Source organism: Cervus elaphus, chromosome 2 (genome assembly GCF_910594005.1).
Source record: "Cervus elaphus chromosome 2, mCerEla1.1, whole genome shotgun sequence".
NCBI classification, from domain to species: Eukaryota; Metazoa; Chordata; class Mammalia; order Artiodactyla; family Cervidae; genus Cervus; species Cervus elaphus.
In genome coordinates, this window is record NC_057816.1 from 9100884 (window position 1) to 9221268 (window position 120385).

Genomic DNA, 120385 nt, shown 5'->3' on the forward strand with positions numbered 1-120385 from the left:
TGTCCACTGAGTCAGTGATTCTATCTAACCATCTTATCCTGTTGTCCTCTTCTCCTTTTGCCTTCAATCTTTCCCAGCATCACAGTCTTTTCCAATGAGTCATTTCATCATATCCGGTGTCCAAAGTATTGGAGTTTCGGCTTCAGCATCAGTCCTTCCAATGAATATTCAGGGTTGATTTCCTTTAGGATTGGCTGGTTTGATCTCCTTGTAGTCCACGGGACTCTCAAGAGTCTTTTGCAGCACCACAATTCAAAAGCATAAATTCTTTGGTCCTCACTTATGATGCAGCTCTCACATCCATAAATGACTAATTGGATAAACCATAGCTTTGCCTATATGGACCTTTGTTGGCAAAGTGGTTTTTTTGAAATGAGGGGAGAGTGGGCAATGATGGAGGGTAGAGGGCTATGCCAATGGAAAGTTCTTATAGAGGTTTATTTATTTAGCTTGTTTATTCATACAGATAGCATTTGTGAGGATCTTTTTTGTGCTAGTTTAAGGAACTATAACTTCATGGCAGTTATAATCCAGTGGATAAAGGAGAAATAAATAACTAATTATAATCTTATGTCATAAGGTACACAATATGGCAGAAGCACAAAATTGCTATGGAAGAATTGAACAGAATAGAGTGGAATAAAATATCACCTTGAATAGCATTAAATATTCTTTTAAAATCTAAATATAACTGTTAAGCAAAATACGTAGAAGTAAATATGAAAAGATTGTAAATAAAATTTCTTGCTTCTTTAAAGGAAAGACGCTTGCTCCTTGGAGGAAAAGCTATGACAAACTTAGTCTGTTAAAAAGTAGAGACACCACTTTCACAGTTTTACTGCTGGGCAGTAAGGTACACAAAGCAGAACCACTTGTAAAGGGTGCACACATGTGACGATGTATGCCAGACACATGGACAAACTGTCTGACTGGACATATGAGCGCACACTCTCATCTTTGCAAGTTCTCAACTTGAAGGTTTGTGTGTAGGGGATTCACTGTATACAGAACATTTCACCCCAAAGCAGCAGAACACACATTCTTTTCAAGTATACGTGGAATATTATTCAGCATATCACATTCTAAGCTGCAAGAAAAATCTTGATAAATTTAAGAAATTTGAAGTCATATCAAGCACAATTCTATGTGAATAAAAAAGTCAACTAAAAGAGGAAACTGTACAATATACAAACATATGCATGTGGTTACTAAACAGCCAAGGGGTCACTGAAGAAATCAAAGAGGAAATTAAAAAAGCACCTGGAGACAAATGAAAATAGAAACACAATGATAAAGAATCTATGGGGTCCAGGTTCAATGCATGAGACAGGTACTCAGGGCTGGTGCACTGGGATGACCCTGAGGGATGGGATGGGGAGGGAGATGGGGGGGGCGCGTTCAGGATGGGGATCACATGTACACCCATGGCTGATTCATGTCAATGTATGGCAAAACCCACTACAATATTGTAAAGTAATTAGCCTCCAATTAAAATAAATAAATTTTAAAAAATATATGGGATGAAGCAAAGGCAGTTCTAAGAGGGAAGTTTATAGCAATACAAGTCTACATAAAGAAACAAGAAAAATCTCAAATAAGTAATCTAACCTTACACCTTGGAGAAGGCAATGGCACCCCACTCCAGTACTCTTGCCTGGAAAATTCCATGAATGGAGGAGCCTGGTGGATTGCACTCCATGGGATGCAAAGAGTCGGACACGACAGAGCGACTTCACTTTCACTTTTCACTTTCATGCATTGGAGAAGGAAATGGCAACCCACTACAGTGTTCTTGCCTGGAGAATCCCAGGGATGGGGGAGCCTGGTGGGCTGCCATCTATGGGGTCGCACAGAGTTGGACACGACTGAAGCGACTTAGCAGCAGCAGCAACCTTACACCTAAAGAAACTGGGAAATAAGAACGAATAAAACACAAAGTTAAGTAGAAGGAAAAAAAGAAGAAAGATCAGAGTAGCAAAAATGAAGCAAAGATTAAATCCCCAAACAATAGAATAGATCAATAAAACTAAGAACTAATTTTGAGAATGGAAGAAAATGGACAAACCTTTAACTGGATTCATCAAGAAAAAATAGTTCAAATAAATAAAATCGGAAATGAAAGAGGAGAAATTATAAATGGCACAACAGAAACAAAGGATCATAGGAGATTATTGTAACCAACTATGTGCCAATAAATGCACAACATCCTTTAGAAATGGATAAATTCCTAGAAAGGTACTATTTTCCAAGATTGAATCAAGAAGAAATGTCCACAAAACAAATGTCCAGGATCAGACAGCTTCACAGGGTATTTCTATTATACATTTGAAGAAAACAATAGCTATTCTTTCAAAATTTCCAAAAAAATTGAAGTAGAAGAAAAACTCCCAAACTTATTCATTAAAACCAGCATCACCCTGATTCCAAAACCAGACAAAGATACTCAGTTCAGTTCACTCACTCAGTTGTGTCTGACTCTTAGCGACTCCATGCACTACAGCATGCCAAGCTTCCCTGTCCATCATCAACTCCCTAAGGTTGCTCAAACTCATGTCCATGGAATCAGTGATACCATCTAACCATCTCACCCTCTGTCATCATCTTCCCCTACTGCCTTCAATCTTTCCCAGCATCAGGGTCTTTTCCAAGGAGTCAGTTCTTTGCATCAAGTGGCCAAAGTATTGGAGTTTCAGCTTCAGCATCAGTCCTTCCAATGAATATTCAGGACTGATTTCCTTTAGGGTCGATGGGTTTGATCTCCTTGCAGTCCAAAGGACTCTCATGAGTTTTCTCCAACACCATATTTCAAAAGCATCAATTCTTTGCCACTCAGCTTTCTTTATGGTCCAACTCTCACATCCATATAGACTACTGGAAAAACCATAACTTTGACTATATGGACCTTTGGTGGCAAAGTAATGTCTCTGCTTTTTAATATGCTGTCTAGATTTGCCAAAGATACTCACACACACACACACACAAATACAAATTGATATCACTGGTAAACATAGGTGCAAAAATCATCAACAAAATATTAGAAAAGTAAATTTAAAAGTACTTCAAACAGATGGCTAACAAACACATGAAAAGATGCTCAACATCACTCATTATCAGAGAAATGCAAATCAAAACCACAATGAGGTACCATTACACACCAGTCAGGATGGCTGCTATCCAAAAGACTACAAGCAATAAATGCTGGAGAGGGTGTGGAGAAAAGGGAACCCTCTTACACTGTTGGTGGGAATGCAAACTAGTACAGCCGCTATGGAGAACAGTGTGGAGATTTCTTGAAAAACTGGAAATAGAACTGCCATATGACCCAGCAATACCACTCCTGGGCATACACACTGAGGAAACCAGATCTGAAAGAGACACATGCACCCCAATGTTCATCACAGCACTGTTTATAATAGCCAGGACATGGAAGCAACCTAGATGCCCATCAGCAGATGAATGGATGAGGAAGCTGTGGTACATATACACCATGGAATATTACTCAGCCGTTAAAAAGAATTCATATGAACCAGTTTTAATGAGATGGATGAAACTGGAGCCCATTATACAGAGTGAAGTAAGCCAGAAAGATAAAGAACATTACAGCATACTAACACATATATATGGAATTTAGAAAGATGGTAATGATAACCCTATATGCAAAACAGAAAAAGAGACACAGAAATACAGAACAGACTTTTGAACTCTGTGGGAGAAGGTGAGGGTGGGATGTTGCGAAAGAACAGCATGTATATTATCTATGGTGAAACAGGTCACCAGCCCAGGTGGGATGCATGAGACAAGTGCTCTAACCTGGCGCACTGGGAAGACCCAGAGGAAGCGGGTGGAGAGGGAGGTGGGAGGGGGTATCATGATGGGGAATACGTGTAAATCTATTGCTGATTCATGTCAATGTATGACAAAACCCACTGAAACAATAAATAAATAAATAAATAAATAAAATACTGAATAAAAAAAAAATAAAAGTACTTCAAAATAAATACACACCATGTCAAGTGAGATTTAGCTCAAGGATGCAAGGATGGTTCAATAGTCACAAATGAATCCATGTGATATGCCACATTAACAAATTGAAGAATAAAAAAATCAAATCATACGATCAAGTCCATAGATGCAGAAAAAGCTTTTGGCAAAATTCAACATCCATTTATGATAAAGACAGTTGACTAAATGGGTAGAAAAGGAACATAATTAAAGGTTATATATGATAAACATACAGCCATAATCATACTTACTGAAATACTGAAAACATTTTATTTAAGACTGGGATCAAGACAAGGATACTCACTTTTTTCACTTTTATTAAACATAGTATTGGAAATCCTAGCCATAGAAAACAGACAGAAAAAAATTCAAAGGATCCTTATTGGAAAAGACAGAGTAAAACTGTCACTATTTGCAGATGACATAAAACTATATATAAAATCCTGAAGTGATGATTTATAAAACATAACAACTGATAAACTAATTTTGTAAAGTTGTAGGATGCAAAATTAATATACAGAAATTTGTTTCATTTCCATGAATTAAAAATCTGTTAGAAAAGGAAATTAAGAAAACAATCACCTTAAACATTTCATCAAAAGAAAATTTAGCTAGGGAGGTGAAAGAGTTGTATTTGGAAAACATAAGGCATCACATCATGCTAATCTCTGGTTTCCCAGGTGGCTCAGTGGTAAAGAATCTGCCTGTCAAGCAGGAGACATGGGTTCGATCCCTGGGTTGGGAAGATCCTCTGGAAAAAGAAATGGCAACCCATTCCAGTATTCTTGCCTGGGAAATCTCATGGACAGAGAAGACTGGTGGACCACAGTCCATGGGTTTGCAAAGAGTTGGGCAAGACTGAACAACTTGACAACAATAAAGACATCAGTGAAAGAAGCTGAGGGAGATACAAACAAATGAAAAGACACTCATCTACAATACAAGCCACAAGATTCTGTATTTGTCTCTTTACTTTGTCAGGGATTTTAGACTTTTACATGGTATTGTGTTGCTGCTTATTGTCTCTTTGCTTCAACTTGGAGGACTCCTTTAAGCATTTCATATAGGTCTGATCAAGTGATGATAAACTTCTTCATCTTTTGTTTGAGAAAGTCTTTCTTCTTCTTTTAAAGGACAGTTTTGCTGGATGTAGTATTCTTGATTCGCAGTGGTTTTTTTTTTTTTCATTGAATTTATCATTCCACTTCTTTCTAGACTGCAAAATCTCTGTTGAAAATCTGCAGATAATCTAATAGGCACTCTCTTGTGCATAACAAGTTGTTTCTCTCTTGTTGCTTTCAAGATTCTCTCTTTGTTTGTGGCTTTTGATTATATGATTATAATGTACCTCAGGATAGGTCTCTTTAGACCTATCTCAATTGGTGTTCCAACTTGACTTTCTATTTATCTCCTTGGACTTGGAAAATTTTGGCTATTAATTCTTCAAATTGTTTCTCTGATCCTTTCTTTCCTATTTTGTGACTCCCATAATGTTCATTTTGTTCCACTTGAATGTGTTCCATAAGTCCTTTTAGCTCTCTTCATTTTTCTTTATTTGTTTTTCTTTTTGATCCTTTGCTTTGGTAATTTCAAAAGTTCAGTCTTCAAGTTGGTTGATTCTGTCTTCTGCCTGGTCAAGTCTGTTGTTTAGTCCTTTTCATAAATTTTTCAATTTAGTTTTTCTATTCTTTGGTTCCAGAATTTGTCTGGTTTTCATTCATAGTTTACACCTCTGTTGATAGTGTCATTTTGTTCACACATTCCCCCCCGCTCCCCGCCCCCCCCCCCGCCATTTTGTTACATTGTCTGTGCTCTCTTTAAGTCACTAAGCATTCTTACCATGGTAATTTTACATTCTCTGGCAATTCATGTATTTCTATTTATTTTAGGTTCAGTTTCTGGAGATTTAGTTGTTCATTTAAATGTGTCATGATTGCCTGTTTCATTGTGTATTTTGTTATATTTCTTATTGAGATTTTTAACATCTGAAGAATCAGTTGGCTCTTCCAAACCCTGTAATCTGGTCTCATACAGGGAGGACTTCAACAAAGCCTGGCTAGAGATTCTGGAGACCTCTCAAGCCTTTTCTAGATATATGTCCTCTCTGACTTTTGTGTGTAATCTCTAGTTTGAAGAAGCTGGCTGATTTTTACTCAGGACTTCTCCCCATTGTAGTACTGAGGCTAGCAGATGCTGTGGTAAATCACTGTCCTGGGTCTCCTTCTAGTGTCTGTTTATGGTATTGCATATCCTGGTGCAAGGTTTATGTCTTTATTTTCAAGACACCCTCTTCAACCTGGCATCCATTCCTATTTGTATAGATGATAATCTCTCCAGAAACCTGGTATAAATCAGTTGAATTTACAATATTTCAATTTCTTCTCCAGGAAGAAGATAGAAGTCGGTGATTTCTAGTCAAATGCGCCTCAGTGTGAGGTGTACAGAGGGGCTCTGATCAAAGAAGGTGGAGAGTGTCAGGAATTCCCTACTGGTTGAAGATGTTGGCTTCATGCTCATCTGGAGTGCATGAATATTTTTATTGGATTCTGGATTTCTCACAGAAGTACTCTGTAATTTTATTGTTAAATCTGTGGGGGAGGAAGGTCTAGGACTTCTTTTTCTGCCATCTTGCTAAGATGTTGCTAATGTAATTTTGTGGGTTGGAACTTTTGGGCCATCAAGTAGTAGCGATTGATACTGCTGAATGTGTTGCGACACTAGATATATTATACATGTGTAGTACTCTGGTTGTTGTAAAGGATGTTACCAATAGGTGTAACACTGAAGGATATACATCCCTTTAACCAAGGACCCAAAAAATAGATGTATGCATTAAGTCATACTCTTGCTGTGGTCCATCTATCTTGCCCAGAGGGATGATATGTTTCTTTTATTATTACCATAGGTTATCTAAAATGGAACAATAAACACTATATCTAGGAAGTAAAGCATATTGATAGATGACAAATGGCAGCTCTGTAGTTGAGATATCCTCAAAGAAGAGTTTTTAGCTCTTACAGAGTGTGCTGTACAGACAATGGCTAATGGTGACTAAGCCTCTTAACCTCTGTCTTGTGATCCACAGCAACTCATGGACTCTGAACAAAATAGATTCCGGGGAACAAGGCTCAACTAATGTCTCTGAGTTTTCTGGAAAGAAAGATTATGTGTCCATGGGATGGTGAAAAATCCACCCACCAACCAACCAACCCCAGATTTACTTAAACTGCATGAGTGGTGACACAGACCAGCTCTCTAGTTTTCACACATTTCCTTTTCTCAGGTCCATAACAAGACTATATTCCATTCAGTAACTTTGAGAAAATAAAGAGTCAATAACTTGCTAGCAAGGATACCAGTGGAAACCTCTTTCAGCAGAGATTTCCATGCCATGTCTTTACGTGAATCATCTGCTGTCTTATTATAGCTGCCCTGGCTTTAGGTACCATGCTTGTTTAGGACAAGCTCATTTTAGAAAAGGCAGAGGATTCAGAGATCAAATTGCCAACAACCGCAGGATCATCGAAAAGCAAGAGAGTTCCAGAAAAGCATCTATTTCTGCTTTATTGACTATGTCAAAGCCTTTGACTGCATGGGTGGAAAATTCTGAAAGAGATGGGAATACCAGACCACCTGGCCTGCCTCTTGAGAAATCTGTATGCAGGTCAGGAATCAACAGTTAGAACTGGGCATGGAACAACAAACTGGTTCCAAATAGGAAAAGGAGTAAGTCAAGGCTGTATATTGTCACCCTGCTTATTTAACTTATATGCAGAGTATATAAGTTAAATAAGTATCATGAGAATCAGTGGGCTGGAGGAAGCACAAGCTGGAATCAAGATTGTGGGGAGAAATATCAATAAGCTCAGATATGCAGATGACACCACCCTTATAGCAGAAAGTGAAGAGGAACTAAACAGCCTCTTGATGCAAGTGAAACAGGAGAGTGAAAAATTTGGCTTAAAGCTCAACATTCAGAAAATTAAGATCATGGCATCAGGTCCCATCACTTCACGGCAAATAGGTGGGGAAACAGTGGAAACAGTGGCTGGCTTTATTTTTTGGGGCTCCAAAATCACTGCAGATGGTGATTGCAGCCATGAAATTAAAAGATGCTTACTCCTTGGAAGGAAAGTTATGACCAACCTAGATAGCATATTAAAAAGCAGAGACATTACTTTGCCAACAAAGATCTGTCTAGTCAAGGCTATGGTTTTTCCAGTGGTCATGTATGGATGTGAGAGTTGGACTGTGAAGGAAGCTGAGCTCCAAAGAGTTGATGCTTTTGAACTGTGGTGTTGGAGAGGTCTCTTGAGAGTCCCTTGGACTGCAAGGAGATCCAACCAGTCCATCCTAAAGGAGGTCAGTCCTGGGTGTTCATTGGAAGGACTGATGCTGAAGCTGAAACTCCAGTACTTTGGCCACCACTTGTGAAGAGTTGACTCACTGGAAAAGACCCTGTGCTGGGAGGGATTGGGGGCAGGAGGAGAAGGGGATGACAGAGGATGAGATGGCTGGATGGCATCACCGACTTGATGGACATGCATTTGAGTAAACTCCGGGAGTTGGTGATGGACAGGGAGGCCTGGCGTGCTGCGATTCATGGTGTCGCAAAGAGTCGGACACGACTGAGTGACTGAACTGACTGACTGACAACTGTTTAGGAACGTTTGACTAGACTTCATGATGCTATTTCTGAATAATTAATATACTCATGTTTTATATAAAAATTGTCAAAAATTATATACAGCCTCATGGCTTAGAAAGGTATCGTTGAAGGATCTCTATTAAGGGGTAGTTGGTATCTATAGCCAGGAGGAAGATCTAATACTACAGTAGGAGAAAGGATTTGCCATACAGCATTTCCTCACTTGATTTTAAATGTCGTTAGTTCTCTGAATTCTCTTTTTCCTTTTATAAAACTCCTCTTGAGAAATACTGCAAAATACAGAGTAAATGAAACATATTCACTGGTAATCCTGTTGCAAGACAATAACAATTTGGAAATACTGACCAGGTTTTTGAAGAATCGGCCTGCAACTTTGTGTTAAACTGAAAGGATACTTGCCCAACCCTCTCATTCCAATTTTCTATACTTGTGCTTACTGTACTTCTTGTATTACGGAGCATCTGCTGGGCCACAAATGTGAATGGTAGCATCAGATACCATGAAGGGGACTTCCCTGGTGGTCCAGTGGTTAAGAATCCACGTTGCTATGCAGGGGGCACAGGCTCGATCCCTGGTCAGCAAACTAAGGTTCCCACATGCTGCAGAACAACAAAGTCTGTGCACTGCTACGACTGATCCCACACACTCAGGGAAACCCCGTGCCAGAGCTAGAGTCTGTGCACAGCCACGAAGATACCATGTGCTGCAACTGAGACCTGATGCAGCCAAACTGAGACCTGATGCAGCCAAGTCAAAAACAAAAAACCCATGAGGACCCATGGGGCTTTCTCTGCCACAAAGCATCATATTTTATGGGCTGGCAGTCAGTCTTTGGGGCGATGCACAATAGATGCTGTCTGGTTTTTCTCATGATGGGACATCAAGCATTTCATTAGGAAGAAGGATGGATAAACCGATGACATTCATCATTGATAGTTCCCTGGCATTCCTTTCTCTCTCGCTTCTTGCAGGTTGTCACTTCTGTTTCTTGGTCTCTTGGAAGTTATTGGCAGGAGAAAAATAAAAGAAGATTGTAAGACTGATTGATTTGCTTGAGTGTGTTTCAAAAGCTAAAGCCCATGGGGTAACTAAAGGGTGTATGTAGAAGAGCTAATAAAAGAAAGAAGTTGAGTGTCTGGGAAGTCCGAGGATGAAGGAATGCTTGTAGATCTTGGGGGAGCAAGAACCCAGTCCTGAGCCCTGGCAACACTTCATGGAAACAGAAGACTCCTACGTCTATAACTGTATAAGGAGCTAAGCTGTCAGATGGGAAGCCCCAGATTCCAACATCTCATTATGGTGTGAATGGTAAAGTTGCTGCACCAGAGTGTCTCTTGGTCCAGTAGTAACCTGGTAATCTCTTTGAATAGACGACTGATAACCAGTGCAGTCCTCCTTGTAACCACCTTGCCACTGTATATACTCCTAGAAGCTAGAAAGCTCTGGTGTGGAAGACTTATGGAAATAACTTCCCAAAGTAACTGATTTGCAATTTTTCACCAGCCTGGGGGGAATGAAGACTTTAAAATAAATCTTCTTTGATCATATAAAATAAAAATAAGATGCCATACCAGTACATGTGGACTAATATCTGTCACACGTAGATTAATATTTGCTAATATATAATTTTTTTCATTTCCTCTGTGTATCCAAGGTTCTTAACACGCTGCTTAATGACATGTTGAACAAATTATTGCTGAATCAATGAAATATTTTTAAAGCTACTTATAATGACACCATTCTGTTTTACACAACTGTATGGCATATGTTATTTTCTAATTCAGCCATCAATTTACAAATTTTCATTTACATTCTTTTGGAAAATAAAAGTTGGTGTTTTATTTAGTTTGTATGTCTTTAAATTCCAGTGGTCTTGTACATTTTCATAAAGTTATTAGTCATAGGATTTTTTTTATTTTGAAAAGTATATGTTCTTGCCTTTTGACCACCTAATATTGAATTATGTATTCTTTCCATGATTATTAGAATCCCACATATTATTATATAGTCATTTTGAAAATTGTTATTTGGTCTTTTTCCAGTTTATTTTTGATGACCGTACAATATTTTAAAATATTGCATTATCCTTTTAAAACTTAGAATACAGAAACTGATAAAGAAAGTAAAATATCCTAAAGGCACTTTATCATTTTGGTGAATATTAATATTTTTCTGGATTTATCCCATAAGTTTTTAGAGTTTTGTTCAATAGAGGTTTTAAATAGAGGTATTTAGTCAAATGCACATATATTTAAACTGTTGGCATTTGTTTTTACTAATCAGAAAGTTTTCTTAATCCTGAGATTTTGTACCCACATTTTCTATTGAATAATGTGACTTAATTGTTCCATTCGTCATTTTAAACATATGGAATACTTTTTCAAATTATTAGTCATTTATTTCCAAAGTTAGTTAATGATACTTATTACATAATCATTTATTTCTATCAGTGATTTATGCTGTCCCAATTTCCAAATTTCAAGTGTTCTACATGCCACAAGCCTATTCTGGACGTCTTTTGAGTTGTAAATGCATCTGCATTTCATTTCAGCATGTACTGCCCCATATACTTGTACCACCTTCCCTTCATAAACTTCATCTTTTGAATCTTGCCTATTATTAACCTGTAGATAAACTTGGAACTGTTTTTCAAGTTGTTCCCCTAATAATTATTCCATCAATGACTGTGCCATTAATTGGAACAGAATCAATGTTTTTTAATGCTATTCTGTCTCTCTATCCAGAAACATACATGTTTTATTATGATTCCTTTAAAATCATCATTACTTTCCTCAAACTTCATATAATGATCAGTCATAGGCATTTTGTACGTAGTTATTTAGAACTGCAATTGTTAATGAGGTCCATTTTCCTATTACATCTTTTTATTTATTTGTTTTCCAAATTTTACCAATATTTGGGAATGACCCCATTTTTTCTTGTTTATCTTGCTCTTTGATTAGCAGATAGTGCCTGGAATGGAATTCCTTAAAATTGTGTCACTTTCATGAAAGTACCTTCCGGCTTCGCTTTTCTTGAGTCTTTTCTCCTAGAGCAAATACAATGAAAACAACAAAAGAACAAGATTAAAAAGCATGGAAAAGGCACCTATATCTTAAATTATTTAGAGAAAATGGATTGTGTTGGTCTGTGAGTATTGATAAAAGCACTGACACCTGTCCTGAGGATCTGAGTAAATTTTGTGAAGAAAAGGGCCATGCTCCCAGGACAGGATCTGGGAAGGCAGCTTTGATATTGGACACCAAGGTGTCGGCTAACTGGGTCTTTGGAAGAGGCAAAGGAAATATACAAAAGTTTTAAAATCCTTTCAAATTCTTGATCTTCTAAAAATACCTTAATTACCACCCTTCTCGTCTCTTTTTTCAACACTTTCATTTCTAGTGAAAACCAGATGGTCTGAATCTCACAGGCAGCACAACAGGACTCCTTCTTCTAAGACATACTGTCATCTTAGAGAGAGGAAGGGCTCCTGCCCTCTCCTTGGTCTCCCTCAGGGACCTGCTTCAGTGACCAGGGCAGGTCACAGACCTACAGACACCGGTAATCTCAGAGAGTTTACTGCCCTCACTGGGCTGAGCGCTGCCAGGGCCTGAGGGGCAAGAATCTGATGTTTAAATCTGTGCATGTTTGTAAAACACCTTTGGGGTTGTTTATGTTATACTAGGGCACCTAATTTTGACTTCTTCATCACTAAACCTACTGGTGCCTACTGGTGCTGGTCTGGGTGGTCCAGGGAGTCTTGGGGGAGTCTGAGGTCACTGTGGGGAGGGATGAGGCTGTAGCTAAACTCAAGGTACTGACCACCTAGAGACATCTAGATGTAAGCCTTCCCCTGGGGACAATGACCTTGTATGGTACCTTGGCCTTCTTACACAGACCTGTATCACACAGCAACTCTAAGGGACAACCAGGGGTTTACTCACTCCTTTTCCACATCCTGGATGGAGTCAGGCAGAGGCTTATTCCTGGTTTCAGGTAGAAGTGGGACAACAAGGCCACCAAGGATGGTGCAAACTGCATAGATGATCCAGGGCAGGTGGGGGGAATACACTGTTAAGATCATCAAGAGGGGAGCCAGGGCTGCACCAACATTAGAAGCAACTCCCAAGAATCCTGAAGCTGTTACCCTTGGAGTGAAAACAACAATACAAAAATAATCTGGTATAAATCCATACATGTAATATGAGATTTATTATTTTGCTTTGACTATGGGAGACCACATGGGGTTCCTAGGTGGAGTTAGAGGTAAAGAACCTGCCAATGTAAGAGACAGGTTCAATCCCTGAGTTGGGAAGATCCCCTGGAGGAGGGCATGGCAACCCATCAGTATTCTTCCTTGGAGAATCCCATAGACAGAGCAGCCTCGTGGACTACAGTCCATAGGGTCACAAAGAGTCAGACATGACTGAGGCAACTTAGCATGTATGCAGACGTGGGAGACATCACAGCAGTATTTAGATACATGAAGACTAATGATGTACTTTTTACATTTAAAATATACTCTTATTTGCTCACAAAATTTTTTAAGTGCACAAGCGTTTTTTTTAAAAAGTTTTTGTTACTTAAAAATACTCTTACCCATAGCACCTTAATGGTTCAGCAGATTATGGGAGATGATACATTAAAGGGCTTAACATGCCTAACAAAATTGAGATTTTGATTAAAATTTTGGCTGTAATTTTTATTATTAATACTACTATAATCAATGCTTTCGATAATGATTCAGATTAGTTTTCTTCCTTCTATAAGTCTTAATTAGCTGGGAAAGGTCTATTTTGACTCTGCTAGGGCTTCCATGAGCTTGTGTACCTGAGAACTGTGGGGATTAGTTCATTTCCATGGGCAAAACAACACATGAGAGTCACAGAAGAAACCGCTATTCCCAAAGTTGACACAGCCATACGCAGGGTCTGCATTTCTGGAGAAGAACATCAGTGAGACTCAGGAAATCTGAGATGAAGAAATCAACATCCCCCAAATTATAACTGAAAAAGACACAGTGGGAAGCATTTGCATGTGCTAAATACTTAGTAGAGAAAATGCATGGAGCGGAGAATGTGCAGAGACTAATAGCTGAGAAATGTGACTTATCTGTATATTACAGCCTAAATGAGAATTTGAAAACCTGAGTATTTGAATCAACTGTATCTGCATATCAGAGATTTTAGAAGTTTCCTAAAGATAGAGGGGGGAACAAAATCCCAGAAAGGGTTTGCTTTCATTTATTCTATCCAGTGTCTCCTCTGTCTTTCATGTATAACATAGGACTATCATATGAGCAATTACTGACAAATGTTAAGACTCATCAATATCCTTTAAAAGTCATGTGTTTACACAATATTGACAAAGGGCTAGTAATGCAGTAGAGAATCATGAAAGAATGGGGCTCATGTTAATGGATAAGCTGGAAAATTGCTTGATCTAGAATAATATTTTAAGATTCAAGAATAAGGATCTGTTTTAGGGAAAAAAGTAGACTTTGGAAACCTCTGAAAAGATGTTTCAGACAGTCAGTTTTCTATCCCATTAAAAAAAAAAGTTCATGAAAGTATTACAACGTTGGAGTGGGCTCTGTTGAAAGGCAGGAAATTTGCATTGCTGCTGATATTCAAGATGGGATCCTGCATAAATGCCACTGCACTGGGAGTTACCTGAAGCATGGTGACCATCTGGCTTCCCTTATTCATTGCATACAGTCATTTAACTTAGTAACATGGATTTTAAGAGAGGCTGTTAACAGCTTTAATGCATTTCCCCCTATTCTACACATCTACTATGCTTGAAGGGAAGGGATTAAAAATACCTTGGAGTCAAGATGACAACCTGGAACCAGGTTGAAGTTATGGTGACCTAATTCCAGACACATGAGTGGATACATAGAGTCAGGTAGTAAAGTGTCACTGAAACTGTCATAATAGGAAAGAGACCAGACAGAGGAAGTGGCAGTATTGTGTCCTCATATGAGATACAATTCGATATATGACATAATACTGCCATTTACAGTTACAAGTGTGATTGGCCAAAGGGAAAGTGATCAATTGCTGTCCCAGGTACCAATTACCAAATACATGTCAGATATGATGTAGACAACTAGTCGTCTGAACTGTCTGAACTATTTTGCAGCCACTTAATGGCAGAATTTATCCTAAATCCTCAGACTGGTTTTGGAGAATCCTTAGAACCCTAGCCTTCACTTCCTCCTAGCTTCAGATTCTGTCTTCAAATACCTGGGGTAAGACATTTTCTTATTTCAACCTGTGCTCTTTTCTCACCTTCAGGCACAAATGTGATGGCCAGAATGGAGATTCCAAGAAGAAACATGAAGAGTGTCTGGCTTACTTGACGGCCCAGGTGATTCAATGACAAAAAAGCAACATAATTGGCTGGGAGGTTGACTGCGCCAAAAAGAACTTGGAACAGGAAAACATTGCTCCCCATATACTGGAGGTGGAGAATCAGACCAAAAAATGACATGAAGTTTGCAAATCTGTGGTGAACAAAGATGAACGACATTTACCATAAGGTTTAGAGCCTTTGTGTTACAAATGATGATCATAACTATTAACTAAGCAGCCAGTGGTTGGTTTTAAAGTATAAAAACATGATAGGTTTTATGAAATATTTCCTCATAAGGTGATGATTTTAAAACTATAAGATAGTTATGTATTTGGAGCTCCTAGTTATTGTTACATTTTGGAGGAGGGTTTGGAGTATTTTTGTGGAGGACACATGATGGAACCTTCCAGGGATTTAGAGTTTTTCTGTATCTTTATCTGGGTGATGGTTGCATATTTACATATGGAAATATTCATCAGGCTATATATTCTTCTTCATTTTGTGGTTTGTAATTTTACCTTATTTAAAATGAAAACAAACAAGTGAAGAGAGTTAAAGCCAACATTGTATCATGAGAACATCTGAAGTTCTCAGCCTCAGTTTCTAGTGTAATATGATAAACAGAACTCTTTGTTGTATACCTAGCTCTGGGTCAGTCTTTTCATAACCCTTTGACTACTCAATACAGCAGTTATCATTATGGCTTTCTCTGTTTTATCTCAGATCTGTTCCCACCATGTTGTTCTTTTGATAAGGAATAGATTCATGTCTCCACTATTTTAACATCTTTCATGCACTGTGTGAAGCCCACCTTACAAAGGACAGGAGACAGATCCTTTTACGCAGGTTGGGTGTGCGGAACAAGTCAAACAGAGAAGATTTGGTCTGTGCTGCCTCCAGCTCCTCCTGCATGGCAGATCTCAGGACCTTCAACAACAACAAACTGTTCAGTTGTCACACAATGGTAGGCATTGTGAGGCCCCTAACAGAGGACAAGATAGATGACTTCCCTTTCTGTCTACTGGGAAATACAGTCATTGAAAATGTAACAATGGATGTAAAAGTGATATGAATAGAGAATTGCTGAGTTAAAAGGAACTGAAGGAAATTATTTAACAAATATTTAAACACAAAAATATTTAAATACAAAAAATATTTAAACACAGGATTTGAGAGGGCTACAGATCATTAGAAAGGGATTGTATGTCAGATACACAGATAAGAAAGGGAATCAAATCATGCTTACTTGGATAATGGTCCAAAGGTCCATTTGTGCCAGATGGGCATGAAAGACCTGGAAACTAAGCTTGGTTATCAGCTAGCTGTCCCTTGCAGAAAAACTGTTTATCTCAGGAAAAAGAACATTTCTTGAGATTCTTTGTTTTGGTTCTTTGTTCAGTCACTTTTTGGGGAATTCCTGGCATGTTGTGCCTCCATGAATGAGATGCCTAGATTTAAATCTGAGGACGAAATCAGGAGAGATCTTGGAGTAGAATGATTTATATTCAGAACTGGTTATAATATGGAGTTACTTAATAGTCCTGCAATATGCTGGGTATATACCTTGAGAAAGTTAATTAAATATTTCTAAAACTCAATTCACATGAACAACTCAATGAACATGAATTTGAGGAACTCCACGAGATAGTGGAGGACAGAGAAGCCTGGAGTGCCACAGTCCATGGAGTTACAAAGAGTTGGACATGACTTAGTGACTGAACAACAACAGCAAAAAAAAAGAACAAGTAGAGGAATCAGAGTAGAAGAGTAGGTGAAGAAAAATAATAGCATTTCTCTCACAAAGATTTCCAGGGCCAGACATGAGGCTATAAATGTGCATATGGAATTGTATCCAACTTATCTCAGATACCTATTTATTAGTTATTCAAATAATATAGTCTTAATTCTTATCCCACCTCTACAAATGAAAAAATATCATAAAGTCCATTGGAATAATTTCATGAGGAATTCAGAGAAGTGAAAGGCCACCTTAACTGAGGACCTACACATGCAATAACATCCTTTCAGTTATAACCTGAGTAGCAAAAATATTGAACTTAGGCTTTTAAAAGAGAGGAGTCAGGATTGCATCATGGATGATAATGTAAGTTTAGTTCAGTTTAGTCACTCAGTCATGTCTGACTCTTTGCAACTCCATGGACTGCAGCATGCCAGGCTTCCCTGTCCATTATCAACTTCTGAAGCTTGCTCAAACTCATGTCCATTGAGTCGATGATGCCATCAAACCATCTTATTCTCTGTTGTCCCTTTCTCCTCCTGCCTTTAATCTTTCCCAGGGTCAGGGTCTTTTCCAATGAGTCAGTTCTTCGCATCAGATGGCCAAAATATTGGAGTTTCAGTTTCAGCATCAGCCCTTCCAATGAATATTCAGGACTGATTTCCTTTAGGATTGACTAGTGGGATCTCCTTGCAGTCCAAGGATCTCTCAAGAGTCTTCAACTCCGGTTCAAAAGCATCAATTCTTTGGCGCTCAGCTCTCTTTATAGTCCAACTTTCACATCCATACCTGACTACTGAAAAAAATGTAACCTTGACTAGATGGACCTTTGTTGGCAAAGTGATGTCTCTGCTTTTTAATATGTTGTCTAGGTTGGTCATAGCTTTTCTTCCAAGGAGGAAGTGTCTTTTAATTTCATGGCTACAGTCACCATCTGCACTGATTTTGGAGCCCAAAAAAATAGTCTGTCACTGTTTCCATTTTTTTTCCAATTGCCATGAAATTATGGGACCAAATATCATGATCTTAGTTTTTTTTAATGTTGAGCTTTAAGCCAACTTTTTCACTCTCCTCTTTCACTTTCATCAAGAGGCTCTTTAACTCTTCTTCACTTTTTGCCATAAGGGTGGTGTCATCTGCTTATCTGAGTTATTGATGTTTCTCCCAGCAATTCTTGATCCCAGCTTGTGCTTCTTCCAGTCCAGCATTTCGAATGATGTACTCTGCATAGAAGTTAATAAGCAGGGTGACAATATACAGCCTTGATGTACTCCTTTCACAATTTGGAACCAGTCCGTTGTTCCATGTCTGGTTCTAACTGTTGCTCCTTGACCTGCATACAGATTTCTCAGGGGGCGGGTAAGGTGGCCTGGTATTCCCATCTCTTTCAGAATTTTCCACAGTTTGTTGTGGTCCACACAGTCAAAGGCTTTGGCATAGTCAATAAAGCAGAAATAGATGTTTTTCTGGAACTCTCTTGCTCTTTTGATGATCCAGCAGATGTTGGCAATTTGATCTCTGGTACCTCTGTCTTTTCTAAATCCAACTTGAACATCTGGAAGTTCACGGTACACATACTGTTGAAGCCTGGCTTGGAGAATTTTTAGCATTACTTTGCTAGTGTGTGAGATGAGTGCAATTGTGTGGTGGTTTAAATATTCGTTGGCATTGCCTTTCTTTGGGATTGAAATGAAAACTGACCTTTTCCAGTCCTGTGGTCATTGCCGAGTTTTCCAAATTTGCCGACATATTGAGAGCAGCACTTTAACAGCATCATTTTGTAGGATTTGAAATAGCTCAATTGGAATTCCATCACCTTCACTAGCTCTGCTTGCGGTGATGCTTCCTAAGGCCCACTTGGCTTCACATTCCAGGATGTCTGGCTCTACGTGAGTTATCACACGATTGTGGTTATCTGGGTTATGAAGATGTTTTTTGTATAGTTCTTCTGTGTATATTCTGTGTGATAATGTCAGAATAAGCTCAAATAATATCCTAAACTTGGGCCAGATGAGGGGTTCAAAGCCTGTAAGACTAGACTTGAATTACATCCAATATCAAAGTTAAATTTCAAGATATATCAGGAAGATCCCCTGGAGAAGAAAATAGCAACCCACTCCAGTGTTCTTGCCTGGGAAATCCCATGGACAGAGGTACCTGGTAGGCTACAGTCCATGGGGTCACAATGAGTCAGGCACAACTTAGAAACTAAAACAGCAACAACGCATTGTGGTTATTTTATACTGGTCATTCATTTTTTTGTGAGCAAGCAGAGATATGAAGTGAGAGCAGAAATAGTTCTGTAGGGGGCAATGCCAGCTCACTCACAGAAACCAAGGAGCTCCTACTACCTGATAAAATTCTTATTCTGGGAAAAAGAGGCCCATGTTCAAATAGGAACCTGCTGTATCTTCAGTTTTTAAAATGCACTTTTCTCTCTAATTTTCACTTCATTTTCTTTTTTTTTTTTTTTCGTTAAACCTATTCATACCACTCATAACACTCTCCCGGATTAAAATGCATGAAACAGCCCCTGTTTGAACCCTTGCCCAGTTGTGCCCTGAAATCAGTGTGAAAATTCATAAAAGCCCTTTGTTAAATGTTTAGATAGTTTGTTAAGCAGTTACCATCCAGTTGGTGGCTTGAAACTGGCTACAGTGGTAATATTCACATCACAGAAATGGATCAGCACCACAAATCTGAGACCTATGGCTTTTTTTTCTTCCTGTAACTAAAGTGTTAAACATTTTCCAGCACACCCTGGCTTGACCCCCACTGTAAGTTCTCCACTATCTGTAAGAGAATCACTTTAGGTTTGCTGTTGTTCAGTCACTCAGTTGTGTCCTACTCTTTGTGACTCCATAGACTGCAGCACTCCAGGTTTCCCTGTCCTTTACCATTTCCCAGAGCTTGCTCAAACTCATGTCAATTGAGTCAGTGATGCCATCCAACCATCTTATCCTCTGTCGTCCCCTTCTCCCCCTGCCTTCAATCTTTCCCAGCATCAGGGTCTTTTCTAATGAGTCTGCTCTTCACATCATGTGGCTAAAGTAGTGGAGCTTTAGCTTCAGCATCAGTCCTTCCAATGAATATTCAGGGTTGATCTCCTTTAGGATTTACTGGTTTGATTTCCTTGCAGTCCAAGGGACTCTCAAGAGTCTTCTCCAACACCACAGTTCAAAAACATCAACTGGGTAATGGTGTATGATCTTTTTAATATGCTGTTGAATTTGGTTTTCTAACATCTTGCTGATGATTTTTTCAACTATACTCTTCAGGAATGTTGGCCTATATTTTTTTCTTTTCTTTTCTTGTGGTATCTTTGTCTCACTTTGGTTTCAGGATTATATTGGCCTGACAAAATGAATTTAGGTTTTCCATTTCTGAAGTTTAAGAACACAATAGACTTTAAATGAATGGATGGAAAAAAAGACATTCCATGAAAATGATAACCAAAACTGGGCAGGGATAGTCCACCTTGTATGGATAAAATAGATTTTAATAAAAAACTGTCACAAGAGACCAAGAAGGCAATTTATAATGACAAAATGATCATTCTAACACAAATATATGACATGTAACCTACAAAGACTGAATTGAGAAGAACTAGAAAGCCTCAATAGATGAATAACTAATAACCAGCATGAAGCAGTAATTAAAAATTCCAGAAATAAAAGCTTAACATTATATAGCATTACAGGTGAATTCTACCAAACATTTAAAGAATTAATACAAATCTTCTCAAACTCTTCCAAAAAATAGAAGATAGAAATCCTTCTAAATTAATTTTGTCAGGCCACTATGATCCTGACAGCAAAGTGAGACAAAGAAACCATAAGAAAAGAAAAGAAAAAAAAATACAGGCCAACATTCCTGAAGAATATGGTCCAAAAAATAAGCAACAAGATGTTAGCAAACCAAATTCAACAGCAGATTGAAAAGATCACACACCATTACCCAGTGGGCTTTATTCCCGGGATGCAAGGATGGCTCAATATAAGCAAATAATATGATACACCAAAGTAGCAGAATGAAGCTGAAGATCATATGATTCTCTCAATAAATGCAGAAAACACATTTGACAAAATTCAACACACTTCCATGGCAAAAATTCTCAACAAATTAAGTACTGAAGGAACTTCCATTAAAGGCCATATATGAAAAGCCCACAGCTAATAACATCATACTCTATGGTGAAAAGCTGAAAATTTTTCCTTTAAGATTTGGAACTAGACAAGGATCGCACTTCAGTTCAACATAGAATTGGAAGTCCTGGCCAGAACAATTAGGTAAGAAAAAAATAAGGCATCCAAATCAGAAAGAAAGAAGTAAAATTATCTTTTTTTCAGACAACATGATCTTATTTGTAGAAAAACCTAAACACATATCCAAAAAGTTGTTAAATGAGTAAGTGAATTCAGTTAATTCACAGGATAAAAAATTAACATACAAAATCAGTTGTATTTCTATACACCAGCTACAAGTTATCTAAAAATAACATTAAGAAGACAGTCTTATTTGCCGTATCATCAAAAACAATAAAGCATTTAGGGATAAACTTAACCAAGAAGGTGAAAGATTTGCATATTGAAAACACTGAAGAAAGAAATTAAGGCAGATACTAGAAAATTAAAAGATATCCATGCTCATGGATTAAACAAATTAGTATTGTTAAGATGTCCATACAACACAAAGCAAAATGCAGATTCAGTAATAAATCCCTGTCAAAATCCCATTGATATTCTCTACAGAAATAGAAAAAAAAAAAAACCCTAAAATTCATATGGAAATACAGAAGATCCCCTGACAGTCAAAGCATTTTGAACAGGAACAAAGCTGGAAGCATCACATATTCTGGTTTCAAAATATATAATAAATCCACAGTAACCAAGAGCATGATACTGGCATAAAGACATGTAGACCAAAATAGAGAGCCCAGCAATAGACTCATGCATATACAGACAATTGATTTCTGACAATTGTACCAATAATCCACAATGGGGACAAGATTGTCTTTAATAAAAGGTGTTTATTAAAATTGGATATCTACACGCAAAAAATGAAATTGGAAACTTACCTTACACTATGCACCTGTGGGTGATTCATGTCAATGTATGGCAAAAACCACCACAATATTGTAAAGAAATTATGGTGGGAAGGGGGTTCAGGATGGGGAACACATGTACACCCATGGCAGATTCATGTCAGTGTATGGCAAAACCAATACAATATTGTAAAGTAAAAGAAAATAAATAAATAAAACTGAAAAAATAAAATAAAGTAAGTTAAGAAAAACAAAAAATCAACTTAAATAAATTAAAGATCAAAAACATAAACTATAAAATTCCTAAAGAAAATATAGGAGAGAAGCTTGTTGATATTGGTCTTGGCAATGATTTTTTGGTTGTGACACCAAAAGCACAAGTAATAAGCAAAAATAGATAAATGGTACTGTATCAAACTGAAAAGCTTTTACACAGCTTGGAAATAATTGATAAAATGAAAAAGCATCTGCAGACTGGAAGAAATTATTTGTGAGCCATATGTCTTATAGAGGGTTAATATCCAGAATATATACGAAACTCCTACAACTCAATAGCGAAAAACCCAAATAACTCAATTAAATTTCTGTCTAGTCAAAGCTATGGTTTTTCCAGTAGTCATGTACGGATGTGAGAGTTGCATTACAAAGAAGGCTGAACAATGAATAACTGATGCTTTAGAAGATGGTGGAGACGACTCTTGAGAGTTCCTTGGACAGTAAGGAGATCAAACTAGTCAATCCTAAAGGAAATCAACCCTAAATTTTCATTGGAAGGACTGATGCTGAAGCTGAAGCTCCAATACTTTGGCCACCTGATGTGAAGAGCCGACTCATTGGAAAAGACCCTGATGCTGGAAAAGATTGAAGGCAGGAGGACAAGGGTATGGCAGAGGATGAGATGGTTGGATGGCATCACCAACTCAATGGACATGAGTTTGAGCAGACTCCAGGAGATAGTGAAGGACAGGGGAGCCTGGCATGCTGCCCTCAATGGGCTCGAAAAGAGTTGGATATGACTTCGCAACAGCGACAACAACAAAAAATGGGCATATGAACTGAATAGACCTTTCTGCAAAGACCACATACAAACGGCCAGCAGGTACATAAAGAAGTGCTTAACATCACTAACTGTTAGGGAAAGGCAAATCAAAATTATGAGTTACCACTGCACACCAGTTGGAATGGCTATTATAAAAAAAGTGATAAGTATTGGCGAAGATGTGGATAACAGGGTATCCTTGTACACTGTTGCTGGGAATGTGAAATGCTGTGGCCACTATGGAAACAATATAGAGGTTCCTCAAAAAATTGAGACTAGAACCAGTATATTATCCTGTAATCCTTCTTCTGGATATACATTCAGAGGAATTGAAATCAGGATCTTGAAGGGATATCTGCCCTCATATATTCATTAGATTATTCCCAATAGCTAAGATATGGAAGCAAATGTCCATTGATGGATGAAAAGAAAAGGAAAGCAGCATCTATATATATGCAAAATGGTATATTATTCAGCAGTAAAAATAAAGAAATTTTGCCATTTGCCACAGCGTGGCTAACCTAGAGGATATTATGCTACAAAAGATAAGCTATGTGCAAAAGAACAAATACTGCAGGATACCACTTATACAAGGAATCTAAAATAGTCAAACTCAAAGAAGCAGAGAGTTTCTGAATAGTGCTTGTCAGGTGCTGGGGGATGTGAGAAATGGGGCAATATTTACCATAGGGTACAAAGTTTAAGTTGAGCAAGAAAAATCAATCCTAAAGGAATATACTCTATAGCATTGTGTCTAGGGTATACTGTACTGTGCACTCAAAATTTGCTGTGATGGGAGGTCTTATATTGTGTTATCACAAAAAAATAATGAATAAAGAAGGATGGAGAAAGTTTTAGGAGGTAATGGATATGTTTATTGTATAAACTGTGGTGATGATGTTCATATGTATACTAACTTGCAAATCCATCAAGTTGTACATTAAATAGGTACAGCTCTTTGTATGTTAAAACCTCAATAAAGTGGTTTCAAAAAATTGATCAGATGTGCCAATGAGTAAATTTGCAGAAATGTTTTATTGTTCTTGTTTGACTCTCTAGCCCCTAACCTTCTCTTTTTCCTATTAACGAGGGTAGATGATTTCTCCTTGTCTCTATTAGCATTCTTTCCATTCTCTTATCATTGCAAACAAAAAAAGTTAGTAATGGGCTTCCCTCATAGCTCAGTTGGTAAAGAATCTACCTGCAATGCAGGAGACCCTGGTTCAATTCCTGGGTTGGGAAGATCCACTGAAGAAGGGATCGACTACCAATTCTAGTATTCTTGAGCTTACCTGGTGACTCAGCTGGTAAAGAATCCACCTGCAAGGTGGAAGACCTGATTTCAATCCCTGGGTTGGGAAGATCCCCTGGAGAAGGGAAAGACTATCCACTCCAGAATTCTGACCTGAAGAAAACCAGGGATTGTATAGTCCATGGGGCTGCAAAGAGTTGGACATGACTGTTTTTCACTTTCACATGCTCTTTTCTGCATGGTCATTAAGCTGCTGCTCTTCTTGTACCATCTTGACAAAAAAGCCATTGGAATGTTAATTGGAAAGAAATGGATTAGTTTTTTTTTTTTTTTACTTTCTCTATCACAAAGGGCGACCAATACAGTCTTTACAATCATACATACTAAGGGCTTTCTGCCTCTGTTGAGTGAAATATCTGTGTTCAGTCCCTTCAGCACCATGATGCTCTCTCTTCATATTCACTCAAACAATGTGGGCAGCTATTGAAGACCAGGACAATGAGCTAAGTAGACCCCAACCACACCTGTGTTCCCACCCTTTATTCACTTGGACTCCAACTAGAGTATATGTCAGGTCAAGTCATCCCAATCCCCTCTTCTGTTCACCTCCATGGTTAGGGCATCTCCAGCATTCTTCCTTCCATTCCTGTGAGCAGCTTTTCTAAGTTCCTTTAAGCTCCTCTCGGGTTTGTTGGTGATAATCAGCCACCGAGCAGACTCTGCCAGCCACCTGATCAAAGAAGAGAACAGAGGTGCAACCAGCTCTCATTTCCTCATTTTTTCACATATCCTTTTTTTTTCCCTGAAATACCTCTCCCCTCTCATCTAATACCTACCTCTTGTTTTGTTATACCAGAAAATACAATGTATATTCTCTCGTACCATAACTAGGGGCTTCCCTGACAGTTCAGTTGATAAAGAACCCACCTACAATGCAGGACAGCCCAGTTTGATTCCTGGATTGGGAAGATCCTCTGGAGAAGGGATAGACTACCCACTCCAGTATTCTTGGGCTTCCCTTGAGGTTCAGCTGGTAAAGAATCCACCTGCAATTTGGGAGACCTGGGTTCGATCCCTGGGTTGGGAAGATCCCCTGGAGAAAGGAAAGGCTATCCACTCCAGTATTCTGGCCTGGAGAATTCCATGGACTGTATAGTCCATGCAGTCGCAAAGAGTCAGACACGACTGAGCGACTTTCACTTTCACCATAACTAGGAAACGGTGAAGATGACCTCTGCATGCAGTACACCTTTACTGCCAGAATATAGACTTGGAGTCATAGTGTTCCCTTCCCATTATTCAGAGGGATAGTAACAGTTTTAGCAAATAGTGTGTTTAGTTAAATTCGAATTTAGATTAACAGTGAATATGAGTAAACCTTGAGTACCACTACATCCCATGCAGTATTTTGTACATATACTAAAAAGTATTTGCTGTTTATTTGAAATTTTACTTTAATGAGACACTGTATTTTTATCAGGTTAGTAAATAAAAATACAGAACAGTAGTGAAAGTGTTAGTTTTTTAGTTGTGCCCAACTCTTTGTGACCTTTGGACTGTAGTCTGCCAGGCTCCTCTGTACATGAAATTCTCCAGGCAAAAATACTGGAGTGGGTAGCCATTCCCTTCTCCAGGGGATATTCCTGATATAGGGATCAAACCTGGGTCTCTTGCATTGCAGGCAGATTATTCCCTATCTGAGCCACCAGGGAATCCCAAATAAAAATACAGAACTCTCAGGTAAGTAGAAGTTTCATGTAAACAATGAGTGATTTTTAGTGTAACTATGCTCCATACAAAATTTGGGGTTACTATATAAAGATTTTATGTTTTATCTAAAATTCACATTTACCTGAATGCCCTTGATATTATCTTGTAACACTAACTGTTCTACTTCTTTAGTTGTACACAGGGCACAGATTAGTTAAGCATGTGTTCAAGTATTGACTAAGACCAATCAGAATTCTTGCATGCTAACTCCATGTACCTTGCATCTAGGATCTTCTCAGATAAAGAAAGAAATTTTATACCTTGAGGAAAGAAAGAAGACAAATAATGGTACAGAAAACACCAGCTGAAGGGTGTGCCAGTCTCGAATGGCAAAAGCGAGTCCTCCCAGGATGATCTGGCCCAAGCAAGCGGCACAGATGGACAGGGTCATTCCCATGACTTGGAATCGGGGCACCATCCACTCTACAACTGAAAGAAAACACAGATAGGATCTTGACTTCAGACAAAGTTAGGATTTAAAAGTCAAATTTAAGGCTTGGAAAATGTCAAAGACCCAAAGTTTTGACTTACTAAGAACAGTACAATTTGTCAGGATGCTCATGGTAGAAAACCCAGCCAGGAAGCGTAGCGAGCAGTAAATGAGGTAGGTGGGAGCAAAGGCTGCACCGGTGTCGGTAACAGCAAGCTGGAGCAAACAGCATCTGAAAATTAACTTCCTCCCAAACCTGAGAAATGGAGACAGGTTAGATACGGTAGTAGTAACAACAGTATAGTAGAAATGAAAAAAAAAAAAAAATACACACTTTGAAATTTAGGGCATGTTTTCTAATTTTCTAATTTTTATTTTATTTTTTTAAAAATTTCTGTTTTTCTTCCCCCTACCTTGATTTTTTTTAAAAAATTAGATTTATTTATTTTAATTGGAGGCTAATTACTTTACAATATTGTGGTGGTTTTTGCCATACGTTGACATGAATCAGCCACGGATATACATGTGTCTCACCATCCTGAACCCCCCTCCCCACCCCATCCCTCTGGGTTGTCCCAGAGCACCAGCTTTGAGTGCCCTGCTTCATGCATCAGACTTGTATTGGTCATCTATTTTACATATGGTAATATACATGTTTCAATGTTATTCTCTAATATCGTCCCACCCTTGCCTTCCCCTACAGAGTCCAAAAGTCTGTTATTTACATCTGTGTCTCTTTTGCAGTCTTGTATATAGGGTTGTCATTACCACCTTTCTAAATTCCATATATATGCATTAATATACTGCATTCGTGTTTCTCTTTCTGGCTTACTTCACTCTGTATAATAGGCTCCAGTTTCATCCACCTCAATAGAACTGACTCAAATGTGTTCTTTTTTTATAGCTGCGTAATATTCCATTGAGTATATGTACCACAACTTCCTTATCCATTCGTCTGCCAATGGACATCTAGTTTGCTTCCATGGCCTAGCTATTGTAAACAGTGCTGCAATGAAATTTTGATGAGATATAATTGAAATACAGCACTGGACAAGTTTAAGGTATACAGCATAATGATTTGCCTTATGTCATGAAATGATTATCACAATAAATTTAGTGAACATTCATCATCCCATATAGATGCAAATTTAAAGAAAGGGAAATTTTTTTTTCCGTGTGATGAGAACTCAGGATTTTTTGTCTTAACAGCTTTCATAACATGCAGCCATGTTAATTATATTCATCATGTTATACATTACATCCCTAGTACTTACTTATAACTGAAGGTTTCTACTTTTTGACTGCTTCCATCCAATTTCCCCTCTTCTCATGTCTGCCTCTGGTAACAAAGCTTTCTGTGAGTTTGTTTGCTTTTGGAGTCTAACTGATCTACAAAATACTAGGTTAGTTCCTATTACACAACATAGTGATTCAGTATTTCTACACATTTCAAAATGATTACCACGGTAAGTTTAGTTTGTCACCATAAAAAGATAATACATAGCTATTGACTATACTCCCCACACTGTACATTTCATACCCTTGACTCATTTATTGCACATCCAGAAGTTTAAACCTCTTAGTCTCCCTCATCTATTTTCCCCCCACATCCCTGTCCCTCTAGAACCAGCTGTTTGTTCTCTTTATCCATAACTGTTTGTTTTGGTCATCATTTTCTTTTTATATTCCACATATTAGTGAAGTTGGCATTTGTCTTTGTCTGAATTGTTTCACTTAGCATAACACCCACTAGGTCCATCCATGTTGTCACAAATGGCAAGATTTCATTCTTTTTCATGGCTGAACAATATTCCATTTTAGGGCTTCCCAGGTGGCACAGTGGTAAAGAACCTGCCCGCCAATACAGGAGGTGCAAGAGTTGTGGGTTTGATCCCTGGGTTGGGAAGATCTCCTGGAACAGGAAGTGATAACCCATTCCAGTATTATTACCTGGAAAATTCCATGGACAGAGGCCTGGAGAGCTACAGTCCATGGGTTTGCAAAGAGTCAGACCTGTTTTCTTAATACTGGTTCTTGAGGAGGGCCGTCTTTTTCTATTGTATATTCTTTAATTGCCCATATACATGCGATGAGTTTGTTTCTGGGCTTTCTATTGGGTTCCATTGATCTGTGTATCTGGCTTTGAGTTAGTATAAAGCTTTGATTAGTGTACCTTTGTAGTATAGTCTGAAATCAGAAAGCATGATACTCCAGCTTTGCTCTTCTTTCTCAGGATTGCTTTGGGTATTGGGAGGTCTTTCATGCTTCCATATGTTTTAGAATTATTTATTCTAGTTCTGTGAGAAATAACATTGGTAATTTGATAGAGAGTGCATTGATTTTGGACATCACCTTGGGCAGTATGTTCATTTTAGCAATATTTATTCTTCTAATCCTTGAGGACAGTTTATCTTCCCTCTTTTGTTGTTGTCTTCAGTTTCTTTCATCAATGACTAATAGTTTTCCAAGTACAGATATTGTACCCCTTCATTTGGACTTATTCCTAGGAGTTTTATTCTTTTTGATGCAACTGTAAATGGGATTGTTTTCTTAATATTTCTCCCTGATTGTTACTGTATACATTGTTAGTATATAGAAATATAACAGATTTATGTAAATTAATTTTATATCCTGCAACTTTGCCAAATTCATTGATGGGTTCTAGTAGCTTTTTGGTAGCATCTTTAGGATTTTCTGTGTATGGTGTCATGTTATTTAAAAACAGTGACAGTTTTACTTCTTCCTTTACAATTTGGATTCCTTTTCTTTCTTTTTTTGTTTGATTGTTGTGGCTAGGACTTCCAGTACTATGTAAATAGAAGTGAATAAAAGAGGTAAGAGAGGGTGTTCTTGTCATGATCCTGATATTACTGGAAATGCTATCAATTTTTCACCTTTGAGTATGATGTTAGTTAACTGTGGGCTTGTCACATATGGCCTTTATTGTGTTGAGATATGTAACTTCTTTGTTGAGAGCTTTTATCATAAATAAATGTTGAATTTTTTCAATGTTCTTCTGCATCTATCAAGACGATCATATGATTTTTTTTCTTCAGTTTGTTAATGTGCTTTATTACACTGATTGATTTACAGATACTGAACCATTGTTGCATCCCTACCCTGGGATAAATTCCACTTGATCATGGTGTATGATCCTTTTAATGTATTATTGATTTTTTGCTCTGATATTTATTATTTTTTCCTTCCTCCTAACTTTGGATTTTGTTTGTTCTTCTTTTAATTCCTTGAGGTGTAAGGTTTGGTTATTATTTGAGATTTTTCTTGTTTTCTGAGGTAAACTTGTATAAATTTCCTCTTGGTACTGCTTTTGCTGATTCCCATAGATTTTGGATTGCTGTGTTTTTGGTTTCACTTGTCTCTAGGTATTTTTTTTTTTTTATTTCTTCTTTGATTTACTCAGTGAACCATTAGTTGTTTAGTAGCCTTTGTTTAACCTCCATATCCTTGTGTTTTTGGCAGTTTTTTTTTTTCTTGTAGTGGATTGCCAGTCTCACAGTATTGTGATAATAAAAAGATGCCTGATAGGATTTCAATTTTCTTAAGTTTACTAAGACTGCTTTTGTGACATCTCATATGACTTATCCTGGAGAATGTTACATGTGTACTTGAAAAGAGTGTGTATTCTGTTTTTTTGATGAGCTAATCTAGATATACATATGTATATATATTAAGACCATCTGGTTTAATGTGTCATTTAAGGCTGTTATTGATTTTCTGTCTGGATGATCTCTCCATTGGTATAACTGAGGTGCCGAAGTCCCCTATTATTATTGTGTCATGTCAATTTCTCCCTTTATGTCTGTTAATATTTGCTTTACGTATCTAGGTGCTCCTAATTTTGAGCAGTTTTAGGTTGACTGCAACAATGAAAGGAAGATACAGAGATTTCTCAATATCCCTGCCCCTACTCATGCAGTGTCCCTGCCTTCTTGCACCAATAGACACATTTGATGCAACTAACGAACCTACAATGATATGTCATTATCTCCCAATGTTCATTTGGAATACATGAGGATACACTCTTGCTATTGTACATTCTATGGGTTTTGAGAAATGTGTAATGACATGTGCCCACTGTTACAGTGTCATAAAGAGTGGTTTCACTGCCCTAAAATGCCTCTGAATTCTGCCTATTCTTTTGTTTTCCTCCTGTGTGTGCTGTGTGCTCAGTTGCTCAGTTGTGTCTGACTCTTTGAGACCCCATGGACTGTAGCCCACCAGGCTCCTCTGTTCATGGGGATTCTCCAGGCAAGAATATTGGAGTGGGTTATCATTACCATCTTTCTAAATTCCATATATATGCTTTAGTATACAAAACCACTACAGTATTGTAAAGTAATTAGCCTCCAACTAATAAAAATAAATGGGAAAAAAAAGAATATTGGAGTGGGTTGCCATGCCTTCCCCCAGTGGATCTTCCCCACCCAGGGATCAAACTCAGGTCTCCACATTGCAAGCGGATTCTTTACCATCTGAGCCACCAGGGAAGCCTTATTTTCCTCCTATCTACCACTTATCATTTTACTGTTTACATAGTTTTAACTTTTCCAGAATGTTATGTAGTTGGACTCATACAGTATGTTGACTCTCCAGACTAGCTTCTTTCACTTTTCAGTATATATCTAAAGTTCTTCCATATCTTTTCATGGCTTGATAGCTCACTTCCTTTTAGCATTGAATAAGATCCTATGACTTGATGTATAACTATCTATGTATGCATTTGCTAAAATAAATGCATTTATTCATGCATTCATCTTCTAAGTTTTGGCTTAGACGATATGAATAAGGCTGCTATGAACATCCCTGGGTAGGTTTTGTGTGGACATAACTTTTCAACTCCTTTGGGTAATTACCAAGGAGTATGATTCCTAGATTATTTGGCAAGAGTGTGCTCAATTTTGTAAGAAACTGTCAATATGTCTTCAAAGGCAGCTATATCATTTTACATTCCCATCAGCAATGAATAAGAGAATGCCTGCTGCTCTACATCTTTGCCTTTGATGTGTATCTATCTATCTATCTATCTATCTATCTATCTATCTATCTGTCATTCTAATACATATGCAGCAGTATATCATTGTTTTAGTTTGTATTTTCCTAAAGATATATGTTGTGGAGCATCTTTTCATATGTTTATTTTCCATCTGTACAACTTCCTTGGCAATGTCTTTCAAATTTTCTGACTATATTTTAATTGGAATGTTCATTTTTCTTTTTTTAAGAGTTCTTTGTATACATATGCCTATGGCTGATTCATGTTGATATATGGCAGAAATCAACACAATGTTGTAAAGCAACTATCCTTCAATTGAAAATAGATAAATAAATTTCAAAAAGAGTTCTTTGTGTATTTTGGTTAACTATTCTTTTTCAGGTGTCTTTTGCAAGTATATTTTCCCAGTTTGTGGTTGGTCTTCTCATTCTTTTGGTTATATTTCTTTTTGTGCAATGTGTGCTAAGTCTCTCAGTTGTGTCCAAATCTTTGTGATCCCATAGACTGTAGCCCTCCAGGCTCCTCTGTCCATGGGGATTCTCTAGGCAAGAATACCGGAGTGGGTTGCCATGCCCTTCTCTAGGGGATCTTCCCAACCCAGGGATTGAACCCAGGTCTCCCACACTGCAGGTGGTTCTTTACCATCTGAGCCACCAGGGAAGCCTCATATTTCTTTCTGGTTGTAGTATAATACATAAAATATGATTTGCTATTTTAAACACTTTTGATTATATAGGTCACTCACTGGTATTACATTCATGATTTTATGTAACCATCATCACTATCTACTGCCAAAACTTTCCAAAATCCTCAGTAGAAACTTTGTACCCATTAAGCAATAACTCCTCATTCCTTTTTCTTCCCAGCTTCTGGTATCTCTAATCTGAATTTTTCTTCATGAATTTTCCTAGTCTATATATTTTACATAAGTGGGATCATAAATATTTGTTATGCTTTGTCTGTCATTTTAGTTTACATGTTGTCATGGTCCTACAAGTTTTACCATGATATAGAACTTTATTTCTTTTTATGGCTGTACATATCACATTTTACCCATTCATCTGTTGATGGATATGTGTAGTTTTCACCTTTTGGCTATTGTGAATAATGTTGCAATGACTTAGTTTTATAAGCTATTTGTCTGAGTTCCTGTTTTCAACTCTTCTGATTTTATACCTAGCAATGAAATTGTTAGGTCATGTGGTTTCTCTAAATTTAATTTTTTGAAGACTCCAAAAGTATTTGTCATAATGGTGGTACCAATTTACCTCCCCATCAGCAATGTACAAGATTCCAGTTTCTCTACATCCTTGTGAAAGCATGTTATTTTTCTTTCTTTTTTTTTTTTTGGATTATAGCAATCCTAGTATGTGTGAAGTGGCATTTTATTGTGGTTTGACTAACATTTTTATTTTTTTATTTTTTTTCCATTTATTTTTATTAGTTGGAGGCTAATTACTTTACAATATTGTATTATCAAGGGTGAAACAGATCACCAGCCCAGGTTGGATGCATGAGACAAGTGCTCTGGGCTGGTGCACTGGGATGACTAACATTTTAAAAATGATATCATGTTGAGCATCTTTTTATGTGCTTATGCCCCATATATATAACTTTATAAAAGAAATGTATATTCAAGTCTTTTGCTCATTTAAAAATTGAGTTCTCTGTCTTTTTGTTGTTGAGTTGTAAGAGTTTTTATATAGTCTGAATATTAAACCCTATTCTATTGGTCTATTCACCTGTCTTTGTTCTTTATATATGATTTACAAATACTTTCTCCCATTAGACATGTTATCTTTTCAATTTATGGATAATATCCTTTGATGTGCTGAAGTTTTTAATTTTGATGAAAGTGAAGTCACTCAGTCGTGTCTGAGTGGGGTCACACAGAGTCAGACATGACTGAAGCGACTTAGCAGCAGCAGCTCTTTTATTAAAGTTGCGAATCCATTTTGTGTTAATATTTGCTATGGTTTTAGGTTTACTTGCATCTTTTGCATGTGTATGTCTAATAAGCATTGTTTCATTTGTTAAACAAGACATATTTTACCCATTAAACGGTCTTGAAAACTTTTTCAAAAATCAGTCAGCATAGATATATTGTTTAATTTTTATTTCTGCAAGGTAAATAGTTCTGTGTAATTGAGCTGTTCGAAATGAACACTCTGATTCTGAACACTTTTATATAGTATGCATAATTTAACAGTTCTGCATTATTGAATGGACCAGTGGAATAGGGCTTAATATCCAGACTTCCCTTGTGGCTCAGCTGGTAAAGAATCTTCCTGAAATGTGGGAGACCTGGGTTTGATCCCTGGGTTGGGAAGATCCCCTGGAGAAGGGAAAGGCTACCCACTCCAATATTCTGGCCTGGAGAATTCCATGGATTATACAGTCCATGGGGTTGCAAAGAGTCGGACATGACTGAGTGACTTTCACTTTCACTTTCATATGTGTTACAGAACTGTTAGAAATGAACACTGTGACTCTGAAAACTTTAATAAGGTACCTTTTAAAATAAGGTGCTTTTAAAAATAAGGTATCTTACCTTTTATAAGATCATACACTCAGAATTCATGATTTTCAGCTGAGATAATAGATGACATTATGCTAGTAGATGGTAAGGAGCATGGTAGTAGATGGTAATTCCCCATACCCTTAGAGAAGACAGACTTGGGTGGTTGGTGGAATTGGTTGGGCTATCTAATTAAGTGTACTGTCACGTACAGCATACTTCCATTTCTAAGACCACAAATTGTGGCAGAAGTTGTCATTAGATTATTTCCCCTACATGGTTGAAAATTTTATGTTTATTGTAATGTTTTAGAAAAAAAATCAAGGCCACTGATATACTTTTTTTATACATTACCAAGACACAATGCTATGTATAACACAGGTTTCATAGGAATGTCTAGCAGCATATTTGAGAAATAAGGACATGATAGCCATACTCTAAAAATCCACAGGCAATCAGATAAGAGAGGTCAGGAGGGACTGAACACAGGTTGAATCTCATGATGTGAAACGTCTTCCTCTCTGTTCCCATAGGAACCTCTTTTTTTATCTTTATAAACTATGATGTGACACCTCTGCTCCAAACCTCATTCTCAAACTGCTCCCATGTCTGATGGAGATGTTGTTTCTGTATCCCATACACAATACTCACAGCTGATAAAATAGCACTTACCACACTGACAGTAATTCTCCATTTGTTTGTGTTTCTAGATCACTGGGGACTAAGGAAGCCCCAGGACAGTGTAATTTACAATAAATGTTTCTTAATGGAAGAATATTTATGAGTTCTTGAAAATACCTGAGTAAAGAGAGCTGTGATTCAGAGACACTCACCTGTCTGATAAATGGCCATATACGATGCTTCCCACCAGCATTCCAGCCATGAATAAGAATTTGGCCATTGATTTTAGTGATTGAGATTCACATACCAGGTCCCACTGGAAGAGAAAGAAAGCAGCAAAGGAGAGCTCCACGATTTATAACCTCTCAGTGGAAACCTGATTGAAGCAGTTTGAATGATTCACGTGGTTGTTTATTTTATCCCCTTTTCCCTCTCCAGCTTTCTTTGTTACAATAGCTGAGTTTTACTATTCAAGTCTCAGCTTAAATATAACTTCTTTTAGGAAGCCTTCTCTAAACCTGTTAGATTTAACAATGCCTTGTTTTGTTCTACATAAAGTGGTCCTCAATCTTGGCCATAGAGTGCAATATTTGAGGGCCTTAAAAAGTTTCCTGATGCCAGAATTTCATCACAGATCTTCTTATATGGCTGCTTTGGGATACAGTGCTTGGAGGTTTCCATCAATATCCCTGATATTTCTAATTTACAAGCAAGGCTGAACATTAATGACCTTTTAAACACATCACATAAATTACTTTCTTAACCTTTGATCTTTCTAACAATAAAAGCCATATAATAGCAAGGTCACATCTGTTTTTGAGTTCATTAAATTCTTTAAATATATAGGTGTTTGGCATTCAATAAAGAAGTAATTAATATTTTCTGAAAGATGGAAGAATGAGCACCTAATAGTGAATAAAAAGGCTAGAAACTTATCCGTTACTCAGTTACCCTTAAAGACTCAGACCATGTACTCACAAGACGTAAATGAGGCCTCTTACCTCAGTCACGATAGTGGAGGTAAACATGCTTTTGTCATACACCCAGCCGTCCACACAGGACTCTGTGTCCAGGTCAGTTATGTTGGGGAAGGTCCTGTTCAGGTTAAGGAGCTGCCACTGGGGGTGGCTGAAGCGACGACACTTCTCTGGCCTCAGGTTTGAATCCAGTGGGATGGAGATTCTCAGGAGGGCATCAGGGCTGAGGGTCCCAGTGTCATTAGCCGAGTCAGTGTTATTGTCGAGAATGTGGACCCAACAGTGATGACCAGGGACGGCTGCAGTGAAGTTCTCCAATAGAATATGAGGGTAGGTGACGAGGCTGGAGATACAAAGTAAAAGCATCTGAAGGATCTGGAATCTCCCCAGGCCTCCAACTTGATCCAGGAGGTCCTGAAAGGCCATCGAGGCTGAGCAGTGATCCCCAAGAGGAAGCAAAATGACTATTTAGAGGAGTTCAAAGAGAGGAAAACTTTCACTATGTCACACACTAAGTGTGTATTGATCCTGATCTCAATGTTAGCTCAGTGGGTCCTGGGTCACCTCCACAACAAGGGCATGGAAGCTAGTTCTCCAGCTTGTTTGGGGATCAGGTTGGTAACTGTTTTCTTTAACGTCACAGAGAAATACTTTGCTGAGATGCTTCCAGTAATTGACAAAACTGTTTAAAGGTCTACTCTGTGAAAATTCTTTTTGTCAGCAGTGCCCCAAAGTGGCATTGGACTTTGAGCGCCACATCTGTAAATAAAATAAAATAAACCTGCTGCATGGTTTGCAGTCCATTTCAGAACATGTCATTTGCCAGACTCGAAAGTGAAATGTTTTTTTTATTTTTCTGTAAAAAGTACTGAAAGTAGGTGTTTTGCTTGTTTAATATTGAATTTTCATTTCAAAAGTTAATGGAAATAGTCCTGAGTTAACTTACAGCAAGTGAAATATAGTACAATATTTTTCTTTCAGTAAATGATATTATTCTGCTTCAAGTCAAATCAAACCATGAATTCCTGAAATAAATAAATAAAGTGCTCGAAACGGGGTCAGGACAGGTAGTGAGGGCAGAGGGCTAAGTCAGTGGTAAGTGCATTTACCACTTTATTTATTACAGGCTTATTGATTCACTCAGATAACATTTGTGAGGATGTTTTCTGTTCTAGAAATATAGCAGTGTGTAAGATAAGGTCTTCAAGTGTAAGACTATGGTGAGTAAGGGAGAGGTACTTCCATCATTTATTATTATTTGATTTTGATGATGGCCATTTTGACCAGAGTGAGGTGATACCTCATTGCAAGTTCTGATTTGCATTTGTCTGATAATTAGTGATGTTTAGCATCTTCATGAGCTGTTAATCCATCTGTATGTCTTCTTTGGATAAATGTCTATTTAGGTCTTCTGTTCATTGTTTTCTTTGTGTTTTTTTGGAATTGAACTTTGTGAGCTATATTGTATAGTTGGAAATAAATTCTTTGTCAGTTGCTTCATTTGCAAATATTTTCTTCCATTCTGTGGGTTGTCTTTTGATTTTGTTTATGGCTTCCTTTGCGTGCAAAAGCTTGTGAGTTTAACTAGGTCCCATTTGTTTACTTTTATTTTCATTACTTTAGGAGGTGGAACCAAAAAATATTGCTGTGATTTATGTCAGAGTCTTCTGCCTGTATTTTCCTAGAGGAGTTTTACAGTATCCCATCTTACATTTAGGTCTTTCATTCATTTTGAATTTATTTTTCTGTATGGTATTAGAGAATGTTCTAATTTCATTATTTTTCATGTAGCTGTACAGTGTTCCAACCACCACTTATTGAAGAGACTGTCTTTTCTCCATTGTGTATTCTTCCCTGGTCTTCCCTCCTTTGTCATAGATTAGGTGACCATAGGTGCATGGGTTGATTTCTGGGCCTTCTACCCTGTTTCACTGAGCTATATTTCTGTTTTTATGCTAGTACCATACTGTTTTGATTGCTGTAGCTCTGTAATACAGTCTGAAGTCAGGGAGCCTGATTCTTTCAGCTACATTTTTCTTTCTCAAGATTTCTTTAGCTATACAGGATCATTTATGCTTCTATCACATTAAATTTTTTTTCTTCTAGTTCTGTGAAAAATGACATCGGTAATTTGATAGAGATTGCACTGAATCTGTAGATTGCCTTGGGTAGTATAGTCATTTTGGCAATGCTGATTCTTCCAGTCCAGGAACATGGTATGATTTTTCATCTCATGCAAGAGACACAGGTTCAATCCCTGGGTTGGGAAAATCCCCTGGAGTAGGAAATGGCAACCCTCTCCAGTATTCTTGCCTGGAGAATCCGACGGACAGAGGACCTTGGTGGGCTACAGTCCATGAGGTTGCAAAGAGCCGGACATGACTGAGTGACTAACACACAGACATTAGGTGCATATATGTTTACAATTGTTATATCTTCTTCTTGGATTGATTCCTTTCTTATCTCTTGTAACAGTTTTTATTTTAAAGTCTATTTTGTTTGATATAAGTATTAGTATTCCACCTTTCCTTTGATTTCTATTTGTGTGGAATACCTTTTCCTATCCCCTCATTTTCAGTCTGTACATGTCCTTAGACCTGAAGCAGGTCTCTTATAAACAGCATAGATACAGGTTAATTTTGAACTAAACATTCATCATAAAAAGTTATAAATAGAACATTTTACTTCATGAAAGCTCTTGGCAGTAGTAATACACATAGATACTAATGTTACTATTTTGACTAATACCTAGACATTTCTTTTCCCCACAAGAATAGAGTCCTGTTACATACTTTCATTTTTTCCCTGCTCTCCTAATTTATGTTGTTTTCTTCCCCAGGAGAAACCTGGAACAGACCCTTCTCTAGAGCCTACAGAGGAAAGCATGGCCCTGTCAACAACTTGAGCCTCTAGAACTATGACACAAATACATTTCTGTTGTTAAAGTTACTCAGTTGGAGAGCTTTATTTATTATGAAAGCACTAGAAAGCTAAGATACAATTTTTATAATTTTAAAATACATTTTACTGGTTTCTTATATTCCCTACCCTCAATAGTTCTATTAGTTATGGTAGCAAAGTTGCCTAATCTTACAGAGGTGAACATAAGAATTATTTATTTCTTTATTATATTTTCAAAGAGAGACTTTAACTCTGTGTGTCCTAACATTATTCCTTCACTAGAAATCTCATTTCTTTCCCATTTATATCCCAGGCTCTAATGGATCTGAGGATCATGAAATATCATCAGGAATATGTGTCTCACATGAGGGCAGGTAGGATTTGCTCTTCAGTTCAGGTCAGTTCAGTTGCTCAGTTGTGTCCAACTCTTTGTGATTTGCCCTTACTAATTGTTGTCACTTCAGTACTAAAGCTACCAATGAAAACAGGGTACAGGGGATCTATGCAGTCTAGACTGGAACACACAGTGGGCATAAATGACCTTGCCCCTTGTGAAGGTAATGGGCTGAGACGGGAGTATCCCAGGAAAGGCTCAGCCTCCTCAGTGATCTGAGGGAGCCACTCACTGTGTTGCCTTTCTCACCCACAAGATTCAAAGCACACAGTCCTTCCAAGGGGATGGTGGAAGGTTTCCTCACTTATTTTCCACATCCTGGAGTGTGTCAAACAGAGGCAAATTTCTGGTTTCAGGTAGGAGAAGGACAACAAGACCAGAAAAGATGGGACACACTCCATAGATGATCCAGGGTAAACTGCATAGATACACCACTAGGGTCATCAAGAGGGGAGCCAGTGTTGCCACAAACCAAATTACCATCATATCTAATCCCACAGTTTTTGTGCCAAAGGGTAAATGAAAACATGTAATAATGCAGTAATAATACACACATGAAACTTGTGATATTTTATTTTGACTTGATTATGGAAGACAGAGGACTTCACTGGCATCTCAGCAGTAAAGAATCTGCATACAATGCAGGAGATGTGGGTTTGATTCCTGAATCGGGAAGATCCCCTGGAGAAGGAAATAGCAACCCACTTCTGTTTCCTTGCCTGGAAAATCCCATGGACAGAGGAGCCTGGCATGCTACTAGACATGACTTAGTGACTAAATCATGGAAAACAATAAAACACAACTGTTAAATACATGGATTTGGTGAAAAACACTTGGTTTTGTGATTTTGCTCTATGATTTTCCACCTGCCTTTCTCAGGGTCAAAGCGTATTAAGACTCACTGTCATCATTTTAAACAACAAGTTACAGAGTGCACCTATTCTGAAAAATAGCCTTAAAAAATTAATGAGAGAACACATTAAAGTACTGCTTAAGGAATAGAAGGAATATATCTCAACATAATAAAAGCTATACATGACAAACCCACAGCAAACATTATCCTCAGTGGTGAAAAATTGAAAGCATTTCCCCTAAAATCAGGAATAAGACAAGAGTGCCCACTCTCACCACTACTATTCAACATAGTTTTGGAAGTTTTGGCCACAGCAATCAGAGCAGAAAAAGACATAAAAGGAATCCAGATAGGAAAAGAAGAAGTGAAACTCTCGCTGTTTGCAGATGACATGATCCTCTACATAGAAAACCCTAAAGATTCTACCAGAAAATTACTAGAGCTAATCAATGAATATAGTAAAGTTGCAGGATATAAAATTAACACACAGAAATCCCTTGCATTCCTATATACTAACAATGAGAAAACAGAAAGAGAAATTAAGGAAACAGTACCATTCACCACTGCAACAAAAAGAATAAAATACTTAGGAGTATATCTACCTAAAGAAACAAAATACCTATACATAGAAAACTATAAAACACTGATGAGAGAAATCACAGAGGACACAAATAGATGGAGAAATATACCATGTTCATGGACTTGAAGAGTCAATATTGTCAAAATGAGCATACTACCCAAAGCAGTCTACAGATTCAATGCAATCCCTATCAAGCTACCAATGGTATTCTTCACAGAACTAGAACAAATAATTTCACAATTTGTATGGAAATACAAAAAACATTGAATAGCCAAAGCAATCTTGAGAAAGAAGAATGGAACTGGAGGAATCAACCTGCCTGAATTCAGACTCTACTACAAAGCCACAGTCATCAAGACAGTATGGTACTGGCACAAAGACAGAAATACAGAACAATGGAAAAAAATAGAAAGCCCAGAGATAAATCCACGAACCTATGGACACCTTATCTTCAACAAAGAAGGCAAGAATATACAATGGAAAAAAGACAACCTCTTTAACAAGTGGTGCTGGGAAAACTGGTCAACCACTTGTAAAAGAGTGAAACTAGAATACTTTCTAACACCATACACAAAAATAAACTCAAAATGGATTAAAGATTTAAATGTAAGACCAGAAACTATAAAACTCCTAGAGGAGAACATAGGCAAAACGCTCTCCGGCATAAATCACAGCAGGATCCTCTACGACCCACCTCCCAGAATATTGGAAATAAAAGCAAAACTAAACAAATGGGACCTAATGAAACTTAAAAGCTTTTGCACAACAAAGGAAACTATAAGCAAGGTGAAAAGACAGCCCTCAGATTGGGAGAAAATAATAGCAAATGAAGAAACAGACAAAGGATTAATCTCAAAAATATACAAGCAACTCCTGCAGCTCAATTCCAGAAAAATAAATGACCCAATCAAAAAGTAGGCCAAAGATCTAAACAGACATTTCTCCAAAGAAAACATACAGATGGCTAATAAACGCATGAAAAGATGCTCAATATCACTCATTATCAGAGAAATGCAAATCAAAACCTCAATGAGGTACCATTACACGCCAGTCAGGATGGCTGCTATCCAAAAGTCTACAAGCAATAAATACTGGAGAGGGTGTGGAGAAAAGGGAACCCTCTTACACTGTTGGTGGGAATGCAAACTAGTACAGCCACTATGGAGAACAGTGTGGAGATTTCTTAAAAAACTGGAAATAGAACTGTCATATGACCCAGCAATCCCACTCCTGGGCAGACACACCAAGGAAACCAGATCTGAAAGAGACACGTGCACCCCAATGATCATCGCAGCCAGGACATAGAAGCAACCTAGATGCCCATCAGCAGACAAATGGATAAGAAAGCTATGGTACATATACACCATGGAATATTACTCAGCCATTAAAAAGAATTCATTTGAATCAGTTCTAATGAGATGGATGAAACTGGAGCCCATTATACAGAGTGAAGTAAGCCAGAAAGATAAAGACCAATACAGTATACTAACGCATATATATGGAATTTAGAAAGATGGTAACGATAACCCTATATGCAAGACAGAAAAAGAGACACAGATGTATAGAACAGAATTTTGGACTCTGTGGGAGAAGGCGAAGGTGGGATGATCTGAGAAAACAGCATCGAAATATGTATATTATCAAGTGTGAAACAGATCGCCAGTCCAGGTTGGATGCATGAGACAAATGCTCGGGGCTGGTGCACTGGGATGACCCAGAGGGATGGGATGGGGAGGGAGGTGGGAGGGGGGTTCAGGATGGAGAACACATGTAAACCCATGGCTGATTCATGTCAATGTATGGCATAAACCACTACAATATTGTAAAGTAATTAGCCTCCAACTAATAAAAAATAGTTGGGGGGGGGGGAGAAAAATAAAGTACTGCTCAGCACAGTACAAGGCACCAAGTCAGCTTTTCCAATAAACTTTGGTTATAATGGCTGCTAGTATATTGCTGCTATTACCATTACAAATGATTGTTTTATAGCTAACTGATCTTATTGTGTATATTCCTGTAATAGGCTGCAATTAGCTGGGAAGGTCCTACTTTGTATACTGGCAGAGCACCCACAAACTCATATACCTGAGCAGAGTGGGGACGAGTTCAACAAAATGGACAGAAAGACTGGTAGCAGAAGCAGCAACACGACTGATTCCCACACTTGCCAAAGTCACAAGCAGGATCTGTATTTCTGGAAACAGGAAGACCACGGAGATTAAGAAATCTGGGCTGAATAATCAGCATCCACCAAATTCCATGAGGACAAGAGACACCCTATATGTTATTCATATGTTTGAAACACATAGAAAATTGTACAGTGTCATGGAGCATGGTGGGTGCTAAGTTGCTTAAATTATGCCTGACTCTTTGCAGACCCTATGGACCATAGCCCGCCAGGCTCCTCTGTCCATGGGATTCTCTAGGCAAGAATACTGGAGTGGGTTGCCATGCCTCCTCTAGAGGATCTTCTTGACCCAGAGGTCGAACTTGCATCTCTTATGTTTCCTGCATTGGCAGGTGGGTTCTTTACTACTAGTGCCACCTGGGAACCAGGGAAGCCCTAGAGATCATGGAGGGACTGATAAATTGAGAAATGTAGAATTACTAATGTAGGTGGTAAAAAGTATATAAAATTATCTGGATTAATTGCAGGAAATCTCTTTGCATATCAGAGATTTGCCAGAGAAGGAGAAGAAAAAGTGTGTCTGGCAGAAATTTGCTTTTACTTATTCTGTCTGTCTGTGAGTGCTAAGTAGCTTCAGTCATGTCTGACCCTTTGTGACCCTATGGACTGTAGCCCTCCAGGCTTCTCTATCCAAGGGATTCTCCAGGCAAGAATACTGGAGTGGGTTGCCATTATTTGCAATATCCTTATTGTAGAAGGTAGAACTGTCATGCAGACAATTACTGAGTCTAAGGCTCAGCTCCAACCTTAAGAAACTTAAAGTGCAGAATTTAAAGTGACCAGTCATCCTGGTTTTCCTTGGAATTAGAAGGTTTTAGCAATGTGGAGTTTTCACTGATAAAGTTAGGAAAGTCCCAGGTGAACTTAAATGACTCACTGAACCTAGTGCAGGTACAGCATTGCCATGGGTGAGTAGGGCACTAGAGAGCAATAGAAGGATAAGGCTGGTCTGTTAGTGTACAGGCTGAGGAGAAGCCAGGTTTCCATGAATGTTACACACATGGAAGCAAGAATGGAAACTTCTATACAGGAAAAATGTCAGAATTTGGAAACCCCTGAAAAAGTTTCAGAGGAAGTTTTACAGTATACAAAATAATATAATTATAGTTTTTTTAATATAGGAGAGAATTCAATGGTAAGGGAATAAGCTTCCATCATTAATGAGGAGCAGAGTACACCCATCTCTAATGCTGTGAAGCACATTCCTACATTGGGAGATGGTGAAGCATAGTGCCCACTAAGGTTCTCATAATCATTGCATGTCATCATTCTGTTAATGTACAAAGTAATCTAACATGGAATGGACAAAGATTTTAAACTGCTTAAATACTATTCCTACTATTCACTGCTTCATTTCTTGAAAAGGGGGGACTTTCTTTCATTTCCTGGAAGACCTCTATAATATGCACTAGCTCTAGTCATGGTGACTTAACCCCACAGTTTCATGTGGATATATTAGAGATGGAGAAGTAGACCAGTCCTCAAAGCTGGTAATTAAGAGCCCAAACAGAGGGAATGACCCTACTGTGTCCTCACCTGGGGCATAATTGCAAAGCCGCACCCCTCTATGTTATTAGAAGTGTGAACAGACAAAAGGCAAGTGAATAAGAACTGTCCTAGAGGAAGTGTGAGGATGAAACAGTACCAGTTTACAGATATTTTAGGATGTGATGAAGATAAATATATGTCTCAGCTTCCCCTTACTGACCTTTGGCTCTACCCCCAACAAATTACTAGCAGAATTTCTCATCAGTTTGGCTTGTGGGAATACTTAGCCCTTAATTAGGACCTCTCTTTACTACTGGCTTCAGATAAGTGTGACCAGTATAACCTCTGAAGGATGAGAAAAAGACACTTTCTTTCCCCAAAATCCAGTCTTCTCTCACGTTGGGGCACAAAGGTGTTGGGCAAAATGGTAAGTCCCATCAGGAATACGAACAGAATCTGGGTTGGTCAATGGCCCATATGATTCAGTGGTAAAAATGCAAGTCTTCAGGCTGAGAGAGTGGAAGTTCCAAAGATTACCTGCAACAGGAAAATATTGCTCCCGAAGAGCTGTGGATTCATAAAGATGCCAAACGAGGGTATTGTGCTTCCTAATCTGTAGTGAACAGAAGAGGAAAGACACAAACGATAAGATTTAGAGTTCAGCTTTAGAGCTGCAGTCTATGATTGTATTTACCCAAGCAGTCAATGGTCGAGGCTAAAGGATTAAGACCCAGCCTGTATAATATGTCATTTTAAGGTCATAATTATAAAGCTACTATAAATAATTATATGACAATAGTGAAAACGATACTCCTGTGATTCTTTTGTCTGGGTCACTTAGAATAGAGTTGGCAGTGAAATGAAAGCATAACTTGATCAAGTCACCATACTGGATGGTGTATAGAAGTTGGATATAGAAGGGTAAAACTTAGAAATTAGAGAAGGATTTCTTTCTTGAGAGTTGTCAGTATGCTTTGAGTCCTCCCTTTCCTTCACCAACCTCAGTACTGTAAACAATTTCCTTTTTCTCAACTAGTGGTTGAAGCTGCAAAGATACTACTGTGTCGCCTTGACCTGGGAGCACAGTGTCTGGTACCTAACACAATTCTAGGGAATTTAAGTTCATGTCTGATTTCTTAGGGCCAAGAGAAATGTAAGAATTCAGGCAAACATGCATCAACTATACAATATGAAAGGGAATCAAAAGTTCCCACTGGGGATCTACAATTTACCCAGGAAAGATCTAAGGGAAAGGAATCCACTTTAAAGATCTGCTACACCCAGAGAGGTATACTTAGACATTTCAACAGAAGAAACACCACAGATCACAGCAATCCCAAGAATGTAAGTCCTTTCTTGACCATTATCTCTACTTTTCCCCCCTATTCAGATTGTCTAGAGTAGGGAAATCTTAAGCTGATTGTCTAGATTAAGAAACCTATGTCTATAGCCCAGTGGGTAGATAAAAGATTGAAAAAGCACAATGCAGTTAAATGCAGAAGTTGTCTGGAAGAGGTAAACTGTATAATTCAGTAGTTAATTTTTTAAGCTTGGCATTGGCTCTATATTGTCCTGTGTGGGATTTTTTTAAAAAAATAACACTTCAACAATTCAGAATTAAATATAAAAATTTCCCCCTGATCTCAAAGTAAGTACTTATATCCCAAAAGATAATGTACATGATTTTCTACAGAAGCCCTATTGCTAACACCCCACATTGGAAACAAAAGTCCACCAACATTGAAGTCCATAAAGAAATTGTAGTGTATTCATGTAACGGACTCTAAAGCACTAGGGAAGAGAACAACCTGCTGTTACATGCAATAGAATGGGTGAATATTCATGAATAAGCATGAGGAAAGAGGGCCTGTCACAGACCCCTTTATCAATTTACACTATTTGACGGTCAAGATCAACAAATACTCATCTATAGTGAAGGAGATCAAAATAGTTATTAATTTTTGTTTTCACAGGAGAGGGAAGTGAGGAGAGAAGAGTCAGGCAGTGGTGGTGGTTATTGTTGTATGGGATAACTTGAGGGGAACCCCTGTGGAAATATGATCTTTCTATCTTGATCTGCAGGTTGGTTACAGTTTTACCATTTAGAAATATTCACTGATTTGTACATACTCATGATCTCATCCCCCTTCATGGATCACAGCCTTGTCATGGTGAAGGAACTTATGTAACTCAATGAAGCTTGAGCCATGCCATGCAGGGCCACCCACGATTGATGGGTCATATTGAAGAGTTTTGACAATGCATGGTCCACTGGAGGAGGAAATAGCAAACCACTCCAGTATTCTTGCCATGAGAATATCATGAACAGTATGAAAAGGTAAAAAGGTTTGACACCGGAGAGCCCCACTGGTTGGAAGGTGTCCAATATGCTAACAGGGAAGAGTAAATGAAGGGCAATTACTCATAGCTCCAGAAAGAATGAAGCAGCTGGGTGAAAGTGGAAACAACACTCAGTTGTTGATGTGAAAGTAAAGTCTGATGCTGAGAAGAACAATATTGCACAGGAGCCTGGAATGTTAGGTCAAAGAATCTAGGTAAATTGGATATGGTCAAGCAGATGGCAAGAGTGAAGATCAACATTTTAGTAATCAGTGAACTAAAATGGATGGGAATGGGTGAATTTAATTCAGATGATCATTATATTTACTACAGTGTGCAAGAATTCCTTAGAAGAAATGGAGTAGCCTTCAGAGTCAACAAGAGTCTGAAAAGCATACTTTGGTGCAATCTCAAAAATGATAGAATGATCTTGGTTCACTTCAAGGCAAATCATCCAACATTATACTAATCCAAGTCTATGCCCTAACCTCCTATACCAAAGAAGCTGAAGTTGACTGGTTCTATGAAGACCTACAACATCTTCTAGAGCTGACACCTAAAAGATGTCCTTTTCATCATAGAGGATTTGAATGCAAAAGTAGGAAGTAAAGAGACACCAGGAATAACAGGCAAGCTTGGCCTTGGAGTACAAAACAAAGCAGGGCAAAGGCTAACAGAGTTTTGTCAATGAAACATGCTAGTCCTACCAAATACCATTTTCCAACAACCCAAGATATGATTCTACACACAGACATACCAGATGGTCAATACCAAAATCATATTGATTATGTTCTCTGCAGCTGAAGATGGAGAAGCTCTATAAAGTCAGCAAAAATAAGACCTAGAGCTGACTGTGGCTCAGATCATCAGCTCCTTATTGCAAAAGTCAGACTTAAATCAAAGAAAGTAGGGGAAATCAGTAGGCATTTCAGGTATGACCTGAACCAAATCTCTTATGATTATGCAATGGAGGTAACAAATAGGTTCAATGGATTAGGTCTGATAGACAGAGTGCCTGAAGAACTATGAACAGAAGTTCATAACATTGTACAGGAGGGAGTGAATAAAAACCATTCCAAAGGAAAAAAAAATGCAAGAAGACAAATGTTTGTCTGAGGAGGCCTTACAAATGGCTGAGAAAAGAAAAGTAAAAAGCAAGGAAGAACAGAAAAGATATACCCAACTTAATGCAGAGTTACAGAGAATATCAAGGAGAGATAAAGACTTCTTAAGTGAAAAATGCAAAGAAATAAAGGAAAATAATAGAGATCTCTTTAAGAAAACTCAAGGGAGCATTTCATGCAAGGATAGGCATGATAAAGGACAGAAACAGTAAGGACCTGAAAAAAGCAGAAGAGATTAAGAAAAAATTGCAAGAATACACAGAGGAACCATACAAAAAAGGTCTTAATGACCCAGATAACCGCAATGGTGTGGTCGCTTATTTAGAACCAAACATTCTCGAGTGTGAGGTCAAGTGGGCCTTAGGAAGCACCACTATAAACAAATCTAGTGGAGGTGATAGAATTCCAGCAAAACTATTTCAAATCCTAAAAGATGATGCTATTAAAGTGCTGCACTCAATATGTCAGCAAATTTGGAAAACTCAGCAGTGACCACTGGACTGGAAAAGATCAGTTTTCATTCCAACCCCAATGTAAAGCAATATCAAAAATGTTCAAATTACCACATAATTGTGCTCATTTCACACGCTAGTGAGGTTATGTTAAAAATCCTTCAAGCTAGGCTTTAGCAGCATGTCAACCAAGAACTTCCAGATGTACCAGCTGGGTTTCAAAGAGGCAGAGATCAATTGCCAACATTTGGTTGATTATGGAGGAAGCAAGGAAGTTCCAGAAAATCATCTACCTCTGCTTCATTGATTACGCTAAAGCCTTTGACTGTGGGGATCACAACAAACTGTGGAAAGTTCTTACAGAGATGAGAGTACCAGAGCACTTTACCTGTCTCTTAAGAAACCTGTACACAGGTCAAGAAGCAACAGTTAGAACTGGACATGGAACAATGGATTGGTACCAAACTGGGAAAGGAGTATGACAAGGTTGTATGTTTTCACCCTGCTTATTTAACTTATATGCAGAGTACATTATGTGAATTGCAGTGCTGGATGAATCACAAACTGGAATCAAGGTTGCCTGAAGAAATACCAACAACCTCAGATATACAGATGATACCATTCTAATGGCAGAAAATGAGGAGGAACTAAAGAGAGTCTTGACGAGGGTAAAGAGGAGAGTGAAAAAGCTGGCTTGAAACTCAACATGAAAAAAACTAAGATTATAGCATCTGGTCCCATCACTTCATAGCATTTGCCATGAAAGAGAAAAATGGAAGCAGTGACAGATTTTCTTTTCTTGGGCTCCAAAATCACTGAGGATGGTGAAACAAAAGATGCTTGCTCCCTGGAAGGAAAGCTATGACAAACCTAGACAGCATATTAAAAAGCAGAGACATCATTTTGCCAACATTAGGTTTGTATGATCAAAGCTATGGTTTTTCCAGTGATGATATACAGATGTGACAGTTGGAACATAAAGAAAGCTGAACATCGAAAAATTGATGCTTTTGAATTGTGGTGCTGGAGAAAACTCTTGAGAGTCCTTTGGACTGCAAGGAGATCAAACAAGACAGTTCTAAAGGAAATCAACCCTGAATATACACTGGAAGGACTGTTTTGAAGCTCCAATACTTTGGCCACCTGATGTGGAGAGTCGACTCATTGGAAAAGACCCTAAGGCTGGGAAAGACTGAAAGTAAAAGGAGAGGGGGATGACAGAGGATAAGATGGTTAGATAGCATCACTGACTCAATGGACATGAATTTTAGCAAACTCCAAGAGTTAGTGGAGGACAGAAGAGCCTGGAGTGCTGCAGTCCATGGGGTCATAAAGAGTTGGACACAATTTAGCAACTGAACAACAACAATTTGATCTCTTCATATTACAGTTTGCAAAGTTTTCTCCTATTTTGGTCAATACTGAAATCAGATTGATTATATTCTTTGCAGCCAAAGATGGAGAAGCTCTAAACAGTCAGCAAAAACAAGACTGGGAGCTGACTGTGGCTCAGATAATGAACTCCTTATTGCCAAATTCAGACTTAAATTGAAGAAAATAGGGAAAACCACTAGAACATTCAGGTATGACCTACATCAAATCCCTTATGATTATACAGTGGAAATGACAAATAGATTCCAGGGATTAGATATGATAGAGTGCCTGAAGAACTGTGAACAGAGGTTCATGACATTGTACAGGAGGCAGTGATCCAGACCATCCCCAAGAAAAAGAAATGTAAAAAGGCAAAATGGTTGAGGAGGCCTTACAAATAGCTGAAAAAAGAAGAGAGGTGAAAGGCAAAGGAGAAAAGCAAAGATATACCCCTTTGAATGCAGAGTTCCAAAGAACAGCAATGAGAGATAAGAAAGCCTTCCTCAGTTATCAGTGCAAAGAAATAGAGGCAACAATAGAATGGGAAAGACTAGAGATCTCTTCAAGAGAATTAGAGATGCCAAGGGAATATTTCATGTAAAGATGGGCACAATAAAGGACAGAAATGGTATGGACCTAACAGAAGCAGAAGATATTAAGAAGAGGTGGCAAGAATACACAGAAGAACTATGCAAAAAAGATCTTCATGGCTCAGATATCCATGATGATGTGATCACTCACTTTGAGCCAGACATTCTGCAATGTGAAGTCAAGTGGGCCTTAGGAAGCATCACTACAAACAAAGCTAGTGGAGGTGATGGAATTCCAGTTGAGCTATTTCAAATCCTAAAAGATGATGCTGTTAAGTTACTGCACTCAATATGCCAGCAAATTTGGAGAACTCAGAAGTGGCCAAAGTGGAAAAGGTCAATTTTCATTCCAGTCCCAAAGAAAGGCAATGACAAAGAATGTTCAAAGTACCACACGATTGCACTCATCTCACACTAGTAAAGTAATGCTCAAAATTCTCCAAGCCAGGTTTCAATAGTACATAAACTGTAAACTTCCAAATGTTCAATCTGGATTTAGAAAAGGCAGAGGGATCAGAGATCAAACTGCCAACATCCACTGGATCATCGAAAAAGCAAGAGAGTTCCAGAAAAACATCTATTTCTGCTTTATTGACTATGCCAAAGCCTTTGATTGTGTGGACCACAACAAACTGTGGAAAATTCTGAAAGAGATGGGAATACCAGACCACCTGACCTGCCTCCTGAGAAATCTGTATGCAGGTCAGGAAGCGACGGTTAGAACTGGATATGGAACAACAGACTGGTTCCAAATCGGGAAAGGAGTACATCAAAGCTGTATATTTTTACCCTGCTTATTTAATTTATATGCAAGGTACATCGTGTGAAATGCTGGGCTGGATGAAGCACAAGCTGGTATCAAGATTACTGGGAGAAATATCAATAACCTCAGATATGCAGATGATACCACCCTTATGGCAGAAAGTGAAGAAAAACTAAAGAGCCTCTTGATGAAAGTGAAAGAGGAGAGTGAAAAAGTTGGCTTAAAACTCAACATTCAAAAAACGAAGATCATGGCCTCCAGTCCCATTGTGGCAAATAGATGGGGAAACAGTGGAAACAGTGAGAGACTTTATTTGGGGGGACTCCAAAGTCACTGCAGATGGTGACTGAAGCCATGAAGTTAAAAGACGCTTGCTGCCTGGAAGAAAATCTATGACCAATCTAGACAGAATATTAAAAAGCGGAGATATCACTTTGCCAACAAAGGTCTATCTAGTCAAAGCTGTGGTTTTTCTAGGAGTCATGTATGGATGTGATTTGGACAAAGAAAGCTGAGTGCCAAAGAATTGATGCTTTTGAACTGTGGTGTTGGAGAAGACTCTTGAGAGTCCCTTGGACTGCAAGGAGATCAAACTAGTCAATCCTAAAAGGAATCAGTCCTGAATATTCATTGTAAGGACTGATGTTGAAGCTGAAACTCCAATACTTTGGACACCTGATGCAAAGAACTGACTCATTGGAAAAGACCCTGATGCTGGGAAAGATTGAATGCAGGAGGAGAAGGGGACAACAGAGGATGAGATGTTTGGATGGCATCATTGACTTGATGGACATGATTTTGAGCAAGCTCCAGGAGCTTGGTGATCGACAGGTATGCCTGGTGTGCTACAGTCCATTGGGTTGCAAAAAGTTGGACATGACTGAGCAACTGAACTGAACTGATGTGCCAAAATCTGCACTGTGATGGATTACAGATGGAGTACATTCATCTCCAGTGAAGAGACTGACAGTGAGATGCAATCCAACTGTTCATCATATAATCAGTTCCATGTGAGTCTTATTTGGTGTGTTTGCCTCATCCTTTACCTTTAAATATGCCCTCCCCAACACATTATAATCTTTGACATAAATGGCTTCATGTCCCCACTCTTTGAATGTTGTCAGCCCACCTGACAAAGAGCAGGAGACACATCTTTTTACACAGGTTAGGTGTGCAGAACAAGTCAAAAACAGTAGTTTTAGTCTGTGCTGCCTCCAACTCCTCCTGCATGGTTGGTCACTCTCAAACCCTCCAATAACAACAAACACGTATCACTTGTCAGCATAGTGCCGGGTATTGTGAAAAGCACAGGTGCCCAACAGGATGAGAAAGATGTGCTCCTTTTTTTTTTTTTTTTTGTAGTGTAGCATATTACACATGCAATCGCCTGTGTGAATGAGATATGAAGAAAGATGCAGGGAGTTAAGGGAGACCCCAGGAAATTAGACAGGAGCAGTGATATTTTGAAAATGAGGCCATAGAGCTGGGCAGGGGTCCATGAGAGCACATAGGCTGTAGATTCAGATCAGGAAATGAGCTAAATCACCAATCCTTGTACAGTGCTCAAATCTTCTCTTCATGATATAGCCATGAAAGATAAGGGAACTGAGCTTACATTCTCAACTAACTGCCCTTTTTAGAAAAGCAGCTTGTCTATCTCAATAAGGAGAAGGCAGGTGTCAGTTTATTTCTTCCCGCCAACCCAGTGACCACTTTCCCTTTCCTGCTCATCTTCATGTTCAGGGTTGCTTCAGCACTCTTCATTCCATTTCTGTGTGCAACTTTCTTAAGTTTCATTAAGCCCTCGTCTGGTTTATTGGCGACAATCAGCCACTGAGCAGATTCAACCAACCACCTGATGAAAAAAGGGCACACAAGTGCAGTCAGCTCTCCCTTGCTTATTTGTCACCTGATTATTGGCAACAGATACTTTTTGCCTTTCATCTATATCTAGAACTTCACTTATTGGATCAGGAAAGAAATTATGTTCTTTTATACAAATACTATGAAAACAGGAGGATGACTATTGTGGGCATTGCACCTGAAAGGCATAGCACACGCAGTCTAATACAGACTTGGGAGTCAAATTTCCTCTGTGCTTAATCAGCAGATTTTCCAAGAAGCTTATGAGGCTTAAGCTTGAGAGTCTTCCACATGCATAATTCCCTTTCAAAGTTTGTCTTTGGTTCTATCAACTTTGTGCTCACATTATATATTTATAAAATATTCTTTTTTAAAAAGCCCCCCAGTTATGTAAGCTTAAATCCCAACAACATGTGCAAGTACTCCAACCATGACCTGCTCTTAGTAACCTGCTGTCAGTAGCTAAGTACACAGATGACTCACTTATTTAAATGAGTCTCAGTTTTCTCATCAATACAGTGGAGAAAGTAATGCCACCGTCCTCGTGGGCCTGCTGTGAGACTAGAATGACATAACGGCTGTATCTGGCATGGATTACGCTTTCCTCTCTCTCTAAACTCCTCTCAGTGTATTAAATCTATAGCCATTTCTTTATGATTGATGAAATCTGATTCTCCCTAGACTGGTTTTAAGTTTAATGATGAAGTTTACCATTAATAAATCTTAAAATTATCTAAGGGGGGAGGGACTGTTGAACATATGATGTAAAGCACCTAACTGAATGCCAGTTTTATTACTGGAAAAAACTATGCTTCTATTATGTCAGCGAACTATATGAATAAATTGGTTGCCTCTTGCTTTTATCCAATTTCACCTACAAAAATGAAAATAAAAACTTTGCCATAATATGATTCATTCCAAAGCCAAACATACTAAAGGTGCTTACTTTTTAAATATTTGAGTGCATTTTACATTAAGGAAAATAACACTAAAATAACTCTATGACTGCTACACAGAGTAAGATACATGAAGAAGGATGGCAGAAAATACTTAGATTTCTCTGGAAGAAAAGTCATTGTCATTCCCTGTTGTGCTTTTCAAATCTCGGTTTGCACAGAGTGAACAGATGAGATACATGGGTTTTAGCTCCAAACAATTAGATATGATCCCTGGAGTAAGACTACTCTGATTCAATATGCATTTTCATCCCAGGTACCCATAAGACTGAGTGAGAGAGAAGGCTCATATCTTGAGGAGAGAAAGAAGACAAAGAAAGGTGCAGACACCACCAGCTGCAGGGTGCGCCACTCTCGAAAGACAAAAGCCAGTCCTCCCAGCATCGTCTGTCCAATACTAAGGGTACAGGATAGCAGTGTCATTACTATGGTTTTTGACTGGGAACATATCCACTCTATAACTGGAAGAAACCCAATTGAGATACTAATGTCAGATGAAGATGAAATTTCAAGGTCAAATTCAAGACTTGGAAAATGGATTAGATCACAATTGTGGATTTACCCAGCATAGTGCTATTTGCTATGATGACCACAGCAGAACAACCTGACCAGAAGCATAGTAGGCAGTCAATGAGGAAGGTGGGACCAAAGGCTTCACAGGTCCCAGAGATGGCGAGCTGGAGCAAACAGCACCTGAGAATCAACTTTCGCCCAAACCTAAGAAACAGAGAATCAACTTAGATTATGGGAGTAATAGTAATATATGGTAAGAAACTCAGAAAGCAAAAGCATACTCTGAAACTTAGAGAGTGTTTTAACAAGCGATTCATGAACCTGAAATCTTGAAAAGACAAGAGCTAAATCAACACATTTCCCCAAAAGTAACATTCTTTGTCTATGTAATATTGCCTAGAATATAAAAACTTCATTCTCTAGTCAGCAGGAGGCAACTGACATCAAGTGATATCACATTAAAGAAACCACAGTATTGGAAATTGTAACATTACCATAAGCATCCATTTTACAAGTATGTGTATCTAGCAAAGTAGAGAGTCTCTAGAGTATCTAGAACACATGGAGCTAAAAGTATACTTGAGTCTCCAAATTACAGCTGAAAAAAGAAAATGTTAGTTGCTCAGTCATGTGTGACTCTTTGTGACCCCATGGACTGTAGACTGCTAGGCTCCTCTGTCCATGAAATTCTCCAGGCAAGAATACCGGAGTGGGTTGCCATTCCCTTCTCGAGAGGATCTCCTGGACCCAGGGATCGAATCCAGGTTTCCTGCATCGCAGGCAGATTCTTCACTGTCCGAGCCCCCAGGGAGGTCCTGCGCCACTGCAAACTATCATGGAACAATGCATTAAAGTTGTTAAAGCTTTATGTAAAATCACTCTGTTGAATCTGGATTTGCAGTTCTCAAGCAACGTGCTGCCCTAGAACAACATGAGCTCCATAACCCATTCAGGGGAAAGATTAGTGTAAGATGGCGAATCAAGGGGAAAAGAAGGTGAGAGACAAACGAGGAAAAGGGAATTTGGTTTTCCTTGGGCATCAGGAAAAGGGTGCCTTAGTGTATATGACTTGGACTACATAGGATGTGCTAATATATACACCCAGTAATAAAAACTAAAGTACAAATTTTGGGATTTGGAATTCCTCTGCAAGGTTTGAAATAGAATTCTTTAAAAATTCAAATAGTCCACCAAAAAAACTGGAAAATGTAAAAACATAGGGACAAAAATAACACCAAATAATCATTTTAGTAATCATTATTATCATCAAGATTGAAGGCAGGAGAAGGGGACAACAGAGGATGAGATAGTTGGATGGCATCACTGACTCAGTGGATGTGAGTTTGAGCAAACTCTGGGAGATAGCAAAGGACAGGGAAGCCTGGTGTGCTGCAGTCCATGCGGTTGCAGAGTTGCAGAGTTGACTCTGCAGAGTTGACTCTGCAACCGCATGGACTGAACAATTGAACAACAACAACAACATAATCATCAAAAAAATTTTGTAGAAAAAATTAAAGTGATAAACTGAAACGAATCATAACAACAATCACACCAAACAAATAGCTAATGACTTAAACCATCTATCACAAGAGGAAGATTATCAAAGGGTTAAAAAAAAGACCTAATTTTAGGTACAGTAGTACTTAATATATTGTGGGTTGAAAGTAAATTGACAGTAAAAAAAAATTGAGTTCAAATAGTAATTATAAGATGCCTGGTGTCTTTACATTATCATCAAATAAAACAAATTTCAAAACAAAATACATTTACAGAAATAATAATGCTGAAAAGGTCAAATGTATATGAACTCAACAAAAGCTTGAAATACATGAAATAAAACTGACAGAATTAGATGCAGCATTCATATTCTGTAATCATTAGTTTATAACTCTTCATTCACCTTATTCTTCTGATACCTTAAATCTACTTTCTGCCTCCACTAATTTGCCTAGTCTTAACTAGTTCTTGTGAATTCTGTTTCACAGTGATAGGAAGAGCTGACATCGAAGAATCAAAAAGTGGTGTCACTGTGAACGCTTGGCCGCCACAAACCAGTTATCCCTGTGGTAACTTTTCGGACACCTCCTGCTTAAAACCGCAAAGGTCAGAAAGATCGTTCTTTTGTAAGTGAATGCATATCTTTGTCCTTCTGTGCCTGGTTTATTTCATTCAGCATATTTTTTTTTCAAAGTTTATTTATGTTGTACTGAGTACCAGAACATCATTCTTTTTTCTGGATGAATAATCTCCTATAGTGTATATTCACCATATTTGTTTACCCATTAATCTGCTGATGCATATTTGGATTGCCACCTTCAGGTATTATAAATAATGCTGTAATGAATACTGATATTCAGCTGTCAAACTCTCTGTTTTTAATTTTTTAGAGTATAAACCTAGGAGTGGAATTGCTAGTTCATGTGAAAATTCCATTTAGACTTTTGACAATCTGCCATCTTGTTGTTGTTCAGTCACTAAGTTGTGTCCGACTCTGCGCACCAGGCTTCCCTGTCCTTCACTATCTCCTGAAGTTTGCTCAAATTCATGTCTACTGAGGCTTCATCATGTTATATTTCCACTGTCAATGAATGAGGGTTTGTTTCAATTTCTCCACTTGCTCACCAACACTATTTCTGCTTTTTTAAAATTATAGCCATCCTAGTAGGTGTGATATGGTTTGCTGTATAGTTTTGACTTGCATTTCTTTAATAAGTGATGATGTTGGTATCTTTTCTTGTGCTTATCAACCGCTTGTATATCTTCTTCATAGAAATATATTCAAGTCCTTTGCTAATTTTTAAATTGGTTTATCATTTTGTTATTGAATGGTTCATATATTCTGGATATTAAATACTTATCAGCTGTATTATTTGAAAATATTTTCACCCAATTGTAGGTTATCTTTTATTCTCTTGATAATAACTTTTGATGCACAAGGTTTTTAATTTTGATGAAGTCTGATTTAACTATTTTTCTTTTGTTTGTGATTTGCATGTCTAAGAATCCATTACCAAATACAAGGTCATGAAGATTCACTTCTATGCTTCCTTTAAGAGTTTTAAGGTTTTAACTCTTACATATAGGTTATTAATTCAGTCAACTTTTGCATATAGAGTAAGAGAAGAGTAAACTTTTAAAAAATATTCTGTATGGGCATTTAGGGGCTTACTAGGTGGCACCCCACTCCAGTATTCTTGCCTGAAAAATCCCATGGATGGAAGAGCCTGGTCGGCTGCAGTCCATGGGATCGCTAAGAGCTGGACACGACTAAGCAACTTCACTTTCACTTTTCACTTTCATGCATTGGAGAAGGAAATGGCAACCCACTCCAGTGTTCCTGCCTGGAGAATCCCAGGGACGGGAGAGCCTTGGTGGGCTGCCGTCTGTGGGGTCGCACAGAGTCGGACACGACTGAGGTGACTTAGCAGCAGCAGCAGCAGGTGGCACTAGTGGTGAAAAAACCATTCATGCCTATGCAGGAGATGTTAAGAAATGCAGGTTCAATTCCTAGGTTGGAAAGATCCTCTGGAGAAGGGCACAGCAACCCACTCCAGCGTTCTTGCCTCGAGAATCCAATGAACATAGGACCCTGGAGGGCTACAGTCCATAGGGTCTCAAAGAGTGGGACATGACTGAAGTGAATTTGCAGGCATGAACATGGATATTTAGTGGTTCAACACCATTTCCTGAAGGCATTTTTCTTTTCCACTCTGAGTTATCTTGGCACACTTGACAAAAGTCAGTTGGCTTTAAACGTACAATTTTATTTCTGGACTCAGTTCCTTTATGTTGGTTTGTACCTCTATCCTTATGCCAGTACCATAATGTTTGGTTATGGCAGTTTTGTAGTAGTTTTGAAACCAAAAAGTGTGAGTCCTCTGAATTTGACCTTCTTTTTTTTTTTTTTCATTTATTTTTATTAGTTGGAGGCTAATTACTTTACAATATTGTAGTGGTTTTTGTCAAGAGAACAGCATCAAAACATGTATATTATCTAGGGTGAAATAGATCACCAGCCCAGGCTGGATGCATGAGACAAGTGCTCGGGCCTGGTGCACTGGGAAGAACCAGAGGGATCAGGTGGAGAGGGATGTGGGAGGGGGGATCGGGATGGGGAATACACGTAAATCCATGGCTGATTCATGTCAATGAATTTGTCCTTTTTTTAACATTGTTTGGCTCTTTGGAGCTCCAAATTCATACGAATTTAAAGTTCAGCTTTTCCATTTCTACAGAGAACAATGTTGGAATTTTGATAGGGATTTCATTGAAACTGTTCATTGTATTAAGTAGATTGACTTGTTGCCAACATTAAGTCTTCCAACATCATTAACACAGGATTCCTTTCCATTTATTTAGGGCTTTTCTATTTCCTTCAGCAAGGTTTTATAGTTTACAGTATACAAATTTTTTACCTCTTAGATTAATTTTATTGATAGGTAGTTTATTCTTTTAGAAGATATTGTAAGTGTAATAACTTTCTCAATTTCCTTTTCTGCTTGTTCATTGTGGTTATATAATTGTGTGTTTTTCTTGTACCCTACAACTTTGTTGAATTCATTCATGAACTGTAATAGCTCTCTTGTGCATTCTTTGGAATTTTAAATTTGTATAATCATGTCATCTACAAATATAGGTAGACTAAAGTTTTTCTTTTCAATTTGGATAAATTTTATTTCTCTTTCTTATCTAATTACTCTAATTAGATTCTTCAGTACAATGTTGATTAGCAGTAGTGAAAGCAGACATCCTTGACTTGCTCCTGAAGTTAGTGTGAAAGTTTTCCTTTCACCATTGAGTATAATGTTAGTTGTAATTTTTTTCTTAAATATCCTTTAACCTGTTGGGTTCCCTTTTATTCTTAGTAGTCTTATTTTTATCATGAAAGAGTGTTAGGTTTGATAAAATGCTGAATGTTATCAATTGAAATTACACTTTCTTTATTCTATTAAAGTGCTACATTACACTGATTGATTTTCTTATGATGAACTACCTTTGCATTCCTGGGATAAATCTTATTTGTTCATGGTATATACTTCTTTAAATATGCAGTTGGATTCAGTCTGCTAGCATTTTGTTGCAGATTTTGCATTCATAAGGGATGTTGCTCTGTTGTTTGCTTGTGATGTCATTATCTCGCTTTGATATCAGAGCAGCACTGGTCCCATAGAGTGAGTTAGGGAGCTTTCCTCCTCTTCTGTTTCATGGAAAATTTCAAGAAGAATTGGTGTTCATGTTGGGTTGGTCAAAGGTCATTCATTTTTCCCCCCATAAGATGGCTCTAGTAGTGTTCAGTTGTCTTTAAGTTCATTCAAAATAATTTTGTTACCTTGTTTTGACAGCTGCCATATCAGTGCATTTAAAAAACTTATCAAAGTTGGTGAATTTTTGTGTAGCCATTTTAATATTGAAGATGAAAGAGAAAAAGCAACATTTTAAGCATTGTTGCTTGTTATTGTCCCCAGTTACATCCAACTCTTTGTGACCCCATGGTCTGTAGCCTGTCAGGCTCCTCTGTCCATGGAATTCTCCAGGCAAGAATACTGGAGTGGGTCACCACTTCCTACTCCAGGGGATCTTCCCAACCCAAGGATTGAAGCCATGTTTCTTGTGTCTTCTGCATTGGCAGGTGGATACTTTATCACTGAGCCACCAGGGAAGCCAACTTATTAACAATTAAAAGCAAATGGGTTTAATTTTCCAATCAAAAGAGAGAGTCACTAAATGGATTTTTTAGAAAAGGACTGAACTATATTCTCCTTACAAGAGGCTCACTTCAGCTTTAAAGACATACATAGGCTCAAAGTGATGGGACAAGAAAGGATACTCTATGCAGAGTACAATTAAATGAGAATATTTTTGTCTGATACTTACATCAGACAAAATAGACTCCAACCAAAAATGGTAAGAAGACACAAAAAGTTGCATTACATAATGACAAAGGAACCATTTATCAAGATGATATATCAGTAATAAATAATTATGCAGCTAACACCAGAGCACCTCAATATATTAAGCAAATACTAACTAAGATCATGGCATCTGGTCCCATCACTTCATGGGAAATAGATGGGGAAACAGTGGAAACAGTGTCAGACTTTATTTCTGGGGGCTCCAAAATCACTGCAGATGGTGACTGCAGCCATGAAATTAGAAGACGCTTACTCCTTGGAAGGAAAGTTATGACCAACCTAGATAGCATATTAAAAAGCAGAGACATTATCTAGGGTGAAACAGATCACCAGCCCAGGCTGGATGCATGAGACAAGTACTCGGGCCTGGTGCACTGGGAAGACCCAGAGGAATTGGGTGGAGAGGGAGGTGGGAGGCGGGATCGGGATGGGGAATACATGTAAATCCATGGCTGACTCATGTCAATGTATGACAAAAACCACTACAATATTGTAAAGTAATTAGCCTCCAACTAATAAAAATAAATGAAAAAAAAATAAAAATAAACAGGGATAAATCTCACACATACACACAAAAAATAAAATAAAAAGCAGAGACATTTCTTTGCTAGCAAAGGTCCATCTAGTCAAGGCTATGGTTTTTCCAGTGGTCATGTATGGATGTGAGAGTTGGACTGTGAAGAAAGCTGAGTGCTGAAGAATCGATGCTTTTGAACTGTGGTGTTGGAGAAGACTTTGAGAGTCCCTTGAACTGCAAGGAGATCCAACTGGTCCATCCTAAAGGAGATCGGTCCTGGGTGTTCATTGGAAGGACTGATGTTGAAGCTGAAACTCCAATACTTTGGCCACCTCATGTGAAGAGTTGACTCATTGGAAAAGACCCTGATGCTGGGAGGGATTGGGAGCAGGAGAAGAAGGGAACAACAGAATGAGATGGCTGGATGGCATCACCGACTCAATGGACATGCATTTGGGTAAACTCCAGGAGTTGGTGATGGACAGGGAGGCCTGGTGTGCTGCAATTCATGGGGTCGCAAAGAGTCAGACATGACTGAGCGACTGAACTGAACTGAACTGAACATATGTGAAAGGAGAAATAGACAATGGTACAATCATATTGGTGGACCTCATTACTTTGTTTTCAACAATGTTTAGCCAGATTAAGAAAGTGAGAGAGAAGACTCAAAAAAAATTAAAAATTAAAGAGGAGACACAGGGTTATAAGGTACTGCTCAAATATTTCTGTGTTTTAATAAAATAAATAAAACCTTTAATAAAAAAGGTTAACCTAGAAGAAATGGATAAGTTCCTAGACACATACAATCTACCAAGACTGAATCACAAAGAAATGGAAAAATCTGAACAGACCAATGACTAAGGAGATTAAATCAGTAATAAAAACCACTCCTTCTCACACACAAAAAGAAAAACAATGCAAAACCTGGACAAGGGTTTTCACAGGTGAATTCTGCCAAACATTTAAAGATGAATTAAACCAGTTCTTCTCAAACACTTCCAAAAAATTTGAAGAGGAGGAAACACTCTCAAACTGATTTTAGAAATCCACCACTCTTCTGATTCCAAAGTCAGATAAGGACACTCCAAGAAAACTGCAGACCGACATCTCTGCTGAATACAGATGCAAAACATTCTCAACAAAATATTAGTAAACCAAACTCAATAGCACACTAAAAGGATCATAAAACATGATCAGGTGGAATTCACCCCTAGGATGTAAGGATCACTCAAGATATGCAAATCAATAAATGTGAAAAACCACATAATGGAGTGAAAGGTAAATTAGTATGATCATCTCAAGAGATGCAGAAAAAATCCAACATTCTTTAGCAACAAAAATAATTAGTTGGGTACAGAAGAAATGTACTTCAACATAATAAAGGCCATACACGACAAATTCTCAGCTAATATCATACTCAACGCTGACAGGTTGAAAGATTTTCCTGTAAGCTTAGGAAAAAACAAGGGTGCCCACTCACACAGGTCACATTTAACATAATATTGTAAGTTGTAATCAGAGAAAGCACGCAATAAAAAGGCATAGAAGTTGGAAAGGAAGAATTAAGTTCTGTTTGTAGATGTTATCATCCTATACACAGAAAATTCTAAAGACTCAACCGAAAATTTGTTAGAACTAGTCTACAAATTCAGTGAAGTCACAGGATACAAAATCAACATACAGAAATCAATTGCATTTCTATACACCAACAATGAAATATGTGAAAAAAGTATTAAAGAGAACAATTCCATTCACAGCAGCATCAAAAAGCACTTTATTGTGAATAGTCATAAAGGCTTTGGTCAGAATACTGGTCAACTCTTTTATGAATTACATTTGGTGTAATTACATACAAAATTCACAATTTTCAGGTGAAAGATAAAATGACATTATGCTTATGGATGGTAAGGGATACTTTAAGTCTCTCATTTCTCCTGTGAAAGACTTGAGTGTCTGTCTGCCACTGTTGTCTCTTACTTCAGGATGGACACTGCTGGCCCAGGATAACCCAAACTTCTCACACAAATTGTGACTCCTGAGGTCTATAGATTAATTACCTTATACTAAGGTAATATATGGTTGCAAGAATACTTAATACAAGGCTTTTAAAAGCAAGATAAATATCCAGGTTACAACTGCAATTATTTTGCAATTCCAGTATTACCTCACTATGCACCAAGTTTTATAGAAATGCCTACCAGTTATGGTGGGGCGACCAAGACATGATGACCAATGTGGGAACCCATAAGCAATTAGCTCACTGAGTCCAGTAGGGACTTAACACAGAAATCATGGCAAAGGCCAGCACTGCTGTTCTCTCTATCTGTGTTTTTGAAGAAGTTGGACCTCTGTCTTGAAGCACCTTCCTTTCTGTTCCCATAGATAACTCTTCCTCATATTTCTGGATGAAGTATTATGATACTTACCCTCTAAATACTGTTCTGGAATATCCCCCAGATCTTGTGGAGATGATATTTCTGTGTCCAGTGCACAGAGCTCTGTGGCAACAAAATGTCATTCATCACAATGAGTTGAATTCTGCATTTCCATCTGTAGCTCCCTGGAAACCAAGGCAACTCACCCCAGAGGAAGGGCAGCAGGGATGTGGAGACACTCACCTGTCTGAGAGATGGCCATAGATGATGCCCCCCCCCCCCAGCATTCCAGCCATGACTAGGGACTGAACCACTGATTTCTGTGACTGATGATCTCATACAAAGTCCCACTGGAAAAGAAGAAAACCAGCACAAAGGAGTTTCACAGCATCTCATAATCCCTCAATGTGCCCTTCATGAACACATTCTGTTTTTTTTTTTAACTATGTTTATTCGTCTATATCATTCAAGTCTCAGTTTAAGCATGGCTTTTCTAGAATTTATCAACCAAGTCTTCTAGGTTATAACAGGATCAGTCTTTATATTCACTTAGCACTACATACCCCAGCGGTCCTCAATCTTTGCCACACATTGGAAACACAGTTTTTTAAAAAATATTGAAGTCTAGATTTCACATCTAGAGTGAAATATACTCCAGTCTGTTTCTCTGACAAGTACCCAGGGTATTGAAATATGTTCTTATTAAAAATAGTATTTCCAATTTGCAACTAGATTGAGAACAAGTGACCTAGAATAATTTTTCACAAGTTGTATCAAGTAATTACTTGTCTAGTCACCAGTCTTTATACTAAAGGTAAAGCTTTGTGATATTAGAATTCATATCCAGTTTGTTGATTTCACTGTCCTCAATTATAAGTGCTTGGCTTTTAAAAAGGTAAGCAATCATTATTGCTGAAAGAATGAGAGACAGGTGGTTACACTAAGCACTTGAACAGTATTTATGCTATGTTATTCTAAACACCCAGACCACGTACTCACAATTGTAAATGAGGCTTTACCTCAGTCATGATGGTGGAGGAGAAGAAGCTGTGATCATACACCCAGCCATCCACACAGGGCTCTATGTTCACGTCACTCACGTTGGGAAAGAGCCCACTGAGGTGAAGGAGCTGCCACTGTGGGTGGAGGAAACGATGACATTTCTCTGGCTTCAAGTAAGAATCCAAGGGGATGGAAAGTCTCAGGAGGACATCAAGGCTGAGGGTCCCAGTGTCATTATCAGAGACAGTGTCATTATTGAGGATGTGGACCCAGCAGCGATGCCCTGGAACAGCTGCAGTGAAGTTCTCCAGCAGTATATGGCATGCTATCATCATGAGAGAAGGCAAGGCTAAAAGCATCTGAAGCATCTGGAATTGCCCCAGGCCACCAATTTCATCCTGGAGCTTCTCAAAGGCCACTGTGAAAAGGTGATATTCAAGAGAAGATACAATGACTTTACAGAGACAAGTTCAGAGGCACAAAAAGTTTCCTTACATTAATTCAAACTATGTGACCTCTCACCAGTTTCTCATTAATGAGTCTTGTCACTCTACTTACAACAGAGCAGTTTTCCCAGTCCTTTTGTAATCAGGATATAATACTCTTCTTTTTTTAAAGTAAAGTTATAGAGATAATTATTTACCAAAATACTTCCCATTGTTGACAATGAAATCTGTTTAAAGGTTTACTCTCTGAATGTGTTTGTCCTCAGGGGTTATGTAAAATCAGCATTGGACTTTGACAAGAACATGGTCTCTAAATAATCTAAGATAAGCCTGCTACACAGTCTTCTGTATTTCTAGAAAATGGAATTTGAGAGACACGGAATTAAATTGCTTTATGATTTTTCTGTGGAAAGAATAGGAAACAAATGCTTTTTTGTTTAATACTGAATTTTATTAAAATAATTAACAAAACACAACCCTACTAGTTTTCGTGCTTCAGTTTAAATTACACCAAAAACTCACAATAATTTTAAGTTCCTTGAAATATAGGTACAGGGGAAAGGCAGTAGTAAACTCATGTGAGTTTATTTTCTTGGATTTATTTATTGGTTTACGTAATATATTATTGGTTTACATAATATATGGACTTCCTGATGGCTCAGACAGAAAGAATCTGCCTGCAATGCAGGAGACCTGGCTCAATCCCTGGGCTGGGAATATCCCCTGGAGAAGGGAATGGCAACCAACTCCAACATTCTTGCCTAGAGAATTCCATGGACAGAGGAGCCTGGCAGGCTACAGTCCATGGGGTCACACAGTCAGACACAACTGAGCAACTAACACTTTACATAATGTATTAAATATAATTTATGTGCAATTGTTCAGAATACTGATGAACTGATCCTTTTATCACTATGAAACTGGCCTAGTTATCTCTGGTAATATTCTTTGATTTCAAGTATATATTTTCTCATTTTCATATAGTCATCCAAGTTTCTTACATTTAGAGTTTGCAAGCTATAACTTTCCAATTCTTTATATACTTCATTAAAATGTGTATTGAGATAACTATAGAGTCACATACAGCAGCAAGAAATAGTGTAATGAGAAATTGTCTGCACAGTACCCATTTTCCCCCAATAGAAATATTTGCAAAATTATAGTATATTAGTACTAATTTATTGATAGTGATACAATGTACTAACCTTATTCAGACTTCCCCAGTCAGTTTTACCTGTTCATTTGTATATGTGTGTGTGGGGGAGGTACTTGGTACCATATAGTTTATCACCTGTTTGGCTTTGTGCATCCACCACCACAGTCAAGATACTAGAGATCCATCTCCACTGATATGCCTCTTGCACATATATGTATTTATCCCTCTTGGGTATATAAATACACTCACCTTGCACCTGCTCCTGTCTTTCCCTTTGCTATCTTTGGCAACTACTAATCTGTTTTCCACTTTAAAAATCTGTCATTAAAATATTGTTATATACAAAGAAAAATATGGGGAAGTGAAGCCATCAGGATTGTGACATAGGTCATTCCTATCTGAGTCCTTCTCTATAGAAGATTAGCTAGCAACTATCCTCAGACAAGTCATTGCTGTGAAAATTCCAGAACTTAAGGACAAGGATGAAGCAATCTCTGAAGGACAAAGATAGAGAAAAATACTTAAGAAGAACAAGAGGAGTGACTACACTCTGACCACATTATTCCTCCCCCAGCCCAACACAGCACCACACCAAGAGGGCCCCCTTGAGCTTACAGTTTCTCCAGTGAGAAAAACAGGATCCAAGTGGACATTCATCTGCCATAGAATTATGAGATGCTTGCCCAGGAGGCCCACTCAGGTCTGGCCTTGTGGGAATCACTAGGGGAATTCCCGGGTTCAATCACTGGGAATCAAATTGAGATGAAGAAGTGGGCAGAGCTCACAGTAACCAGCACTCAAGTTTTGGTGGGCTGCATTTCTGCTTGCCACAGAATCCAAGTAGAGAGCCCAGCCAGTGGTTCTGTTCTTCCGCAGAATCGAGCTGGTGGCCAAAGAGCTCAGTTGGAAATTCTACCTTATTTGGATTTCCAGCCTACAAGCCATATTAGGCATGGTGCTGGCTTATGGCCCTGACTGAGCAGGGAAGCAAATGCACAAGTCTGCCTAACTTCTGAGTATAGCTTCCATTTCCACCCAATCAGGAACCCTTTCCAGACAACCCAGGCAGCCACAGTACCCATCTGTGGACAGGAAGTCAAGCCAGAAGTTCTGTTCTACTTTTAAGAATAATCTCTGAACTCACATAACCAAGCATCTTGAACCGTGGCCCTCAGAGCCCAATTATGGTACTGCCTAGCTGCACAGCCTAGAAAACAGCCTCACCTCATATCACAACCCAACCTATGACGCTGCCTGACCACTGAACATAGTCTCACCCTTATTCATGCCTCTTCCAAAAACCTCACCCAAGTGTAGAACATAGCCTGAAGCCCCACACAACAAGGAAGGTTGTACAGTGACCCTCCCTGCTGAAGCAGACCTTTAAAGTCCAGAAGAGGAGACTATTTGCTCATAGCATAGACGCCAATACAAGGAATCAAGGATCACAGAAAATCAAATAAACATTAAACCACCAAAGGAATTAAAGCTCCTGGAAGTGACCTAAAAGAAATGGAGATCTATTAACTGTTTGACAAAGAATTCAGAATAATCCTTTTTAAAAATTTCAATGAACTACAATAACATACACACAGACAGCTAAACTGAATTACAAAAACAGTGAATGAACAAAATGAAAATTTCAATATAGAAGTGAGAATAACCCCAAAATAAAAATAAACAGATATCTTAGAGCTAAAGAATATGACTGAACTAAAGAATTTAATAGAGAATTTCTATAAAAGACTAAACATTGCAGAAGAAAGATTCAGTGAACCAGGAGATGGGTCATTTGAAATTATCCAGTCAGAGGAGAAAAAAAGAAAACAAGAATGAAGAAGAGTGAAGAGAAGCCATGAGACATATGGGAAAACATAAAGAAAACAATACATGCTTGTGAAAATCTAAGAAAGGAAAGAGACATGGACAGAAAATTAATCTCAAGAAAAAAATGTCTTAAAGATTCCCAAGCATGGGAAGATAAATGAACATCAGATTCATGAGACCCAGACCCCAAATAAATTAAACCTGAAAGGCATTTACACTGAGACACATATTATTAAACTGTCAGAAGTCAAACACAAAGAAAAAAATTTGAAAGCAGCAGCAGAAAAGTGGCTTTAGCTTAAAAAAGAGTTCCCATAACATTATGATCAGATTTTAAAAAATTTTCTTTCTGCTTTTTTGGGATCACTTTATTATTTAAGGCAGGATTGATTGGATTTTCAAATATGAGTCCCCACCTTAGAGAACCAAGCCTGCCAATTTTTAGCCAGCAATGATTTTTGTCTCCTTCCCCATTAAAAAATGTCATTTCCTGAGGTTGACGAACACTGTTTGGTGACTTGTCTTCAATGGGTCACTTTTTAGATGATGAAATATCAGTTCCTTGGCCTCCTGCTGATTCCTCTTTAGTGGCAAACAAACTGTCACTGAAAGGCTGCCTGGAGCCAGGAAGCTAACAGGATTTGCCGAGGCTGATGGACATTCAACTGATTCTTTTCTGTAGGCAGACTGTGCTCTGTCATGATAGAATGCAGATTTTTAAAAATTGGTTGAAGTGTAGTTTGTTTACAATGTGGTGTTAATTTCTGTTATACAGCAGAGTGATTCGGCTGTATATATTCTTTCTCATTATGCTTTATTATATGGTAATTTATTTTTATACCCTGCTGTATGGGCCATATGCCTGCTGTACTTTCCAGATCCAAGCCGCTCAGGTGTCCAGGTCCTCTGTGAGGGTCCCAGGGGGGCCATGCGTCTCCTCAGGGGAGCTCGTCTCAGGCTGTGACACTCCTGGCAATACAATATAGAGCCCAGAAATAAATCATTTACATATAGAATCAACTAACATTTGACAAGTGTTAGTTGCTCAGTCATGTCTGACTCTTTGTGACCCCATGGACTATAGCCAACCAGGCTCTTCTGTCCATGGAATTCCCCAGGCAAGAATACTGGAGTGGGTTGCCATTTCCTCCTCCAGGGGATCTTCCCAACCCAGGGATTGAACCCTGAACTGCAAGCAGGAGATGTAAGAGATGAGGATTTGATCCCTGGGTCAGTAAGATCCCTTGGAGGAGGGCATGGCAACCCATTCCACTATTCTTGCCTGGGGAATCCCATGGACAGAGAAGCTTCGTGGGCTACAGTCCATAGAGTCACAAAGAGTCAGACACAACTGAATCGACTTAGCATGCATGCAATATTTGACAAAGGATCCGAGAATACTTATTGGAGAAAACATAGTCTCTTCAGTAAATGGTGCTGGAAAACTGGATATTCATGTGTGAAAGAAAGAAACTGGACCTCTCTCTTACAGCACTTACAAAAAAATAATACTCAAAATGGGCTAAGAACTTAAACATACAACCTGAAAATGTGTAACTCCTAGAAGAAGACATAGGAGGAAAGCATTTTGACATTGGTCTTGGCAATGAGTTTACTGATGATACCGGACTACAAGCTACATAAGCAAAACTAAACAAGTGGGACCATATCAAATTAGAAAGCTACTACACGTTAAAGAAATGATCCATAAATTAAATAGAAGCTATGGAATGACAGAACATATTTCCAATTTATACATCTGATAAGAAATTAACACCCAAAATACTTAAGAAACACACAGAATTTAATAGCAAAAAGAAAAATCCTACCAATATAAACAAAGCACGTGAATAGACATTTCTCCAAGGGAGATATTCAAAAGGCAAACAGATAAATGAAAGCATTTCAATATCACTAATTACCCAAACTACAATGAGATACTACCTCACATCTGTTAAAACAGTTATCATATAATCACATAAAGAATAAGAGATAACAAGTGCCAGTAAGCATGAGGAGAAAATGAAAGGCATGGAGACTGCTGGTGGCAAAGCAAACTGGAACAACCACTGTAGAAAGCAATATGGAAAGCCCTCTAAATACTAATAATAAAACTATCATCAGATCTAGCATTCCTACTTCTGGATACAAAATCGAAAGAAATGAAGTCACCATCTTAAAGAGATATCTGCGTCTCATCTCCAGTGTACATTAGAGCACTATTTACAATACTCAAGACATAGAAGCAGTCTAGCGTTCTGTCAATGGATGGATAAAGAATATGTGCTTTATATATAAAGTTCTCATCACAAAAACTGTAACTATGTAAGGTGTTGTATGTGGTAACTAAGGTTGTTTTATTAACTATTTCACAGTACATACATATATTTAATTATGCTGTACATCTTAAACTTACACAATGTTAGCATAAGACATATCTCTTACTTTATCTCATGAAGCTGAAAATTTTAATTTTAACCAAATAATAATATTGTATGTAATATTTTGAAGTTGGCTTTTACGCTAATCAAAATTATACAGATATTCATTGAAGTTGCTATCAATAGCTTATTTCTTTCTGCTGCTGAGTACATGAAATGTAGATACAAATGTTAGTTTAACCCATCACCTGATGAAAGCCATCTAGATAGGTTTTAGTTTTTGCATTTGTTTGTTCATAATTGAGATATAATAGACAAAATTTATAACATTAAGATATACTATGTGTTAATTTGGTACATTGTATATTGCAATATGATCACCAACATAGTGTTAGCTAACACTTTATTCATGTCACAGAATTATTATTTCCTTTCTGTGGTGAGAACAATTAAGATCTAGTCTGTTACTAAGTTTGAAGTTTATAATGTAGTATCATGGACTAGTGGCTCAGTGGTAAAGAACCCACTTGCAATGCAGGAAATCCAAGAGATGCCGGTTTGATCCCTGGGTCGAGAAGATGCCCTGGAGAAGGAAATAGCAACCCACTCCAGTATTCTTGCCTGGGAAATCCCACGTACAGAGGAACCTGGCAGGGTACAGTCCATGGGGTCAGAAAGAGTCGGACACCTCTGAGCATGTGCACAAACACCAGTTGCGGACTATGAAAATCACTAACTGTGATTACACCTGCAGAACTTGTTTATCTACTAGTTGCAAGTTTATACCATTAAAATTTTCACTAATTCCCCCATCTCCCAGCCCCAATAACCACCACTTTACTGTTTCCACGAGTTTGACGGGTTTAGATCTGACATCTGTTATACACAGAATGTGTCATTCTCTGACATCTCATTTAGCACAGTGTTTTCAAGGTCCATCCGTGTTGTTGTCACAAACAGTAAGATTTCCTTTCCTCCTGGGTAAACAATATTTCATCATATATATTAGACGTATGCAACGTACGTTGGTTATCCATCACCAAGTGGTTGACATTTAGATTGTTTCCATATCCTGGAGACTGCAAATAGTGCTTCACTAAATATGGGAGTAGAGCTATCTTTTTAATTTCCTCTTTTCATTTCCTTTGGATATATGCCAAGAGCAAGATTACTGGATCATATGGCAATTCTATTTTTAATTTTCAGAGGAAACTCCATGCTGTTTTCCATAGTGACTATACTAATTTACATTGCCACTGGTAGTGTACAAAAGTTCGCCCTTGTCCACATCCTCACCAGCACTTACTATCGCAAGTCTTCTTGATGATAGCTATTAACTAAAAATCAACAGTGATTAAGCCAGAGGAGAAATAAAGAATTCTATTTGAGCCAAATAGAGGATTATAATCTCAGAGACAGTCTTTAGAAGGCTGATAACTGTTTCACTTGTTAGAAGTCAAAGACACAGTCCTATACACTTTTGAGACAAAGGATCATACATGAAAATGACACAGACGTTTTATGAAGTTCACAAAAGGTACCTAGTTCAGATCTGCACATTTGAAGTGAGCAGCAGGTCTCTGTGATCCCTTACAGAATTAGGAAAACAAAAGTTAATCTTCTAAAGGGTTGCTGACATTGGAAGAAAAAGAAAAAAGAACACTGATGTTTATGATCAAACAGGCTTTATCACCTTTCTGGAGGTCTGGTTAATGTATAATGCAGAAGCACATTGCACTATGGTTTGCAAATATTTTTCCATCTGTACTATGTAACATTACTTAGCAGTAAACAGGAATACAATAGTGATACAAAGAAAAGCAGGCATGACTTTCATATACACTATACTGAGCAAAAGCCAAATGCAAAAAAATAATTAGTCTATAATTATATTTATGTGATGTTCTAGAATAAGCAAAAGTAATACCTAGTGAAATATATAGTGGAGGAGAGATGAGGACTAGGGGACAATTCTGACTAAAGAATGAACACAAAAGGTCTTTCTAGGCAGATGGAATTAATCTGCCTGTTTATAGAATTGTGGCTGATACTGACATATGAATTTATCCAAATACACTGAATTTTTTGTCTATTCCATACAATCCTGTACATGCCCAATCTCATCAAATACATTGACTTTTGAACTTAGAATTCATACATGTGACCACGTGTGAATTTTTTCTAATAAAGAAACCATGAACAATAATAAAGAGATGTGTATGAAAGTAATTTCTACAAACATCTAGAGGGTGGTTTCTAATAAAATATTATTCTGGAGGGGCAAATATGTGTATTCTTAGTTACTGGTGTGTTACAGTTCGTAACTTTGATAGTAGTTAATAACAGTTTTTAAATAATTTAAATATATATATATGTATACACACATTTTATATACTTTTCTTTGAAGATAGCAAAGGACAGGGAAGCCTAACATGCTGCAGGTCATGGGGTTGCAAAGAGGCTATAAAAAGTTAGATAAGGTTAGAAAGGTAAAGAGACAGAGGAGGCTAGATCTAATATTGAAGGTAAGAGTGTTGACTTTCATTCTGCATGAGATGGAAGCCACAAGAGATATTTGAGCTGAGATCTGGCATCACATGAAAAATTGTAAAAGACTTCATTGAAAATTATGTGTGAATTGGAGAAGGGAGAGTAGTCCAGATGAAAAATGAGAGTGACTTAGACTTGGTAAGTAATATTTCAGGTCGTTAAGGGCAGTCAGATTTTGAATGTCACTTGAAGAAGGTGGCTCAGACAGTAAAGAATCTGCCTGGAAGGTTGGAGACCCAGGCTCGATTCCTAGGTTGGGAAGATACCCTGGAGAAGGGAATGGCAACCCATTCCAGAATTTTCGCCTGGAGAATCCCATGGACAGAGTAGTTGGCGGGCTACAGTCCACGGGGTTGCAAAAGAATCAAACATGACTGAGCAACGAACACACAAATAAACATTTGGATGTGAAAATACAGAAAACATTAGGATTTTAAGAAACTTGGTGGGGCTGAATGTATTATGTGTATATGTGTGTGCTCAGTATCTCAGTTGTGTCCTACTCTTTGCAAACCCATGGACTGTAGTTTGCCAGGCTCCTATGTCCATGGAATTCTCCAGGCAAGAATACTGGAATGGTTTGCCATTTCCTTCTTCAGGGGATCTCCTGGGGGAGGGAGTCAAAACGGGTGGCCTTACAGATGTCTCCTGCCACCTACTGACACCCAGGCATTATGAGACTTTACACTGGGCTTCCAGGGAAGGGAGGACTGGAATTTGGCTAAACCAGAAACCAGACCAGACCAGAACTGAATCAGAATTTGAGTTCTCTGCCAACTGAAGGTGATCAGGCTCTGACCTTCATCTCAGACTGAGGCCCTTTGACCAGACTCCTGGATCCAGGACCGGAGCACTAGAAAAAATGGTAGGATAGGAAGGATTAAGAAGATGAAAGAGAGAAGGAAGGGGAGAAAGATCAATAAAGCCTCTTGTTCCTTACCCAGTTGGGGCACTCTGGGGAGTCATCTGCATTAGGAGGAGACCAAGGACAAAAGGATCCCAGTTGCATCCACTGGGCCTGGTCTATCAGCAGGCAAGCCCATTGTTGAGTACCCCAAGTGGTTAGGATGTCAGTTGCAGCAAAGAAGAGTCCCCAACATCATTTGTTGTAGGAAGGTGAACACCTTTTCCAAGGCCCGAAAGTAGGCTCTTATCTAACACTTGGAAATGAATTGTCTAAGGAGACACACAAACTGACAAAGCAAGACACTTTATTGGGAAGGGGCACCCAGGGGGAGAATGGTATGAAAAGGGAACCCAGGAGAACCGCTCAGTGGAATGCATTTTGTGTGTGTGTTAGTCGCTTAGTCATGTCTGACTCTTTGGGACCCCATGGACTGTAGCCCACCAGGCTCTTCTGTCCATGGAATTCCTAGGCAAGAATATGGGAGTGGGTGGCCATTTCCTTCTCCAGGGGAACTTCCTGACCCACGGATCGAACCCAGATCTCCTGCATTGCAGGCAGATTCTTTACCATCTGAGCTATAGGGAAGTCCTCCTGGAACTGAGTAATTGAATGTATTATAGGAATGGTTAAAAATATAAATAGATGAGAAGAAAATGAGAAAGAATTTTTTTTTGTGAAAGAACTCAGAGAATAAGGCAGTAGCTGAAGAAGAAAGTGGGTTCATCAGAAGTTTATTCTGTTTTTTGTTTAAGTTGGAATACCTCACTCCCCGTTTGTACATCAGGAGCCTGATAATTCTTAGATAAAGCTTATCCCATGCTACAGAATTCTATGCCCTGTATTTCCTTGTCTCACCAAAGGTTGGGGCAGATCTGATTCCACTGATTTAGTAGATTACGTCTTTAGGATGAAGGCAGCATCTTTCTGGGGCATCTTTCTTGGGAAGCCTTTTGAGGAGGCCTCAATTTTCAGAGCAGCCTTGCCTAATAGAAGTTTCTCATATGGTCTAGGTGCAGTCTGTCTCCACTAAACAAACGTGGATATGAACTCTAGTTTTGCCCCTTTATGCTATTGAAGGCTTTCAATGAGATCAAATCAATGAAGTGAGCTGTAGCGTATCAATGAAAAGGTCTTTTTGCATGTGTGGTAATGTACTTTGATACTTTCCTCTTTATCTTTTTGCATCAACTGTCAGGTTTTTCCTTTCTGGTTACCATAATTCTTGCTTAAAACTTTTTCTAGTTTGGACAGTTTGTTTTATAACCTGATAGCAACTAACTTCAATTGCATGCAAGAACTCTATGAATTTACTTGCCACAAACACACAGGGCATGTGCTATTGGCATCAGAATTTACATTTTCTTATTCTATATTTATAAAAAATTTATGGTCATGAATTTTTAATACTTTTTGTATTTAACTTTTATGTCGAGGCTAAAAGGTAATTTACATGCCACCAGCCCAGTGTTACATTATTATGTGTCTTTACATTTACCTTTACCAGTGAGACTTGTACAAAAACTTATGTTTTTGTGTTGCTGCTTAGCATTATTTCTTTGCAACTTAAAGAGCTACCTGAACTTCTCTGAAATGATTATTTCGAATTCTTTGTCAGGCAGTTCATAGATATCCGTTTCTTTGGGGTCAGTTCCTGGAGCTGTATTTTGTTTCTTTGGTTGTCTCATATTTCTCCAAGTCTTCATGATTCTTGTAACCTTGCATTTTTGAAGAAGCAGTCACCCTTTCCAGTCATTACAGACTGGTTTTGGCAGGGAAAGTTCTACACCAGTCACCTTGGCCAGAAACTCTGGACAGGCCAGCTGTCGGGGACCCTGGGTGGGCTGCCCGGTGAGGACCATGGGCAGGGCCTGATATTAGAATCCAGACAGGCTTTCTCTTTCTTTCTGTCGTGAAAGAATTTTTAGGCCAAAGGGATTTTTCTCAGCGCTGCTCATGCTTCGTTGAGAGAATGACAGGAGGAAAGTGAAGCTTTTCTATTTCCCTTTGAAATGAGTCTTTTCTCATTTCTGTGCTGCACCAGGCTGATGAAACCTCCTGCCTGGGTTCCAGGTACCTCAAAAAGGAAATTTCATCCATGGGCCGTTGTTAAATTGGTGTTTCCATGAAACAGGAAGGCTGGGACATCCTCTTTTGCCATCTTTCTGATGCTGATCTCTTTTATCATTTGGTCTTTCATGCCATGTTTAAGAAATCATTGACTAACCAAAATCATGAAGATTTAATCTTATATTTTCTTCTGAAAATTCACAGTTTAATCCTTTTTTTTCCCTCACAGTTTAATTCTTATGTTCAAGTCCAGGATTCATTTTGAAACTTCTTTGTTTATGGTCATGTCTGACTCTTTGTGACTCCATGGACTATAGCCCACCAGGCTCCTCTGTCCATGGGATTTTCCAGGCAAGAATACTGGAGTGGGTAGCCATTCCCTTCTCCAGGGGATTTTTCCGACCCAGGAATCAAATCCCAGTCTCTCACACTGCAGTCAGATTCTTTACCACTTGAGCCACCCAGAAAGCCCCATGGTATATGATAGAGGTCCTAAAACTTTATGTGTATGTGTATCTTTTCCTCCAAGCATTATCTATGAAGACTGCCTTTCTCCCACTGATTTTTCTGGTCCCCTTTGTTAAATATCAGCTGGCCATAACTTTAGGATTTGTATCTGTTCTCTCAATTTTATTCATTTATGTTAAATTCTGTTCTAATGCCTGAATCACACTGTACTATAGCTTTGCAGTAATCTTTGAAATTGAAAAGTGAAAGTCCTCTAAGTTTTTCTTTACCAATATTGTTCTGGCTAATCTGTGTCCTTGAATCCATATGAATATTGATAACAAAGATATTACAAATTGACAATGAAAGTCAAATTCTGCCCCAAAAAGTCAGCTGAGATTTGGACAGAAATTGTGCTGAAGCTATAGATCAACTTGAGAAGCACTGCTTTATTGACAACACTAAACCTTCTGATACAAGATTGAGAGCTATCTTTCCATTTATGTATTAGAGATCTTTATTTTCTCAGAACACTGTTTTTTTTTTGGTTTATAGTTGACAGTTCTTATACTCCGATTAATTTGTTAACAGAAAATACATATTATAAAACAATGTTTGTTTCATGAGGAGAGTAGAAAACTAACACTATGAGCTACTTAAAAAGCTCTGGAGCTCAGTCTGAGAAATGCGACGAGCGGCTTTTGTATCGCTCTGGGAGCACACCCTCCTGAGGCACCCCATGTTCCTGCAGGACATGTGGGGCACAGCAAACACGGGGAGCCAGTGGCTCAGGTCCTGCTGGAAGCCCAGGGAGCCTGAAAGGTCCACACAAGATGCTCTGGCCACGATGATCAAAGAGGAAAACCTGAGGTCAGAAGGGAATTGGTTCCTAGAGGGGCCAGGAAGGCACCAGCCTTGCCCCTCCCAATCCTGGAGTGTAGAAGAGTCTCCTGGGCTGATGGTCCTGGTTGAGAAGACGGTGCCCAGTGGCCTTATGCTGGGTTTGTTCCCCAGGTCTCTGTGCCGAGGAAAAGCTGCAACCTTTTCCAACATGGCCTGCCACTTCTCACTGCTGTGGCTGAAGTATCAGACGTATGTGTGGTCTCAACCTGTGAGGGCTGCTGGCTGAAATTTTTGCACTTTATGTCCTGTCTGTACTGGAGGAAGTGGCCAGGGTGAGCACCTCAAGCAGCAGCTCTGAGCTACAGAAGAAGAGCAAGATGCTGTTCATGATGGCTTCCAGGAGGATCATAGAGGTCCACAGCAGTAGGTAATAGGACGCCACCATGGTGGACAGGAAGGTCAAGACCACATTAATATCATGTGGCATCTTCCATTGGCAGAGACTTCCCTATGTACCAAAGAGTAGTCGAATTACTTCAGTTCCAAGATACAGGAAGAGCATCATCACATCCAGTACTAGACTGGCTGTTGGGTATGGGAGCAGGAGTCTTTATACAGAAATACAAAGAGTTCTAGCAGGAAATAGGTAGCATAATACCATCCATTCAGAAAGGACAGGATTTCCACGAAGGTGGAGGACGACAGTTTACCTCCAAAATCTCACCTCGTGGTACCATCTTCAGACTTCATCTATTAATTTTTTCTGTGTATTTTATTCTCTGTGATACTCTTGTAAATAGATTTTTAAAAGATTTGCTTTTGGATTGTCTATTGCTAGTGTGGCTCAGATGGTAAAGAATCTGTCTGCAGTGTGGGAGGCCTGGGTTCGATCCCTGGATTGGGAAGATCCCTTGGAGGAGGGCATGGCAACCCACTCCAGCATTTTTGCCTGGAGAATCCCCATGGACAGAGGAGCCTGGCAGGCTGCAGTCTGTGGAGTCACAAAGAGTTGGACACGACTGAGTGACTAAGCACAGCACACACATTGCTAGTGCAGAGAAATGCAGTTGACTTTTACAATTTATTTAGTATTCTGCAAAGTTGGTAAACTCATTTGTTACTTCTGATGGATATCTAGTGGATGCTTGGGAATTTCTACATACAAAATTTTGTCATCTACAGATAAAGACAGTTGTGCTTTTTATTTTCCAATATATACATCTTTTATTTATTTTCCTTCTCTTAGTTACCTTTACTAAAACTTTGAATACATTGTTGAATATACATGGTGATAGTTGACATCATTATATTTTTCTTGAATTTATGGTGAATTCAGGAAATTTCAGTGAATTCAGTGAATTCAGTGAATTTCCTGAAATTATGGTGAATTCAGTCTTTCACCATTTAGGACGAGAATTTCTTTTTCTTTTTCATTTATTTTTATTAGTTGGAGGCTAATTACTTTACAATATTGTAGTGGTTTTTGCCATATATTGACATGAATCAGCCATGGATTTACATGTGTTCCCCATCCCGATCCCCCCTCCCGCCTCCCTCCCCACCCCATCCCTCTGGGTCTTCCCAGTGCACCAGCCCCGAGCTCCGATGCATAGGAGTCTCATGCATCCAATCTGGGCTGGTGATCTGTTTCACCCTTGATGATGAGAATTTCTGTAGGTTCTTTATATTTACTCTTTATTAGGGGATATGCTGATACACTCCATAATTGCACATCTTGTGGAGATTGTACATATGCATACACTTACAATACCATCACTACACTAAGGAACTAACCATACTATCTCCAGAAATTCCCTTCTGTTCTTTTGTAATCTTTTTAAATGAACACAACATAAGATCCATCCCTTTAACATATTATAAAATGCACAATACAATGTTGCTAACTAACTAACTATATATATCCTTATTCATCTTGAATAAAAAGCTTTATACTCATTGGAAAATAATTTTCAACTTTCCCTATCCCTTCAGCTCCTGACAACTACCTTTCATTGTACTCTCTTCTTTTATGACTTTGGCTATTTTAAAACCTTTTATAAGTGGAATTATGCTGTATTTACCCTTCAGTAATCAGATTATTTCAGGTATCATAGTGTCTATATGCTTCTACACATTGTCCCAGTGTCAGGATTTACTTCTTTGTTATGCACAAATAATATTGCATCTAAGCAAGACTTAAACACAGACTTGGGACTCTAAAAATCTTCAGAAGAAAAAGATAGGGAAAATCTTCTTTGACATTATTGTTGGCAATGATTTCTAGGATTTGGCATGAACATCACAGGCAACAAGACCAAAAATAGAAAAGTGGGACTACATCAAACTTGAAAACTTCTAAAAAACAAATGAAATAATCAACAAAATGAAAAAGTATACATGCTCTTTGTTAGGGTGAAGTCCCCTTCTACTGCCCATTTCTCATCTATTTTCTAAAAGAGTTTGTGAAGGATTCATGTTAATTCCTTTGAAATGTTTGGTAGAGTTCACCAGTGAAGCTAAATGAGCTTGAGCTTCTCTTTGTGGGGAGTTTTAAAATTACTAACTCACCTTTATAGTCTTATTTAGATTTTCTATTCCTTCTTCATGTCAGTTTTGGTAAATTTTGTCTTTCTAGGAATTTGTCCATTTCATTAAAGTTACCTTTTTCTTCCTTCTGATGAATATTCCTTCCAATCAGTCCTGAATATTCATTGGAAGGACTGATGCTGAAGCGGAAACTGCAATACTTTGGCCACCTAATGCAAAGAACTGACTCATTGGAAAAGACCCTGATGCTGGGAAAGATTGAAGGCAGGAGGAGAAGGGGATGACAGAGGGCGAGATGGTTGGATGGCATCACTGACTCAATGGACATGAGTTTGAGTAAACTCTGGGAGTTGGTGATGGACAGGGAGGCCTGGTGTGCCGCAGTCCATGGGGTCACAAAGAGTTGGACACGACTGAGTGACTGAACTGAACTGATTCCACTATTGTTTAGTTATTAGTTTGTACTGATTGTGATTTCTGTCATTTCATTCATCTAAAAATGTTTCACATACTTCTCACACATTTTTTTTTCTTTTGAGAGACCTATATGAACCCTTGGTTAATTTAACACTGAGCAGTTAGAGTTTTTGATATTTACCTTAGTGCAGGCTGGCATATGCTAGTTTTTGAGTAGTGACCTCCAAGTTTTGCCTCATGTAAGCATTACATTCTTAAAAATGAATGTACTTTGCAGCAGATCAAGCATGTTTGTGACTTGCACTGAACCCTTATGGGGCTACCTAGAAGGGTCACTGTAATGAAATTTGAGCTCTCAAGAAATTACTATCAGTTCATTCATCCTGCAATTCATTTATTCAGTAAGTGTTTCTTTTGTTAACTTTGCACCCAGTATTGTAGTAAATAACAAAAATTAAATAGCAATAATGGCTTTCAAAAATTGTGCAAGGCACAAATAAATACTTTTCCTTATTAAAAAAAGAAATTTTAAAGGCAAAAATAAAATATAGGATGAGGGAAGTGAACAGGAAGCAGAGAAACACATACAGTTGGTAGTAAGAAAGAGGAAGAAGATGAAGAGGGAGAAATTGTGAAACCATGTTCCATAGGATTAATGGAAGCTGGCACTTAACAGAACTCATTGAACATGTCTTACAGAGTAGCAGATAAGGGAACAGTTTCTTAGGAAACCCTCTACTTGTAACCTGCCTTTACTAGTTAAGCCTACTTTAGTTTTTTTTTTTTTTTTTTTTTGCTTGTCTCTAACTACAAACCCTCCCAGCTTCATGAACCGTATGTAAGTTATCATCAGACTTCTAACCACCCTTATTGACAATACTTCTGATGTATGAATCACCATAGTCATGGGGGCTTAAGTTGTTTTCCAAAAATTTGGAGTCAGCTCCTATCCAATACCCACCTGGCTTCCCAGGTGATGTTAGTAGTAAAGAATCCACCTACCAATGCAGGAGACTGAAGAGACTCGAGGGTTCGATCCCTGGGTCAGGAAGATCCCCTGGAGGAGGGCATGGCAACCCACTCCAGTATTCTTGCCTGGAGAATCCCATGGATAGAGGAGCCTGGAAGGCTTCAGTCCATAGAGTCACACAAAGTTGGACACGACTGAAGTGACTTGGGCACGCCCTGCCCAATACACCTGCCCAAAACTAGTTGAGCCCACTGACCCTAAACATGGGCCTACAGAGAAATGAATTACCTCACATTTTCCCAACCTCCAATTACCTTTCCAAATGCCTGAGACCACCCCTCTTCTTTGTATCATAAATATCTCAGGTCTCTGGCCTTTGCGGATGCAGATCTGAGGTTTGTTCTGCTGTGTCCTCACTTAGCTACCTCACAAATAACACTTTCTCTGTGGCAAACTTCAGTGACTGAGTGTTTGACTTGTTCTGCAGTGGGCAAACAAGCCTGGACTGATTACAGATTTGGCGAGCAATCCAGGAGATATGTCTAGACAGCCCTTTTGCCCATGATTCTTTGGCCCCTTGCCAGTATTGATAGCCTATGGATGAGTCCAAGTAGCTGCCTGGTACACAGTGCTCAATATTTCCCTCAGGCCCAAAAAGATTGATGTTTTCAAGTGATTTAGGCATATCCCAGACAGCTCGGTGCTTTTAGGAATAAAAAATTATCTAATATCCCAGAAGCTGAGTCACAATGCTCGGCATCCATCGAACATTACCAGGTATGTAAAGTTATAGGAAAATAGGATACATGATGAGGATAGAAACTATAAATGAAGAAAAAAGATAAACTGAATAGTCTTACATCTGTTACATAAAATAAACTTACAGTTAAACATCCTCCCACAAAGAAAACTACAGGTATCTTCACTGGAAATTTTACCAATTATTTAAGAAAGATGTATAACCCATTTTACCCAAACTCCTTCAGGAGTAGAAGAGAAAAAAAATGTTTTTCTAACATTCATTCTATGTGGGCACCATTGTTCTGATCACGGAATTATATTCCAAGAAATTGTGTGTGTGTGTGCGTGTATGCTTAGTTGCTCAGTTGTGTCCGACTCTGACTCCATGGACCATAGCCCACCAGGCTCCTCTGTCCATGGGATTTCTCTGGCAAGAATACTGGAGTGGGTAGTCATTCCTTTCTCCAGGGGATTTTCCCAACCCAGGGACTGAACTCATGTCTCCTGTTTAATTGAAAATTAATGCCATGATTGTAAATGGGATTCATTTTAGAGTATATTTTCTTGTTAGTATGTAAAGATAAAGGAAAACTCCCTTTTTTTTTTCTTCATGTTTTTATTTTCCTCACCAGTCATCTCATGAAATCCACTTAAAATTTTGTCACTTTTATGCAGAAATCTTTTTCATTTGCTTCTCTTGAGACTTTTTTGCTGTAAAAACAAAAAACAGAAGCAAATCAACCAACAAATTAGCAAATAGAAAGAAACACTAAAAAACAGAAAAAATAAGTTGGATGCCCTCCCTGCACAAGTACAAACTGATCCTCTAACCGTCAGCTTCTTATAATCCAGTAAAATCCATGAGAGATTGACACTGATGCTGTAAAGGCTGTTGACAAGAAAGCAAATTTGAAGGATGCTACTCTCACTTGTCTCTTTAGATCTCCGGCCAATGACATCTTTGGAAAGTCAAGAGGCAAATGGGAAATGTTAACCCCATTTGTTATGCATTGAAATGTGTCCCTTCAAAAATTCATATGTTATTTAAAGAGTTGTGTTAATAAAAGAAAAAGTTTCTTAAAAATACATCTGTTGAATATACAGAACAGACTTTTGGACTCTGTGGGAGAAGGCGAGGGTGGGATGTTTTGAGAGAACAGCATCAAAACATGTATATTATCTAGGGTGAAACAGATCACAGCCCAGGTTGGATGCATGAGACAAGTGCTCGGGCCTATTGCACTGGGAAGACCCAGAGGGATCGGGTAGAGAGGGAGGTGTGAGGGGGAATCGGGATGGGGAATACATGTAAATCCATGGCTGATTCATGTCAATGTATGACAAAAACCACTACAATATTGTAAAGTAATTAGCCTCCAACTAATAAATGGAAAAAAAATAAAAAGATAAAAAAAAATATATCTGTTGAATCATCACATTGTACACCTTTTAAAAATCCCACTGTATATCCTAAATAAGCAATTTTAATTTGTCAATTATATGTCAATAAAGCTGGAAATAAAAAAAATCATATATTCAAGTTTTAACTCTCAGTGTCTAAGAATGTGACATTATCATATTTGGAAGCATGGTTCTTGCAGTTACAATTAATTAAGATGAGGTCATCCTGGAGTAGGTTATGTCTCTAAATCAATTTGACTGGTGTCATTATACAAAGAGGATATTTGGACATAGAGGCATACCAGGGAGGTGCCATGTGAAGATTGGAGTTACAGTGCCACGATCCAAGGAACTACCAGAAGCCAGGAGAGACCTGAACCAGACCCTCTCCTAGAGCATTCAGAGGGGGCATGGCCCTGCCAACAACTTGAGCTTGGACTTCCAAGCTCCCAAACTAAGAAAATACATTTCTGTTGTGTGATTCAGTTTGTGGAACTTGATTATAGAAGCCTGATGTCGCAAAGATACCATATTTCTCACATTAAAATACTTTTACTAGCTTCTTTTTCCTCCTATCCTTGATACTTTCCCTGAAGTATAGTGACAAAATTTGCCTGAATCTTAGAGGCTCATAAACAATATTAATTTCTTTATTACTGTTGCTTTTTTTTTCTATAGTATGATTCATTCATTTTAAACTATAATAAATACCAACAATTTCATACCAAGAAAGAAGTGTAAATAATCTTTGTAATAACATAATTTCTACAGCTTGTTCCATTTTTAATGATAATTAATTTTTCTCTCAAAGTTGTTGAATCTCTCTTGCTCAGAGAAAGAGATCTCATCTAGTTAGTTGAAATGCCTTAATTCAAATTAGGAAAATTGTTTTATAAAACAAAAAATCCAAATTTCTTCATGAGGTTAGAACTCATTAATTGCAAACAATAAAATATATGATGTTGGAAACACATACATTTAAATATGAGTTATTTTCATATCCTGAATCTATTTGACTCTGGGCACTGAATGATACAGCATAGAATGACTAACACCTTGTACTCAAACGAGAAAGGGAAACAATAAAGAAATGACTGAAACCTCAAAGAGTTCAGTTCATTACTTCTAACCAGTAGTGAAACTCTGTGAAATAATGCTTGTTATTATTTTTTTAAGTTGTTGCTTTGGTCCTCTGTCCCCCTCTGACTGTCAGCCATTTCAGATGGTTTTCCTAATCTCAAATGCATACAGTGAGATTTCTCTAAAGTGCTGTTTACACTTACTATTTCTTGTTTTTATTTATTTTTTTAATTTTTTGATTTTTTATTAGTTGGAGGCTAATTACTTCACAACATTTCAGTGGGTTTTGTCTTACTGTTTCTAAAGTGGAAACAGTAAGTGTTTCCACTTCCTCATCTCTCATTATTTATTCAATCTTCTCAGACTTCTGTCCATGTTTTTCCACTGAGATAAGACTTGTCTAGCTAAATAGTTTGGTCAAGTCATTGTTGATATAGCCTGACACTCCCAGTCTTTCTGTATGAGTGATCATGCCTCTTGATTAAAATTTCCTCTTTATATCTCAGGCTCTTGTGGATCCCTGAGTTGGGAAGATCCCCTAGAGAAGGGAATGGCTACTCCAGTATTCTTGCCTGGAGAATGCCATGCACAAAGGAGCCTGGAGGGCTACAGTCGACGGAGTCACAAAGAGTCAGATACAACTGAGCAACTAATATTTTCTTTCTTGTGGATCTGAGTATCATTAAATACCATCATGAGGGCAGGTAGGATATGCCATCACAATAGAGCTAATTATCATCTCTTTAGGACTAAAGCTGCCAATGAGAACAAGGTAGAGGGGATCTCTGCAGTCTAGACTGGAACTTGTAATGGATAGACATCGCACCACTCATGAAGGCAATGGCCCGAGATCGAAGTATTCCAGGCAAGGCTTGCCTTCCCCAGGGATCTGAAGGACCCCTGCGGTGTGTTGCCTTTCTCACCCACAGATCGAAAGCACCCAGTCCCTCCCAGGAGATGGTAGAAGGTTTACTCACGTATTTTCCACATCCTGGATAGTGTCAGACAGAGGCATATTTCTGGTTTCAGGTTGGAAAGGCACAGCAAGACCAGCAATGATGGGAAAGACTCCATAGAAGATCCAGGGCAGGGTGGGTAGATACACCTCTAGGGTCATCAGGAGAGGAGCCAGTGCTGACCCATACCTACTAACCATCGCATCTAATCCAAAAGCTTTTGCCCTAAGGGATAAACAAGAATATATAATAATCCAGTAAAAATCCACATATGTAATTTATGATCTGTTTTTTGATGTGATTATGTAACACAATAAAACATAATTATTATATATGCATGGGCTTTATGAAAAACACTTGATTTTGTGATTTGCTCTGTGATTTTCTGTCCTTGATAAGATCAAGATGTGTTAGACCCATTTTCATCATTTTAAACAAATGCATTGAAATACTGCTTAGTATAGTACATGGCACTAAGTCATCTTTTTCAATAAACTTGATGATAATTATCTTTGGTATATTAAAACATCACTTTTTAGAAAATCCATATCCAAATCAACAGTAATTAAAATTAAATCCACTTTTCGTTTTTATTTCCTAATATTTTTGGTACTTCACATTTCTTTTTTAGGCATTTATTTTGTCTTTATTTTTATGAATATTAAAATATTTACATCTTATATAAAAATTCTGTATCCTATTTTCATTCATTATTATTTTTTTAACTGAAGGAAAATTTCTTTAAAATGTTGTATTGGTTTAGGCCATACAACAACACAAATCAGCTATAATTATACATATATCCTCTCCCTCTTGAGTCTCCTTCCCTTCCCCTCATCCCACCCCTCTAGATAATCAGAGAACACCAGGTCGGGTTCCCTGTGTTATATAGAAGCTTCTCACCAGATACCTATTTTACACACAGTCGTGTATGTATGTTTATGCTATGTTCTCCATTTGTCCCACTCTCTCCTTCCTCTACTGTGTCCACGTCTGTTCTCTTATGTCTGCATCTCCATTCCTTCCATGCAAGGAGGTTTATCAATACTGTTTTTCTAGATTCCATACATATGCCTTAATATATGATATTTGTCTTTCTCTTTCTAACTTAGTTCACTCTGTATAACAGGCTCTAGGTTCATCCACCTCACTAGAACTGGCTGATTCGGTATTTTGTATTTCTGTTTTACACTCATAACTGGAACTTACAGATGGTAAACTAACTACCTTCTTATATGTGGAATTAGAACATTTTCCTGGTCCCTTCCCTAAACCACAAATTTTATTAAGCTATAGGACAGTATATATCAAGCTTTAACCAGGCTTCCAGAGGTATAGAAAGTCTTATACCTGAGAAGAGTGGGCATGAGTTCATCGCAGTGGACACAGTAGCTGGTGACTGCAGCAGCAACACAGCTGATTCCCACACTTGCCAAAGTCACACGCAGAGTCTGCATTTCTGGAGACAGGAGGATCAGTGAGGTTAAGACAACTGTGTTGAAACAATCAGCAGCCAGCAAGTTTAGCCAAGACCAACAGCTCTATAATAGACTATTTGAATGCTTGAAACAGGTTGTAGAAAATATTACAATAGCAGAGATCATGGAGTCTTTTATAATCTGAGAGATATAAAATTATCAACATAGGTAATAAAATGTACACAAAATGGTCTGGATTAATTATAGCAAATCTCTCTGCATATCTGAGATTTGCCAGTGAACAGGAAGAAAAGGTGAGTCTGGCAGAAATTTGCATCTACTTATTCTGTCCAGTACTTTTTATATTTTTATTGCAGAAGGTAGGACCGTCATGTGGACAATTACTGAGTAAAGACTCAGCTCTAAAGTTAAGGACTTAACAATTAAAGTGTAGAATTTAAAGTGACCAGTCATCCTGGGTTCTTTGGGATTTAGGAGGTCTTAGCAATGTGGGATTTTCATTGAAAAAAATCAGAAAACTCTTAGGCAAACCTCAGTGAGTCGGTTGACCTAGTGTAGAAATAGCATTGACATGGGTATGGCACCGGAGAGTAATAGGAAGACAGAACTGCTCTGTTAGTGGAAAGGCTAAAGGGAACCCCGGTCTACATCAATGTTAGACATGAGGAACCAAGAAAGGAAACTTCTGTTTGGATAATAGGACCACTAAAAAAAACTTTAGAGAAACAGTTCTCTGCACAGTATAAAAAGAAATCTGGTTATGACTTTATAATATTGTAAAGAACGCTCTTGTAAGGGAGTAAGCTCGTGTCATGAGTGACATTCTGAGGAGCAGAGCCTGCCCATCTCTAATGCTGTGCAATACATTCCTGCACTAGGAGACGGTGAAGTATTGTGCCCATTATGGTTCTCCTAATCAACACATATTTTCATTCTATTAACTTATAAAGTAATCTAACACGGAATGGACAGGGATTTTAATCTGCTTAAATCCTGTTCCTGCTGTTTACTCCTTCATTCCTTGGAAAAAGGAGTCTTGTGTGTTGTTTTTTTTTTTCCATTTCCTGGGAGACTACTATAAGCAAGAGCTGTAGTCATGGTGACTTAACAGTCCACTCACATGTGTATACTAGAGATGGGAAAGTGGACCACTCATCAAAGGTGCTAACGAAGAGTACAAACAAAGGGGTGACCGTAATATCTCGTCACCTGGGATATAAGTGCAAACCTCAGCCCTCCCTCTATACTTGTTATTAAAAGTGTGAATGGACAAAGGGCAAGTGAACAAGTGCTTCCTAGGGAAGTAATCTGGAATGCTACCAGTTTATAGACACTTCCATGATCTGATGAAGATTGAATATATGCCTTATTTGCCCTTCACTGACCTTTGTTTTTTTTCCCAAAAAAATATTAACAGAAAATCTCATAAATCATCAGATTGGTTTGGGGGAATACTTAGCTCAAAATATGAACCTCTCTTTATTTTTTTATTTTTATTTTTTTTCATTTATTTTTGTTAGTTGGAGGCTAATTACTTTACAATATTGTAGTGGTTTTTGCCATACATTGACATGAATCAGCCATGGATTTACATGTGTTCTCCATCCTGAAACCCCTTCCCACCTCCCTCCCCATCCCATCCCTCTGGGTCATCCCAGTGCACCAGCCCCGAGCATTTGTCTTATGCATCCAACCTGGACTGGCGATCTGTTTCACCTTGATAGTATACTTGTTTCAATGCTATTCTGAACCTCTCTTTAAACCTAATTTCAGACAAGTGTGACCAGTTACAGTCCCTGAAGGATGGGGAAAAGACCCTTCCCTTCCCCAAAGTCCAGTCTCCTCTCACCTTGGGGCACAAACGTGTTGGCCAAAATGGAAAGTCCCACCAGGAACAAGAAAAGCATCTGCGTTGGTCGACGGCCCTTGTAATTCAGTACTACCAGTGCAAGACATCGGGCTAAGGTGGTGAGAGCTCCAAAGATGACCTGGAACAGGAATATATTGCTTCCAAAGTGCTGTAGGTTCATAGAGATGCCATAAAGGGGTACTGTGACAGCAAACCTGCAGTGAGCAAAAGAAGAAAGACACAAGCCATAAGAGTTAGAGCCCAGGTGCTGCAGTTGATGATTATATCCACCCAGGCGGCTACAGAATAAAGTCTCAACCTAGTTTCTTCAATTTTAGATGGTAAAGTTGCCATAAATAATTACATGGCTATAGATGAAAACAATATTCCTTTTGTCCTTTCTGGAGTCTCTAAGCAAAGAGCTGGCAGTAAAAATATAATGTGACTCAATCGCCAAACTGGAGGTACAGAGAATTTGAAAACATAAGCATTAAAACGAAAAATTTAGGGAAATAACTTCTTTTTGAGGGTTATCTGTATGCAGAGAGTCCTCCCTTTCTTTCCCCAAAGCCCATACTGTAAAGCACTTCTCTTTTCTCAACTAGTGACTGAAATTGCAAAGAAGCTACCTGTGTCCCCTTGACTTGGCAGCATAGTATCCTGGTGTCCAAACACAATTCTGGGTAATTTAAAGTTCATATCAAACTTCATGGGGCTAAAAGAAAATGTAAGGATGCAGGAAGGCAAACATGCACCAACTGTACCATCAGAAATGGAATCAAAGATTCCCGGTGAGGATCTACCTTTTCACCAAGGAGCATCTGAGGGAATGGAATCCACTTTAAGGATCTACTTCACCAGAGAGATCTAGACTTAGACATTGCAAGAGAAGAAACCACTAGAGCAATTGCAAACAGGTCTTCTCTTGACCATTATCTGTACTTTTCTCTTCCTTTCTGATCATCTATGATTCAGAAATGTAAGTTCATGTCCTAGCGGATATGAAAAGTTCAAAAAAGCACAAAGTAGTTAAGTGAATCAGCAGTCTACTGAGATATGTCTGGGAAGAGATAAAATATACTTTTCAATTGTCACTTTCTTAAGTTTGGCAGTGGGTATATACTGTCCTGTGTGCTTTTTTTGGTCCATGTGTATACATCTTCAAACATTCAGGATCTAAAATTTCTCCTCCTGACTCTACCAAACCATTCCCTCAAGAGATAACAAACAAGACTTTCACAGAAGGCCATGTGCTAACACACACACAAAAGGTATCCAGATTGTAAACAAAAGTCCATCAATATTGAAGTACATATAAACATTGTAGTGTATTCATGGAATGGAAAACAAAAACACTAGGGAGGAAAATAATCTACTGTTACATGCCACTGAATGCGTGAATCTACATGAGTGAGCATGAGACTCGGGCTGTTCCAGAACCGTTTATAATTTACATTATGTGAAGGTCGAGATCAGGACACACTCGTCTATAGTGAAGGAGAGCAGAACAGCTGCTAAGTTTTGTTTGGCAAAGGAGAGGGTGGTTGAGGAGAGTATAGGGGTAGTGCTGGTGGTGGTGGTGGGGGACTCCATGGGATTTACGATTTTCTATCTTGATCTGTATGTTGGTTACATTTTTACATACTGACGTACTCATTTATTTACATATATATTCCTGATCTCTTCATGTTTCTGTTTGCAACACTTGCATCAATGAAAACTGAAAGAAAAAATAAAGACAATTAAGTAGGCAAATCTGTACTGCAATAGAAGTTCTCAACATCAATCTCCAGTGAGGAGACTGATAGTGTGATATGACATAATGAACTGTTCATAATATAATCAGCTCCATGTGAGTCTTATTTGCTGTGTTTTCCTCATCTTTTTAAAATTTTTTATTAAAGGATAATTGCTTTACAGAATTTTGTCGTTTTCTGTCAAACCTCAACATGAATCAGACATAGGTCTACATATCCCCTCCCTTTTGAACCTCCCTCCCATTTCCCACCACACCCCACCCCACCCATCCAGGTTGATACAGAGCCCTTGTCTGAGTCTCCTGAGCCATACAGCAAATGCCCGTTGGCTATTTTGCATATGGTAATGAAAGTTTCCATGTTACTCTTTCCATACATCTCATCGTCTCCTTCCCTCTCCCACTGTCTATAAGTCTATTCTCTATGTCTGTTTCTCCATTGCTGCCCTGTAAATAAACTGTTCAGTACCATTTTTTTAGATTCTGTATATATGCGTTAGAATATGATATTTATCTTTTTCTTTCTGACTCACTTCACTCTGTATAGTAGGTTCTAAGTTCATCCACCTCATCAGAACTGACTCAAATGCATTCCATTTTATGGCTGAGTAACATTCAATTGTGTATATGTACCACAACTTCTTTATCCATTCGTGATGGACATCTAGGCTGCTTCCATGTTCTAGCTATTGTGAATAGTGCTGCAATGGACAATGAGATACATGTGTCTTTTTCAATTTTGGTTTCCTCAGGGTATATGCCTAGGAGTGGGATTGCTGGGTCATATGGAGGTTTTATTCCTAGTTTTTTTTAAGGAATCTTCATACCATCTTCCATAGTGGCTGTATCAATTTGCATTCCCACCAACAGTGAAAGAGTGTTCCCTTTTCTCCACACCCTCTCCAGCATCTGTGGTTTGTAGACTTTGTGATGATGGCCGTTCTGATCGATGTGAGGTGATATGATACTTCCTTGTAGTTTTAGTTTACATTTCTCTACTAATGAGCAATGTTGAGGATTTTTCACATGTTTGTTAGCATCTGTATGTCTTTGGAGAACTGTCTGTTAGGTCTTTTCCCCACTTTTTGATTGGGTTGTTTGTTTTTCTGGCATTGAGTTGTATGAGTTGTGTGTATATTTTGGAAAATAATCTTTTGCTAGTTGTTTTATTACCTATTATTTTCTCCCATTCTAGGCTTGCCTTTTCACCTTGCTTATAGTTTCCTTTGCTGTGAAGAAGCTTTTAATCTTAATCAGGTCCCACTTGTTTACTTTTGTTTTTATTTCCATTACTCTAGGAGATGGGTCATAGAGGATCTTGCTTTGATTTATGTCATCGATTGTTCTGCCTATGTTTTCCTCTAAGAGTTTTATAGTTTCTAGCTCTACATTTAGGTCTTTAATCCATTTTGAGTTTATCTTTGTGTATGGTATTAGGAAGTGTTCTAATTTCATTCTTTTACATGTAGCTGTCCAGTTTTCCCAGCACCATTTATTGAAGAGGTTGTCTTTGCATTCATTGTATATTCTTACCTCTTTTGTAAAAAATAAGGTACCTATAGGTGCATGGGTTTATTTATGGGCTTTCTGTCTTGTTTCATTGGTCTAGATTTCTGTTTCTATTCCAGTACCATACTGTCTTGATGATTGTAGCTTTGTAGTATAATCTGAATTCAGGAAGGTTGATTTCCTCCAGCTCCATTCTTCTTTCTCAAGACTGCCTTGGCTATTCAGGGACTTTTGTATTGAATTGTGTAACTTTTTGTTCTAGTTCTGTGAAAAATGTCATTGATAATTTGATAGGGATGGCATTGAATCTGTAGATTACATTTGGTAGTATAGTCATTTTCACAATATTGATTCTTCCTACCCAGGAACATGGAATATCTCTCCACCTGTTTACATAGTCTTTGATTTCTTTCATTAGTGTCTTATAATTTTCTGTGTACAGTTACTTTGTCTCCTTAGTAAGTTTATTCCTAGATATTTAATTCTTTTTGTTGCAATGGTGAATGGGATTGATTCCTTAATTTCTCTTTCTGGTTTTTCAATGTTAGTATATAGAAGTGCAAGTGATTTATATATCATGCAACTTTGCTAAATTCACTGATTAGCTCTAGTGATTTTCTGATAGGTTTAGGGTTTTTCTATGTACAGTATCATGTCAGCTGCAAACAGTGAGAGTTTTACTACTTCTTTTCCAATCTGGATTCCTTTTCTTTCTTTTTCTTCTCCGATTGCTGTAGCTAGGGTTTCCAGAACTATTGAATAATAGTGGTGAAAGTGAACTTCTTTGTCTTGTTCCTGATCTTAGGGGGAATGCTGTCAGTTTTTCACCATTGAGAATAATGTTTGCTGTAGGCCTATCATATATAGCCTTTACTATGGTGAGGTAAGTTCCTTCTATGCCCATGTTTTTAAGAGTTTTAATCATAAATGGGTGCTGAATTTTGTCAAAGGCTTTTTCTGCATCTACTGAGGTTGTCATATGGTTTTATCTTTCAATTTGTTAATATAGCATATCATATTGATTGATTTGCATATAGTGAAGAATCCTTGCATTCCTGGAATAAACCCAACGTGACCAAGGTGTATGAGCTTTTTGATGTATTGCTGAATTCTGTTTGCTGAAATTTTTAAAAGGATTTTTGCATCTATGTTCATCAGTGATTTTGGCCTGTAGTTTTCTTTTTTGTGTGTTATCTTTGTCTGGTTTTGGTATCAGGGTGATGTTGGGCTCGTAGTATGACTTCGAAAGTGTTCCTTCCTCTGCAATTTTTTGACAAGAGTTTTAGAAGGATAGGCAGTAGCTCTTCTCTAAATGTTTGATAGAATTGTCCTGTGAAGCCATCTGGCCCTGGGCTTTTGTTTTTTGGGAGATTTTTTATCACAGCTTCAATTTCAGTGCTTGTAATTGGGTTGTTCATAATTTTTATTTCTTCCTGGTTCAGTCTTGGAAGATTGAACTTTTCTAAGAATCTGCCTGTTTCTTCCAGGTTATCCATTTTATTGCCATATAGTTGCTCATAATAATTTCTTATAATCCTTTGTATTTCTGCACTGTCTGTTGTAACCTCTTCTTTTTCATTTCTAATTTTATTGATTTGATTATCCTCTCTTTTTTTCCTGATGAGGCTAGCTAAAGCCTTGTCAATCTTGTTTATCTTCTTAAAGAGCAAGCTTTTAATTTTATTATTCTTTACTATTGTTTCCTTCATTTCTTTTTCGTTTATTTCTGCTCTGATCTTTGTGATTTCTTTTCTTCTACTAATTTTGGGGTTTTGTTCTTCTTTTTCCAGTTGTTCTAGGTGTAAAGTTAGATTGTCTATTCAATTTTTTTCTTGTTTCTTGAGTGAGGATTGTATTGCTATAAACTTCCCTCTTAGCAGTGCTTTTGCTGTATCCCATAGGTTTTAAGTTGTCATGTTTTCATTGTCATTTGTTTCCAGAAATTTTTTGATTTCCCTTTTGATTTATTCAGTAACCTGTTGGTTATTTAGAAACATGTTGTTTAATCTCCATGTGTTTGTGTTTCTTACCGTTTTTTCTTTTTTTTCTGGTAATTGATATCTAGTCTCACAGCATTGTCAGCAGAGAAGATGCTTGATACAATTTCAATCTTCTTAAATTTACTGAGATTTGATTTGTGACAGAAGATGTGGTCCATCCTGGAGAATGTTCTGTGTGCACTTGAGAAGAAGGTGTATTCTTCTGCACTTGGATGGAATGTCCTGAAGATATCCAAAAGAATCTACAGAACAAGTCAAAATGTAAGAACAATAAACGTTTTTCTTGAGTAACTGCTGTCAGAGTCCTTTCCCTCGCTGGGAGTCACAGTCCACCTCAGCTCCCTAGGATGTCCTCCAACACTGTGCTGATCTCTTGACCTGCTGTGGGGGCAGCTCAGATTCTAATCTGGTCCTACTTCTATGTGTTCCTACTTCCAAGGTCCACAGCTATCAGAACTAGAGCATTTTCTTTGGTGAGAGCTCTCAACAACCTTTCATATACTCCATAGGCACAGAGTCCACCTAGTTGATCGTGTGGATTTAATCTGCAGCTTGTACAGCTGGTGGGAAGGTTTGGGGGCTTCTTCCTTAGCCACACTGCCCCTGGGTTTCGTTTGTGGTTTCATTTCCACCTCTACATGTGGGTCATCCACCGGGGTTTGCTTCCGAGGTTGCCCTGAAGGACTTGGGTTTGTCCCGGTGAGGGCTAGGTGTGGAGGTGGTGCAGCTGCTTGGATCACAGGGCTTCAGGCAGCACCAGGTACTCAGGGAAGTTGGCAGCTAGGGCAGCAGGAAATATAATGATCTGGAAGGGTATGGCAACCAGTATTGGCCAATATGCTCCAGTATTCTTGCCTGGAGAACCACCCTCCCTGACAGGGAAGCCTGGCAGGCCACAGTCTGCAGGGTCATAAAGAGTTGGAGTGATCTTGTGTGCATAGACGCAAGACTTTTTTTGCCTGTGGCGGCTCTGCCCCAGTGAGAGTTGAGCGTGAAGGTTGCGCAGCTGCTTGGCTTTCAGGGACCCTGATGGCACCAAATGTGCAGGGACACGGACTGCCTCTGCTGCAGGAGTTATGGCCCTATCAGAGTCTTTCTTCGAGCCTCTTGTAGCTGGCGATCAGCAGGCCACTTTGGTCATTCTTTCTTCGTAGCTCCGCCCATTCAGGCCCTTGGAGGGCTACCTTGCCTGGGTCCTTCTCTCTTGTTCTGTGCATCAGGCACATAGAGGGGCCCCCCTGGCTGGAGTCCTACTCTGTAGATCGGCACATCAGTCACTGAAAGGAGAACCCTGGGTGAGGTCCTGCTCTAGTTCAGTGCGTCAGGCATTTGATGGGCAGCCTCTCTATTGTTCAGCTGCCTGGTGTGTGGGGAGAGAGAGGCTATGGTGATGGCTCCACCCCCTATGCGTGACTCAGCATTATTGCCTTGCTTCCATGGCTTTCCGGCGTTCCTCCACAGGCATTTCCCACCACAATCCACCCCCTGCCTCACCTCCTCTCAATCTGTTTCTCCACAGTCAACAGCAGCCCTCGCCCTGGGATCTCTCCACAATCCCCAAACTCCAGCTCCCAGCCACTATGCCTTCCAGGGGACCTACATCCCTGTCCAGAGTATGTATGGCTGCAGCAAGGACTGTCTGATTCCCATTCTATTTAGGCGGCCACAGATCAGCTGTTTCACTCTCAGCCTTAAATGTTTCTCCTCTGACTCAGACAATGGCCCCCTTGTGGGGACTGGACCCCTGCTTTAGTTTCCCCTCCCACAAAGGGAGGGCAGGTCCAGTCCTACTAATACTCCTATTTTTCCCCCTAGTTCCTTCATCCTACCGAGTTTTGCATGGTTCTATATATTCTTTTCCTCTGGTCAGGTACTCCTGCCTGCTCTCAACTGGTATTCTGCATGCAGTTCTATGTCTGAAGGTGTATTCCTGATGTATCCATGGAGAGAGATGTACTCCACGTCCACCTACTCGTTCAACATCTTGTTCTCTCTTCCTCATCTTTTAACCACAAATAAGCCCTCCCTCTCACAACACTGTCATAACCTTTTGTAATAAACAGATTCATGTTCCCATTCAAGTTGTCATACATTGTGGGTAGCCCACCTCACAAAGAGGAGGAGACAGGTCCTTTTACGCAGGTTGGGTGTGCGGAACAAGTCAAACACAGTAGTTTTGGTCTGTGCTCCCTCCAGTTCCTCCTGCATGGTCGTTCTCAAACCCTTGAACAAAAGCAATCAAGTATCATTTGCTAGCATAGTGCCAGGTATTGTGATGAGTGCCAGGAGGATAGGAGAGACGCGTGTCCTTTCTTTCTAGTGTAGCATATTCAGGTATGACCTAAATCAAATCCCTTATGATTATATAGTGGAGGTGACAGATAGATTCAAGGGATTAGATCTGATATACAGCATGCCTGAAGAATTATGGATGGAGGTTCATAATATTGTAAGGAGGTGGTGACCAAAACCATCCCAAAGAAAAAGAAATGCAAGAAGACAAAGTGGTTGTCTGAGGAGGCTTCACAAATAGCTGAGAAAAGAAGAGAAGTGAAAGGCAAAGGAGAAAGGGAAAGATATACCCATCTGAATGCAAAGCTCCAGAGAATAGCATAGAGTGATAAGGAAGCCTTTTTAAGTGAACAATGCAAAGAAACAGAGGAAAATGGAATGGGAAGGATTAGAGATCTCTTCAGGAAAATTGGAGATACCAAGGGAACATTTCTTGCAAAGATGGGTGCAGTAAAGGACAGAAATGGCAAGGACCTAACAGAAGCAGAAGAAACTAAGAAGAGGTGGCATGACTACACAGAACTACACAAAAAATGTCTGAAGGACCCAGATAACCATGATGGTGTGTTTACTCACCTAGAGTGAGACGTCCTGAAGTGTGAAGTCAAGTGGACCTTAGGAGCATTATTACAAACAAAGCTGGTGGAGGTGATGGAATTCCAGTTGAGCTGTTTAAAATCCTAAAAGATGATGTTGCTAAAATGCCTCACTCAATATGTCAGTAAATTTGTAAAACTCAACAGTGACCATGGGACTGGAAAAGGTCAGTTTTCATTCCAATCCCAAAGAAAGGCAATGCCAAAGAATGTTCAAGCTACTGCACAATTACGCTCATTTCACATGCTACAAGGTGATTCTCAAAATCCTTCAAGCTAGGCTTCAAAATACACAAACTGAGAACTTCCAGATGTACAAACTGGATTTAGAAAAGGCAGAGGAACCAGAGATCAAATTGCCAACATGGGCTGGATCATAGAAAAGGCGAGGAAATTCCAGAAAAACACCTGCTTCTGCTTCATTTACTATGCTAAAGCCTTTGACTGTGTGGATCACAACAAATTGTGGAAAATTCTTCAAGAAATGGGTATACCATTCCACTTTACTGGCCTCCTGAGAAACCTACAGGCAGGGCAAGAAGCAACGGAATGGACATGGAACTAAGAACTGGTTCAAAACTGGGAAAGGAGTACATCAAGGCTATACATTGTGACCCTGCTTATTTAAATTACATGCAGAGTACATCATGCAAACACCAGGCTATAAGGCTCACAAGCTGGAATCAAGATAGCCAGGAGAAATATCAACAACCTCAGATATGCAGAAGATACCACTCTAATGGCAGAAAGTGAAGAGGAACTAAAAAGCCTCTTGATGAGGGTGAAAGGGGAGAGTGAAAAAGCTGGCTTAAAACTCATCATTCAAAAAACTAAGATCATGGCATCCAGTCCCATCACTTCATGACAAATAGTTGGGGAAAAGGGGGAAAAGTGGAAACAGTGGCAAATTTTATTCTCTTGGCTCTAAAATCACTATAGATGGTGACTGCAGCCATGAAATTAAAAGACACTTGCTCCTTGGATGAAAAGCTATGACAAACCTCGACAGTCCATTAAAAAGCAGAGATATCACTTTGCTGACAAAGGTCCGTATAGTCAAAGCTATGGTTTTGTAGTTGTGTATAGATGTGAAAGTTGGATCATAAAGAAGGCAGCACACCAAAAAATTGATGTTTTTGAATTGCATGCTAGAGACTCTTGAGAGTCCCTTGGGCAGCAAGGAGATCAAACCAGTCAGTCCTAAAGGAAATCAACCCTGAATATTCATTGGAAGGACTGATGCTGAAGTTCCAATACTTGGCCACCTGCTGCAAAGAGCTGACTCATTGGAAAACACCCTGATGCTGGGAAAGGCTGAGGGCAGGAGGAGAAGGGGGCTATAGAAAATGAGATGATTGGATGGCATGACTCAGTGGAGATGGGTTTGAGCAAACTCCGGGAGATAGTGAGGGATAGGGAAGACTGGCGAGGTGCAGTCCATGGGGTCACAAAGAGTTGAACATGACTTAGCAACTGAACAATATTACACATGCAATCACAGGTGTTGATATGATGGAGTAGGTAAGGAGTTAAGGGATATTCCAGGAAATTAAATGGCAACCATTAAATTTTGAAAATGAGAGCCACCTAGGGGTTAGGGCATCCTGGAGAGTACATAGGATATACTGTCAGATCAGGAAGTGAGCTAAAGGAAGAAGTTTTGTACAGTGCTCAAAGCTTCTTTTCTATGAGCTATATGGCCTTTATGGCCATAAAGAACCAGGGAATTTGTATTCTCAACTAGCTGCCCTTGTTAGGAAAGCAGCTTGCTTATCTCATTAGGAGAAGGCAGGTGTCAGTTTATGACTCCCATTCAGCCCGGTAACCACCTTCCCTTTCTGCTCACCTCCATGTTCAGGGTTGCCTCGGCATTCTTCATTTCATTTCTGCGTGCAACTTTCTTAAGTTCCCTTAATCCTTCATCTATTTTATTGGTGATAATCAGCCACCGTGCAGATTCCACCAGCCACCTAATGAAAGAAGGGCCCACAAGTGCAGTCAGTTCTCTCTTGCTTATTTGTCATATGGTTAATTACTTCATATGCTTTTTGCCTTCAATCCAATATTCACCACTTCAAGTATTGGGTTAGGAAAAGGAGCTCATGTTTTGTTACAGACTGCTAGGAAAATACAAGAATGACCACTTTATGTAGTACATCTAAGAGATGTTCTACATGCAAAGGATCATAGAGTTTGCAGTAAAATTGCCTCTCTGCTTACCCAGCAGAAGGTTTTCCAAGAGGCCTATGAAGCTTAAGTCTGAGAGTCCCTCACTTGCATAATTCCCTTCAAAACTAAGCATGAGATCCAGCACATTTGTGCATATAGTATATATTCATAATATATATTATCTTGAAAAAAGAAGCCCCCAAATGCGTTTCAGTTCAGTTCAGTCGCTCAGTCAAGTCCGACACTTTGCAACCCCATGGACTGCAGCATGCTAGGCTTCCCTGTCCATCACCAACTCCCAGAACCTGCTCAAACTCACGTCCATCGAGTTGGTGATGCCATCCAACCATGTACGCTTTTAGGCCAACAAATATTGTCAATACTCCTGCCACTTCCAGCAATGTCGGTGGAATGCAAATGTAGGGAAGCCTGGTGTGCTGCAGTCCATGAGGTCATAAAGAGTTGGACACCACTGAGTGACTGAACAACAACAGCTACATAAGTGGGGGTCACTTATTTACATCTGCCCCAGTTTCCTTATCAATAAACAGAGACAATAAACACACCTTCCTGGTTAAGAGGATAGAATGCCTTAGCAGATGAGTCTGATGTGGATTATCCTTTTTATTTCTCTCTCTTTGTACTCATGTCACCTTACTAAATCCATAGCAATCTTTCTGGGATCTACTGAATATGACTCTCCCTAGAATGGTCTTAAGTGTAGGGATGAGATTATCCATAAATAAAAGTTCATTAAAATTACTTAAGGAAAGACAGAGTGATGAACACATATGTAAATCATCCAATCTGCATGTCATTTTCTCTTCTGGAGAAATTAAACTGCTATTTTGTTAAATTGCTCTATGAATATATTTTCTGCCTCATAGAAAATCATCGAGAACTTGATTGTATCATATTCATTCCAAAGCCAAAAAATTGAAGCTTTATCTTTCAAAAATATTTAAGTATATATTTTATATTAAAAAAATAATGGAATAACTCAATGACTCAACACTAGATAACACTTAGGAAGCAAAATGGCAGAAAATACCTGGAACTCCCAGGCAGAAAGCTCATTGTTATTCTGTGTTCTGCTTCTCAAATCTCAAATTGAACAAAGTAAGCAGATGAAAGACCCTGGTTTAGGCAGAAACAATAAGAAAGGGTTCAGGGAATAAGAAAATCAATATATCCCAATTCAGCAAGCATTTTCACCCCAGGTTCCCTTAAAACACAGTGAGAGAGATGCTCATACCTTGAGGAGAAAGAGAAGACAAAGAAAGGTACAGACACCACCAGCTGCAGGGTGCGCCACTCTCGAAAGACAAAAGCCAGTCCTCCCAGCATCATCTGTCCAATACTAACAGCACAAGTTATCAGCATTATTACCATGGCTTTAGACTGGGACCTTGTCCACTCTGCAACTAAAGGAAAACCCAATTCGGATATTAATGTCATCTAAGGGTGAAATTTCAAGATCAAATTCAAAGCTTGGAAAATGAAGAAGAACAAAACTGTTGACTTACTGAGCATCCAGTTATTTGTTATGATGGCCACAGCAGAGCAGCCTGACCAGAAGCGTAGCAAGCAGTAAATGAGGAAGGTGGGAGCAAAGGCTGTGCAGGTCCCAGAGATGGCGAACTGGAGCAAACTGCACCTGAGAATCAACTTCCGCCCAAACCTAAGAAACAGAGAGTCAGCTTAGATTATGGAGGTAGTGATAATTTGTGGTGAAAAATTAAAAAGACATACTCTGAAGTTTAGAGAATGTTTTAATAAGTGATTCTTTGTATCTGGAAGCTTGAGTACACAAAAACCAGGTCAACAATGGGAATTGCTTCAAGGTGACACTCCTTGTTACCTAAATAAGTAGGTATAATGTTATAACACCTAAACAAGTGTTATAATGTTTTGTACATTACCAAAACTTCATCGCCCAGTCACCAGGAGACCCAACCTAGGGATCAAACCCAGATTTCCTGCAATGCAGGTAGATTCTTTACCATCTGAGCCAGCAGGGAAGCCCATAAAAAAAACTACAGCGTTGGAAATTATAATATACTATAAGCACTCATTGTACTAACTTATGTGTTTAGCAGAGTAGAGAATCTCTGTAGTGTGTAGTGCTGCGGCCAGCACAGCAGGTAGGGATGGAAAGTGGATGCACAGTTTGGAAAAAAGAAACTAGAGATAGAATTAAAGTTTTAAAGATGGGACTGGGGGACTCAAGACCTCTTGGGTCAAGAGCCCTGTTCTTCAGAGTCACATCACTTTTATTTAGTGTCTTGGCAAGCAGAAAGTATCTATTGTGTTACAATGAAGTCAGCTTCCTGTGTTCCTGGTCACATCTCCCATTTTATTGATTACTATAAACTATCTTTGTTATTTTCTTGTACAAGGGCTACCACCTAGCTGGAGGTCATAGACTCGCATATGCCTTGGGAAAACATCTTAGTGTGTGCACAAGCAGTGTTCTGAACTTGCGGTGATCCGGTGTTCCAAGGTCCACACTATGTTTTTCCTTAGTGTAGCAGGGTATGACAGCCCCAACTGATCAACCCGATGTACTTTAATTTGGGTTATACTATACTGCTATATTTTGCTTTTATTCTTTTCCCATGGTGATTTTCTCATGGCTTAGCCAGAGCAACAGGCAGCTGGCTGTTAACCCCTGCAGTGTAGGACACAAGAGGGCTAAAAGTTACTTTGGTCTCTAGCACCAGACAGGTTAAGATGCAACTGATGCAAAAGATCAGTGAAACAATGCATCGAAGTTGTTCAGGTTTATGTAAGAGTCACACTAAATTTCCATGTATTTGTAAAAATTCCGGTTTTCCTTCTGCTTCTGTTTTCTAATTTCACTCTGTTGTAATCACAGAAAATATTTTTTTAAAAGGTTTTTAAAATAACATTTGTTTCTTAAAAGTTAACACGTGCAAAAGAAGTGAAAAAAACTAAGTCATTCATATTCACAAGCAGTTTACCATTTAATGTGTTCTTCTAGGTCTCATTTGTGTATTTTCACAACTAAGCATCCGTTTTTATGTGATTAAGATTATACAGTTATGTATCATGCTATTTCACACATCTTGAATATTTGTCATTAACCAAAAATACACTGTGCTTAGTCGCTCAGTCATGCCCAACTCTTTGCAACCCCATGGACTGTAGCCCAATAGGCTCCTCTGTCCATGGGGATTCTCCAGGCAAGAATACTGGAGTGGGTTGCCATGCCCTCCTTCAGGGGATCTTCCTAACCTAGGGATCAAACCCAGGTCTCCCACATTGCAAGCGGGTTCTTTACCGTCTGAGCCACCACTCAATCTTTAAGGAAAAAAGCATAATCCTGCCTTTCTTGGTGACAAAAATTTCAGAGAAGACAAAAATGGCAACAGGCCTCTAGAGAAAGATATTGGCAGAGCTATGATTGAAATACTACATTCATTTCATGTTCAGTTAAAAATGAGACATAAAGCAACAGAGTACACAAAGTATAGTGCTTTCTAAGAGGATTCATTCTCCAAACTCAGCTATTAAATTATTAGCAAGGAGGTGTGTTTTCATTGAATTAGTTACTTAACAATGCTTTCCTGTAGTACAGCCAGGAGACACACACATCAATGGTTATCATCAAAATACAAATATGAACACATCCATAAACAGCCTTCCCTCTGTATTTCCTTCTGCCCCTCTGCTGCCAACCTAAATTAATAAGTCGTGACTCGCATTTCTCAGAGATGGTTTAGCAATTCCACGTCTAAGATGTTGCCTTTTATTTTTATGAATTAGAACAAAAATATTTACAGATTGGTTAACTCACTAGTCCTACTTTTTATCATACATGGTCACCTCAGGATATCTAAAAAGCCTAGAAATCTTGCAAAATTTTCTGATTTTTGGCTTTGAGCCCCATACATGGTCAAGTCCGGAGAATGCTCCATGAACTGAATGTGTATTCTTTCATCAAGAAGGGATGAAAGAATCCATGTCTGTTAGCTCTAGTAGTTTGTAGTGCTGCTCAAGTCTTGTATTTCCTTACTATTCTTTGGCTTAGATGTTTAATCCATTACTAAAACTGAAGTATTGACATTCTCAGCTATGAATAGAGAATTACTTTGCCCTTCAGTTATGTCAGTGATTGTTTTATATATTCCAAGGTTCTTTTCTTTAATGCATTGCTATGATTCAGTCTGTAAGATGTGTCTGACTCTTCTCAACTGCAGCATGAACTGCAGCATGCCAAGTTGCCTTGCGCTTCACTATCTCCTAGAGTTTTCTCAAAGTACTCAAAGCAACCTACAGATTCAATGCAATCCCTATCAAATTATCAGTGGCATTTTTCACAGAACAAGAACCTCCTGTCTTGGAGCACCTTCCTCTTCTTCCACTTGGTAACTCCTTCTCAACTTTATAAATGAAGTTTATGGTAGTTCACCTCTAAGTATTATTCTGAAATTCCCCTCAGATGTTATGGAGATGACATTTCTGTGTTGAGTACAGAGAGCCCAGTGGCAGCAAAATGGCATCCATCAGAATGAGTCTAATTCTACATTTCCATCTGTAACTTCCTGGGAACCATGGCAACCCACAGTGTGAATTGCGCATTGGAACTCAGGAGTGACTTCCCTATGAAACAATCATAAACTGTGAAAACACACACTGGAAGGGCAGCAGTGATTGGGAGACACTCACCTGTCTGAGAGATGGCCGTATATGAAGGCTCCCAGCTGCATTCCAGCCATGAACACAAACTGAACCACTGATTTCTGTGACTGGTGATCACATACGAGGTCCCACTGGAAGAGAAGGAGACCAGAACAGAGGAGCTTCTCAGCATTTTAAAGCCCTCAGTGAGTACATTCTGCTTTGCTTTCCTACATTTACTCACCTATACTATTTAAGTCCCAGTTTAAGTATGGCTTTTCTAGAAATTCTCAACTCAATCTTTCAGATTTTATCAGAACCAATCTTTATATTCATTTAGCACTGCATACCTCAGTGATTCTCAATCTTTTCCATACACTGAAAATAGCTGAGTTTTTTTTTTTTTTTTATCACTGATATCTGGATCACATCTAGAGTGAAATACAGATTTGTTTCTCTGACAATTAGTCAGGAAATGGAATTTTTAAAAGTTAATAGAAGTACTTCCAATTACAATTAGACTGAGAACATGCAACTAAAAATAATTTTTCACACATTATATCAAACATGTACTTATCTAAACATCAACCTCTTCATTAAATTTTGTTTGGTGACAGTAAAATTCATATCCAGTTTGCTGATTTCCTCACTCTCAATTGTAATTAAAAATGAAGTGAAAGTGTTAGTCACTTAGTTGTGTCCAACTATTTGTGACCCCATGCACCAGGTTCCACTGTCTGTGGAATTTTCCAGGCAAGCATACTGGAGTGGGTAGCCATTCCCTTCTCCAGGGGGCCTTCCTGACCCAGGGATCAAACCCAGGTCTCCTGCATTACAGGCAGATTCTTTACCGTCTGAGCCACAAGGGAAGCTGTGATTGTAATGTAAGTTCTTGGCAATTTAAAAAGATAAACAACCACTGAAAGAATAAAAGAGAACTCATTACATTATCTTCTCAGTAACTGAAGATTTGAATAGAGTCTATTTTATGTTATTATAAACACCCACACCAAGTACTCAGAAGAGGAAAATGGGGCCTTACCTCACTCACGACGGTGGAGGAGAACAAGCTGTGGTCATACACCCAGCCATCCACACAGGGCTCCGTGTCCAGGTCAGTCATGTTGGGGAAGGTCCCATTCAGGTGAAGGAGCTGCCACTGCGGGTGGAGGAAGCGACGACACTTCTCTGGCTGTAAGTTCGAATCCACTGGGATAGAGATTCTCAGGAGGACATCAGGGCTGAGGATTCCAGTGGCATTGTCCAGGATGTAGACCCAGCAGCGATGACCAGGAATGGCGGCAGTGAAGTTCTCCAACAGTATATGACAGGCTGCTATCCCAACAAGAGGAAGAGCTAAAACCATCTGAAGGATCTGGAATTTTCCCAGGCCACCAACTTCATTAAGGAGCTCCTCAAAAGCCATCGTGAAGAGGCAAAGGGAGGGAAATTTTTCCTTTCATTAATTCACATGGAATCCATGTGACCTCACACCAGTTTGTCATCAACGGTTCTCGTCACTTCGCCGCTGTAAGAGAGCATGGAAGCAGTTTCCTCAGACCTTCTGGAATCACGAGGTATTGGCTTTTTAGTAACGTCATAAAGAAAATTATTTACCAAAGATTCCTCTATCTGATGAACACTAAATCTGTTTAAAGGTTTACTCACTTAATGTGCTTGTCCTCAGTGATTCTGTAAAATCAACACTGGACTTTGACATGAACATGGTTTTAAATAATCTGAAGTAAACCTGCTACACGTCTTCAGTCATTTCTGGAAAATAAAATTTGAGAGATACAGAAGGGAACTGCTCTATGGATTTTCCGTGGAAAGTACAGAAAGTCAGTGTTTTTCTTGTTTATACTGACTTTAGGCTATAATAATTAACAAAATATAATGCCTTGTTTCTAATTAAAGCAAAGTGAGTTGTGATACAATTGCTACCTTATGGCCACTGCTATTGTGCTTCAGTTTCAATCACACTAGGAATGCACAATGATTTTTAAATCCTTCAAATAAAGATACAGAAGAAAGACAGTGCTAAGATCACCTAAGGGTTTATCTTCTGAGGTTTTCACTTACAGGATATATTAAGGGTCTTTTGTGTGCTACCGGTCAGAACCCTGATGAACTGATTATTTTATCAAAATGTGCCTGGCCTCGTTATCTCTAGAAATGCTCCCCTATACCTACATGAGTATATATTTACTCACTTTAATATAACAATTCCAAGTTTCGTATACTTACAGTTTACAAGCTACAACTTTCCAATCCTCTATGTTTTAAAATGTTTTTATTCATTTATTTATTTTTGGCTGTGCTGGGTCTTCACTGCTGCCCTTGGGCTTTCTCTAAGCTGTGGTGAGCAGGGGCTACTCTTCAGAGTGATGTGTGGGCTTTTCACTGTGGTGGCTTCTCTAGGAGCACAGTCTCTAGGGCTTCAGCAGTCTCAGCACAGGAGTTCAGTCATTGTGGTGCTTGGGCTTGCTCCACAGCATGTGGAAACTTCTTGGCCCAGGGATTGAATCCATGCCCCCCTGTATTGGCAGACGGCTTCCAATCCACTGTACCACTAGGGAAGTTCCCCATTTATACTTTTAATTGAAATGTTTATTGATATTATTGAAGATTCATTGCAGGAGCAAGAAAAATATAATGTACGTGCACTTCACTCAGTTTCCCCCAATAAATATATTTATAAAATGATAATATGATAATCACAGCTAACATATTGACAGGTACACTGTCTCCTGATCTTATTCAGGTTTTCCCAGTTTTTCCTGTACTTATATTTGTGTGTTCTTGTACTTAGTACCATAGCTTTATCATCTGTATATCTTCCTGTGCCCATCACCACAGTCAGGATACTAAAGAATTCCCTCTCCACAGGAATCCTGAATTTTGTACTATTAGAAATATGCCTCCTCCCCTTGCTCCCGTCATTCCCTTTCCTCCCTTTGTCATCTAGTAATCTCTTTTCTGTTATTTTACCTCTGTCATTTTAAAGTTGTTATGTACATTACCGGAGAAGGCAATGGCACCCCACTCCAGTGCTCTTGCCTGAAAAATCCCATGGACGGAGGAGCCTGATAGGCTGCGGTCTATGGGGTCGCTAAGAGTCGGACACGACTGAGCGACTTCACTTTCACTTTTCACTTTCATGCATTGGAGAAGGAAATGGCAACCCACTCCAGTGTTCTTGCCTGGAGAATCCCAGGGATGGGGGAGCCTGGTGGGCTGTCGTCTATGGGGTCGCACAGAGTCAGACACGACTGAAGCAACTTAGCAGCAGCAGCAGCAGGTGTACATTACCACTCTCTCTTTCTTTTCCCTAACGGTAATGTATATAACAGCTTTCAAAGGAGAAGAGGGTGACAGAGGATGAGATAGTTGGATGGCATCACCAACCCAATGGACATGAACTTGGGCAAACTCTGGGAGATGGTGAGGGACAGGAAGGCTTGGTGTGCTGCAGTCCATGGAGTCACGAAGAGTCAGCCACAACTTGGTGACTAAACAGCAACATATACATTACCATATGCAAAATAGATAGCCAGTGGGAACTTGCTATATGATGCAGGGAGCTCAAACTGGTGCTCCATGACAACCTAGTGAGATGGGATGGGGTGGGAGGTGGGAGAGAGGCTCCAAAGGGAGGGGACATATGTATGCCTATGGCTGATTCATGTTGATGTATGGCAGGAACCAACACAATTTTGTAAAGCAATTATCCTCCAGTTAAAAATAAATAAATTTAAAAATGATAATAAAAACTCAGAAGTATAAGAGATTAAATGTCATCAAAGGAGAAGTTATTGGATTAATAATAATATTTCTTTCTAATAAAATGAAGTTATTGAAAAAATTTTTTAAATGCAAAACAAATTTTTTTAATAAATAAAAGTTGTTATATAGAAGGGAGGGATCAAAGTGGAATAGTAGGAGGAGGTGGAGCTCAGCTGTCCTTATAAACGCGTGAAAAATACATCAACATGTGGGACAATTCTTACAAAATATTAACGGGAAATTGTCAGACGAACTCCTATACAACCAAAGATACAAGACAGATTTCCACATAACAGAGGAGGACAGAGGAAAGGCGTAAGGTCAGGATCCCAGCCCTGGAAAGGAGTCTTAAAGTAAAAGAAGTTCTTCAGGGACAGGCCCTCACTCTGGGGATCTAGCTGGCTGAGTCACAGCCTGGAAATCCCAGTCCAGGGGCCCTGCATGGATGGCACAAGCCCCCTTGGTTGCTGGGAGAATGACTGGGACAAAGAGATGGGCTGGAGGTGTCTTGATGCAAGGGAGCACACATTTTGGCTCCAACAGTGAGGATGGACAGAGAGCTTTGCCCTGGCAGCTGCCTCCTCACCACCCTCCCCAGGCTGAGCGGGGCCAAGGCTCCAGCCCCAGTTACTCTACAGCACGGTTTAGTTCTGGATCTGGGGCAGAGAGATCCCAGGGGAAAACACCCAGGGAGGCAGCCCATACAATGGAAAGCAGTGCAGCCACCACAGTGCCATGACTCCAAGCCCAGCCTAGCAAACGCGCCGGCCTGCACACGCCATATCACAGCCTTGCGCTAAGCTCTGAGATGGACACGTCAGGGAAAAGGATGCAGCCTTGGGCGGCATCTGAGCAGAGCTGTGGACGCCAGCATAAGCAGTGCCTTCTCTGTGAGCACATGGGCCTCCGTCGCGTCAGTGCTCCCCTCTTCTGGGCAGGCACGCACTCGTGGGGAAAGGAACCGGATTCAACATGACTTTCAGGGCTTCTACTCCAAAAACTGGGGACATGTCAGACTTGTCCATGAGAGCATGTTGACAGGCATGGAGCAGACGGAATTCCTGCCTCACTTGGGACAGGCTTTAGGTCACCCCCAAACAAATTCAACACCCTGAGGGAAGACAGGCTAGCATCCATTATAAACCTCTCCTTCACACAGTCTTCCCAGGGATGCCGCCACCTAAAACACCCCTTCAATGTAAATCCATGGCTGATTCATGTCAATATATGGCAAAAACCACTACAATATTGTAAAGTAATTAGCCTCCAACAAATAAAAATAAATGAAAAAAAAAACACCCCTTCAACAGCACAATAGATAACTGCTTCTCCTAAATTCAGAGAAAGAGAAAGTTAAGTAGAATGAAAATTCAGAGGAAACTTCCGAAAGAATGAAAACAAAACAGACCTCACCAGTCTACTATAATCCAAGTTCTGAAAGTAATAAAAATGCTAAAGAAATTAAGAAAGAGTATCAATAGAAACACAGATCATTGTAACAAGGAACTAGAAACTATATAGTAACCCTTGTATGTTATTACAGAATATTGAATATAGTTCCCTGTGCCTGTACTATGCTTGTTGGTTATCTATTTTATATATAGTAGTGTGTACATGTTAGTCCCAACCTCCTAGTTTATTCCTCTCTCCACCCTCCCTCCCCTTTGATAACTGTAAGTTTGTTTTTTATGTCTGTGAATCTCTTTCTGTTTTGAAAACCAGTTCATCAGTATCAGTTTTGATTCAGCATTTAAGTAATATCCTACAATATTTGTCTTTCTCTGCCTTATTTACCTCACTTAGTATGATAATCTCCAGGTCCATCCGTGTTCCTGCAAATGGAATTATTGCATTCTTTTTATGGATCAGCAGTATTCCATTGTTTATATGTATTAATATCACATCTTCTTCATCCATTCTTCTGTCAATGAACACTTAGTTTGCTTCCATAAATGTTGCTCGTTATTACAAATGCCCTGATGACTCAGTGGTAAAGAATCCACCTGCCAATGCAGGAGACACAGCTTCAGTCCTTGGGTTGGGAAGATCCCCTCTGGAGAGGGAAATGGTAACCCACTCCAGTGTTCTTGCCTGTGAAATCCCATGGACAGAGGAGTCTGGTGGGCTAGAGTCTACAGAGTTGCAAAAGAGTCAGACACAACTTTGCGACTAAACAAGGACAACAACTTTGTAAGGAGAGCTGTTATGAACACTGGGCATGTATCTTTGAATTAGAATTTTTATCTTTTCTGGGTGTATGCCCAGGAGTGAGATTGCTGGACCATATATGGTAACTCTATTTTCAGTTTTTGAAGGAACCTCCATACGGGTCTCCATAGTGGCTGCATGAATTTACATTCCTACCAACAGCGTAGGAGGGTTCCCTTTTCTGCACATCCTCTCCAGCATTTATTATTTATAGACATTTTGATAATGGCCATTTGGACAAGTGTGGGATGATACTTCATTGTAGTTTTTCTTTTTAATTTTTATTGAAATATAGTCTATTTACAATGTTGTGCTATTTTCTGCTGTATAGCAATGTGAGTCAGTTATACATATACATATATCCACCTTTTTTTAGATTCTTTTCCCATATAGGCCATTACAGAGTATTGAGTAGAGTTCCCTGTGCTATACAACAGCTTCTTATTAGTCATCTATTTTACATACAGTAGTGTGTGGTTTTAATCAAGCATCATTTCTTAAAGACTTCTTGTTCCTTTTGTTGAAAATCAATGGACCATAACTTTAGAGTTTATTTCTGTGTTCTCAATTTTATTCCTTTATCTCTCAGTCTATTATTATGCCTCAACCACACAGTGCTATAGCTTTGCAATAACCTTTGAAACTGAAAAAATGAAAGTTCTGTAAACTTATTCTTCTTTTTCAGTATTGTTTTGGCAATCTGGGTTCTTGGATTTTCATATGAATGCTAATGACAGCTTGTCAATTTCTGCCAAAAGGAAAAAAAGCCAGCTGAGATGTGGATAGATAAGGCATCCAATCTATAGATTGATTTGAGTAATATTGCATTATTGCAAATGTTTGTCTCAATAAAAAATATGAGATATCTTTTCCTGTATTAAGATCCACTTTATTTTCTAACACTGTTTTGTGGTTAAAAATGGACAGATCTTGCATTCCTTCTATTAATTTTTTCTATGTATTTTATTCTCTGTAATACTATCATAAATTGATTTGGTTTTTATAGATTTAATTTTGTGTTGTCTATTGCTAATCTAGGGAAATAAGGGGCCTCCCAAGGTGGCCCAGTGGTTAAAAAAAAAAATCTGCCTGCAATGCAGGAGACACAGGAGACACGGGTTCAATATCTGGGTTGGGAATATTCCCTGGAGGAGGAAATGGCAACCCACTCCAGTACACTTGCCAGGACAATCCCATGGACAGAGGAGCCTCATGAGCTACAATCTGTGGGATCCCAAAGAGTCAGATGCAACTGAATACTCACCATCATCATCAGAGATATAAAACTGATTTTGCAATTTATTATTTACTTTATTTTTTTTCCATTTATTTTTATTAGTTGGAGGCTAATTACTTTACAATATTGTAGCGGTTTTTGCAATTTATCTTTTAACATGAACATTTGGTAAACTCATTTATTACTTCTAATAGGTATTTAGTGGATGTTTGGTATTTTTTACATATAAAGTTATGCTATTTGCAAATAAAAATAGCTTTGTTTCTTCTTTTCCAAAATGGATGTATATCTTTAGTTTCTTTTTCTTATCTAATTATTCTCACTAAAACTTTCAATAAATTGTTGAATATATGTGGTGATAGTTGACATTATATTGTACCTGAATTCATTTTGAATAAATTGACCTTTCATCATTTAGGATGACAATTTCTATATGTTCTTAGTATCTGCTCTTTTATAGGTTAATTAAAGTATAATAGATATATAACTATCACACACATTTAGGATATACACTTTGAGTTTGTAGATATATATCCATTTAAGATATCATCATTATATTAAGGTACTAACCATACGGATCACATCCAAAAATTCCCTTTTGCTCTTTTGTAGTTTTTTAAGTCAACATTTAACATGAGATCCATTCCTTTGACACATTTTTGATGCATAATATGGTATTATTTTTACAAAGTTATTCATCTAGAAACTTCATACTACTGAGAAACTATTTCCCACTCCCCACCCCCCAGGCCCTGACAAATACCATCCATTCTACTCTGCTTCTATAAGTTTGAATAATTTAAAAATGTCATAATCATTCAGTATTTATCCTTCTGTAACTGGCTTATTTCACTTATCTTAATATCTGTATGCTTATCCATGTTGTCCCAAATGGCAGGATTGGCTTCTATTTTAAGACCAAATAATATTCCATTTGTAAGAGAGATTTGAACACAGAATTGGGTCTGCAAAACACCTCAAAGAAATCAGGGGAAAACTTTTGTGACATTGGTCTTGGTAATGATTTCATAGATATGACCAAAATCACAGGCAACAAAATCAGAATAGAAAACTGGGACTATATCAAACTCAAAAGCTTCTACATAGCAAAGAAAATAATCAACAAAATGAAACAACATATATTCTCTTTATCAGGGTGAAGTCCCATTCTATCATGTGTTTATTCAGCTTTTTTACTATGAAAGAGTTCAACTTGTTGACCAATGCTTTTTCTCTAATGACATAATTTTGTGATTTTAAACTTTCTATTTTTAATATACTATATTTTATTATTTAATCATATGTATTAGATTGATTCTGTATTTATGGGGTTAATAATACTTGGTTGTGTTTATAATCATTTTATATGTTGGTATATTTAGTTTGTTGGAGTTTCCCAGGTGATGTTAGTGGTAAAGAACCTGCCTGCCAATGCAGGAGATGTAAGAGATGAAGGTTTGATCCCTGGATCAGGAAGATCCCCTGGAGGAGGGCACAGCAATTCACTCTAGTATTCTTGCCTGGTGAATCCCATAGACAGAGAAGCCTGGTGGGCTACATCCACAGGATTGTAAAGAGTGGGACACAATTGAAATGATTTAGCACATATGCATGCATATTTAGTTTGTTAGTATTTTACTGAGGATTTTTGCATCCACATCCCAAATGAAATTGATCTGAAACAATCAACAAAATGAAAAGGCAGCAAAATTAAATGGGAAAAAATATTTGCACATCATACACCAGACTAGAAGTTACTGCCCAAAATATACAAAAACTCATACAACTCTGTAACAAAACAAACAAAAAAATCCAGCTTAAAAAATGGCAGAGGAGCAAAAAAACTTTTTAAAGAAGTCATCAAGACTGACTATAGATATACGAAAAGATGCTCAACATCACTAATTATCAAGGAAATGTAAATTTAAAAACCACTATTAGATGTCACCACACATCATTTACAACAATGATTATCAAGTGGACAAAAAATAATAAGTATTGTTAAGGATATGGAAAAAGGGAACCCTTTACATTGGTGGTGGGAATGCAATTGGTGCAGCCACTATGAAAAACAGTGTAGAGATTCCTCAACAAAATTTAAGATAGGACTATCATATGATTCAGTAACCCCACATCTATGTATACATCTGAAGAAAATTAAAACTGTATATTGAGGAGATAAATGCACTCCCATTTTGACTGTAGCATTATCAAAATAGCCAAGATATGGAAACAAACTAAGTGGGTGTTAATGGATAAATGGATTTTAAAAAATGGTCTATATGTACAAAGGATTATTAGTCAGCTAAGAAAAAAGAAAATCCTGCTATTTGTGACAACACGAATGGACCTGGAGGACATTATGCGAAGTCACCAGACATAAAAATAAAATACTATATGATGTCACATGTATGTAACATTTCACAGAGCCAAACTCATAAAAATAGAGAGTTTCATGTCGTAACCAGGTTTGTGAAAAAGATGTTCAAAGGCACAAACATGCAACTATAGAAAAATAAGTTCTGGAGATCTAATGTATAGCATTGTGATTATGACCAATAATAGTGTATTATAAAATTGAAATTTATATTAAAACGTTTATTATTCTCTTTTCATGAAGAAATAAAAAAGCTGAATGGTCCTTTACCTATTACATAAAATAAATGGGTATGCATAGTTATACATCATCCTACAAAGAAAATTGCAGGTACTTTCACTGGAAACTTTCACCAAATATTTAAGGAAGACTAAATTTCCTGTTTTACACAAATTTCTTCAGGAATAGAAGAGGAGAGAAGGCGTCCTAACACTCTACGTGAGTAGCATTATTCTGATACCAAAAGCAGATGAAAATAGAAGAAAAGTGATGTGGAGACCAATAGCTTTCCTTAACATAGATGCAAAACTTCTTGCTAAAGTATTTGAAAATCAATTAAAAGAATACTTTATTTTTAATTTTTCTTAGAGTACCGTTGTTTCACATTGTTGTGTTAGTTAAACTGTACAGCAAAGTGAATCAATGTTACATATACATATATCCCCTCTTTTTTGGATTTCCTTCCCATCAGGTTACCACAGTGCACTGGATAGGGTTCCCTGAGCTATAGAGTCTGTTCTCAATAGCTCTCCGCTTCATACACAGTATCAGTAGTGTACATGTCAATCTCCCCTTTATACACAGTACCGGTAGTGTACATGTCAATCTCCGCTTTATACATAGTATCAGTAGTATACATGTCAATCTCCACCTTATACATAGCATCAGTAGTGTACATGTCAATCTCCACTTTATACATAGTATCAAGTATACATGTCAATCTCCACTTTATACATAGTATCAATAGTGTACCTATGTCAATTCCCACTATGGTGTTTTTAAAAGGTCATCATACCCTGAACAAGCAGGCTTATTCTAGTGGAAGGTTTGTTTAACACTTTAAAATGTATCCATTTTAACACTGGTCAGAATGGCTATTGTGGAGAAAAGGGAACCCTCTTGCACTGTTGGTGGGAGTGTAAATCAGTATAGCCACTATGGAGAACAGTATGGAGATTCCTTAAAAAACTAGAAGTAAAACTACCATCAGCCAGTTCAGTCGCTCAGTCGTGTCTGACTCTTTGTGACCCCATAGACTGCAGCATGCCAGGCTTCCCTGTCCATCACCAACTCCCAGAGCCTGCTCAAACTCATGTCCATCAAGTCAGTGATGCCATCCAACGATCTCATCCTCTGTTGTCCCATTGTCCTCCTGCCTTCAGTCTTTCCCAGCATCAGGGTCTTTTCCAATGAGTCAGTTCTTTGCATCAGGTAGTCAAAGTATTAGAGCTTCAGCTTCAGCATCAGTCCTTCCAATGAATATTCAGGACTGATTTCCTTTAGGATGGACTGGTTGGATCTCCTAGCAGTCCAAGGGACTCTCAAGAGTCTTCTCCAACACCACAGTCCAAAAGCATCAATTTGGACTGTGGTGTTGGAGAAGACTCTTGAGAGTCCCTTGGACTCCTAGGAGATCCAGCTGGTGTAAAACTCAGAATTCAGAAAACTAGGATCATGGCATCTGGTCCCATCACTTCATGATGAGGAGATGGGGAAAAAATGGAAACAGTGGCAGACTTCACTTTCTTGGGCTCCAAAATCACTGCAGACAGTAACTGCAGCTATGAAATTAGAAGACACTTCAGTTCAGTCCAGTTGCTCAGTCGTGTCCAACTCTTCGTGACCCCCTGGGATTTTCCAGGTAAGAGTACTGGAGTGGGGTGCCATTGCCTTCTCCCAAACCACCTCTTACTCATGGGTAATTGCATGACCATCTTCTGATTCCTTTCATCTCAAAATATGCAAGTTGTCTTCTCTTTGTCTCACAAACACTACATTTAGTTTGTATCAACTTGTGTTGACTCCACTGTAGAAGTGTCTTGTTGCGTGGGTCATACACTTTTGTCTTTCCACACTGTTACCTTTTCATACTGTTTCATACTGTTGAGATGAGATGCTTGGGTGGCATCACCAACGTGATGGACATGAGTTTGGGCGGGCTCTGGGAGTTGGTGATGGACAGGGAAGCCTGACGTGCTGTGGTCCATGGGGTCGCTAAGGGTCAGACAGGACTGAGTGACTGAACTGAACTGACCTGACCTTGCGTGGGTACACTGTTGTTGATTCCAGATGCCACTCTCTTTGTTTCTGGTCATCTTGTGTCTTATCTAGATTATTTCTGATGGATCATCCTTCCTACAGATTCTCTTCCTCTCTCATCTATCCTGTAGACAAATACTGGGACTTGCTTTCCTGATACTGAATCCTGACTCTTATCTTCCTGACTGTGTTTGCTCTTCGCTCCATATTTATGATCTAGCCACATCAGATAACTTGCCATTTCCTCTCCTCGGTCACGGGCACACATCTTGGCCAGGCTAACAGATACCACTGTTTGGAGTGTATTTTCTCCTCCCCGCCCCCCACCCCCGTCACTGAAATCTATCAGTTTTTCACTGTTGCTGGTCAATCAGTAAGTCATGTCTCTGACTCTTTGTGACCCCCATGGACTACAGCACCCTGGCCCTCCCTGTCCATCACCAACTCCCGGAGCTTGCTCAAACTCATGTCCATCAAGTTGGTGATGCCATCCAACCATCTCATCCTCTGTCATCTCCTTCGCCTCCTGCCCTCAATCTTTCCCAGCATCAGGGTCTTTTCAAATGAGTTCGTTCTTCACATTAGGTGGCTAAATTATTGGAGTTTCGGCTTCAGCATCAGTCCTTCCAATGGATATTCAGGGTTGATTTCCTTTAGGGTTAACCAGTTTGATCAGTTTTCTAATCCTGTCATAAAAATGAATACAAATGTAGCTGCTTTGAACTGTTTATTTTCTCCCAGGAATGTAGGTCAGAGGTTTACAATGTGTCTTTGATTTTTTTGCTCTGCATTCCCTAAGGCTAAACTCATGGTTATGGATGGCCAGAGATCTGATCCGGAGACTCAGAGGAAGAAACTCCTTCCTGGTGATTGGCAGAATTCGGCTCCTTCTGGCTGTAGGACAGAGTTCCCCATTTCCTTGCTGACTGTCAGCCAGCAGCCACACCCTTCTGAGCTCCTCATAGCCCTCTGTGTGTGGCTTACTATGTTGCCCCCTCTGTTTTCAAACCAACAGCCAGAAGGACCCTGAGTCCTTTTCATGCTTCTGATCTCTCTGGCTTCTGCCATGTCTCTCCCACTTTCGAGCTAGAAAAAGGTGGGATTGGGTCAGCCTATGTAATGCAGGAGTATCTCCATACCTTAAGGTCTGTAGCATTAAGTTATGTAACTGTCATGTGAGTGAGATTCACTCATTTGTGTCTGACTCTTTGCAACCCCATGGAGTCCATGGGGTTCTCCAGGCCAGAATACTGGAGTGGGTGGCCTTTCCCTTCTCCAGGGCATCTTCCCAGCCCAGGGATTGAACCCAGGTCTTTTGCATTGCAGGCGGATTCTTTACCAGCTGAGCCACAAGGGAAGCCCTAACTTGACATATTCATCAGTACAAGGGATCAGGGTGTGGACATCTCTGGGTGGGGGGCATTCAACTTATGACAAAAAGCCCTAGTGATTTTTCAGAATACAGAGTCTATCTCTGCAAAGTGGCATTAGCTTTGTGGCTTCCTTCAAGGTATAATTGTGATGTAGTGTTTACAAATGTCCTTTTCGTGCAGCAATGTACTTTGTGGAATATTTAATTATAGAAGCTTATTTGCGAGTCTGCCTCCCACCACCAATGATGAATTACAGGAGCTCAGAAACCAAACCTCAATCACCTTGATATTCATATGCAGAATCTAACGAAAAGACTTACATGTGTTTGTGAAATAAAATGAGTATGTTCTCCCAATAATTTGCTGCAAGTTTCACTAAGTACTTGCTATGTCTGAGACACTTTGATGTCCAGATCATGAGCAATTATAACATATCAGTTAGGGAACCTCCAGGTGGTTTGGCGGCTCAGATTCAGAACTGCCAGTGCAGGGGCCCTGGGTTCAATCCCCGGTTAGGGAACTAGACCCCATATGACACAACTAAGAATTCATATACTGCAAACAAAGTTCCTATGTGGAAAAACTAAGACCTGGTCCAGGGAGATAAAATAAATATTTAAAAAATAAAGAGCTGCTTTAAAAAAATTTTTTAAAAAAAGCATCAATTCGTAGGTGCTCAGTTTTTGTTTTGTTTTGTTTTTTTTCATTTATTTTTATTAGTTGGAAGCTAATTACTTTACAATATTGTAGTGGTTTTTGCCATACATTGACATGAATCAGCCATGGATTTACATGTGTTCCCTTTATGGTCCAGTTCTCACATCCATACATGACTACTGTAAAAACCATAGCTTTAACTATGCGGACTTCTGTTGGCAAAGTAATGTCTCTGCTTTTTAATATGCTGTCTAGGTTGATAATAACTTTTCTTCCAAGGAGCAAATGTCCTTTAATTTCATGCCTGCAGTGACCCAACAATCCCACTATTGGAGATACACTTTGAGAAAAGCGTAATTGAAAAAGACACATGTACCCCAATGTTCATTGCAGCATGATTTACAGCATCCAGGACATGGAAGTGACAGATGAATGAACAAAGAAACTGTGGTACTTATATGCAATGGAATATTACTTAGCCATAGAAGGGATGAATCTGAGTCAGTTCTCATGAGGTGGATGAACCTAGAGCTTATACAGAATGAAAGAAAGAAGTGAAGTCGCTCAGTCGTGTCTGACTCTTTGCGACCCCATGGACTGTAGCCCACCAGGCTCCTCCATCCATGGAATTTTCTAGGCAAGAGTACTGGAGTGGGTTGCCATTTCCTTCTCCAGGGGATCTTCCCGACCCAGGGATTGAACCCGGGTCTCCTGCATTGTGGGCAGACGCTTTACTGACTGAGCCACCAGGGAGTCCCATACAGAGTGAAGTAAGTAAAAAAGAGAAAAACAAATATCAGATATTAATGACATATATGGAATCTAGGGGAAACGGTACTGATGAGCATATTTACAGGGCAGGAATAGAGACACAGACAGAGAGAACAGACTTGTGGACCCAGCGGGCAAAGGAGAGGGTGGGGCAAATCGAGAGTCGCACTGGAGCATATACATGACCATAAGAAATAGATAGCTAATGGGAAGTTGCAGTATAACACAAGGAGCTCAACCCGGTGCTCTGTGACAACCCAGAGAGACGGGGTGGTGAGGGAGTAGGAGGGATGTTCAACAGGGAGGGGACATGGGTATATGTACGGCTAAATCACCTTGTACACAGAAACCAACACAGCATTCTAAAGCAATTATACTCCAATTAAAAAGAAATTTTATCTTTCTGGCTTACTTCACTCTGTATAATGGGCTCCAGTTTCATCCATCTCATTAGAACTGATTCAAATGAATTCTTTTTAATGGCTGAGTAATATTCCATGGTGTATATGTACCACAGCTTCCTTATCCATTCGTCTGCTGATGGGCATCTAGGTTGCTTCCATGTCCTGGCTATTATAAACAGTGCTGCGATGAACACTGGGATGCACGTGTGTCTTTCAGATCTGGTTTCCTCGGTGTGTATGCCCAGAAGTGGTATTGCTGGGTCATATGACAGTTCTATTTCCAGTTTTTTAAGAAATCTCCACACTATTCTCCATAGTGGCTGTACTAGTTTGCATTCCCACCAACAATGTAAGAGGGATTGGGTAGAGAGGGAGGTGGGACGGGTGATCGGGATGGGGAATACATGTAAATCCATGGCTGATTCATGTCAATGTATGACAAAACCCACTACAATATTGTAAAGTAATTAGCCTCCAACTAATAAAAATAAATGAAAAAAAGAATTTCTTCAAAAATTCATGTAACTTTAGCACTCTCATTATTTGTGGGGCTATGGTTTTAAATAAATAAATGAACAAAAAAAATAAATTTTAAAAAAGAGCCATTATAATTCACCAATTACAGAGACTAAACAAGAAAATAACTTATTTATTTCATTTCATTCATACAACAAATAACTTGTTGTATGTTCATTTCAACATATTTGACAAAGTCTATTGGAACAGGCAAGGGGCTATAGACTGTGAAGTGGACATGGACAAAGGGTGCACTGCTGGAGACCTAGAAATCTGTTTAAATAGATAAGTGAAAAGTCCTTCTTTGATATCTAACTCATAATCTTGGTTTTGTATGAAGATGCTAGTATCTTGATCCCTCAGATGGGGAGACTTTGAGGTACATGGACCCAAAATGATTCTGGAATCCTGCCAAGTGACAGAGACTTGAGCCTCCAAGGTAAAAATCAAATGGACTAGTAGAGAATGACAACCTGACAACGAAACTGCATTTGTGGACTATCTGTTATATCTGATTTCATACTTTTTCTCATTAAATCTCTGTACATGGTAATAAGCCTAGTCCTTTGTAAGTTATATGTGCCCAACAAGTATTTTCAGAACTAATAGTTGAATAAAACTCTTTATTAAAAAATTAATTTATTTATTTTCATTGGATGTTAATTACCTTACAATATTGTAGTGGTTTTTGCCATACTTTGAAAAGAATCAGCCATGGGTGTACATGTGTCCTCCATCCTGAGCCCCCCTCCCACCTCCCTTCCCACCCCATCCCTCAGGGTCATCCCAGTGCACTGGCCCTGAGCATCCTGTCTCATGCATCGAACCTGGACTGGCGATCTCTTTCACATATGGTGATATACATGTTTCAATGCTATTCTCTCAAATCATCCCACCCTCGCCTTCTCCCACAGAGTCCAAAAGTCCATTCTTTACATCTGTGTCTCTTTTGCTCTCTCACATACAAGGTCATCATTACCATCTTTCTAAATTCCATATATATGCATTAATATACTGTATTGGTGTTTTTCTTTCTGACTCACTTCACTCTGTATAATAGGCTCCAGTTTCATCCACCTCAATAGAACTGATTCAAATGCATTCTTTTTAATAGCTGAGTAATATTCCATTGTGCATATGTACCACAGTTTTCTTATCCATTCATCTGCTGATGGACATTTAGGTTGCTTGCATGTCATAGCTATTGTAAACAGTGCTGTGATGAACACTGGGGTACGTGTGTCTCTTTCAACTCTGGTTTCCTCTGTGTATGCCCAGCAGTGGGATTGCTGGGTCTGGCAGTTCTGTTTCCAGTTTTTTAAGGAATTTCCACACTGTTCTCCATAGGGGTTGTTCTAGTTTGCATTCCCACCAACAGTGTACCCTCTCCAGCATTTATTGTTTGTAGACTTTTTTTTTCCATTTATTTTTATTAGTTGGAGGCTAATTACTTTACAATATTGTAGTGGTTTTTGTCATACATTGACATGAATCAGCCATGGATTTACATGTGTTTGCCATCCTGATCCCCCCTCCCACCTCCCTCTCCACCCGATCCCTCTGGGTCTTCCCAGTGCACCTGGCCCGAGCACTTGTCTCATGCATCTGGTACATATACACCATGGAATGTTACTCAGCCATTAAAAAGAATTCATTTGAATCAGTTCTAATGAGATGGATGAAACTGAAGCCCATTATACAGAGTGAAGTAAGCCAGAAAGATAAAAGACCAACACAGTATACTAACACATATATATGGAATTTAGAAAGATGGTAACGATAACCCTACATGCAAAACAGAAAAAGAGACACATATGTACAGAACAGACTTTTGGACTCTGTGGGAGAAGGCGAGGGTGGGATGTTTCGAGAGAACAGCATCAAAACATGTATATTATCTAGGGTGTTTGTAGACTTTTTGATGGCAGCCATTCTGACTGGTGTGTAATGGTATCTCATTGTGGTTTTGATTTGCATTTCTCTGATAATGAGTGATGTTGAGCATCTTTTCATGTGTTTGTTAGCCATCTGTATGTCTTCTTTGGAGAAATGTCTGTTTAGTTCTTTGGCCCATTTTTTGATTGAGTCATTTATTTTTCTGGAATTGAGCTACAGGAGCTGCTTGTATGTTTTTGAGATTAATTCTTTGTCACTTGCTTCATTTGCTATTATTTTCTCCAATTCTGAAGGC

At 38.8% G+C, this 120385-nt stretch overlaps 3 protein-coding genes and 1 pseudogene across 3 annotated transcripts; all 4 read right to left on the reverse strand.

Moving 5' to 3' along the window:
* Nucleotides 1-11531: 11531 nt before the first annotated feature.
* Nucleotides 11532-36028, reverse strand: LOC122673362 (solute carrier family 22 member 9). The gene is made up of 10 exons (XM_043871097.1): nucleotides 35456-36028; nucleotides 34667-34770; nucleotides 26403-26557; nucleotides 26132-26300; nucleotides 24708-24831; nucleotides 15840-15955; nucleotides 14965-15179; nucleotides 13502-13610; nucleotides 12616-12819; nucleotides 11532-11720 (listed from the first exon to the last, which is right to left on the reverse strand). Exons 1-10 carry the CDS (start codon nucleotides 35855-35857, stop codon nucleotides 11660-11662), a joined length of 1659 nt encoding a protein of 552 aa, XP_043727032.1. The 5' UTR covers nucleotides 35858-36028; the 3' UTR covers nucleotides 11532-11659.
* Nucleotides 36029-42204: 6176 nt separating this feature from the next.
* Nucleotides 42205-66202, reverse strand: LOC122705990 (solute carrier family 22 member 9-like). The gene is made up of 7 exons (XM_043921221.1): nucleotides 65834-66202; nucleotides 63614-64034; nucleotides 62666-62737; nucleotides 53590-53694; nucleotides 52210-52333; nucleotides 44373-44448; nucleotides 42205-42353 (listed from the first exon to the last, which is right to left on the reverse strand). Exons 1-7 carry the CDS (start codon nucleotides 65880-65882, stop codon nucleotides 42205-42207), a joined length of 996 nt encoding a protein of 331 aa, XP_043777156.1. The 5' UTR covers nucleotides 65883-66202.
* Nucleotides 66203-76538: 10336 nt separating this feature from the next.
* Nucleotides 76539-77527, reverse strand: LOC122706007 (annotated as a pseudogene).
* Nucleotides 77528-81511: 3984 nt separating this feature from the next.
* LOC122673407 (solute carrier family 22 member 10-like) lies at nucleotides 81512-104174 on the reverse strand. The gene is made up of 10 exons (XM_043871166.1): nucleotides 103649-104174; nucleotides 102655-102758; nucleotides 99489-99643; nucleotides 99218-99386; nucleotides 97640-97763; nucleotides 95013-95128; nucleotides 87641-87855; nucleotides 85703-85811; nucleotides 84374-84577; nucleotides 81512-81626 (listed from the first exon to the last, which is right to left on the reverse strand). The coding sequence occupies exons 1-10, from the start codon at nucleotides 104030-104032 to the stop codon at nucleotides 81566-81568; spliced, it is 1641 nt and encodes a 546-aa protein (XP_043727101.1). The 5' UTR covers nucleotides 104033-104174; the 3' UTR covers nucleotides 81512-81565.
* Between the last annotated feature and the right edge of the window lie 16211 nt (nucleotides 104175-120385).

Excerpts from the sequence above, each read along its gene's own strand:
- LOC122673362 (XM_043871097.1), bottom strand. The coding sequence starts at position 35,857 with ATGGCCTTTCAGGACCTCCTGGATCAAGTTGGAGGCCTGGGGAGATTC. Across the intron at positions 12,820-13,501 it reads CTAATCCCCACAGTTCTCAG|GGTAACAGCTTCAGGATTCT; the intron begins GTACACAAGCTC and ends TTTCACTCCAAG. Across the intron at positions 11,721-12,615 it reads ATCCAGGATGTGGAAAAGGA|GAGAAAAGACTCAAGAAAAG; the intron begins GTGAGTAAACCC and ends TATTTGCTCTAG.
- LOC122705990 (XM_043921221.1), bottom strand. The coding sequence starts at position 65,882 with ATGGCAGATGAATGTCCACTTGGATCCTGTTTTTCTCACTGGAGAAAC. Across the intron at positions 62,738-63,613 it reads GTAAAGCCTCATTTACAATT|AGCTCTGTGCACTGGACACA; the intron begins GTGAGTACGTGG and ends TTGTTGCCACAG. Across the intron at positions 52,334-53,589 it reads GTCTTCTTTCTCTCCTCAAG|GTGGTTGGTTGAATCTGCTC; the intron begins ATATGAGCCTTC and ends TTTTTTCATCAG.
- LOC122673407 (XM_043871166.1), bottom strand. The coding sequence starts at position 104,032 with ATGGCTTTTGAGGAGCTCCTTAATGAAGTTGGTGGCCTGGGAAAATTC. Across the intron at positions 97,764-99,217 it reads GTCTTCTCTTTCTCCTCAAG|GTGGCTGGTGGAATCTGCAC; the intron begins GTATGAGCATCT and ends TTCTTTCATTAG. Across the intron at positions 81,627-84,373 it reads ATCCAGGATGTGGAAAATAC|CAAAAAAGTCTCAAGAGAAG; the intron begins GTGAGTAAACCT and ends TTGTTTTTACAG.